Genomic DNA, 144,179 nt, shown 5'->3' on the forward strand with positions numbered 1-144,179 from the left:
GTCAATGGATGGCTCGTGTATCAAAGAGAAAGATGAATAACAACTTATGGGAACTAACCAGATACAACGGTCCTCATACGTGTTGTGCAAGAGGTATAAACCAAGATCATCCCAACTTGGACTCCAACATTATTTTCCAAGCAATCATGCCCATTGTGAAGCAAAGCTCTCATATAGCTTTTGCAGTGTTGATTTCTGTTATACAGTCACAATATGGGTACACCGTCTCCTATAAAAAGCTTGGTTGGCAAAACAGAATGCCATTTGCAAACTTCATGGCGAATGTGATTCCTCTTACAACGAGCTGCCCAGTTGGTTTCATGTTGTGCAAAGACTCAATTTCGGGATAATTGTTGAGTTCGAAACTCAACATCATTACGTGAATGATCGAGTGGTTCGCGATCGCTACCAATTATACCGTGTCTTTTGGACTTACCCTCAGTGTATTAATGCAGTCAAGTACTGTAAACCAGTTGTTCAAATTGATGGTACTTTCTTGTATGGGAAATACAAGCAATTTTTATTATTGGTTGTGGTCCAAAATGGAAACCGCAATATTCTTCTTGTTGTGTTTGCCCTCGTTCAAGGAGAAGACACTGAGTCCTGGGTTTTTTTCCTTAAAAATTTATGTTTACATGTTGTCACCAGGGAACGAGTATGCATTATTTCAGAACGAGGAGCCGGGATAAAAGAAGCAATGGAGTCTTTGGGTACAATGTATAGACCTCCACATGTTCAACATCGTTATTGTGTCTGTCATATTGCTGCAAACTATTACGGAAAATACAAGAAGAATGATGAACGTCAGTTAGTCGTGCGGATGGGTATGTTACTTTTTCTCAATTTTTCTATCATTTTCGTATTACTTATTTATACTTCATATTAACTATTACATATTCCTAATGGCTTAGGTTATGAACTCTTACCTCAAAGGTTTGAGTCTATGCTACAAGAGCTGTTTGACAAAAATAAGAAGGGGTGCGAGTACATTATGGACATCAACAAAGAAATGTGGACAAATGCGTATGACGGGGGGTATCGCTATGGTCATATGAAACCCAACTTGGCTGAAGCAATAAATTCAACCTTAAAAGGGGCACGTCATTTACCAGTCACGGCGTCGGTCAAAACGACTTATTTTCGTTTGGATCAACTCTTTGCAAAGCTCGGTGGACAAGCTCTTACTTGGATGCAAAACGACCATATTTACCACCCAAGACTAGTAGCTGATTTACAGAAAAAAAATGGCTGCATCAAATGAGATGTTGTTTACAAATTTTTCTCGCACCCGTGAATTGTTTCGTGTAACCGAAATGCCACGTCCGCTGCAAGGGATTGAAGCTAACTCTTTCAGAGTTAATCTGCAAGAGAGGTGGTGTGATTTTGGTTTCTTTCAAGCACTCAAATATCCATGCTCTCATGTCATTGCAGCTTGCTCACATTCGCATTTGGACTACAAAAAATTATGTTGATCCCGTATACCAACTTTCATAAGTATTCAAGGTATATGAATTTGAGTTTCTGCCCATAAGAAACGAAAGAGACTCAGATGAGATTCAAACTTGGCTTACAATTGTACCAGATCCATTGATTTTGAGGAACTCAGGTCGTCCAAAATCTAGAATACATTGTGATATGGATATTCGGGAGAAGTCAACAGAACTAAAACAACGTGGGCATTGTAGAAACATCGGGCACAATAGAAAAAATGACCAACTCTGTTATCATCACATAACCGTTAACCCTTATGTAATTAATATTCTATTTAAATGAATGTTTTTGTTTCTAATATTTAAATGTAATTGTATTTTCTATAATTTCTCAATGTATGTACACCTAAATAATTTTTTTTTAATTTTTATTTAAAAATTATTTTATGATATTTATTTAATATAATAATTAATATTATTTATTATAAAAAATTAATTATTAATTTTAAAATATTATAATAATTCCACCTTCTAAGTAGAGAAAAAAATGTTAAATTAAAGACTAAATTGATAAAATATGTAATTATTGAAGATTAAATGTGTAATTATACTAATTTTATTAACTTATGCATCAATATTTTCTTTAAATATTGATAACAAATGACTAGATTGATAACATTTAAATAATTAAGTGATAAAATAAATAGATCGATAATAATAAAAAATAATAGATATATAACAATACGTGTAATATTATAATTTCATACATTTTTCCTATAACTACAATAAGATCAAAGCTGGTTTTCATCTATTATTCCATCTGATTAATGTCGCGTGGAATGGGTGAATGCCAAACTCCCTGAAACATATAACACTAAAACCTAAATTCGTTCCACCTTTAACACACATTTAAAAAATACATTCGATAATTATTAAATTATAATCAAAATATTTTACATAATATATTAATTATTTATAATATTAATAAAAATAACATCTTTATTATTAAAAAAAATATCAGTGTGACATCTAATTTAACAAAATCCATATAAAACACATTCTCGGATATGCGCCTTTCACACGTGGCATCCGTCTCAGCATAAACTCAAGTAAAGCGCGTCTCCGGGAGATGCGCCTTTGTGCCACCTCAGTCGAAAGAATGTTACTTCGAAATATATCGATAAACGAGTGTTAGAACAGAAAAATTAAAAAAAAAAAACACGTCAGTTAGATCAAATCACACTTTTTCTTTCTATTACATCATTAGATTTATAAGCGACAGCCCTAGAGTTTGGTAAGATAGATGAAATCTCGAGATTATCCCTACTTTTTAATATAAAATATCTTACCATGTAGGGCAAAAAATGAACAGAGGCTTTTGTTATATCATTTCTTACTATGTATGGTATAAATTATTGGAAGAAGACAAGGTCGATACTTTTTATGCTACAAGAATTAAACTGAATTACTAATTTTAACGGAAAAACACAAAGTAAAGTTTGATTATTTTTGTATATTCTAAATAGATATGGTATTGATACTTTGAAGATTAAATTAAAACATTAAAGTAGTTTGATGTAACAAAAACTTTTAAACTGTAACAGTAATGATTTGGATAGACGAAGTGATGGATGCTTTCACCTCTCTACCATTTTCACATTAAAGCAGCGCCAGATAGAGAAATTCTCACGCGTGGAAAGACTATATTAATTTTATTATGTTTTTAATAAAATCGATAAAAAGTTATCGAAAATATTATTATTTTTATTGATTTTGTTATTATTGGACGTTTTATCGGTTTTATTAACATATTCTGTAAAGTATTACCGGTTTTATTATTTTTCTATCAATTTTATTATTATTGGGCATTTTACCGGAAATATTAAAAAACATTAATGTTTTATGTAGAAATAATAATGTTTTAAGTAATTTGTTACTAATTTTATTAAAAAATAATAACAAAACCAATAATAACTTTCTTTAACTGTATATTAAAATTGTTGCACGGTAGAATTTCCCCGCACACGGCCTGCCCAACACCACACATTATTGCCATTCACTATACCAAGCATGCATTTTAATCTCTTTTCCACCAAAACAATCATTTACTTCGATTACTAAGTTATATATAAATATATACGGATAAGATTTTATATTCATTAGATTTAAATAAATTATTTATATTTAATTAAAATTTATTATTTATAAATAAATATATTTTAATTAATAGTAAAATAATATATATTTTCACTTCAATCTCAAATCCTAAATCTTAAACTTTAAACCATAAATCTTAAGTCATAAACTATAAGCTCCAAACGTTAAACCCTAAACCCTAACTTTAAATAGAAAATAAATATTCGTGTGGGAATTATGGTTTGCGTCAATTTGTGCTTGAGTTATATAGTTTGGAGGCTATTCAGGTATTGGAGAATGACTACAAGGGGACTCACTTCCTGAAACGGTAATTGGACGATCTCTGATACTGTAATTGGTCTGTTCTTGTACAGTATACCCCTCGTAAGGGAAATAAAGTGGTTGATGCATTGACAAAGCACGTTCGAAGTAACTCTTTAGTGAATGTCTCCTCCTTGAACTGCCTTTGTGGTTCATTCCCTGCTACATGCGAATATAGGTCGTAGATAATTTGGTGTTGGCTCTGCTTTCAGTTGTCTGTTCTGATATTTGTATTTTTCCTCTATATAGATTAAGAAAAATTTTAGTAAGACCTATACGTATATCTTTTCGTGTAAGATTCTTCTCATTAATCACGCACGCACGTGTATGTAAAGTAACATAATGTTTATAAAAACAAATCATATGTATATTTTTGACATTTTTACCTAAATATCATCCAATTAAAAATATTTTTACAAAAATATCTTTGAAAATACATCTTACCGGATGTATTTTTCTGCCCATGTGACGATAATATAAGCAGATATTATAATTGTATCTAAAAAAATAAACATGCATGATACGTATTAAGACATATAATTATAAAAATATGGGCCAAGCCGAAACTACAACATGCGTGATGCCTGTTGAAGACATGTAATTACATAAGTATAAACTAAGTGACAACTAAGCGGCAACGACAACACGTGTGTATTAGCTTTATATTTAATCATTCAATAAATATATAGTAAAAGGTTATATTTACTTAATGTGGGTTATACATAATCTTTTAAACAAATATTTTTCGAGTAATTGAATATAAGACTACCACGTTGTTGTGCAACATATGCTCGTATAATTATTTATCTTTAACAAACATCATATGTGTTGTGTTTATTCTTTGTAGATAAAATTTATATAATTTAAAAGTCAGAATGAGAAATAATTTTTAAATGAGTGATATTGAGATTAAAAAACAATATTTTAGTAGAAAAGTATGGTTTTTGGCTTTCCAAAATATAATCAGCAGCTCCAAGAACATGGTCCAGACTTTTACATCTTTTCAGCGACCAAAACTTCATAATCTCTTTGCCACAATATCAGATATGGAGTTTTGTTTAATAAAAAAACCAACCGAAACAACATATCATCTATACCCTAAACCCTCCAATATGAAAAACCATTAATAAAAAATCTAAGAACAGTATTGATCACTCTTTTTATATAGAACCATAATCTCTAGCTCAAGCCCTCCACTTCGGATCGCATCGTACACGTTTGATTAGGCATCTGTGTCGGCACAACTTCCGTCGATATGCCTGTTAACTTGCTCTGTCCATCGTTGAAGCCCATAAGGTCACTCTTTGAATTAGGAGTAGCTCCTTGAGACATTCTCTGGTCTGTTGCTGCACGGCTTGGTATCCAAACGCAGTTGTTCTCGAGACCACTCTTTATCCATGCAATATTGTTCAAATCAGTTGCTATGGAAATTAATTCGTGACTTGAAAACATAGGGGGCTCCTCGTAGTCGATGAACTCCGGCCCCAACAATGAACTTTGAGAATGACTCCCACAAGTAGTTGAGCAGCAACCAAATCCACATCGCAAGGGAATGACGGGTTCACAGCGTAGATCTTCCAGGATTTTCCCGACTCCCTGGTTTTGCATGTACGATTGAGCCAAAGGCCCTTGCATTGGGATTCTATTTGTCATTCCAGATTCAGTTTTAGAACTGCTAGGAGCATTATAATGGCTGAAAGCACTAACACGGGCAATTGGACGACAAAGGGTAGGATGGTCCTTTGGCTCGACGGCAATTTGATCCTCTGGTGTTGGAGGTTTGTCTTCTTGAGAGTTCGGTCTATCGTCCATCACCACATCTCTTCCTTCTAAAGGCTTGAAGGGGTTTATACCTCCAACTGAAAGTGTTTCTTCTGAGGAAGCTTTCGTTCTATCAAGGCTTCCATCTTCCATTGTGTCGGCTGGTCCGGGTTTAAACCTACCTAGTTCCATGCATCGGCGACGTAACGTAGAATTCCAATGGTTCTTAATTGCATTATCAGTTCTACCCGGCAAAAGCTTCGCTATTGAAGCCCATTTGTTGCCATGGATTGCATGAGCTGAAATTATGATTCGGTCCTCTTCATCTGCAGAGGTTTGCATAATAGATTTTTCCGGTGAGTTCCCATATAAGAAAATATTCATTTGTTTGACATATTTTCTCAGCAGCATAAAGAAAACAAAATTGAGTTCTCTGACTCACTTCGAAAAGAAACTCAAGTTTCGTGATGCAAAGACTAACTCAGACCAGTGGAAAAGAACAAAAAATGAAAAAGAAAAGGAGAGACACCACAATCCCTTCAAAAGATTTGCATACAACTGTTTGAAATTTAAAACTTCATACATCTTTGACAACAAACATTATACGACTCAACCAAGAAACAGATTCAATAATCCGACATTGGGATTATGGAGTGTTCCTTAAAGTTCAACAGCTAAACAAAACAAGCCCAACTCAACAGTCTTATATTTTTGCTCTATGCAATGATTTATACTTACTCTCTCGCTAAGATCTAGGCAAATATGCATTGTTCTAAGCATACCACAGGGTCACAAAAAAATGAACAGGCGTTCCGACTTACATCCCCACTATCCGGAAATAATTTACAAACAAAACAAAACTTATGTCCTAAATGTACATATTACCCTCAATAACCCTGAACATTCTTTCGTGCGAATAAGGGTGAAAGTGATCATTTCAGTTTCAACTCACTTCCAATGGATCCCAAATACGTGCATTACACATAAGAAGGAAAAGGTATTGCAGTTGAACTCAAAAGACCTTCAAACAACAAGACAAGAACATCAATCGTGTTCTACAAAGTAGGGATCGTCCCACATATAGACACCAATTTCCTGAACTAATTCTAGTCGATAAGACACCGGTTTCCACTAACCACCCAAAGCTATCACACTCTAGAACTTACTTTTATTTCAAAGAAACAAAGAAACAACCTTTGCAACACAACGCAACAAACAGAGTACTAAATTTGGAACATTAGGAAACAGAGGCAAACTCTAACAAAACTAAGAATAGTTGCAGCATTTTTAAAAACCAACTGAAAACCAAACATAATCGGATGAATCAACACTAATCCAAATTTAAAACAGAAAGAAAAACACAATTTTTTTGCCTATCTAAAACAACCAAAAGAAAAAAAAAATCACACATTGACTTGACTTCCAACATTCCAACCAACAGAAACACAGAAAATAACAACTACCCATTTTAAAACAGAAAAATCTAAACGAAGAAAAAAAGGAAAAATAAACAAAATTACCGGTAAAAGGCTTGCGCTTAAGACAAGGGTCAAGCTGGTTACACCAACGAAGCCGACAGGATTTCCCAGACCGACCAGGAATTCCTCGCGCGATCAAACTCCAATTCCTCGCCCCGAACTTCTCAACTAACCGACTCAACACCGCGTCTTCCTCCGGCGACCATGGCCCTTTCACTCTAGTGTTACTCCCACCAACACCGCCCCCGCCAGCAAGCTCCGAATCAGCCGCAATAAGCTCCAACTCATCCCCACCGCTTCCAGAACCACTTCTCCCCGCCGCCGGCGAGTCCTTGCGGTTGATCTCTTTTCCATCCTCCATCTTTTGGGGGTTTTCAGTTTTTTTTTCGCCTTTATTGTTACCTACCACCCGACTGTTATGTCCCTTCTCTTCCCGCTTCAAAACGGTGAGGGTTTTTTTAATCTTATCGGTGTCGTTTTGACTTTGGTTGATTTCTGTTTAAGTGGGGCCCGGTGTGTCGTTGTCAATGACGTTCTAACCCTTCAACTTCGTGCTTATGGTAATGGGTCTTTTGTTATAAAAATCGACGGAGGTTAGGGGTTCTTTCGGTAATTGGCATTCAGTTATTTTGGTGGGCCACACCGCATAGGAATCCGCCTTCAGTTTTTCTTCCGAAGTTGAATAAAAGTAGACCTTGGTCTATACAACTACGTTTTTACCCTTTATTTTGGGTATTGAGTTTCAAAATTGGGCTATGGCCTAACCTATAAAGTATATAATTGGGCCTATTATATTTACAAGTGGCCCACAATTGCCCAAAGAAGAGTTAATTGCATAAAAAGGTTCCTAATCTATGACCTATATTCTAAATTAGTCCCTAGACTTTAAAGCATTATATATCAGTCTCACTCACATTCTAAATTGGTCCATAAAATTTAATATTTATATCAATCCTCAAAATATTGATATTATTTCATTTTGATCCTTCTATTAGCATGTCGTTAATTCTATTGGTTTTTGAAGGTCTTGATAATTGAACTTGTGACCTTTTAAAAAATTAATATGTTTTTGAAGGTCTTGAAATTTTTTTAGTAGGTTATATGTTCAATTCCCAAGACTTTCAAAGATATAGATTAACTAGTAGAATTAATGACAAATGAACAAAAAGATCAAAATGAAATGATAATGGTAGTTTGAGGATTTATATAAAATATTTAAAATATCATCACAGTCTATACATTCTAATTAACATCTAATTAGAATATATCTAGAGAGAACTCATTAATAATGTGATTTAAATCACAATAAAATTTAGAGATAATCCACATATGATTTACACAAGATAAAAAACCGAATCAGGATATTCAATTATCAGGTTAGATTAAATTATTTATAATTATAAAGGCTACAATAAGCTTAATATCAATACTTTTTCCCTTGATGGTTGGTTAAATCAAACTTTCAAATTTATTTTTTTGTTAGGAACCAACCGATTGCATTCCTAATTTCATTGGGTCATATGGCCCTCCAAATGAGGAGTTAACAATTTTGTATCCTCTGGCAAGGGACCCTCCTTTAACCCTTTTTGCACCTTCTCCTTCCTTTTCCCTACCTTAGACCAAAAATATTGGTTAAAAATACTATTAAAGTACCCTTAAAATGAAAAGAAAGTAAGAAGGAACCAATGTTCATAGTAATGATGATTCCAACACCCAAGAAATCCAGAAAACTTTATATTATATACTACCAAATCAATAATAGAATGGACCCTAATGTAACACTTTTAATGATGAGTAGTATTCTCCCACATCGATTAAAAACATTGAATTTTTGTATGATTAAGTTGACTTATAATCATGGGAAGCATGATCAATCCACTTCATTTTACTACATTCCCTTTGATCAAGCTTCGAGGTCTCTTCATTATCTGTAATCTCACCTTTATGTCAACATGTCCTCCCAATTTCACAATCTTGGAATCATGGGCTAGTGTATATGATTAGATTTATTAATTAGGTTAGTCAAATTGATTTTGGGTTAACTTTGGGATTTAGTCGTTTTAGAGTTAGATTATTTAGGTTTTAAGATTGAGTTTTTCAGGTTTAAACAATTTTAAGTGTAGATCAAATTGATTTTGAGGTTTGATTATTAAACAAGACCAAAGTCAAGATGAGACTCTTAAGGGTAAATATAAATGGAAATAAAATGATGATTATATATATACCAAACAACCGGTTGATTAAGTGAGATGAGATACTAAATCCTTTAAGCAATGTCAGAGAATCAAATCTTGGTGATTACGAATGGAGTGAATTGGGTTGGGAGAGTTGCTCTTGCCTTTGTATTATCCGATCCGGATTAGTCGATTAATTAATTGAAAACCGGTGATTTATAAAAAAAAGATGATAATCATATTAAATTCATCAAGTAGTCTTAATGACAAAAATAAATGTTTTTCTCTTCTAAAAGATTTTTAGATTTAAGCAGCTGAGTGTTTAGGGTGTAATTAGACTTTTTGAAAAATAACATTAATAATTTCATATATTTAAACTTATAAAAACATAGAATATTTTAAATATATATATATTTTGATAATTTTTGCCATAATTAAAACATTTTTTTACTAAGAAAGAGATTCCTTTATCATATCAAGAATTAACACCCGTCAGTGACCTGGTGGCTATAACTAACAGAATGAACTGATTCATCCTATAGTGTTTCTTTTTTAGTATTATAATAATTGAGATAAAATTGATTGTTTTTAAAAAGAAATAACCTAATGATATATGAGAGAGATGATCTAAGCTGTGAAAAGAACAAGTTCCAAAATCAGCTGCAATGATCGCGCAAAGGCAGACATGACAGATGATGAAACCAAACTATAGCATTGTTGTGAAATGTTTTTTTTTCTTTCTTTTTTTAACTTTTGTCTGAAAGATGGAGATTGCAACAGGCTTTGCCTTTACAGATTTCTGTTTCGAACCACAAAGAAGAAAAAAGGGTGAACATTTTTTTAAAGAATGTTTGTTCTTCTGTCATTTTAAATGCCGAGAATCAATTATTGAATCTTTTCAAAGAAACCCATTATTTAGTTTACAATAAGATCCAAAAATATATAGGAATTGTTTATTATAGTTGACAGATGATGAGAGATGGATATGAGATTAATATTTGACGAGTTTTAATTCGATCGAATCCGATTTTATAGGGATGGTATTTTAATTAAAAATATATAGGATAAATGCTCATTTATGTTAGAAATCAAACATGATTTTTTGAATCATGGATGTCCGCAATACTAAGGCGGGAACAACTAGACAACGTGGCAAGTTACCATAACAATGTGGCTGGAAACTTCATGAAATTCTTGGTAATTAAGAAAATAATAATATCATGTGTTAAAAAATAACAATTATCTAACATGTGCAGTTGGAGATGAAATGTTGTCATGTCAGCAAAGATGAAGTGGCAACAGCTTATAACACAAATTGAGGCGGCAAAACTTGGTGTTCAAGGAAAAAGATAACAACAAATCATGGCCACAATTCCATAGAAATTAGGCAGTTATCTACCATTATATATATGTGCCATTAGCTTTAATTGTGGATGTATGAGTGAGTAGCAAAGAAAATCGACAGATAATGAGTAAAGCTTAACAAAGCTTTGAAAGTTTGTGTTTGTAAACTAACTAAAACTAGTGTTTGTACTTGTGTATTTTCGTATCAATAAAATCGTGTGAGTTATATAAGTTATCGACTGCCCACCTACGCTTTCAACAAGTGATATCAAAGTTTGGTTTGAATTTACGTAGTTGTGAAGATGTCTAATATGATCCAACTGCAAATCCCGAGATTGACAAAGTCAAATTATGGAAACCGGAACATTCAAATGAAGGCGCTACTTGATTCCTAAGATTATTGGGATATTGTCGAAGAAGGTTACACCAAGCCCGAGAATGTAGTAGTAGAAGCAACCATGTCAAATGAAGAGAAGATGACACTGAAAAAATCAAGTAAAAAAGACAAGAAGGCATTGTTTATCATTTTCAAAGAGTGAGTGAATCTACATTTGAAACAATTTCAGACGCAAAGAACGCAAAACAAGCGTGAGAGATTTTGTAAAAATCTCTTCAAGGTGCCAAAAAAAGCGAAAATGGTACGTTTACAATTGCTTAGAGTTGAACTTGAAATGTTGAAAATGAAAAATACAGAAAGCATAGATGATTATGTTAGCCATGTAAAAGCAATAGTAAACGAAATGAAAAGGAATGGAGAAATACTCAAAGAAGTTAGAGTGATGGAAAAAAAATTGTTGTCGCTGAAATAAAAATTGATTATGTGGTCGTGGCAACCTAAGAATCAAAAGATTTGTCTCAAATATGATTGATGAGCTTGTGGATTCACTCCAAGCCCATGAGTATAAGATGAAGCAAAATAAAGATTCTGAAAATTTAGTACAAGCATTGTAAAACAATATGAATGTCAACAAAAGAGAAGCTAACAGTAACTACACACAAGGTAGAAGAAATCGTGGTGATTATAGTGGAAGATTTAGAGGTGGACGTGGAGCATGTAGGTGTGGTAGTCAATCATATGACACCACTCAAACAAATGAAAACAACCATAAATCAAGTCATGGAAGAGGATTTAGAGGCCAAGGTCGAGGTCGAGGCCGAGGCAGATATCAACAGGGAAATAAATCTCATATACAATGCTTTAAATGCAATAAATATGGTCACTATAGTTACGAGTGTAGATCAACTCCTAAACAAGAAATAAATAATATAGTAGCAGTTAAAGAAAATGTTGAAAAATCCTATATTTTCCTGATTCATAAATAAAATGGAGAATTCAAGAAAAATATTTGGTATCTCGACAATTGTGCCAACAACCACATGTGTGGTCGAATGGAGTTGCTCATGAAGTTAGATGAAATAGTCCATGGTCAAGTAACCTTTGGAGATGAATTGCACGCAAAAGTCAAAGGCAAAGGTGAAGTCGTGATTACTTAAAAAAATGATGAAAAGAAATACATCTCAAATGTATATTATGTACCAACTTTGAAAAGTAATATCGTCAGCCTTGGTTAACTCCTGGAAAAAGGATACGAAGTGCAGATGAAGAATTGCTCACTTTCCATCAAAAATAAAGGAGAATTAATTTTCAAAGTCGACATGACTCGAAATCATCTCTTTACCATCAATATCAAGTCGGGAGAAGTCAAGTGCATGAAGATGGTAATAAAATATAATTCATGGTTTTGCATCTTGGTTTCTCAGGCCTGAAGTTGTTATCTAAGGAAAATATGATAAAAGGACTGTCAGATATCAATATTCCAAATCAACTATGTGAGGCCTACATTAAAGGAAAGCAACATAAACAAAGCTTTGAAGTTGAAAGATCCTGGCGAGTCCAAAGGCCGTTGAAGATTATGCACACACATATATATATATATATATGGTGTTTATGACATCCCATCACTTGGTGGAAACATATACTACTTAACTTTTATTGATGATTTTAGTAGAAAAAGTTGGGTATATATCTTGAAGAAAAAGTTCGAAGAATTGAAGAAATTGAAAGAATTCAAAGAAATGTCTGAAAAAAGTGGACAATATTTAAAGATACTCAGATCTGATAGAGGAGATGAGTATACATCAGATTTATTTGAAGACTTTTGCAAAGAGCATGAAATATTCCATCAGCTGACAGTTATAAATATGCCTCAACAAAATGGAGTTGTTGAAAGAAAGAATCGCACAATCCTTAACATGGCAAGGAGTATGATAAAGGGTAAGCATCTACCGATAAATTTCTTGGTCGAAGCTATTCGTTGTGCAGTTTACATGTTGAACCGACATCCAACAAAAAGTGTTAAGTACATGACTCCAAATGAAGCATGGAACGGTTAGAAATCAAGAGTTGAACACCTCAAAATTTCTTTGTACATCGCATATGCACATGTTCTTGAACAAACAAGAAAAAAGCTCGATGATAGAGGTGAGAAGTGTATTTTTATCAGTTATGATGAAATAAACAACGCTTAAAGGTTGTATAATCCTTTTACCAAGAAGGTAATAATTTCAAGAGATGTTGGTTTGACGAGGCATAATATTGGAATAGATCAAAAAACAAAAGAAAGTTGAATGTCTATTTTTTTAATGAAGATAAAAACGATTACGTTCTTATCAATCAAGATGAACAAAATGATGATCAAGGTCCCTAACAAAATTAAACTGCATCACCATCAATAAGTTGTATCACCATCAATGAGCATCATCAGTAGTAGCAATGGACAAGAAATTCATGAAGTACATCCCAAAGAAGTTCGAAGATCAACTAGGGATAAAAGAATTCCATAAAGGTACAATGATTATAAATTAAATAATGTTTCACTTTTCTGCATACTTGTAAACAATGATCCAATAACATATGAATAAACAATTGAAGATGATAAGTGGAAGAATGCAATGGATGAAAAAATTGCATAGATAGAAAGAAATGATACATGGGAGCTAACAAGTGGACCAGAAGGTCATAACCCAATTGGAGAAAAAAGGTGAAGTCGAGAAATACAAAGCAAGACTAGTTACCAAAGGCTACAAACAAACACAATGAATATACTACGATGAAGTATTTTCTCCAGTGGAAAGGATTGAGACTATTAGACTTCTCACAGTAGTAGCATCATAAAACAAATGGAAAATTTATGAGATGGATGTGAAGTCAGCATTTTTGAATGGCTATTTGGAAGAAGAAGTTTATATCAAACAAGCACTTGGGTATAGTAAAAAAGGCATTAAGATAAAGTTTATCGCTTGAAGAAAGCCTTGTTTGGATTGAAACAAGCTCTGAGAGCATGGAACGCAAGAATAGATGAGTACTTCTAGAGAAATGGGTTCATGAAGAGTCCATATGAGCATGTCTTATATACGAAGAAAAATGAAGATGATTATATCGTGATTGTGTACTTATATGTTGATGGCATAATACAGGAAATAATCTAGGTATATTTAATGATTTCAAGAAAGCTATGACTAAAGAATTTGATATGAAAAATATTTATGAAATGTCATACTTCCTTGAAGTCAAGGTGAAGCAAATACAAGATGTAATATTTATTTACCAAAAGAAGTACGCAGAGCAAATTTTAAGCAAATTTAGAATGGAAGATTGCAAGCCAGTAGCCACTCAAATAGAACCAGACATGGAATTAAGTGTTGAATCAACAAAAGAGTCGGTGAATCCAACCTTGTTTAAAACATCATTGGAAGTTTAAGGTATCTAATAATCACACGACCAAATATTACATATGTTGTGGGATTGGTAAGCATATTCATAGAGAATACAAAACAAGATCACTAGATTGCATCAAAAAGAACTTTAAGATATGTCAAAGGCACGATGGGTTATGGTTTGTTTTACACATATTCAGAAAATTCAAAGTTGGTTGGTTATTTTGACAATGATTATGGGAGAGATTTGGATGATCAAAAGAGAACATCTAGATATCTATTCCACGTTGGCTATGTAGCATTTTCATGGTCATCAAAGAAGCAACAAATGATAGCTCTTTCGATATGCGAGGCAGAATATATAGCAGCAGCAACGTGCACTTGCTAAGCAACGTGGTTAAATAATATTTTGAATGAGTTAAACTTGACACAAGAAGAACCAACTACAATTTATGTCGACAACAAGTCTATAATTTCTCTTGCCAAGAATCATGTCTCCCATAGTCGAAGAAAGCATATTGATACAAAGTATCATTTTATACGAGAGAAAGTAAAGAGCAATAATATGGAGTGGATTTATTACAAAACTGAAGATTAATTAGTAGATATTTTTACGAAGCCATTGAAAGAAGACGTATTTAATTGATTCAAAAAAAAAGCTCGGAATGAAAAATCAAGTTTAAAGGGGAGTGTTAGAAATCAAACCTGATTTCTTGACTTGTGGATGTCGATAATACTAAGGCGGGAACAACTAGACAACATGGCAAGTTACAATAACGACGTGGCTAGAAAGTTCATGAAAAACTTGGTAATTAAGCAAATAATAATATCATGTGTTAAAAAAATAGCAATTATCCAATATGTGCAGTTGGAGATGAAATGTTGTGGCAGTATAATCATGGAAGCAAAGATGAAGTGGCAATAACTTATAACCCAAATTGATGAGACAAAACTTGGTGTTCAATGAACAAAATAATAACAAATCATGACCATAATTCTGTAACAATTATACGGTTATCTACCATTATATATATATATATGCCATTACCTTTAATTGTGGATGTATGAGTGAGTAGAAAAAACCCGAGAGATAGTGTAACCCCCTCAGACCAATGCGGGTGGCCCGCTCCGATCCAAGGTGTCACATTAGGGCCACTGGAGCGACCCACCGTAAAAATCTCGGAAAAATTAACATTTTTATTAAAACATGTAAAATCATAAAATCATTTATAAATACAATAAAATAGATTTCCAGACTCATATATAAAAACAAAATACAACATACATGCCCCCTAAACACATACACCATACTCTGCAAGCAACGCCGGTGGAACTCCCTTATCGATGTCGATAGTTGCATTGGTTCAATCCTTTTAACCTGAAATGGTGAGTAACAGAGTGAGCTTTGGAAAGCTCAGTAATACAGTACTACCAATTGATGCTACAGAACATGAATATAACATATAAGCATATGTTTCCTTATTGATTCAGACATATATAGATTTTTATGTTGAGTTAATGTCCCAGTGATATCTCAGGTTGTAACAGACAGTAAGTTTTCAGTTCAGAGGGAAATATTTCGGATGTTTGGTCTCAAGAGATCAAAATAGGGTGTTTAGTGTATTCCCACAAAACCATTGAAAATATACATATATTTTTTTTTAAATAATAACCATTTAAAACATGTTTTCAAAACCATAGTAGTCCCTCCAAGTGAACGTCATATGCAGCTCCCTAGAACTGCATAACCTAAGGGAGCACCTTGGAGCCTGAGAGCCTACCCAAGAAAGATTCTCGGGGCCTCAGAGCCTACCCAAGGGTCGCCTTAGGTCCATAAGGAATTACCAGTCGGTATTGAACCTATAAAAGGAATTACCAACAGCGACTGTACCTGCCAGAGATAGGGATTACCAGTCGGTGCATAACCTATACAAGGAATTACCCACATTGACTGAACCTGCCAGAGTCTTCATACCAGATCTAGAGTACTCCAAATAAAACATTTCCAGTCAGTAAACAGAGATATCAGAACAGAATAAAAATCAGAGAAAACATCCATGCGATCAGGGAATACACTAAAGGTTCTAGATATTATTCGAAAATACTGGATAATCTTATCGGGTAGAGAAACACGGATCTTCAGTATACCAATAAAATGGCGGAAATTAAAATCACTATTGAAAGAGTTCATTAGCTGATGGGATCATTAGTTATTCAGAATGTGATTTATCAAACTCATATAGTTTTGGGACATTTTTCGGAGGCACTAAATAATCATAAAGGTATTCAGAATCCTTTGCATCTGAGTTACTTATGTTTTTAGGTATGACCAGAGTGATTCCATTATTTAGGAAAATCAGAAACATTTTGGGTACTAGATTCTTGGGGGATTCAAGTGCTTTGAGCTGATAAGGGAGAAACGAAGATATCAGGGCACTTATGATTTATATCGCTCTATCATAATATCGAGTTAACTCAAGTTGAACAACTTCCAGAACTAATGCATGACGATCGATCCATTCGTTGCCCTTCCAGTGTATTCACTCTTTAATACCAATAATTCTTGTACATTGATCACTTTCAGAATTATAGCTGAATATATCTTAAGGAGACGAACAGATATTCCAATGGTCTTTATTTCATTTTCATGCTTTAAATATCAGGAAATGTCAACTTATTGTGGTTCATAACCCATAGGGGTGGTACATCATGAAAGTATCATCAGAGTTTTAAATTTATACAAATCACTTACTTAATCCTTAGTCATTGAGGTTACTTAGTTCATTTTACACTTTAGGGCATTTTGGTCATTTTACACTTTAAGCATAACATCATAATTCCCCTTAATTCTATTACTGGCATACTTTCGATACATTAGGCTTGAATGTAAATCTAGCTCCTTTAGCGTTCAAGGTTGTAAGCACCATTTTCTATTAGTTGTAAGCAACAAGCACCGATTTTTTCACCAACCGACATCCACAAGCCACAAGTTAACAAAGGCACCCAACAATTTCAAACATGTTGAAAAAAAACAAAAAGAAAAAATACACAATATTTTCAAAAATGTTGAAAAAAAGCAAGAAACAATATGTAAATCGGGCTATATAAACCCAAACAGAAAATACAATCGGGGGGGATTTTTCAGATCCACAAGAAAGAAATAAAAATCAGATTTTTTGAGGTATTATTATTATTATTATTTCCGATTGATAAATAAAATTTGTTGCATGTATAAAAAAGAGATTAAAGAAAGATTTCGAGTAGTTTATCTGAGGGAGAGCCATACTGTCCGATCGGTATGTCTTCGCGGTGATCGGAGAGTGAGGAAGCCCAAACGTTGAAACATAATCAGGGTTATTTTCACGTAGTTTTAGTGTTTTTTGTCCCAAATAGAGGTTTAGGGGGTAGATCTAGGCTAAACGAGTATTTTGGAAAATTTTAGGGTTGTTTAGAGATTTCCAACCACCGTGCATGGCGACCGGAGTGGTGGCCAAGGTGAGGAGAATTACCGGCGTTGAGCCGGCTGAGGGAGAGTTGAGAGAACTCTCCCCATTTTTTGGGGTTTTGGTGAGAAATGAAACAAAAAAGCTTAAAAGTGGTATATATAGGCTAGAAAAATGGGTAAATTACATCTTAAATGCCTCTAACTTTGTCGTATTTTTACATTCTAGTCATTGTAGGGACAAAATATGATATTACACCAATTTGTTATGCATGTTTTAATTATATGGTAAATTCACTGTTTTAGTCCTTCAAATTTAGGCTTGTTTTTACACTTTGGTCACTGGACCTTTCGTTTTTAATTTATTTTAATTTTATTACTTAGTTTTGTTTCATTTCAATTTAGTCCCTTATAGTTTTTGATTTAGCTACTGTTATTTTAATTTTTGCATTTTGATCATTGTTTATTTCCTATTTATTTACTAGTTTTATTTTATTGCATTTTAGTCAATGTAATTAGATTTTTTATAATTATGTCCTCATATATGTTTTAGTTTATATTTTTTTTTATGTTTTTTTGGTTGTTTTACTATTTTTATTATCTGATGTTTTAATTATTTTAATTACTTTCAAGTTTATTTTGTTTCATAATTTCAATTTTTTAAATTTAGTTTTTAAATCAGATTAATATTCGAATCAAACTGAGAAATTAAGATGACATTATAGTTTAATTAGGGAGCAATTCGATTCAAGTTTTCGAATTATACGCCCGATTACTAGAATCAATTGTTCGATTAAAAATTAATTAATAATTAATAATTTCTAAAAATTTTAGTTTAATAATTTAGGTAATAATTAAGTTTTAAATAGTCCCTCAACTTTAGAAATTATTAATTTAGGTCCCAAACTTTTTAATCTTTTAGAACTCAATACTTTAGACTTTGACCCTTTTAATCCCCAAATTTCGATTAGACTTTTAATATTGACATAATTAAATATGTTAAATAGAGCCTCTATTTTAGCATAGATTTCAAACTAGTCTTTTAATTTAGGGGATAATTCGAGTCGACCATCGTGTAAACGCTCGAGGGACCATCTTAGTTATTCGATTCAATAATTAATTAAAATGAAATAGGATAAATATTAGAGCCTACATTTTTAGATTTGAGCCCCTAGGTTCCTTAATTTTCATAATTTGACACTTTAAGCTAGAAAAAGCCTTCATTTACTTTTAATTTAATTAGGATGAACAAAACTTTGTTTTATTTCATTTTATTTTAACTCTAAGGCACTGTAATTCCCTAAATAAATCGACATCCTTTTCAAAACCACATCATGTTTTCTAAAAACAAGGCAATGTTAGGTTATTAGTCACAATAGTTGATCTTCCGCATTTTCGCTCGGGAGTGAATGCTATCGGCTATAATAAGAGAATACCCTTTTCAAATTTGCATTCTTAATGATTTTTAAATTAAATAAGATTGAACTAAAAAAATTCTGATTTTAAATATAGGGTAATCGACTAGGTACCAATTTTTTGGTGCTTGTTGGGTTGCTAATCCTTCCCTTCGTGTAACCGACTCCTGACCCTGATTTTTTTATTTCACATACCCTAAAATTTAATATTTTATTAAAATAAAATGTTTTATTAAAATCACTCGGTTTGTATGGTGTTCCAATCACCTTAAATGATTGGTGGCGACTCCTCACATTTCGAAATGATTTTCAAAGAGAAAACCCCTGAGTCGGTATCGATCTTCCCCCACCCGGACGAAAAACGTTGTCGACAGCTTGACGACTCCACTGGGGACTTTTGTTTTTAAAACAAATTGAGAGTCGAGCCACGAGTTGGTTACCCTATAATTATTATTTGGAAATTACAAGTTCGATCTTGTTTAATTTACGATTCATTATGTTATTTCAAAAAGAAAAAAGATTTTCTCTCTGATTAATGCTTACATTTCTATGAAATATTTAGGATTGTTACATATCATAGCTCTAAACCCGAGCTCAATCCTGGTTTACCCAAGTAGGGAAAAATGTCACACCTCACGAGGAGCATTGGGCTTCCTTGTGTGGGTCTGATAAAGTATCTCTGGAAAGCATCCTAAGTTGCCTATCCAGATATCATATCCGAGGTACGCTTTTAGTGGTGTGATCCCCTAAGCTGAACCCGATTTGTAAGTCTGTAACGGCCAGAATCAGGGGAAACCTTAGCAGGTTGTAAAGATGGCTTGGGAACCTTTGCTAGAACATAACCTCATATAGAGAATTTAGTAAGCCTACCCCGCTTGAGCCATGTGGATAGCCTAGGAGAACTAGAACGCAAGCGATTAGGACTATTAATTTCTTTTATATGATTTATTTTGTTAGTCTAAACTTTGAGTCATATTTATTTATTTTTGCTAAGATTACATTTCTTTGACTAATCATTTCAACTGACTTGATTGTTTTTGTCTTGTTTCTATTACTAACATTGGTTTTCTTTTATCTGCTCTTATTGCATTTTTGCATGAACATGACATAGCATTCAAAGGTATTGATCCCTAAATAACTGATCGTTTAAAAGGTTCTTGAAAAACAATGCCACATCAATGCCTTTTTTAGGGATCGATAGGATTTCGATAATGCTCCACATAGATCGAGTAGCTAAAGGGAGTCTACCTACCAAGGAGATGAGCCAGACATTTTCCTATTGAGGTAACAAGTTGGACTCGAGACGATTCAATGCTAAAGCCAACAGTTGAAGATCACGAACCAGCTCGAAAGATTTCTGGAATTAGTAGATCGAGTAGCATTAAGGGAGAGTCTACCTACGCAAAATTCAAACATATACCGGCTGAGGTAACAAGTTGGACTCGAGACGATTCGATGATGAAGCTAACAGTTGAAGATAATGAACAAGCTCGAAAGATTTCTGGAAGTAGAAGATGAAGTAGAAGCTTTAAAGATGATGCAGTTCTCAGATGCTCACAGGAGTTGGACAACTTATAGATGTACCAGATCTTTACTTCCCTAGTGTACCAAGACATTGCCAGTTTTTTGAGAATTGTTATAGGAATAGTTATTTTAGGATCAATTCCTTGTTGCATTTGCATCTCGCATTTTGCACACCCATTTTGCACACCCATTTTGCATTTACATATGCATCTTTGCATTTTTGTATTAACATATACACATTGTACATTATATGGTATATATTGCATCTCGACATGGATTAATCACGAATCCTGAAGGTAACTCGCAGAGAATATTGTGAATAAAAGTTTTGGGGTAAGATAAAGTCACCCCCATCCGTACCCAAAAAAGGATTGAGAGCTATGAACGTAATGTTAGCCCCGTTTGAAGTTTGAGGCATCATCGAGATCTATGGGGCACGGAGAAGCAATGTCCAGATTTTATTTGACCCAGAGGTATTGACCTTTAACTCGTAATGAGACATTCTGGGGCCAGTTACCAAGAAATTCTTCCATCCATTGTGAAACTTTGTTTCATTGTCTTATCCTGTTTGAATGAGTTTTTATTCTTTCCTTAGTAGATATTTTGTTAATTGAGCCTATGTCGTTTTATAAGGTTATGAGCAATATATCAAGTTTTAATCTTGTAATTCTTTGAATATCGAATGGATTAAAGGTTTTTTTACTACTTCATTAATTATAGATCTTTGACAAGGGACAAGATTAGACTTTCCATACCCCTTCCCAAACAGAAATAATCTTTCCATAACATTACCTTTTTAGAATAACGAATTTAAAATCACACATTTCCCTTCCTAGACATGGAACCAACATTCATTTCCCAACTTAAATAAATCTGGGGGCATGACAAGGACCTTTTCTGCAAAAAAAATAAGATGAAGTGTTGCGGATTAAGTTGTTGTGAGAGAATTCCAATAATTGGGGCATGCTGAGGGAAAATAGAAGAAGAAGAATAAATAAATGAAATCATTGAAATAATTATATCATGTATTAATTAAATTGTTTTCATGTAAATAAGGTTAATCCTGAATACTCGTCCCCCTGGGGATACCTCTTTTACAAAGTCTTCCGTGTATGAGATGATGAACGACTTTATTTCATTTATTCTTTTAAATATATATATCCCTTGTTGTCCCCTTTTGAGCCTATAGTGTTTTTCTTCTGATTCAACCCTAACCAAGGATTACCCTCAACACTGGGGGGCAAAGGTGAAGGACATCTACTCGCATGAGTGAAGATCATCAATTCAGATTTCGCCACAGAAGTAAGTCATGATGAAATAAAGTGAGAAATAACGAAATACAACAAGGTGAACCAAATGCAATGTACTCAAAGATCAAATCGTGTTGACGACACAGAAAGAAAGAAGAAAAATAGACAGATCTAATACTTCAAGATGGGTGCTTCAAAGATCTAGAACTAATTAGTCGAAAGATAAAAAAACACTGTAAGAAAAAAAGAATAAAAGACGCATGAGTATATTCAAATCAAGAAAGATAAGATTGAAGACAGTAGGACGAATTTATCCATGGTTCGTTAATCCTTAAACACTTATTTGAGCATATTTATCCATTTCTTTCATAACCATGAGCCCTAGCCTATGTTACGTGCTAGAAAAGTCCCTTCTAATCATACATGGATTTCTAAGTAGAGAGGTTATCTTCAGATTTCATTTTGCCCCTCAGGGTTAATTTTATTTGCAAAAAAATAGTTTTCTAAAATCTTTAATGCATGATAAGTAAAAAATAAAAGAATGGTCCAGGACTTAAAATTTTAGATAACATCAAACCAAAGGAGGATTCGAGTTGAAAACCTGAAAAGGCAGCTCGAACACGAAGATTGTCAACCACTGTACAGAAGGACAATCTTATACATCTCTTGATAATACATTGCACAGTCCAAAGGCGCTCAAGAGGGTTGAGAACCAGTGAATACTTCCAGAAGATAAGTATAACAACTACTGTATCAGGTCAATAAACACTAGAATCAAGGACGCACGAAGCCCACCTGAAACACATTACCTTCCCAAATTAATCTGAAACACATTACCTTCCCAAGTCAGCCTAAGCCTTATATCAACATTAATCTTTACACTTTTCAAATGTATATAATTTTGAAAGATTAAAAGAAAATTTAACTTATTTGATATTCAGTGAACTCTTGTTTTACAATTTGTTTTGATTGTGAGCTGGAAGAAAATGATTTTTTTTAATTTTATTCAACATTTTTCCACATTTCTAAAATAAAAGAAAAAAAAAGAAACATTTTAAAACAGGACAATCTCAAGTGAAAAGGTTCTTGAAGCTGATGAGGCTCATTCTGCCTATAGGGAAGAAAAGAGCAAACGATGCCAGAACAATGAAAAATTTCTTGAAAGAAGATAGTCTGAGAGATTATAAGGACTAGTGGACGAAACTTTTAACACTCCAGTGTAACATTGTCAGAAACAGATGATCACTTTAGTTGAAGGTATCACATATCCTAGCTCATAGCAAAGATGAAAGACAATCATGTTAGAGGTATTGATCACTTCAAGTGTCCATCTGATTGTGGTATCATGAAGAGAAGCCTTCAAGATATTCGATAACACTGCTGCTTGGTGATATAAGAGTGAGACCATTCGAGAATAAGATTTTAGCACAAAGAAAGCCATGAGTACCCGTATTGGGGAATTACCTAAACAAGATGTCGTTAAGATCACAAGATTCAAACCAAACAGACATGGTGAATGACCCCCGTCGCTTGGAGTGCCAGGGTCGAAAGATGAACACAAGTAGAGCTTACCCAAATGAATCATTCACGCTGCAGTTAGCCAAAGACTCTAGAGAAACAATTATGATTGAAATGTCAAGTCAAAGATGTGTAAGCTGCCCAGTCGTCTATCTGATCGTAATGAGAATTCAAAGGAGGAATAACTTCTTCTAGAATCATGTTGAAGAAGTAAGACAAAAGATAGAAGATGAGAGGGACATGATTGTTCCAGAGGATTAGTTTGACCATGCTGATGTTAGGGGCAAACTCCATACAAGAGTGAAGGAAGACCGAGATCTCCATTTTAAAGTCAAAAGATGATTACTGATAGATATTTATGCACATAAGAAAGTCATGCATTACATTTAGATACATGTTACATTCACATTTCATGCATTAAAGCATATTTTTACAGATTTTCCAAGAAAAGAATATAAGAAAAAGACAAAATTGAAGCCTTGAATGAAGAGATTATATTTCAGTTGGTAGAACCTCAAGAATTAAGGAGCCCAATCCAAGAAGAATCATTACTTTGATGTAGGGCCACGTTACCCAAATAACATGATATTTTTAAAAGATTTTTTAAGAAACTAAGCCTGATTTTCAGGGGTTTCTTGATGACGTTTTTCAATGAATTTTTATAAGAAACTAAGCTTGAGGGACCAGCATGATATGTAGGGGTTCTTTGACGAGAAGCTTGAGGGACCAACGTGATATGTAGGGGTTCCTTGATGACAAGCTTAAGGGACCAATGTGATATGTAGGGGTTCCTTGATGACAAGCTTGAGGGATCAACGTGATATATAGGGGTTACTTGATGACAAGCTTAAGGGACCAACGTGATATGTAGGGGTTTCTTGATGACAAGATTGAGGGACCAACATTATATGTAGGGGTTCCTTGATGACAAGCTTGATGAACGAACGTGATATGTATGGGTTCCTTGATGATAAGCTTGAGGGACCAACATGATATGTAGGGATTCCTTGATGACAAGCTTGAGGGACCTACATGATATGTAGGGGTTACTTGATGACAAGATTAAGGGACCAACGTGATATGTAGGGGTTCCTTGATGACAAGCTTGAGAGACCAACGTGATATGTAGGGGTTCCTTGATGACAAGCTTGAGGGACCAACATGATATGTAGGGGTTCTTGGATGACAAGCTTGAGGGACCAACGTGATAGGTAGGGGTTCCTTGATGACAACTAAGAAACTAAGCTTGATTTTTAAGGGTTTCTTGATGATTAAGTCCTTCGGGCCATCAGTAAGTCTTTCGAGCATGATGCTTAAATCTTTCAGGTCATCTATAAGTCTTTCGAGCAAGATGATAAGTCCTTCCGGCCATCCATAAGACTTTCGGGCAGGATATTTTCAACATTTTCGATACTCGATTCATCACATATGGAGCTAAATCAACAACACCTCACTCGAGGGACCAACGTGATATGTAGGGGTTCCCTGATGACAAATAAGTAACTAAGCTTGATTTTCAAGGGTTTCTTGATGAGTAAGTCCTTCGGGTCATCAGTAAGTCTTTTGAGCATGATGTTTAAATCCTTCGGGTTATCTATAAGTTTTTCGAGCATATGTTATTCAGGTCATCTATAAGACCTTCGGGCAGGATGTTTTCAAATGAGTCTTTAGAAACTAAGGCTGATTTTCAGGGGTTTCTTGATGTTTTTAAATGAATTTTTGAAAGAAGCTAAGCCTAATTTTAGGGGGGGTTTATAACTGTAAATGAATTTTTTTTAAGAAGCTAAATTTATAAAAATAAAAAATAAAAAAAATTACTGGGGCAAGATATGCCCATTCACAAGTCAAGATTCGAAAGAATACACTCAGTTGCGGCAGATAAAGAAGTCAATCAAACAAGGAAAAGAATAAAGATTGATCTAGAAATGAAGACTACTCTTGCAACTATTTCCAACAGATGAAGAAAACCATTATTCATTCTTGAATTTGCATATTCGCATCATACATTTCATCATTTCATATACATGATAAATTTTGATTTCATTTTGAAAAAATATTGTCATTCTTAGGATCATTTTTTCTAGAGAATTGTTTGAGTCCTTCTTAGGACTGTTTTTCTGGGATGTAGCATGAGTCTTTCTTAAGAGTTTTCCCTATAAGCATTTTCAATAATGCCTTTCTTCCAACTTGACTTTTCTAGGTCACTTCAATGAGAATGAGTAGTTTCGTTTCCAGGATGGACCAAACAAAGACAAAAACTCAACAATTTGCAACATCAAGGAATTCAAACAAAAATTTCATTTCACGACTTCAGCAAAGAATCAATCCATATTTTTCACCATTGTTTAAAATTTCTCAGAGAGAGGGTAAACCAGTTGTCATGGAAGGGTTCATAATGAGAAGAACTCATCCGATTAGAGAGAAGAAGTTCATAATGAGAAGAACTTATTCAACTTGGGTTCATCTCTCACAGAAGGAGGTAGATCAGCACCGATATCTCGTTCGATTCCATCACAGAATGAGGTTGATCGACATTTTCATTTCACTCAAATCCATCGCATAAAGAGTTGGATCAACATCAACTTTTTGCTAGATTCTATCATAGAAGGAGGTATATCAACACCGAAATCTCATTCGATTCTATCAAAGAAGGAGGTGGTCAACATTTTCATTTCGCTCAAATCCATCGCATAAGGAGTTGGATCATCATCAATTTTTTGCTCGATTCTATCAAAGAATGAGGTAAATCAGCACCGACATCTCGTTCGATTCTATCACAAAAAAAGGGGGATCGACATTTTCATTTCACTCAAATCTATCACAGAAGGAGGTAGATCAACACCAACATCTTGTTCGATTTAATCACATAATGAGGGGGATCGAAATTTTCATTTTACTCAAATCTATCACAGAAGGAGGTAGATTAACACCAACATCTCATTCGATTCCATCACAAAAATAGGGGGATTGACATTTTATTTTCACTCGACTCTATCACAGAAGGAGGTAGATCAACACTGACATCTCGTTCGATTACATCACAGAAGGAGGAGATCGACATTTTCATTTCACTCATCCCCCGTATACGTAGTTGGATCAACATCATCAACATTGTCATTCTTGCTCGATTCATCACACATAGAGTTGAACCAGCAACACCTTGCTTGAGGGATCAACATTTCTGGAAGAAAGATCACGATGAGAAAAAAACCTGCGACTTGAAGAACTGAAGATGAAGACTCAACCAAGAGAATGAAGAAAAGATGACATCATTTGCAACAAGGACTCAACGATTTCATAGAAGGATAAGAATTGACATTCCCTAGTGAAGAGTTCGCAGCGTGACAAGAAGAGACCAAGATGAAAAATAGTGCTTTATTATATTTGCTTCATTCCCGTTTCACAGCAATGTGCAAAAAGGGGCAGTTGTAAGCACCATTTTCTATTAGTTGTAAGCACCAAGCACCAATTTTTTACCAACCGACATCTACAAGGCATAAGTCAACAAAGGCACCCAACAATTTCAAACATGTTGAAAAAAAACAAGAAAAAATACACAATATTTTCAAACATGTTGAAAAAAAAACAAGAAAAAATATGTAAATCAGGTTATATAAACCCGAACAGAAAATACAATCGGGGGGATTTTTCAGATCCACACGAAAGAAATAAAAATCAGATTTTTTGAGGTATTATTATTATTATTATTATTTCTGATTGATAAATAAATTATGTTGCATGTATAAAAAAAAAGATATTAAAGAAAGATTTCGAGTAGTTTACCTGAGGGATAGCCATATTGTCTGATCGGTTTGTCTTCGCGATGGTTGGAGAGTGAGGAAGCCCAAATGTTGAAACATAATTGGGGTTATTTTCGCGTAGTTTTAGTGTTTTTTGCCCTAAATAGAGGTTTAGGGGGGTAGATCTAGTCTAAACGAGTATTTTGGGAAAATTTAGGGTTCTTTGGAGAGTTAAGAGAACTCTCTCTATTTTTTGGGGTTTTAGTGAGAAATGAAACAAAAAAGCTTAAAAGTGGTATATATATGCTAGAAAATGGGTAAATTACATCTTAAATGCCTCTAACTTTGCCGTATTTTTACATTTTAGTCACTATAGGGACCAAAAATGATATTACACCAATTTGTTATGCATGTTTTAATTATCTGGTAAATTCACTATTTTAGTCCTTCAAATTTAGCCGTGTTTTTACACTTTGGTCACTGGACCTTTCGTTTTTAATTTATTTTAATTTTATTACTTAGTTTTGTTTCATTTCAATTTAGTCCCTTATAGTTTTTGATTTAGCTACTGTTATTTTAATTTTTGCATTTTGATTATTGTTTATTTCCTATTTATTTACTAGTTTTTATTTTATTGCATTTTAGTCAATGTAATTAGAGTTTTTATAATTATGTCCTTATATATGTTTTAGTTTATATTTTTATATATAGTTTTGGTTGTTTTACTATTTTTATTATCTGTTGTTTTAATTATTTTAATTACTTTCAAGTTTATTTTGGTTCATAATTTCAAATTTTTAGATTTAGTTTTTAAATTAGATTAATATTCGAATCAAACTGAGAAATTAGGACAACGTTATAATTTAATTAGGGAGCAATTAGAGTCGAGTTTTCGCATTATACGCCCGATTGCTCGAATCAATTATTCGATTAAAAATTAATTAATAATTAATATTTTCTAAAAATTTAGTTTAATAATATAGGTAATAATTAAGTTTTAAATAGTCCCTCAACTTTAGAAATTATTAATTTAGGTCCCAAACTTGTTAATCTTTTAGAACTCGATACTTTAGACTTTGACCCTTTTAATCCCCGAATTTCAATTAGACTTTTAATATTGACATAATTAAATAGGTTAAATAGAGCCTTCATTTTAGCATAGATTTTTAAATAGTCTTTTAATTTAGGGGATAATTCGAGTCGGCCCTCGCGTTAACGCTCGAGGGACCATCTCAGTTATTTGATTCAATAATTAATTAAAATGAAATAGGATTAATATTAGAGCCTACGTTTTTAGATTTGAGCCCCTAGGTTCCTTAATTTTCATAATTTGACACTTTAAGCTAGAAAAAGCCTTAATTTACTTTTTAGTTTAATTAGGATGAATAAAACTTTGTTTGATTGCATTTTATTTTAACTCTAAGGCACTGTTCATTTATTTAAGGAATTAATAGTATATCTCCTGCGATCGTGCTCAGGGGGTGACTACTGGTAATTCCTTGAATAAGTCGACATCCTTTTCAAAACCACATCATGTTTTCTAAAAACGAGGCAATGTTCGGTTATTAGGCACAATAGTTGATCTTCCGCATTTATGCTCGGGAGTGAATGTTATCGACCATAATAAACGAATACCCTTTTCTACTTTGCATTCTTAATGATTTTTAAATTAAATAAAGATTGAACTCAAAATTTCTAATTTTAAATATGGGGTAATCGACTAAGTACTAATTTTTGGGCACTTGTGGGGGTGTTAATCCTTCCCCACGCGTAACCAACTCCCGAACCTAATTTTTGGATTTTTGCAGACCCTAAAACTCAGTATTTTATTAAAATAAAATGTTTCATTAAAATCATCCGATTTTTATGGTATTCCAATCGCACCTTAAATGATTGGTGGCGACTCCTCATATTTCGAAACGATTTTAAAAGAGAAAACCCCCGAGTAGGTATCGGTATTCCCCTTCCCGGGCGAAAAACATTGTCGACAAGGGTATTTTGATCCTTTGATCATTGAAGGTTATTATTATAGTTATTACGAAGCTCGATAACATTTTAGTAATTCCTTTAAATACAATCATTTGCAGTTTCTCATATAATTAGTCAAATATGTCCATTCAAAGTTATCTCCCCTATTCGGGAAAGTCTTGGTCATCTTTCCTTTACAAAGGCATTTTTGTAATTTTATCTCATGGTGCTATTTTTGGTAATTTCATATCCAGTCAAACCCAATATTTAACTTTTTAAGAGAATTTAACAAACTTCATGTATCTTGAAATCGATTCATTTAATATTGGATCACTAAACTTAAAATAATTTTGATTGGTCTTCCAATTTCTCTTTATCGAGCTGTCTATGTCTTATACCATTTTCTATCCTTATTCCAATTTCACGTCTGAGTCCACTGATAATTAAATATATCTATTACATCAATCCATTACATTCATGCAATTACCATCCATCAATGAGTCCGAGAAGCATACAAAAGGTAGTAGAGTATTACTTTGGTTTTTGTGCCATACAAATCGACCATTTAAACTCCATTCGATTGCCCTCGAATGTGAATTCAACGTCTAATAATTCATCGGATACATAACAAACGAATTTACGTCAGAAATTGAACTTAATTGAGAAACCAACTTGAATCTGAAGATAAAATATTGAAAAACGGCTCACCGAGTGAGAATTTGGAAAATGAAACTTCAGATTCTGACTCAGGACGTCGAAAAATATAAAAAGGGACCCTTTCAAAAAAAAGTTAACTTTTTGGTCAAAGTCAACGGTCAAAGTTAGCTGGTTAAAGTCAACTGCTTGACTCGGACGGGTTGACTCGGACCGAGTTGACTCTATGACTGTACGAGCAGGTGGGTCGGGTCAGGTCAGGTTAGACGGGTTAGGTAGATGGGTAGAGTCGACTCGATTTTGGTAAATTCCTTGGACCCTAAACAAGCTCATGCACACCCAACGACGCGTGAGGGCACGTGCGGCGGTGACGAAGGTCGGTTTGGATGACCGATTAATCGAAAAGCAACGAACACCAATAACAAACCAAAATTAGCTCAGATTACAACGCAAAACATAACAAAATAACCGGAAAAGACAATAGAGAGTTACCCTTGACGGCGAACGACGTTTGCAGCAACGGCCAGTGACGACCAGACTGGATTTTGGTCGGAATGATGTTGGAAATTCAATGGAACAGGTGGTGCGATGAACCGGCAGTCGAGACGGTCGTAATAACCTAAAACAGTGGCCACGTTAAGGGTTTTTTTCCGAAAAAAAATTAATTATTTCTCCCCGGTGATCGGCATGGCCATACATAACGAGGGAGGTCGGGTTTTGCTCATGGTGGGACGGCAAATCATTTGGTGGCATCGGTGCAACCCATGGTCGCTTCTAGTAGCCAGAATCGGAGAAGGGAAAATCGAACCTTCTCGGAGCTCTAGACCACAATCGACAATGGCTTACGGTAAATGGACAGAGGGCTTTTGGTCACCGGTCGATGGGGAGTCGAATGGGGGTAGCAGTGGTCCGACGGCGAGGGTTCAGGGAGGTTGGTGAGGATCCGATTGGGAGGCCTTAGGGATTAAATTTTTCCCAATTTGGGAGTTTTCTGATTCCTTCAAGAGAACACCCGTAATTTTAAAAAGATAAATGGAACAATCATGTTCCAACCCCCTAAACAAACCAAAAAGTTCACAAATTACCCCCAACATTTTCCAAATTTAGCAATTTAGTTTTCAATACTATTCAATTAAAATAACTAAACTTAAGAAAAGAAAATCTGGTTGTGACAGATAGTGAGTAAAGCTTAGCAAAGCTTTGAAAATTTGTGCTTGTAAACTAGCTGAAGCTAGTGTTTGTACTCGTGTATTTTCGTATCAATAAAATTGTGCGAGTTATAAAAGTTATCAAGTGCCCACTTAAACATTTTAGTTTTGATTTATTTTGATTTTGTCTCTCTCACTTTTATTGTTAATTATACTTTACCTCTTTGAATTAGAATCCTGATTATGTACCTATCAAGTCTGATTGAACCGAGTGCAATTTACCTTTAAAATTAAATCGAGTGAAACCCTTTTAAATACAAATCACTTTGAATGATGGGTGAATGGATGAAATATCTGAGTCAAGTTCAACTCTATTAAAAATTATACCCATCTCAAAGAATGACCAACACCTCCAAAAAAAAATCTTTAAAGTATCGTTTATTGAATTACCGACCAAACCTTTAACAAATTGTTTAGTAGCACACTTCTCAATAACTATACATTCAAATGTTATTGCATTAAACGGACGATAATAATAAATATAATTGACCGCATTCTAAAATAAATGTAAGTTTTACATGAAAAATTAAAAAAAATACAGATAAAATAGAAAGATTTGGTCTATTATTAACAATACAAAGATTTGTGACTACAAGATCTCACATTCTAAGGTTTCATCTTTTCATAACCTTAGTCTATATTATTTATTTATAGGGTTAATTATTCGATGAGAAAGAAATATAATATTATCATATATATTCTTTGATAGAAAACCTACTTTTAATCAAAAGCTAACAAAAATAAATATATTATCGTACGGATCAGATGCGCGACAAAATTTGTACGGTTGGAATTTTGCCGCCACATTGTCTACTAGGTTCAGTGTCGGGTTTTGATCCGAGAGCCTCCGTATCCACCAAAACCCCCATATTTTCCCTCTAATTTGTTGTTTTCCATTATATAGTCATACTAAAAACTTTTCAGATTAGATTAAAATAAAATTTAATACTAAAGACGTTTAACACATATTCTTTCTTTTTTATGGTCCTTTGTCCTTAAAAAAATATGGGGCAGCAAACAAAAGTTCCATAAGGACCTCCCAAAATTTTCTATCATCCAAATTCCCAGCACTACATGTTCTTTCGAGAGCTTTATTGTTAAAGCTACACGGGGAAAATGGTAATAAATTAATTTATCACAAGGCAAAGAAAATAAGTTAGTGGTGGATATGATCCATGTAAATCACTTTGGGTCTACATTTAAAATTTTATATCCAACATATATTTAATTACGAGTATAAGATATAACTTTATACGATATTTCATACATCTCCTAAATACGTGAAAAAACTACATAAATTTAAATATATTTGTGTTGTATACATATCTTTACCCTACACTCACGTTAGTCAAAGCAACATAGCTTCAAGCTATAAATCACCAATTAGACATGTCAAGGGGAGGGATGAAGTTAGTTTTAAATCGAATCAATTTAAGTTGGATCAAATCAGATTTAGTGTTTAATTCATTTTAACTTAAGATTATTTGCCAGTCGAGTTTGAAAGATACGATATTCCGGGGATTCTCTTACTACGTGAAAGACTTGAAAATACTCGTATTAAACACATAAATTAGGGGATATAAAGCAGCAATGGAGAAATGGGATGACATAGAGAGCAAAGGAGACATGTTGTAGGAGCATGTTTTCCAACCAACCAAAGTGTCATGGACCATGTTTCCAAACCCCCACTGCCTTGAAAGCAAAAACAGGGACAATGGATGTTTCTAGACGCACAAGCCCCGCCAAAAGAGAAAAAAAGGGTGCATTTCCTTCATCGTAATAGACTCGTAGATTCGTAGCAAAACGAAGGGCTGAAAATCCATGGCATGCAATCTCATTGACATGACTCGAATTGCCACCCAGTTCTTGTTTAACTAAAGTGAGAAACACAACATTGGATAGCATGTTTTGTCTTAGACCAATGACATAAGAGAATTGTTTCACAAGCTAAAAAAAATTAGAGGTTAAATTCATATTTAACCCCATAAATTATCCATTTTTTCACTCCAGTACTCAAATTATTATCATTTGTAGTCCCATTGGTTGACGTCGCCAATCAAAATAATGTAACACGATAAGAAGTACCATGTGATACAATAAGAAGATTATAAATACTTTAGATGAATTTTATTAAAAAGAATATAACTTTGATATGCTTCTCACGATCATTGATAATGACAATGTTTAGGGTCAAATTTAAAAAATGAAAAGTATTTTTTTTAGTTGAGGGACCCTAAACTCTATTTTTGTTTGTTTTCCCTGTACACTCAATGTCCCATTTCTTACACAAAGGCTATGAACTCAATGTTATTGTCAAGTAAAGCTAGCTAGGGTAGGAAAGAATGTACTTAGCGCTAATTGAGTTGTCCTTTTATATAAATAGCCACTCTCATTTGACAACCATTTGCATTCAAACTCCATGTGGCACCAAGAAAAAACAACAATACACGCCTTTAAATATCTTTCTTATATATATATAAAGATAACTCGTGGATCATGCTTTCGGAGGTGAGAAACATTAATCTTACATCATAAAAAAGTGAGATCATAGAAGTAAAAAAAACGATAGCACAATATATCCTATTAGACATTTTTTTTGGAAGATAAAAATGGTCTCGTGACATGTAGTATCATAGTGATCCTTGGATTCAGTTTCACTTCAATCGCCCCACTGAGTGAGGTAGACAAGGTGAATAACCTTGATGATAGTCCGTGATAATAGTCCGTGAAGAGAGCGTCACAAGATTGAGCGAAGGAAATATCATGTCTTAAAAAGGTTAGGGACAATAATCCCTTGTCAAAAAGGGAAAAGGAGGTCTTGGAGTTTAAAAGAGGAGCGTTACACATCTTATCAAGCATATAATTTTTTATTCTTTATGCTCAAAATTAATCTTATATTTTAACCTTATTGAGTCATTTATTGGAAATTTTTTCACCGTTGAAAAAAAATGAACATATTAACTAATTGAATTAGCTATCTATGTCTAATTTGATTCAAAATAAATTATAAACCGATGAAACGTATTCGAATCAATAGAAAATAGGGGAAAGACTAAATTTAAGTCCCACCATGATCTCAAATTTGGATTTGAAACTTGAAATTTTCAATTTTTCCTTTTTTTTTTTTTGAACAATTTATATAACCCTAAGTGTCCATGAAATTCAAGGTGGTGGCATTTATAACCAAGGTAGTATTCATCTTAGAGAGAATAATGATGCCAGCAAATTGTGGTCCAAGCTTCAAACATCAAATCAAATAAAAGAATAGTTGTATAGGTTGGAAGTTGTAGGACCATCATATGATAATTGCAAATGAATGAAAACCACAAGGTTACAAAATTCCATACATTTTGGCAGGTAATAATTGTGGAATTTAAATTTTGGAATATGATTTGAATTTTAAAAATAGTGTAAGGTGTATGATTGGGGTATAAATTAATTCATATAATAAAAAAATATTTAAATATTTTAAAATCTTGAATTATTCAGATTCATTAAATTTTTAAATCGAGGGATAATATGTATTTGCACATGCTCAAACTCACGCCCTCCTAATTTACAACAACAATAATTATGTCAACCATACTAAAATTAACTAATTCTCTACTAATTGAGGTTTATTCATTTTTATAAAACCTATACTAATTTTAGTTATTCAAATATTTAAATATATATGTATATATACAAATATTAAAAATCTATATTAATCTTGGTCCTTGGATGTAAAAGTATGTAGGTGATATATAGCATTAAAATTCATTAATTGTACATGTGGGTCTATTTTAACAGGGAATAAATGTCAACAAGTGGTATAAATAATAAACCTCCTACATCAATTAGCTCAAATTTGAATAAAATTGATAGCCCGAACATAAATTTAAATTTTAAAATATTATTATTAGTTGATCTTATTCCCATGTGTAATGGGGTAAGGGGAGGTAAGATAGTAGGCTGCCCCAAACGCCAGGTTGAGAACAGCTTCCGTGGGAGACCTCCGACAGTCAGAATTATGAATTATTAAAAAATATAATTATAAACTGTGAACATCAACATTAAAATAAATATAAAAAATAAAAATATTAACTTCATGTAGCAATTAGTAAAGTTTCTTGTTTGACAAAGGAATAAAAAAAAACTCTAAAACTCAATAAAGGTATAATAATAGGGTGACTTAATGATGTTATCATGTCATCATGAGGAGGGATGGTAATTTCACCCGCTGGTTTTGATTCTATATGACTAGATCGAATCAGACTTTTTTAAAAAAAAATTCGGGTTCAGGTCGGGATAGGTCAAATTTTTTAAGGGTGAAGTCGGGTTAGGTCGAGTGAAAGGTGAAAAAACTTTGACTTGACCCAAGGATAATAATGTAATTTTCTTAAAAAATTTTATTATTTTTTAATTAAATCCTTAATTTGTACTGGATCTAGTCGAGTCGCATTTATAATCTAAAAAATTGAGATGGGTCGAAGTCAGGTGGAGGATATATATTTTTGGGTCAACTCAAATGTAGGATATAAAATTTTTGGATCAGATTAGATTCAGATAGAGCGTGCATATTTTTCAGGTCAGATCGGGTTGACTAAATACCCGACCCATTACCATCCCTAATCATGAGTGAGGCCAACTGAAACTGAAAATCCCACTCTAAACAAAGTAAAAATCCAAAGAAAAGAAATTTTAAAATAATTATAAAACTCAAAATTCGAAATTTTACTGTATTTGATCTATTTAATAATTTTATTAAATTTAAGAAAGAAAATTAAAAATATTTTTAGAAATTTAATAATAGGTGACAAAAATTGAGTGGTGATAAATATTTATGTCGATCAAAGGAGGGACAACATATGTCTTTGTATGCACACTCTTGCCTTGGATAGACACAAACCAAAGATGCAACCAAAAACCCTACTTTCATATCACAATCTCATCCAACCATATATTTTGTCCCTTCCCACTATACACTAAAATTTTGTATCAAAATACATTACGGAGTTCCATTATGTTATATGTACGAAGAAATTATATTTAGTCGTATTTTTACGGAATAAAATGGTAGGGTCTTAATAGCACCATGGAAGAAGAAGAAAAGAAAAGAAAAGAAAAGAAAAGCTTAAACTTTGCTTGTGGTCGATTTATGCTTCTTTAGTGTGGACAATATCTAGCACCATACATCATGATCTCTAGAGCTCAATTCAAACCCTTCATACTTATTGATTTGCTAATCCAATGGCTCATATTTGTTCTTCTCAAATTACCCATTGTTGTTGTTATGGTAACCATAATCTCTTTTATTCACTTTATAGTTAGGAAGTAACTATAAATGATAAGGCTCGAAAACAAAAGGTACATTTTGACATAGATTCATGCATTGCCCGAGTCCACATACAAAGAAACTTCCCTATAGCTGGTGAAAACTAATCATTAATCATTTTAATTTAACATTGTTGTTTGTTAGATGCATGCATGGATTATTTTAAAATATACGCATGCATCTACTTAATCTTAGTTCAGTTGATACCTTTGTTAGAGAATATTGATGGTTTAAGTACTGTATTAATGTATGAGTTATTATTTCTCATACATGTATGTCTATTTAAATGTGATTTCACATATTTAAATGATTCTAAATCTCAAACCTTAAATCATAATTTTAAACATTAAGCACGAAACAAGTGGCTTCCGTAAAAAAAGAATTGTTGTTATTATTTGAGGATCCAGGTTCGAGCATCATAAATGTTAGGGGTGTGAGCATTGAATGTTGAAAAGGTTGTGAGCTATCTTTAAACAAATATTACCTTGTACTTACCACATATTAATAAAATAATAAAAAAATAATTTTAAACATTAAACCCTAAATTTAGCCCATAGTAGTATTAGAATTCCACTTGTGAAATATTTTTCTACAATCGGTGCATGAATATTTTGTAAATGTAAACATCTTTTGATTAATATATATATACGTATTTGAAGTTTGTGTTTAATATGATCTAATTATGAATTCCATCCTCATAATTTTTAATAATTGAGAAATTATTCCCTCATTTTAATTTATTAGAGTTTAGTCCTTGTAATTTACAAAAGCTTAGAAGTAAGCATGGTTGTTGGTAAACATAGGAACTTAAACCATTGGTTTTTGTTAATTTATTTCATATAAATTGTTGTTCTGTTGATTTTTTACTAAATTATTTCATTAAATGTAATTGAACTTTTGGCTTTGATGCAACGATTTAACAATAAGATTTAACTACATTATTTTAATTGAAATAACAATGTTTGTAAAGTACGATAACCAAACTTTGGTAAATTAAAATAATAAAGAATCAAGGCAAACCAATTAAATAACTCAACAATAAAATTTATTTTATTGTATGAAATGAAGAATGTATTCCCTTGAGAAATAAGTAAATACAAAAGAGTTTGGTGCAAGAGATTGGTCCATAGAATGGACCACAAACATTCATTAAAATAAGCAAACAACAAAATGGAAAATTTATTAATAATAGCCACCCAACTTGTTGGGAATTTCTAATAAGGATAGCTTAGACCCGTTACTAGTAGGGATGGGCATGGGTCGGGTTTTATCCAACCCGACCCGAAAAATATATACCCTGCACTCGAATTTTCGAGATAAATCCAAACCTGATTCAATCTGACCTAAAATAATAAAATTATTATTTTTATTTAATAAAAACAATAATTTAATTGAAAAAATATATATATAGAGAGGTATTATTGTAATTATTTCTAAATATATAAGGTCAAATATTTTCACTCTAAATCCGAATCCGATCTATACTCGATTTTTTTTATTAAAAAAAAATTTGACCCGATCGGGTCGAGTTTGGATTTCATTCATGCCCATCCTAACTATTGGTGAAAACCTTTCCCATGTGTCTGGTTGGTTAATTAGAGGATTAGGGTCCACCTTTTATTTCTTTTTAAAACTAGGCCCCTAGCTCTATGCTTGCAATTAGATATGGCAAAAAGTTTCCAATTTGATAGAGTTGATTTTTTTATATAAAATTTAAATTATGGGTTGAATTTTATCTTAAACTTTATCAAATGGGATCGGACTTAAATTTAAGGACAACTTACTCTATTTAATATAATTAAAAAAGTATTTTCACGTATTTATATATTATTAATTAAATTTTGATCAAAATATATGTAAATAATTAACATAAAAGGTACTAAAAATATAGTATCAAAGTAAAATTTATTTAACTTTATATTATTAAATTGAATATATTAGTATTTTATTCATTTAATTTTCTATTTTAATAAAAATATATAAAAATTAAAAATTGTATTAAATCGAATGGGATGTTTCTTAATTATTTTTGTAGATCAGGTCTAGAACAGGTAAAATATTTTTAAATTTAAATCGAATTTTATTAAATTAGATTCAAATCAACCAAAATTTCATTTTATCATGTCTCGTTATCAACCCTACTTACAATCACTCTTAAGTAGTATAGGTTAGAAAATCAAATATATATGTCTCCATCTTTTATATTAATTCAATTTATTTTTTGTCGGTTAAATTAATTTTTGAAAGATTCATTTAGAATACGATTTATATATAATTATCAAAATAAACAAACTATCGATTTTAGATCCAATCGAGTGATCGTTTGATCTAGTTTGTTATTATTTTTATATTAGAGGTATGATAAAAAGGATCAAATTATAAATTTCAGAGTATAAAATTTTATATGTTAAAAGAATTAGTGTTTGTTTGAGCACTTAGCTCTCTCTTTTATTTATATTGGAGGTCTCCTCTAAAACCCACTTTCCTCTATAAAAGAAAGCTAGAAAAGAAAAACAAAGACGAAGAGAAACAAAGAGAAGGAGGGTGTCTTTGAGAGAGCTAATAAGAGTTTTGTGATCAGCTGATTGAACACCTCTAGGTACTAGAGGATGCATCCAAAGGGATCGCATTGATCCTTTATTTTCCTTTTCCCCTCGATTCCGGATCATGCTATCCCTTTGGATTTTTCCTTTGGTAGCTTTAAATATGCATTTGATGCATATAACATCTTCCACTCTCCGAGTAGTTTTCTCGTCTCGATACCGTAAAAGTCGTTGGAGAAAATGGCTTCGACATCCTCTCGGTATCATGTAAGTCCATCTTTCATAAGGTCTCCTGGGTTTTCTTTTGGTGTGCTTTGAAACTCTTTAATTTGCATGACTTTTCTCTTAGGTTTTGCTGGGTTTAATTTGCATGAGATTTTACAGTCTAGTTTAGGGCTTCACATATATATATATATATATATGGAATGAAGAACATGAAGATTTGTTGAAATAATATCTATATTTTTTAGAAGAAGAAAAAAAGTTGAATTCTTTGAAATGAAATTGAAAGTGGAGAGGAAAAAATATGGGGTCCCTGCTGGGTTTTCAGAAAGGATGAATTTTTTGGGACATTAGAGTGTACAATTTGTCCTTTGAATGTGAACTATGTAGTTCTAATGTCTCCTATTTGGACTACACATATTTTATAAGGGCAACTACCAAAAAAATGGAGATTTATTATTGTTTTAACTTATAATTTTATGGTTTTTAAAAGGATTAAATCGAATTTTTATCATTTATGGTAGATAAAAGTATACTTTTAATATTAATTTAGCTTAAAACATTAAATTTTAAAGGAATTGAAATTAAAGGTGAACATTCGATCGAGTTGACTCAAATTTTTTTGAGTTATTCGAGTTGACAAGTCGTATTTTGTGACTCAAACTTAACTTGAAATTTTTTCAAGTCGAGTTTAAGAAATTCGACTTGATTGATTCGAGGTTCCATATAAATTTTATTATAATTATTTATAGTATTACTGTTAGGATTCATTCCATTTTTTCAATTTTTTCTAACCACATAATATATATATATAATTTTTTTCACATTATAATGTTATTTAATATATCAAATATAATATAAAATCATAAAATATATTTATAATATTATATTTTAAAGAATATATTTCGAGGATAAAGTATTGATGAGGGTATAAAAGAGTTAAGAAGTTGATGGGAAGAAAGAGTTTGTAAACGATTTTAGTCAAGAGATTGCTTAATCATATAATTGACTAATATTTATTGATAGAAGAATTTTATCAGTAACTTCTTTCTACTTTATGTTAGAATGTCATGATCTAATTACTATTTGATCCAATGGAGTCACTTAGTTTATTAGTAGCGTAAAAAAAAGACTAAATTGATCAAAATTCTAAATATAAAAAAAAATTACTAAATCATTTCGAATTATTCACATAAATTAGTGTATTTTAAAATGCAATAGTAACTGCAAAATTTGTCCTGTGCTCATAATGACTGGTTCTGCAAGCTTTGTCTATGGTCTGAATTGAGATGTTAAAAACAGCCCCCACTTTGTATCATTGTGTCTCCAAGATTATATTTTTATTGATTCTCCATATTTGAATTATGGATAGCTCATTTAGGTCAGGTTATAGTTTGGGTTCTCTATATTGCTTCGAATTTTCATTTTTTTAAATAATTATTTAGGACACTACACATATCTATTAAATGATATATCCGGATTCGAACCTCTTTCCGAATTATGTAAAAAAAAAATAAAATAGATATTCACATGGGAGGATAGCTAAGTACCTGGCTGGGGAAGCAATTCCTTAAAGCTCAAAAGGATAGGGCAGACAAAATTCTCATGTGCCAGCAACCTGGGCTGTCATATGTATTCGGGGCAAAGCTATAATTCAGAAATTTCATTGCCAATGGGATACTACTGCCATCAACCCAAATGCAATTGCCCACAATCCAATACACCTCAGACCAACATGTTTGGCGTTGGACCAAGAACCTTCGCTAATTAGACAACGCTAAAAAATAATCATCTTAAATTTTAATGACATTTTATTTTACCGTATCAAACTCAAACTATTCATTGAATAGGGGCAAATGTGTTCACAATGTTATCCATGTATTTTTTTTTTGAAGTGAAAGGAGAGAATGTTGGATTAAAATTTATAATCATGGACACATATTTATAATACATATTGTCATTGTAAAATACGATATTAATTAAGTTATCAATTATATTATAAAGTCATAAGATATTTGAAGTGTTATGAAAATAAAAGTGTAGATACTATTAAAGTTATATTTATAATTCGATGAGGGGCAGAGTTATAAGTATATACAATACAATAATTGATTCTTAGATCAACTATATAAAAGGGGTCATGGTATCCAAGAAATAGATAATATCATATTTTATCTTATTTCATCAGAGAGTTTATACTCTAGAGAGTTTTATCTGCTTGAAAGTTCACAACCAAGAAGAATTCAAAGATTTCAACCTATCAATTAATCTATGTACGCTTTCACATTTAGTATTTTATTCTTGATGATTTGATATGATTAGATCCTGGTTTGATTTCATGTTTATTATGATTTGGTTCTAACAAGTGGCATCATTGCCAGATCGTGTTGAATCATTGAAACTGAATTTATTTTCTATTATTTTTAATTGTTTTGTTCTTAAATTTTTGTGTGTTCCATCGGAGTCACTTACTCCTCCGCATCAACACCACCGGCTCCGCCTCCGCCGGACAAGATCTCCACCCATAGTATCAAATTGCGGTTACGAATTTTGTTGCGGTTACGATGTCGCGTTACAGATGTTGTAGACGTTACGTAACGTGTCGCGGCTGTCGCGAGCGTGATCTCTTCCTCAAAAATCATAATACATCTAAAATATTATATTTATACATTTTATAGTTATCTTTTAATATATTAATATTAATATACTCTTTTAATATTTTATTTTGAAAATAAAAATTTAATTTCATAGATAAAAATTTATTAAAAACAAATAGAAACCATAGAAGTGTTATCATACATGATAATGAGTAATAACAAATAATATATTCTTTTTTTATTTTATTTATAATACTATTTATTTATTTATTCTTTATATTTTAGATTAGATAAAATTTTATAGTTTCATAGTAAGTAAATAAAATACATATACTATTATAGTATTATAAAGTGAATTCGTCTCTTATACAAAATTTATATAATAATAAATAAATATATAATTATGATATTTAATGTTAATATAAAAATTTAATTTAAAATTAATCACGTCAATTTTAGATATGAGAAAAATTCAATTCAATTCAATTCAAATTAATTTAATTTAATTTAATTTTAAAATAACGTTAATAAATAATTTAATTAATTCAAATTTAAATAACTAATTTTAAACATAACTATTACAATATTATTAATGATATATATATTTATAATCAAGTTTTAAGAATTAAATTAAAACAATTCATCTATATAATTTTCAAGATTTCAAATCGCGGTCACAGTCGTATTTTCGGTCATTTCGGGTTTACTGTGATTGCGGCCGTCGCTGGCGCTATTGGACACTATTGCGAGTATAGCGGGTAACTCGGACAACGGCGAAACTACTACTTCGCGGGCGTTATCACGTTTTCGAACTGTGATTTGAAACCCTAATAATTTTATATTTGAGATAATTTAAAATTTGTTATGGCGTTACGACGAAATTTATATCGTGTTGCGGTGTTACGTAACGGTTTTTGACCGCAACAATCGTTATACGATTCTCTTATCACGTTGCGCCGATATTACGTCGCAGTAACTTTAAAAAACGTTACGATACGGGAATTACACTGCGTTACGGTCGCAATTTAGTACTATGCCTCCACCACAATCACCTCCCTCAAAATCCCCGCCGTCCGCCCCCAACGCCGACCCATCACTCATCAAAGCCTTCGCGTTCAGCAACACTTCCCTTTTACTCTCTATCCCAAACCCTCTCCTCCCCGCCATCGCCGCCAACCGTTCCCTCGCCCTCGCCTGGCTCTACAAACACGTCCTCCCTTTCTACCCTCGTTCGAAAATCACCCTCGTCTCCGTTGGAAACGCCGTCCTCGATTCCGTTGCGGAAGAAGACTTCACCCCTTACTTGCTCCCGGCGGTAAGGAACCTCCACTTAGCTCTCCACGAGCTGGGCATAAAAAAATCCCTGTCTCCACCACATTCTCGTTCTTCACCACCGCCTTCCCGCCGTCCTCCGCAGAGTTCCAACAGCCCGCCGGCAATCTGATCGTGAAACCCTTGCTCCAATTCTTGGAAGAAACGAACTCGTCTTTCTTGATCAACCTTTACCCCTACAATCTTTATCGTCTTGACAGCGAAATCCCCCGTCGGGTTCGCTTTGTTCCAAGACTATCCTTTCAATTTCCGGGACGATTTGGTCACCGGAGTGAGATATTTCAACCTGTTCAACATGATGGTGGACGCGGTCTTGACGTCGATGGCCGTGATGGGGTACGAGAGTATACCGGTAGTTGTGGCGGAAACCGGATGGCCGAGAGGCGGAGGCGAAGCCGGAAAGTAGAGGCGAACGAGGCGTACGCGGAGATGTATTTGAGAGGGTTGGTGAGACATTTGAAGTCAGGGGTCGGTACGCCATTGAAGAAAGATGGGGTAGCTGAGGTTTATGCTTATGAGCTGATGGATCATGAGAATGCCGGCGGTGATAAGAAAAGAGCGAGAAAATGGGGGATTTTATCTGAAAATATGACTCGAAAATACAATCTGGAGAAGTCTGATGGAGCTAAGAATTATGGGCTAATGGCGATTTTCTTGGTGTTCTTCACATTTTTTTTTGCTAAAATTAGGAGTGGCAATTGAAGATACTTCAACACTTTAGCTGTGATTCTATTTTAGAAGAGATGTTGATGTTCTTATGGTTTTCTCCTCCATTTTACTATTTCAATTCGTTTCAGCTTTGCTTGTTTTGTTAATCGAAACAGAGTTTCCATCAATGGTGGCTAAGTTTTAAGTTTAGTTCTTTTGAGGCGATTAAGGTAGTTAATGATCCATACCATTAGAGCATTTCCATGGCTCGCGTCGAGTTGATCCGAACATAGTTGTTCTAATTCAAAATACGAATATCAAATTTTGTCGAAACTCGTCATATTTGTATACGAATAACACTATACAAAGAACAAGAACACAATATCTACTGTGAAAATCTGCAGTTTTCAAGGTGATTATCAAAACTGTGGTATTTTTGGAAGGTTAAACACACGAATTCCCAAAGACCAGCATGTTAAAGCATCCATTTGGCTGCTAATTACACTGATTATTTCTTTCCCTTCTTCCTTCAATGATTTTCTTCGTCTAGAGATGTACTCGCTTGTTTTCATTTCCGTTTCTCGATTCGACCTGAGAATATTTTCTGGAAAATTTTAACCAGCTACGTTGAACATATGCAACCCCAGAAGTAACAATACGTACCTCATAATCAAAGAAGCCCAATTTCTATATCCTATAGAATTAAGGTTGTAAATGGTAAAATTTCGTTCTCTCAGGCTTCCTTGATAACAGAATCAGAGACCATCCTCTCGAATGCAGTTTCATGTACAATTCGAGTGTCCGTCGTTGCTTCAGATACATTGCCCCTTCGATGCAGCTGCTCGGTTTGTTCCACTGAGGATCCAAAGCAAGGATGTCATCAATGTCCATTAACACCGCATCCACACTATCGTTCGATGGCGAAATGGAATAAGAAAAGCTATCGATCATCCGCATTGTGAAATCCAAGTCTCTTGCGTACCCTCCAGCTTTGATATGTCCAACGGCGAGACTCCTGCAGATGGGAGGAACTTCATCGGGTTTAAACCCATTGAGTTCCCCGTGCAGCATGAGAATCAGACAGTAACGGAGACTGTCGCTTTCTTTCTCGATCTCGACCATCCCATTGCTCCGATTCTCACATGATTGCAACGTTACTGCTAATGAAACCACCGTTGTTACTAATAGAACCCCAGTGACTAGAAGACCAGCAACGAAGATTGTTGCAGCATGAGATGTCATGTAGAATCCTGACTCGGTAGTGTAACGGCTTCCAATCTCCTTCCTACTTTACGAGCAAAGATTAATATGCATATATATATGATGAATCAAATTCAGTCTGGGCATAGCGGATACTTAAAAGCGTACCACCGTCTCTTGAACGAGACTCTGGCCGGAGAAGTCTCGCTCCATTTGATGGCCATAAGCCGACATTGTTGATTCAATCTAGCTTCATTGCAGGGCTGCAAATAGCTCCTGATCCCTTCCAAATCATAGAAGGGTCGCCTGCAAAAGCAATATGAATTCAAAGATCTCTCGGTATTGACTTGAACTCTAAAACCCTATCAGTTTAATCCGAATCTAGATCTAATCAACTAGATCTAATCATAAAAAGTAACCAATCCAAATCGGGTCAACCCAAACCAAAACATGACTAGACATATAATGAACAAACTGTTTATTTTTTCATGAAGCATTCGTGTCCGACACTTGATTATAGAGATATAGCCTCCAGAGGTCCTATCCATATCGGATACATGTTCATGTCTACCACTTGCACTGGAATTAAAGCAACATACAACTCAAGATGACTTAAAATCTGAAATGATCCAAATTCCAGAATCCGAATTTGACCCCAACACCATTAGTCCAATCTAAAACCAACCCAGAAACAACTCACTACTCAACACATCAGTATCAGAATAAAACAACATAGAACAAAGCAGAACACAAGCAAAATGATGTTCTTATCATAAACAAAACCTTAAAACAAAGGAGGTAAGAGACAGAACCTGGGAAACGCATCTGAAGAAATGGGGAACAGTGTATCAAAAATCAAAGATCGAAGCTCACAGGTGATTTGAAGAAGTGTCTTTCTCGTGGTGAGACTTCCTTTTGGGAATGTCTTAGGAACGGCGGGTTAATATACGGCTAATATACGGCGTTACCGGATATATTAAAAGATATTTAATAAATTCGGTTTAGCGCTACCGGAAATGTTGACTAATAATAATGTAGTAGGTCTAAGTCATGAAGAAATATTAAAAAATTATGCAACCGGCAAACTTAACTTGTCGGTTTATGTCGATCTAAATTAAAAATATATCGATTCACAATGATATAACAGGTAAAACTATGACAAAACCAGTATTGAAATGATAAAACCGGTAAAGCGGTACCGAATATATTTAAAGTGTCGGTACTTTAATATAAAGGATTGACACTTCGTTAATTTAAAAGAGAAGCAGTTTTAGCGCCTATAAAGTGTCGATACTTTCAAAAAATATATCGATCAACAACGATATAACAGGTAAAAATATGATAAAACTGGTATCAAAATGATGAAACCGGTAAAACGCTACCGGATATATTGAAAGTGTCGAAACTTTATATAAGAATCGACACTTTGTGAATTTAAAAGAGAAGCAGTTTTAGCGCCTATAAAGTGTCGATACTTTAAAAAAATGTATCGATCAAACAACGATATAACATGTAAAAATATGATAAAACCGGTATCAAAATGATAAAACTGGTAAAATGATATTGGATATATTAAAAGTGTCGATACTTTCGTAAGTACGTGTAATAAATTATCGATACTTTCAAAGAAATACGTAATTATCCTTTCGAAAGTATCGACACCTGACATAAAAGTATCGACACTTTTGTATTTGTATCGATTAAATATAAATAACATATCCGATGAAAATATAAAGGTCATAGATAAATATCCTCTAAAAATAGATAGAACGAACGAGTTTTTGAAATCGAAGCGTAATTGTTGCTGCATTTCAGAAGGCGCTTTTAAAGCGAAATTTGTTTGTTGCTGCAGTCGAATCGAAAAGTATGTTGTCGAAACCCTAGTTTTTTATTATTACAGTAATCGCGATAGGGTTTTTATGTGTTGTTTGGGGTTTTAGAGTAAAGAAGCATTTGGAACCGATTGCAGGTAGAAAGTGATATTCAAGGAAAAATATAAATGTCGATACTTTTATTAAATATTATAGGTAGAAAATGATATTATAGGTTGTATAAATGTGCCGACACATTTTGTAGTGGTCATTCAAATTCTTTTGAAGAAAACCGTTTTACCAAAAGAGTAGTTATCTATATTTGTATATTGAATAAAGTGTATGTAACAAAATAATTTGATTTGCGTAAACTGATATATAAAGGCCAGGAAAAATGGAGTCAATGGGTTGTAAAATTGTTGGTGGCGCATATGACTTTGAAATTGAGACCGAGACTCGAAAACAACCAAAGGGTGGATATATGTACTTCTAGTAAGTATCAATGTCTTTTTGTTATTATTGTTGAAATGGTAATTGGATTAAAGTATTGATAAACTTTAAATTGATTACAAATTTTAAATGATGACAGTATGGCCGAATGCAAAAGGATGAAGGAAGATGGCACACAGAGCGGTTCGGTATGTAAAATGAAATTGACATTGAGTATTATTTAGTGTTAATGTATTGATTAAGAACCGTTTATGTTTAATATTAGGTGACAAAAGATGTGAGGTCCAAATGGAATTCGATGAGTAATGTTGAAAAGGAACCTTACATCGCACAGTCAAGGAATGATAGTAAAGAATACAAACAACGGAGGAAAGCACATGAAAATAAGGTATTCATTAAACTTGTAAATACGTTGATACAAAATATATAAGAACTATAACATTATATATTGTTAAAAAATGTAGGAAGTGTCGACAAGATGCAGCATTAAAAGGGTGAATTCATTAATTAAACACCTTAAGGAGAATGGTCAGTTGAATGTGCTGGGAGAAATAGGTTTTGGATCGTTGGTAGGAGTAAGGGATCGACCTATTCGGAGGGAATTGTGTCGATCCTTGATGGCGTAATTTGATGTCAGACAATGTATTGCTAAGTATGGTGATTTTTCATTTCCTCTCGGGATCCCATGTGCTGCAGCCGTATTGGGGGTAGAAAATGAAGGCAAAAGTGTTGTAGAAGTTTGTAAGAGTAAAGACTGGAAATCACTTGCCTCCACATATGATTTGAAGAAGAAGGTGACATATGTTGAAATTGAAGAGGAAATAAAAAGTGGATCTTACGGGGGGGATGAGCTGAAGGCCAGAGTTCTATTATACCTTGTCGGTATCTTTCTTTGTCCAACGGGTGATACGTCAACGAACAAGGAATATATGAAGCTCATTTGCGATGAAGGCTTGAAGGGTGAATTTAATTGGGTTGAATATATTCATTCGAGATTGATTAAATCAATAATCACCTTTAAAAAGGGCAGCCAGAGATACCTCAAAAGGTGCATAGCAATCTTAGAGGTAAATGAGTTGAATAACTTTTTTGTGTTTTTATATAAAATGATAGTATAGTTATCATATAAAAATATAAATTTTATTATAAATGCAGGTTGCACTGTTCGATTTTTGGTCGGGCTGTGAGGCAGTGCCGGCTTATGAAAGAACCGGAGTAGCACGCATCCATGCATGGGGGAAGGAAGAGGTGGTTAGAGTGATGGTGAAGTTGAAGTTGGATAGAGCGAAGAAGCAAGAAAGGGTAATAAATGTAATTAAATAATATTAAGAATATAATCAATGTCTTAATATTGTAATTTAATTTTGAAGGTTATTGGCAAGGATGTAGAGGAGGTAGTGGAGGTAGAGGAGAAGAAAGGAGAGATGGTTGTATTGGGGGATGACGGTGAGGGGGACGACGGTGAGGGAAAACAGAGTAACTTCGACATTTTGATGTCTGAATTGGCTGATATAAAAAAAAAATCCAATTTTATATCATGCAAAGACAATCAAGAGTCGAAGAGAAACTTGATAGAGTCGAAGAGAAACTTGAGAGGCATTAGGGGGTAGTGGAAGGAAAAATAGATGGAGTGGTGAAAGAAGTAGAGGTGTTGAGGGGTGAAGTGGTGAAAGAAGTTGAGGTGTTAAGGGGTGATCTTAAGATGGTGACGGGTGAAAAATTTGAGGGAGTGGTGAAGGAGGTTGTGGAATTGAGGAGTGAACTTACGGGGGTGAAGGGGGTGGTTGATAAATACTTGGATGAAGGAGATCAATTGAAGGGTGAAATAAAAATAGATGAAGAGCTACGTAGAGAAAAAATACGATGAACTGAAAAAATATGAAGAAGAAAAGAGGGAGGAGGAAGAAGAAGAGATGGAAAAAAAGAGGGAGGAGGAAGAAGAAGAGATGGAAGAAATGAGGAAGAAAGAAGTCGATGTAATTTATACACCGGAGAGTGTTATGGCAGCAGATTTGGATTCGGAATGTCCTGCACCCCAGAAGAAGAAGCAGAAGGTAAGTTGAATAAAATAAAACTTAATTTGATCTTTATTATGTTGTTGTGACAAAAATTTGTATGCAAAATTGTAGGTTGAAAAAGTGGATATTCCAAGCGGAATTGATGACATCGAAGCTGTAATTTGTGATTATTTATGGAATAGTGAGTTAGAATCGGGGTAAGTGAAATATATTGCTTTGTGAGTGATATTTAAATATTGCATGACAACATATTAATCCTAATGATTCATACAGATATTCTGTAATCTCAATGGGAAATCAATTCGTTACTGTATACGACGTTGCAACGTTGAAGCCTACGGAATGGGTTGGCGGTGTGGTAAGTAGAAAGTATAAAATGTTAAAACTTATTGAATATGTTTTGATTGTGTAATTAATTTTGTTAGGTTATTGATTTGCTCGCCTGGACAGTATGCTACGATTCTCAAAAGTCACTCCGGAGGATTGGCTACCTTCCATACCACTTAGCGGTGAGTTAAATTAATAAATGGAGATAAGTAGTGTTATAGACGGTAAATTAATAATGTTTGTTGCGTAATTGCAGCATCAGGCGTTGGATGCCAATAGGAAAGAAAGTGTCGAGAGTATTGCTACCTTCTGGGGTCCCATATTGGATAACTATGTAAAATTCACCGACTGTGAGAAGGTAAGACACCATACCAATTGCAAATGTTGTTTTCGGATACAGAATGTTTGAATTTTGTCAAATTGGGTGTGAAATTTGTTGCAGATCATGATCACAATAAACTACCATAATTCACATTGGTATCTGTTGGTGTTGGATATGGTAGATCGTGTTGCAACAATATATGATAGTATGTTTACATCTGAAGCAGCTAAACAGAGAGTGAAGGATGCTAAGAGATTGGTATGTATGTATGTATGTATGAAAGGACATTATGTAAATTATAATGCATAACTTTTTTGGATCATAACTTCTTCTTTTTTAATGCAGATTAAAATATTAGATTTTTATAATAAGAAACGCATTTGGGTTGAATACTGTGGATCTCTAGGAAAGTTTCCCTTGAAAAATTTCAAATTTGTGGAGCATAAGAAGAATAAGCAATTGAATGGGTATGAGATGTTATCATAAATAGAAAGCTTAATTTATGCAGGATTCATCATAATTGACATGTGTGGTTTTCAAATTTTGTAACAGACATGATTGCGATATGTACGTGATGATGTGGATGGAATCGATCGGTTCTACAGGGGCAACTGGTGATTTTGTAAGTGGAAAGAAAAAATTTGTTTGTGGTAAAATTGTTAAATGTCGTAGATTAAATGCTATAGTTTACAATACTTAACGTTCTGACAATTTGAATATAGGTTGTTGGAGAGTGGGATCGATCGCGAATATTAAACGATCTCGTAAGCCACAATCAAAATCGACGAAGACAGAAGATAACAAAAGCTGCCATGAGATATAAGAATAACAAAAGGATGCAATGATGTAAATGTAGGGTTAATTTTGTATTAGATTTATAATTTTGTATACGATTTATAATTTTGTATGTGAATGTAATTATGAATGAGATGAGAAAAGTTAACAGTAGGTTGTTATACAGGACATGTTTCTTATACACATTAAGAGTCATGTTGATACTTACTATATATGGAGATTGTTGTCTGTATTATACCAAATGTCATCATAATTGTCATCATGTGCGAGATTGAATGGTCATTCCATATTGAGGGTATGTACAATAACTACAAAATTAACTTTAAAGCAAAAGGTAAATTTACAATATGGCAAACAGGGTGCAACCATAAAGTGTCGATCCATATATAAAAAGTGTCGATCCCAGAAACATTGAAACCCATAAGTATAATGTAATTGGTAATTTTTCAATCTAACCGGTATAAGTATATCGGATTTATGAGAGAATAGGTGTAATATATGTATCCACACTTTTTAATTTTGTGTCGATACTATTGGTCCAGAATAAATGGCAAACAGGGTGCAACCATAAAGTGTCGATCCATATATAAAAGGTGTCGATCCCAAAAACATCGAAACCCATAAGTATAATGTAATAGGTAATTTTTCAATCTAATCGGTATAAGTATACCGGATTTATGAGAGAATAGGTGTAATATATGTATCGACACTTTTTAATTTTGTGTCGATACTATTGGTCCAGAATGAATAGCAAACAAGGTACAATCATAAAGTGTCGATCCATATATAAAAGGTGTCGATCCCAGAAACATTGAAACCCATAAGTATAATGTAATAGGTAATTTTTCAATCTAACCGGTATAAGTATACCGGATTTATGAGAGAATAGGTGTAATATAAATATCCACACTTTTTAATTTTGTGTCGATACTATTGGTCCAGAATGAATGGCAAACAGGGTGAAACCATAAAGTGTCGATCCATATATAAAAGGTGTCGATCCCAGAAACATCGAAACCCATAAGTATAATGTAATAGGTAATTTTTCAATCTAACCGGTATAAGTATACAGGATTTATGAGAGAATAGGTGTAATATATATATCGACACTTTTTAATTTTGTGTCGATACTATTGGTCCAGAATGAATGGCAAACAGGGTGCAACCAGAAAGTGTCGATCCATATATAAAAGGTGTCGATCCTAGAAACATCGAAACCCATAAGTATAATGTAATAGGTAATTTTTCAATCTAACCGATATAAGTATACCGGATTTATGAGAGAATATGTGTAATATATGTATCGACACTTTTTAATTTTATGTCGATACTATTGGTCCAGAATGAATGGCAAACAGGGTGCAACCATAAAGTGTCGATCCATATATAAAAGGTGTCGATCCCAGAAACATCGAAACCCATAAGTATAATGTAATAGGTAGTTTTTCAATCTAACCGGTATAAGTATACCGGATTTATGAGAGAATAGGTGTAATATATGTATCGACACTTTTTAATTTTGTGTCGATACTATTGGTCCAGAATGAATGGCAAACAGGGTGCAACCATAAAGTGTCGATCCATATATAAAAGGTGTTGATCCCAGAAACATCGAAACCCATAAGTATAATGTAATACGTAATTTTTCAATCTAACTGGTATAAGTATATCGGATTTATGAGAGAATATGTGTAATATATGTATCGATACTTTTTAATTTTGTGTCGATACTATTGGTCCAGAATGAATGGCAAACAGTGTACAACCATAAAGTGTCGATCCATATATAAAAGATGTCGATCCCAGAAACATCGAAACCCATAAGTATAATGTAATAGGTAATTTTTCAATCTAACCGGTATAAGTATACCGGATTTATGAGAGAATAGGTGTAATATAAATATCCACACTTTTTAATTTTGTGTCGATACTATTGGTCCAGAATGAATGGCAAACAGGGTGAAACCATAAAGTGTCGATCCATATATAAAAGGTGTCGATCCCAGAAACATCGAAACCCATAAGTATAATGTAATAGGTAATTTTTCAATCTAACCGGTATAAGTATACAGGATTTATGAGAGAATAGGTGTAATATATGTATCGACACTTTTTAATTTTGTGTCGATACTATTGGTCCAGAATAAATGGCAAACAGGGTGCAACCAGAAAGTGTCGATCCATATATAAAAGGTGTCGATCCTAGAAACATCGAAACCCATAAGTATAATGTAATAGGTAATTTTTCAATCTAACCGGTATAAGTATACCGGATTTATGAGAGAATAGGTGTAATATATGTATCGACACTTTTTAATTTTGTGTCGATACTATTGGTCCAGAATGAATGGCAAACAGGGTGCAACCATAAAGTGTCGATCCATATATAAAAGGTGTCGATCCCAGAAACATCGAAACCATAAGTATAATGTAATAGGTAATTTTTCAATCTAACCGGTATAAGTATACCGGATTTATGAGAGAATAGGTGTAATATATGTATCGACACTTTTTAATTTTGTGTCGATACTATTGGTCCAGAATGAATGGCAAACAGGGTGCAACCATAAAGTGTCGATCCATATATAAAAGGTGTCGATCCCAGAAACATCGAAACCCATAAGTATAATGTAATACGTAATTTTTCAATCTAACCGGTATAAGTATATCGGATTTATGAGAGAATAGGTGTAATATATGTATCGACACTTTTTAATTTTGTGTCGATACTATTGGTCCAGAATGAATGGCAAACAGGGTACAACCATAAAGTGTCGATCCATATATAAAAGATGTCGACCCCAGAAACATCGAAACCCATAAGTATAATGTATTAGGTAATTTTTCAATCTAACCGGTATAAGTATACCGGATTTATGAGAGAATAGGTGTAATATATGTATCGACACTTTTTAATTTTGTGTCGATACTATTGGTCCAGAATGAATGGCAAACAGGGTGCAACCATAAAGTGTCGATCCATATATAAAAAGTGTCGATCCAAGAAACATCGAAACCCATAAGTATAATGTAATAGGTAATTTTTCAATCTAACCGGTATAAGTATACCGGATTTATAAGAGAATAGGTGTAATATATGTATCGATACGTTTTAATTTTGTGTCGATACTATTGGTCCAGAATAAATGGAAAATAGGGTGCAACCATAAAGTGTCGATCCATATATAAAAGGTGTCGATCCCAGAAACATCGAAACCCATAAGTATAATGTAATAGGTAATTTTTCAATATAACCGATATAAGTATACCGGATTTATGAGAGAATAAGTGTAATATATGTACCGACACTTTTTAATTTTGTGTCGATACTATTTTTAAATATCGAGTGTTTTCCCCGCGTTCATTATATTATATATAGTATACAAACTCTAAATTGACAAACCCTAAACTTTTACTAAAGGCAAGCAGGCAAAAGAAAACTCTTCCTATCCGAAGAATACTAGCGTTATCATAACAGTGACGATCAGATATTTAGGTAAATGAATCGATATTTTATGGGTTTGATTAATTTCTATATTGGAGTTTTTTTCCTGAATGTTTGTGTTCCAATTGTAAAAGCATTCAACCAAAATGGATCCAAAATGTCAGCGTCAGAAGCGCGATCTTTCTCAAAGCTCTTCTCAACCCAGTTCTTCTCAACCACAACCTCCGTCTGAAACAAATGATTCTTCTGAGGAAATCAGGTCCTTCGAAACTCTGAACTTTAGATCCGATATGGAGAAACAAAGATGGCAAACGAGTTTTAAAGTAAGGAAGATTCGTCCCAAACGTGTCATTGACCTGGGTTTCTTGTTTGATGATAAATATGCATTTAGTTTTAAATCCACATTTAAATCTTGGGGTTGGCTTGAATTCCTTGGTGTAGAACCAAAATATTACCCCAACCTAGTTAGAGTCTTCTACAACAATGCTTCCTTACAGCACGAGCCTAATAAGACTAATATAATAGGAATTAATACACATGTCATGAGGAAGGATATATATATATATATATCTCCGGAAACTATTACGGAGGGTTTAGATGTAGCAAATAAAGGGGATTCAGATGAAAATGATGTAGATTGGTCTACAATTAAACGGGTTGCTAGAAATAGCCCAATTCACCTAGATGTAGAGTCGAGAGTGTTTCACAAAATGCTCACATGGTATATCCGGCCTAGTGGTGGAAAACATTCAACGCTTCGAGACAACGATTATTGGTGGATAGCAAAGTATAAATCCAAATCCAAAACGGCTCCAAACATTTCTAAACTCATATTTAATAGAATTGTATATATGGTCACAAAGGGAGCAACAATTTCAACTTCACTACCATATGGATGTGTCATCACCCATCTGTTGAAGAAGAAAGAAGTTGATTTTTCGCATGACGTCCCTGTTCGATTAACCCGCAAGATTGACATGTTATTTATTAAAAAAGTGGGATATGATTTTGTTGAAAAACTCAGTTGGAAGCGTGTCAAGGAGGTCGGATTAGATCAAGAGAGGGAGAAAATGGACCCTATTAGCCATGAAGAAGAGAAACCAATTGGAAACGCAATGATGGAAGAAGCTCCAGAAGCTCCAGTTGCAGAGGATGTCACAATTAAGACCGTGATGGAATACATGGTCAATTTTCGGGAGCATATTGATTCCCTTGTGAGTGGAATGCGAGCCGATATTTCATCATTGCACGATGAAGTCTCCATGTTGCGTGACGAATTACGTCAACGACATCAAACGAGTTAGATAATTCAACCCTAATTTATTATTTATGTTTCTAAGCATTTACACGTTCTGAACTGTATTGTATTTTGTTTTAACAGGTGCGGACAACCAAGCGGTCAATGAAGATGAAGCTGACGATGAAGATGACGATGATGATGATGATAATGATCCAAACAATTATATCATGTCTGCAACGCCGCCTTCAAGAAAACTTTTAATTTTTGATCTCAATGGTGTCCTTGCCTACATCCCAAGACTTCCTGCAGGTTTTAATTCTATTCTTTTATATCCATTATTTTAACATATAAGCGTATAACTTTAATATCATTTTCTTCATGTTGTAGATGTTGTCCTCAGAACAAGATTATTTGAATTTATGCAATTTTTTGTCGACAATTTTGTTGTTGCCCTTTGGTCTTCAAAGATGAGGTTAGAACATGTTTGGATCAATTGAATTACTGTAGTCAAAATTATTAATATACATTTGAATGTTAACATTCAAACTTGATTACAATCTCATGCATAACGTCGATCGTGTACTTGAGAAACTACCTTTATTTTCTGAGCATTTTCTATTCGTTTGGGTAAGATGAATGTCATTACAGTTTACTGACTTTTCGTTGTCTATGATTCCTACATATTTATGTTCGACTGTTTGTGAACAGGATCAAGCAAAATGCAAAACATACGATAATGTTACCTACTGTAAAGATCTCAATGATGTTTGGAACGCGTGTCCTGATTTTAACGAGCTAAATACACTTTTGGTCGATGATTCAGCGGAAAAAATGATTTATAATCTGGTAAGTTGCATTTATGCAATATGTTTTTCCAGTTGAACAGGTGTTCAGACATTGATTATTTTAACAACTTATGTGTTTATATAGAAATACAATTACATATGTCCACATACCTTTCACGCTGCTTCCCATTCGAACGACAATGCTCTAGGTATGACATTCAATTTATTCATGCTTATGTGAATTTAGTTAATTGTTAGTAAAATTGCACCTCATTAGTTTGATAATTGAAATTATTTATGTATGTCCTCAGAAAAAGGCGGAAACATACGAGAGTATTTGGAAAATTTGTTAAAGGCCCCTAATGTTCCGGACTTCGTTAAAAATGACCCTTTTTCATCGGATTAATTTCGTTTGTCGGTACATTATTTGAATATTGTTGTGTATGTATCTTTTGGTTTGATTATATTGTATGTATATTTTCATTAATTATTCCATATTTGCTTCTCTGTATACATATACATTTGAGGATTGTTGAAATATCAATACTAGTTATTAATGTATTTTACATCTGCTTGCAAATGTATCCAAACTTAAAGTCTCCCATAAAGTGTCGATCAATATATAAAAAATAACGACCCCAAAAACATCGAAACCGATAATTATATTGTAATGGGTAAATTTTCATTATACCCAAAAAAATATCAGCATAAAGTGTAGATACCTTTTCAAAAAGTGTCGATTGAAAAAACATCGGAACCCATAATTATAATGTAATAGGTAATTTTGTAATATAACCGGTATAGATATGCCGGTTTTATGAGAGAATAGGTATACAACCTGGGATCATCATGTTTCTTATAATCAAAGTAGGCAATAAGCGCATTCACATCCCCATCGATGATTTCCTTTGCTTTACCTCTTTGAAGTGCATTGTAGAGGTCTTTATGTGTAAATCCAACATTATGATAGCCCCATGCCTGTTGCGTTAAATAGTTCATTACTTGTGACGTGCCAACACCGACCTCTTTTAATGTTGTTGCCTCATCGATATCAGCCTTACTTACAGCTCTATTAGAACGCATAAATGGTGTCATAGCAGGTGTGCACAATGCATGATTATGTTTCTGATCAGACTTACTTATAACCCACTGATCGTTTGTATTTGTTGCTATAACTAAGACTCTAGCCTTACATCCTGTTCTTGTGACTGGCGTATGAGCACGTTGACGATCAACAGTATTGACTTTTGATCCTCGAAACCCTTCTTTGGAACAACAAAATTCTTGTGTCTTCACATTCCCTTCCACGTCAAGCCGTGTTGTTCCCTTACGTGCACTAAACCCATGTTCCCGTATGAATCCCTTGTAAAAGTACCAAGCTTGATCACGTGAACAGAAGAGCTGACCAACCAATCTGTCAGATTCATCAACATTATGTACTTCATGGCATTCCTCGGTTGTCTTAACATTGTCTACATCAGTATGATCCATGGCAAAAATTTTGTTGTGCAAGTTCAGTGGTCCCGGAGTTGATGGAGATGTAAGTAAAGGTTCATTTTGAACATGTTTCAGTCGTGCTGCTTTCAATAGGATGTGGTATTGGTAATGGTAGTTAAAGGGTGGGTACAACATTAAATTCGTAGTACATATTTAGGTATGTACAATAACTACCTAAATATGTGTCAATACATTTTCTACCTAAACATATTGTTAAATTTAAATTCTAAATAATATTTTATAAAATATCAAAACAATCAAATAATTTTTTGTGTAAATGAAATTATTAAATTAAAATTGTTGGTGGAAAACATGAAACACTATTAAAAAAAATTGAAACATAAATTACATAACTTTAAAAAAAGTATGAATCCTTTTTATAAAAAGTATGGACACTTTCAACATATCAGGTAAATTTTACATTTTTTAAAAGAGAAGAAGTTATATCGTCAATAAAGTGTCGATACTTTGTAAAAATGTATCGATCCATAACAATATAACAGGTAAAAATATGACAAAACCAGTCTCGAAATGACAAAACAGGTAAAGCGCTACCGGTTATGTTGAAAGTGTCGATAATTTATTATATGTATCGACACTTTTGGAATTTAAAAGAGAAGAGTTATAGCGCCAATAAAGTGTCGATACTTTATAAAAATGTATCGATCCATAACAATATAACATGTAAAAATATGACAAAATCGGTCTCGAAATAACAAAACAGGTAAAGCGTTACCGGTTATGTTGAAAGTGTCGATAATTTATTATAAGTATCGACTTTTGGAATTAATAAGAGAAGAAGTTATAGCGCCAATAACGTGTTGATACTTTATAAAAATGTATCGATCCATAACAATATAATATGTAAAAATATGACAAAACCGGTCTCGAAATGACAAAATAGGTAAAGCGCTACCGGTTATGTTGAAAGTGTCGATAATTTATTATAAGTATCGACACTTTTGGAATTTAAAAGAGAAGAAGTTATAGTGCCAATAAAGTGTCGATATTTTATAAAAATGTATCGATCCATAACAATATAACAGGTAAAAATATGACAAAACCGGTCTCGAAATGACAAAACATGTAAAGAGCTACCGGATATGTTGAAAGTGTCGATAATTTATTATAAGTATCGACACTTTTGGAATTTAAAAGAGAAGAAGTTATAGCGCCAATAAAGTGTCGATACTTTATAAAAATGTATCGATCCATAATATTATAACATGTAAAAATATGATAAAATCGGTCTATAAATGACAAAAGGTGAACGCATATAGTGTCGATACATTTATAAAAAGTATCGATCCAAAAAATATCGAAACCGATAATTATAATGTAATAGGTAAATTTGCAATGTTACCGGTATAAATATACCGATTTACTTATAAAATAGGTCAATATAAGCGCTACCTATTACATTATATAAGCGCTACCTAATATGTTATTGTACTTGATAATATTTCCGGTTAAATACTTATTTTATTATATAAGCGCTATCTATTACATTATATAAGCGTTACCTAATATGTTATTGTACTTGATAATATTTACGGTTAAATAATATAACATAACTGATCTAAATTTTAACCGGTCACTTGTTTAACCGATCACGCCGTATATTAGCTGTTTTTTAAGTGCCGCACAACAGAACTACCCCTTCATTTTATTTAAATGATAGCCATCGTTCGTGACTTAAACATGTGACATTTGTCTGAGTTATTGCCCCCATCAAGGACCATGGACATTATTACTTCCTACAACATGATTGCTTTGCTTAAGGAACTAAAACATCTTTATATAAAAAAAAATTAACTGATCCTTATTCCCATATGTAATGGGGTAAGGGAAGGTAGGATAGTAGGCTTGTAACACCCCAGATCCGGTCTGTAAGTTAGACCCAAACCTAAGTGGTCATATATCTTATTCAGAGTTTTTTTTTAAATTCTTAAAATACATTAGATATAATATAGAACAAAATATTAATAATACAGATATATCCAAAACGATAGCAAATACATGTCACCAAACATAACCGAAAAACATATAGATGTATACGTTCGTACAAAATAAGTAGTTGATCTCCCCTGATGCCAAATCTGCTAGCTTACGGTCTGTTGTTATCTGAAAAATGGTAAAAACTACAGAATGAGCTAAAAAGCCCAGTGTGCTCCATACAATATAAAAAAACATACTGATAAAATCTTTCAATAAAATCGGTTTATGCAACATATTTTTATTTTTAAACATGAACACTACCCCCATTCGTTCACATCATAAATGTGTAGGTTCCCCAAAACCATACACCCAACCGCACATGCCATTTAGACACTGACCACAAAGCCGAGGAGTCTGCAGAAAATCTTCCTCAACAATACCCCCAATGACAATATTAAACATGAATGTATTCAAGTTAAAACAATGATTAATCACTTAAAACATAAAAATGTTTCATACTTGGAAACCATATGCAGAAATACGGAAATCAGAATTCAAAATAGTAATATATGGTAATTCAGATGTTAGATAATCAGATTTCAGAAATCGGTATGAAATACCTTAATCCAGAAATATTATCGGAATATACAGTAAATCAGATATCAAATACTTGGTATTCAGATGAATCATTTTAAAACAGTAATGTAATACTGTCAGGAAACACACCTGTAACAGTCTGAGAAATCAGATAAGGAAGCCTACTATTGGGTTTGTCGATCACGCTCTACTGCAGCGCTAGATCCTACGAATTGGAAAAATCCATATTGGAATCCTAATATAAATAATCTTAATTTTTTTTAAATAATATAAGGAAACCTACGGGTAATTCTTGTAGTACACGGTTCGGGCCAATCTGACGAATGAACAACTCCAAGCCTAACTAATCCACGCTCAGGTGAAACACGAGTACCTTTATAAAATATTTTATTGAATCAATTCCTTAACCAAACTTAAATAAATAATCAAAATATTAAAATACTAAGCCTTTTGGGTTCACATGATCGATTCGAGGATTTTGGGTCAGAATTTGGCAAAACGGACTTCGGAATCAGATTCAGAACGTCGAAAAACATAAAGTATGACCTTCTGAAATTATGAATTCTTGGTCAAAATCAAAGTCAACGGGTTTGACTGACGATTTGGAGACTTTCAAGTTCGAATTTGGTGAAACGGACCCCAAAAACGGATTCGAGATATCAAAAAATGTCAGGATAGGTATTCTCGGAAAAGATTAACGGCCGTTTAATGGTCGGTCAAAGTCGATCAAAGTTTTGGTCAAAGGTGGTCAAGTTATGAACAACCATTTACGGAAATAGCATCATTTCAAACAAATTACCAAAATATCACCATTTTCAAAATAATTTCTAAAATATCATTTTTTTTAAAAATAATGAAATTATTTTTAAAAAATTTACTAAAATAGAACCCTTTTCAGAATAATTACTAGAATAACACCCTTTTCCAAATAATTACCAGAATAACACCCGGTCAACGGTCAACGATCAACGGGTCAATGGGTCGGGTCAGGTTGTAACCGGTAAAACCTTTCATTTTGACCTTCCCCACGCGTGGGGGCACGTGGGACGTCTTCCGGTAGTGTATAATTCATGGAAAAATTTCTAAAAATTGAGCGATTTCGAGGTACTTACAAAGCTCGGTTCAAATTTTTGAACGGCGGAGAGCTCGATTTCAACAAATCGGAAACTTTAACCGCTTCACCTCCCCACGCGCCGCCGTCGACGAAAGACCAAGGATGACATCGGCGGACTCGGAACGGCACAAGGAACACGATGGTGCAGGAGGTGTCGTAAACGGAGCAACGATCGGTGATGAATTTAAGATTTTCTCGGCGATTGAGCTAAAAAAACGTCGAGACTTTGACTTGAAATTCACGGCGTTTGGCAGCGTTTTACTTCAATTAATTTAAGGGGTTTGTTCCTCACTCGATGATGAACACGATGGTATTTTCAAAATGACGATCAGAGGTCAAACGACGTCAGGATCGTGGTTAGAAGTTGGGGCTTGAAAGAAAGAAAACTTGTAAATTTTTGCTTAATAATTCACCCCCCACACACATCTGATTCTCCATTTAATAGAGTGTATGTCGACACTTTTTTGGGTAAATTCAGGGCTTAGTCCCTAAATTTCCTTAAACTCTACAACAAACTACAAGTTTTGAAAATTTTCAATTTAGTCCCCAATTTTCACCAATTATATAATTAAATCCTCAAATTTCAATTAAATATTATATTCAAATTTCTAGGTTGTTACGATTCTCCCCCTCTACAAGAAATTTCGTCCTCAAAATTTACCTTATGAAAATAGATGAGGAAATTGAGCCTCTATTGACTCCAATGTCTCCCAAGTAGCTTCTGATGGGCTACGATTACTCCATTGAACTTTGACCATTAGAATACGCCTATTCCGAAGAACTCGCTCATCTCTCTCTAAAACCTGAATAGGCTCTTCCTCATATGACAAATCAGGTCTCAACTCCACCTCATCAACCTGAATGATGTGATCCGGATCTGGACGGTATCACCTCAACATAGACACATGAAGAACATAATGAATACAACTGAGCTGGGGAGGCAACTCAAGCTGATAAGAAATAGATCCAACTTTCTTCAAAATACAATACGACCCAATAAATCGCGGACTCAGTTTACCCTTACGTCCAAATCTTAATACCTTCTTCCATGGGGATACCTTGAGAAAAACTTGATCTCCAACCTCAAACTCGATATCCTTACGTCGCTTATCTGCGTATGATTTTTGCCTATCGAATGCCTCTTTTAAGCGATCATGGATCAATCTGACAGTATCTTCAGTCTCTCGAACCAAGTCTGGACCCAAAGTTTTTCTATCATGCAACTCTGTCCAACATATAGGAGTACGACATCTACGTCCATACAGAGCCTCGTACGGTGCCATGCGAATACTCGCCTGATAACTATTATTGTAAGCGAACTTAGCTAATGGCAAGAAATCTTCCCAACTACCATGGAAATTAATCACACAACCCCGTAACATATCCTTCAACACCTGAATTACTCGCTCAGACTGTCCATCAGTTTGAGGATGAAAAGATGTACTGAAATTCAAACGAGTACCCAGAGTCTCGTGCAAAGCCTTCTAGAACCTGGAAGTGAACCTTGGATCTCGATCAGATATGATAGACAATGGTACACCATGAAGTTTAACAATCTTTGAAATGTACAACTTAGCCAGTTTGTCCAGAGAATAGTTAATCCGGATAGGGATAAAGTGCGCTGACTTGGTGAGTCGATCAATAATCACCCAAATAGAATCCTTTTTTGAAAGAGTCAGAGAAAGACCAGTAACGAAATCCATCGTAATGCGCTCCCATTTCCACTCAGGAATCTTAATTGACTGTAACAATCCAGATGGATGCTGGTGTTCTGCCTTAACCTGCTGACAAGTCAAACACCTCGCTACAAAATCTGAAATATTCTTTTTCATACCAGTCCAGAAGTAGCGCTCTTTGAGATTATTATACATTTTGTCCCCGCCAGAATGCATAGCATAAGGACTACTATGAGCCTCCTGAAGAATAACCCATCTCAACTCATCATCTTTAGGAACGCAGTAACGACCTTGAAAACACAAAATACCATCCTGATCCACAGTATACTCTGAACTCGATCTTGCTTAACTTGCTCAATAATGGGAAGCAATGAGCTATCAATAAGTTTTTTGGTCTTAATCTCATCGGCCAAAGTAGGTTTAATCTGTAACTCTGCTAACAAACTATTATCATCAAATAAATTCAAGTTGGCGAATAAGGCTCTGAGATCTTATATCGTCTTATGGCTCAAGGCGTCTGCCACTACATTAGCTTTCCCTGGATGATATTCTATCTTTAAATCATAGTCCTTTAGAAGCTCCAACCAACGACGTTGTCTCAAATTTAATACTTTCTGAGTAAGTAGATACTTCAGACTCTTATGATCAATATACATATAACACTTTTCTCCGTAGAGGTAGTGTCTCCAGATCTTTAAAGCAAAAACCATGGCAGCTAACTCCAGATCATGAATATGATAGTTACGCTCATGCGGCTTTAACTGACGCGAAGCATAAGCGACAACTTTCCTATCTTACATCAAAACACATCCTAATACAGAGTGAGAAGCATCACTGTAGACAAAAAAAAATCTTTTCCAGATTCAGGCTGAATCAGCACTGGGGCTTGAGTTAGAACAGTTTTTAATTTCTCAAAGCTAGTTTGTTGGTTCTCAGACCAAACAAATGGAACATTTTTCCTCAATAGTTTCTTCAGAGGAGCTGCAATAAGGGAGAACCCCTCAACAAAACGACGGTAGTAACCAGCTAAGTCCAAGAAACTACGGATCTCAGAAACGTTCCTGGGTTGCTTCCAGTTCAGAATAGCCTCCACTTTGCTTGGATCCTCCCGAATACCATCATCAGAAACGATATGTCAAAGAAAAGTCACTTCGCTGAGCCAAAACTCACACTTGCTCAACTTAGCGTATAACTTATTCTCCCTTAGAGTCTGTAGAACAATCCTTAAATGCTCATCATGTTCTGCTTCACTTCTAGAATACACCAGTATGTCATCAATGAACACAACTACAAACTGGTCCAAATAAGGTCGAAACACCCTATGCATCAGATCAATAAAAGCAGCATGGGCATTTGTTAACCCGAATGACATCACTAAAAATTCAAAATGCCCATACCGAGTACGAAAAGCATTCTTCGGAATATCCGAGTCTTTCACCCTGAGTTGATAATACCCAGACCTCAAGTCTATTTTTAAAAAGATATAAGCCCCTCGAAATTGGTCAAATAGATCATCGATCCTGGGAAGAGGATATTTGTTTTTAACCGTGAGCTTGTTCAGCTTCTTATAATCAATACAGAGTCTTAATGTCCCGTCTTTCTTCTTGAGAAAGAGAACTGGGCTCTCCACGGTGATACACTGGGTCGGATAAATCCCCTATCCAACAACTCCTGAAGTTGGACTTTCAGTTCCTTAATCTCCTTTGGGGCCATACGATAAAGAGCCATTGAAACCGGAGTGGAACCATAATAGACTTCAATCTCAAACTCAACTTCTCTATCCGGAGGTAATCCAGGCAACTCCTCGGGAAAAACATCGGGAAATTCCTTAACAATCCGGGCACCTTCAATATCAGATTGAGAACTCCTAGTATCCAATATATAAGCAAGAAATGCCTCGGAACCTTTCCTGATCATCTTCTCAGCTACCAAAGCAGACACAACATTCGTCAGAAATCCACGGCGTTCCCCGATCATTATAATTTTTTGATTATCTAGGGTCTTCAGAACAGCTCTCTTGGTCTAAAAATCAATATTTACTCGATGTTTGTCCAACCAATCTACGCCGAGAATTAAATCAAACTCTTTCAAAGGTAACTCCATAAGGTCGGCCAAAACAATCTCCCCATTGATCTCTATAGGACACTTTCTAAAACTACGATCGAACACAATGGACTTGCCTAAGAGACTTTGAACTATCACCGAATGCTCAGTATTCTCAACAGGAATATTTAGACCCTCAGAAACGGAATGCGATATATATGAATTGGTAGAGCCACTATCAAACAATGCAAAGTAGGGAACTGAATGAATAATAACAGTACCTACAGTCACATTAGGCCCATCACGATCTTGTCGAAGTCTGGCAGTGTAAACCAATACAGGTTGTCTGACCTCAGATCTGACTGGACCCCTACTCTGAGATGCTCGGCCTCTATTAGCCGATCCTGGTGCTCTGCCCTGACTATGACTCACTGCTGGAGTCTGAACAGTACTCTGAATACGAGCGAGAGTATGAGCTGGTGTCTGAACTGTAGTAACTGACACTGGACAATCCCTTATAATATGGTCACCAGAACCACATCTAAAACAGGTGCCAAATTTTCTCCTACATTCCCCAAGATGATGTTTCCCACAATAATCACATGTCTACAAAGGTTGTAACCCAGAAGATCCACCATGTCTAGAAGTTTGACACTCACACCACCTCTCTGAAAGGAATCACTCCTGCCTCTCTTATGCTCCATACCCAATCGCTCTATTTCCTCCGCAGTCTTGGCTATCTCAACCAAGGCATCAAAATTCCTCTCCCGGTGAGTAGCAACTCGGCTCCTGATTTCATACCTGAGTCCATTCTCGAACATCAAGCATCTATCTACCTTAGTGTCAACAAGTCCAAGGGCATAACGACTCAATCGGATGAACTTCACCTCGTAATCCATAACAGACATATTACCCTGCTTCAGATCCTGAAACTCCTGGCGTCGCTCCTGCAGATATCTCTCCCCAATATAGCGACTCCGAAAACGTGTCTTGAAAAGATCCCATGTTAAGTGGTTTCTCGGAATATTACCAGAAATTGATTGCCACCATCTAAAGCTCTCTTTCTTCAACATAATTAGGGCCTCCTTCAACTTCTGTTCAGGTCTGTGGTTCATCTCATCCATAATCCTCACCGTGTCCTCCAGCCAATATTCATCTTCTGTCGGAGGTCCACCAGTAATACCCTCGAATGGAACTACACCAGCAGCAACCAGAGAATTTGAAATCTCAACCGTAGTCATATTAGTAGGGGCTCTGGCAGCTCTCTGAAACATGCGGAATATAGCTCTATTAATGGCATCTTCGTTCATGTCAGTATCCTCATCTCCAGTGATGGGAGGGTCTCTCACAGGAGTAAACTGGTCATCATGAGAAAGGGTCGGATTTACTTGCGGAACAAGAGGATCACGTGGAGACAGCAGATCGTCTATCGTAACAGAAGGTTGAGTGACTCGTCCTCGACCACGGCCACGTCCTGTCCTACGACCTCTAGCAGCACTCATTGTTGGATCTATCAGGCTCTACAGAAAGAATTTGAAACATATGTCAGATTAGCATCAGAGATCTCGAGAGAACTTTAAATCATAAAATAAGGTGACATTTTTTCTTCTTCAAAATTTCTTAAAAATCCAAAGTTTAGGACCCATATACAGTTCGAGTGTTTAAAATCGAAAGCTCTGATACCACCAAATGTAACCCCCCAGACCCGATCTGTAAATTAGACCCAAACCTAAGTGGTCACATATCCCATTCAGAGTTTTTTTTTAAATTCTTAAAATACATTAGATATAATATAGAACAAAATATTAATAATACAGATATATCCAAAACAATAGCAAATACATGTCATCAAACATAACCGAAAAACATATAGAGATATACGTTCGTACAAAATAAGTAGTTGATCTCCCCTGATGCCAAATTTGCTAGCTTACGGTTTATTGTTATCTGAAAAAGGGTAAAAACTACAGAATGAGCTAAAAAGCCCAGTGTGCTCCATACAATATAAAAAACATACAAATAAAATCTTTCAATAAAATCGGTTTATGCAACATGTTTTTATTTTTAAACATGAACACTACCCCCATCCGTTCACATCATAAACGTGTAGGTTCCCCAGAACCATACACCCAACTGCACATGCCATTTAGACCCTGAGCACAAAGTCGAGAAGTTTGCAGATAATCTTCCTTCAACAATACCCCCCAATGACAATATTAAACATGAATGTATTCAAGTGAAAACAATGATTAATCACTTAAAACTTAAAAATGTTTCATACTTGGAAACCATATACAGAAATACGGAAATCAGAATTCAAAACAGTAATATATGGTAATTCAGATGTCAGATAATCAGATTTCAGAAATTGGTATGAAATACCTTAATCCAGAAATTATATTGGAATATACAGTAAATCAGATATCAAATACTTGGTATTCAGATGAATCATTTTAAAACAGTAATGTAATACTGTCAGGAAACACACCTGTAACAGTCTAAGAAATCAGATAGGGAAGCCTACTACTGGGTTTGTCGATCACGCTCTGCTGCAGCGCTAGATCCTACGAATTGGAAAAATCCATATTGGAATCCTAATATAAATAATCTTAATATTTTTTTAAATAATATACGGAAACCTACGGGTAATTCTTGTAGTACGCGGTTCGGGCCGATCTGACGAATGAACAACTCCAGACCTAACTGATCCACGCTCAGGTGAAACACGAGTACCTTCATAAAATATTTTATTGAATCAATTCCTTAACCAAACTCAAATAAATAATCAAAATATTAAAATACTAAGCCTTTTGGGTTCACATGCTCGATTCGGGGATTTCGGGTAAGAATTTGGCAAAACGGACTTTGGAATCAGATTCAGAACGTCGAAAAACATAAAGTATGACCTTCTGAAATTCTGAATTATTGGTCAAAATCAAAGTCAACGGGTTTGACTGACGATTTGGAGACTTTTGTGTTCGAATTTGGTGAAACGGACCCCAAAAACAGATTCGAGACGTTAAAAATGTCAGGATAGATATTCTCGAAAAAGATTAACGGCCATTTAATGGCCGGTCAAAGTTCTGGTCAAAGGTGGTCAAGATATGAACCACCATTTTACGAAAATAGCATCATTTCAAAAAAATTACCAAAATATCACCATTTTCAAAATAATTACTAAAATATCATTTTTTATAAAAAAAATTACGAAATTATTTTAAAAAAATTACAAAAATAGCACCATTTTCCAAATAATTACCAGAATAGCACCCGGTCAACGGTCAACGGGTTGAGTCAACGGGTCGGGTCGGGTTGTAACCGGTCATTTTGACCTTCCCCACGCGCAGTGGCGGCGCGTGGGACGTCTTCCGGTAGCGTATAATTCACCTCCCCACGCACCGCCATCGACGGAGACCAAGGATGACACCGGCAGACTCGGAACGGCACAAGGAACATGATGGTGCGGGAGGTGTTGTAAACGGAGCAACGATCGGCGATTAATTTAAGATTTTCTCGGCGATTGAGCTAAAAAAATCGAGACTTTGACTTGAAATTCACGGTGTTTGGCAGAGTTTCACTTCAATTAATTTAAGGGGTTTGTTCCTCACTCGATGATGAACACGATGGTGTTTTCAAAACGACGATCAGAGGTCGGACGACGTCGGGATCGTGGTTAGAAGTTGGGGCTTGAAAGGAAGAAAACTTGTAAATTTTTGCTTAATAATTCAACCCCCACGCACATCTGATTCTCTAGCCGACACTTTTTTTTGGGTAAATTCAGGGCTTAGTCCCTGAATTTCCTTAAACTCTACAACAACCTACAAGTTTTGAAAACTTTCAATTTAGTCCCCAATTTTCACCAATTACACAATTAAATCCTCAAATTTCAATTAAATATTATTTTCAAATTTCCAGGTTGTTACAAGGCTGCTCCCAACGCCAGGTTGTGAGCAGCTTCCGTGGGAGACCTCCAAATTATGATTTGCCCACCGTGGGACCCGATTCTACGACCTCAAGGTTAAAAACCTTGTGCTCTACCAACTGAGCTGGATAGTCAACTCTGGGATCCACCACTTCAATCATGCACTATAAGGATCCACCACGCACCAATAATGTTGGGAAGACGATATGTCACTGTTTCCTATTTTAAATTATTCTATCTGATCTTAGTGGAGATTTGTTTATCAGTCGAGTTTGATTGTATTTTTCTTCTTTGCTTACTAATTATCTTCTCTAAATTTGATTATTAATGTTATATACTTTCTAATTTGGTTAGTTACAATTGAATTTCAAAATTCATTGAGTTTTCAATGATAAAATGAAATGCTATTATTTTCAAAAAATTTAGATTCAAATAGTTGCTTATATAAGATATGTGTGATGTTAATGATTAAAAAAAGATTCTGAACATATATTATTGTTTAATAACTTGTCACTCCAAACTATTCAAACAAAAAAAAATCAAAACTAATCGCAAGGTATAACAATAGAAGAATAAAATCATTTTTTTCACAAAAAATTATAATATTTTTATAATTAAAAGGAAAGATAAAATTCAAACTATATCAATATCAGTTACCAATTACATGTTTGTACTTAAATTTCTGCTCTAACCAGAAAAAAAAAATGGGGTGTGAAGTTCAAAAGGATGGGTTCTTTGAGTAATTCCAAGCTATGTTGGGTTTGAATTTTCTAGGTAAACCCTAATCCCAAAACCCAATCATACATTTTAGGCTCAAATTATATAGAAAACCCAAATTTTAGTTTCAAAACTTAAATAAAAAGGATAAAATTAAGGTCAAATTATACCATTAGTCCTTATATACTTTGTTTAGTTCATATACTTTAATTTGATCCTTTCTAGTACATGTACTTTTTAAAATTTAGAATTTTGTTTCTAGTTTATTAATTAGGGGTGAGTATTCAATCAAGTCGAGTAAAAAAATTATTGAATCAGTCGAATTGACGAGTTCTATTTTATGATTTAAATTTTATTTGAAATTTTTCGAGTTAAGTTTATAAAATTTGAGTCAAATTGTTTGGGTTTCTCTTCAAATTTAATTGTAATTATTTATAATATTATGATATAAACCAGTTCTAATTAGACGAATATAAGATATACATATATAAAAAATTACAGTAAAAATGATTAGATTGAATAAAATATAAAGTTGATGTACTAAATTAAAATAATAATAAATTAGTTGTAAAAAAAGGAATTAAATTTGCTTAAGTATTCTATAGAGGTAGTGCAGTGTGTGGTTTAAATTTGATAAAAATGGATTTAAAACAAAGAAAGAATTAAATAAATGAGGAAATTATGCAAAGTTAAGGGACTGAATTATAAAAAGAGGAAATTTGATTTCAAAATGAGAAATTGAATATATGTATTCTAAAGTAACTTGGGAGCACATGGGTTCAAATTTGATAAACAACCTATTTAAAATGAATGAATAATTGAATAAATAAGAAAATTAGAATAAATAGCAAAACAATTAAATTTTATTTTTCAGTTTTTCGAATTGATGAAATACAGACTCGATTTAAACTTAAAAACTAACTAATTTGATTTGAGTGAAAAGAGTAAAATCGATTTTTATTTACCTCTATTAAACAAAGCTTCCCATCCCCAAGTTGCAAGTTGCTAAGCCTTTTGCTTATCAAATCAAATATTGGACCTTAGCCACACATTAAATGAGAGAAGCTAATTTTACCATAGCCTAACCCTTTCCTCCGCCACGTGTCACGACGCAGTTAACTGCTTATCTGCAATCTCCCTACTCAAAATCAAATGCTTCTTCTTCTCTTTGAAGAATTCTAAGAGGAAATAATGGAGACTGGTATCACGTGCTATGCTCATGGGATTGTTCTTCCTACTGTCTCCTCTAAGCATTCCACTGCATTAGTATCTCCCTCCTTCACCTCAAGGGTACATAATCATATACATAACATACATACATACATACATGTATGTATATAGCTTTTTTTCTTTGTATTTACCATGGTATATATGTATTGCAGAGCCTTAAATCGAGTTCGCTATTCGGCGAATCGCTGAGGGTTGCTGTGCCGACGTCATCATTGAAGGTTCCGAAGGCAAAGAACACTTCCCTTGTGACAAAATGTGAGATTGGAGACAGTCTGGTATGTTTTCTTATTGGTCGGTGCCGTCTTATGTCTCGGGGTTCAGTTTCGATTTCGAATCGTTTTTTAATACATGGTCTTGTAGGAAGAGTTTCTTTCGAAATCGACATCGGATAAGGGATTGATTAGTTTGATGACGTGCATGGGAGAAGCATTGAGAACAATTGCTTTCAAAGTGAGGACAGCTTCATGTGGAGGCACTGCTTGTGTCAATTCCTTTGGAGATGAGCAGCTTGCTGTTGATATGCTTGCCAACAAGCTTCTTTTCGAGGTTCGAAAATGATATCCTTTCGTCCAAGTGTTCAATGAAATTCTCTAGAAATTAACGGTTTCTCGGTTATTATCTGTAACGTATAGGCCTTGACGTACTCGCACTTCTGCAAGTACGCGTGCTCCGAAGAAATTCCCGAGCTCCAAGACATGGGAGGCCCTGCTGAAGGTCTGCAATTTTTTCCTTTCTAGTTTTCTTAGGGTTCAAGTAAACCTGAAACGTGTGCAACTATAATTGATCACTACATGTAACAGGTGGATTCAGTGTCGCTTTCGATCCGCTCGATGGTTCTAGTATTGTCGATACAAATTTCACCGTAGGTACCATATTTGGGGTCTGGCCGGGTGACAAGTTAACCGGTGTAACAGGACGAGACCAAGTTGCCGCTGCGATGGGAATTTTCGGTCCTCGAACGACATACGTTCTCGCACTTAAGGACGTCCCCGGCACCCATGAATTCCTCCTCCTTGATGAAGGTATTTAGAAGTTGCAAAAGCATTTTATTAATCAAAATTTGCAATCGTGAAAATTGATGTTCTTCAGTGGTGCATTTTATCAGGAAAATGGCAGCATGTGAAGGACACCTATGAGATTGGTGAAGGGAAAATGTTCTCCCCTGGAAACTTGAGAGCCACATTTGACAACCCTGAATATGATAAGGTTCAAATATATTCTTTTATCGAGCGACGTTATTCCAATTCTCCATTTATTTTCTTAAAAATACACGTATGTAACATTCGTGTTCAATACATATTTAAACATGCACTCACATCCGAATTCGAATAACATGTACATAATTTACTAACTTTAACCCTTTAATGAAACAGTTGATCAACTACTATGTGAGAGAGAAATACACACTGAGGTACACCGGTGGAATGGTGCCTGATGTCAACCAGGTATATCCCATGCTTCTCCTATATCCTTTAACTTTCATCCTAAATTATACGCACAAAGCTATTTTTCCTTGTACTCAATTTAAATTACCACTCGGTAAAAAAATTATTAATTGGACTCTTAGAATATTATCTTTTGACCAGCGAAAATTGTCATTGATCATTATAGTATTGACGTGATAATTAATTTTACTGGTATTATTATTCACAATGTTAAAGTGACAGTTCATTATGTTAACATAACGATCTACATGTAAATGATGATGTGATAGATGCGTTTAATTTAATATGTTGAAAGTTTAAGGGTTTAATTTTTTTTCTCTCAGATTTTTTTTAAAAAATCAATTAAATTTCTCTATGACATCATCATTCATATGTGGACTACCACGTGAGCATTTTTTTTTATAACATTGATGTAAATCAAGAGTTCAAGAACCCAGTTTAATGCATTTTTTATGGATGCACAACATTAATAATTTGAGTCAAATATGAAGGCTAAAATACCTCTTAAGCCTAAACTATATTTTTTCCAAGGCTTAAAACACAAAATAGCCTCTGAATTAGATAGATGTGGTCATATTGGCTCATAAATTTGACAAGTTTAGTTAAATTGTTCTTTAAACGTTTTTGGGTGAAATTGTCTCCTGAACTTATAAGTTGTTATAAAAAATTCAAGGATTTAATTGATTAAATTTAACAAAGTTCATGGATTAATTTGATCAAACTTATCAAGTTCAAGGGTCAGTATGTGTTTTAAATCTTTTGTCCAATTTAAATGATTTACTATATGTTTTTCATTTTTCCTATTTTTACCCCTACAGATCATTGTAAAAGAGAAGGGTATATTTACAAATGTGACCTCACCATCTGCCAAGGCCAAGCTGAGACGGTTATTTGAGGTAGCTCCATTGGGGTTCTTGATAGAGAAAGCGGGTGGTCACAGCAGCGACGGTCAACAATCGGTGCTCGACAAAGAGATCACGAACCACGACGATCGAACTCAAGTTGCATACGGTTCGAAGAACGAAATTATCCGGTTCGAAGAAACCCTATACGGATCATCGAGGCTCAGTGCAGGGGTCCCTGTTGGAGCTACTACTTGAACAATAATGTTTCACTTGTTTCCCTTTTGCAAACATCTTATTTTCCTTGTAACCTTAATTATCTCAAAAACTCTTAAGCAATCCCCATATAAAAGTTACAGAAATAGCGGATGAAATGAAATGAAATGAAATGCTTGAATTACTATGATATTCGACTTTCGGATTCGATTTCACAAGATTTTGTTTTTTTGGCACAACCAACCGATAGATTTGAAGTAAAACATCAACGAGGAAGATAAGCTTGAATTGCTAGCGAAAATATTTGAATATTCATGATAAGAAGTAAGATTTTATGTCTAGTGTATGAACCTTAAAGAAGTTATATTAGAAACTTAGAAGGTGTGAAATTAGATTATTAATATAAAGTATAAAAAAATATCTAAATTATATGAAAATTTGAAATTTCCATAGATACGACCGTCCCAATACTGCTATCGATCCATCCCTCTGAACATATAATAAAAAACTTGATGATTGTTCATAAAGGGTCAATTTTGTTAGGATGTCAAGTGCAAACGTTCTTAAAGACAGTGAACAGTCATTATTTAAAGCATTTTGGGGGTCTAAGATGGTGTATTTAATCCTTCATGATATGCTTACCAAAACTATTAATTAATCAGCTGTCAATATCATGGTCGGGTTGTCTTTGAGGCCAAGGATCTCAACCAAAACAAATGAATTCCCCACCTTTAAAACAAGGATCTTGGTCAGATAAATGTGGGGTTTGATATTAATTCAAAAAACTTCAAACAAGGTGAAAAAAGCTATGAGAATTGCTCTTGCAGAAACAAGGGATCTGAATTGGAAATGACTGAAAATTTTAAAACTAACCCAATGCACTCCATCTAATATAAATACATGTCCAATATAATATAATTAAATTCTTTTTAATATATTTGAAGGATCGTATTTAATATAGTCCTCGGATAGATTTTAAGTAGAACATCAATGAGTTGAAGTGCTAGTGGAAATATATGAACACATAATTGAACTTCATGGTTGTTCATAAAGTGTCCATTTTGTTAGGATGTCAAATGCACACATTCTTTAAAAATTAAAAGATAATGGAAAGGCAGTGTGAATCCATCTCAACATTTATTGTTTACGATTTGTCAGACGGAGGAGATGTCAGAATTTCTATGTAACACGAGTTCAAATTTCGATATTATGAATGATGAAAATTATATGGGGAGTGTCGTTTTTATAATAGACTTATATTATAAATCTAGATTAATTTATCAATAAATCAAATTAAACTATCGATTCTTATCAGTGTATTTAATCCTTCATGATAGGCTTATCATAAATTACCAATGGATAAACTATCAATTCTAGTTGTCTTTAAGACCAAGGATTTCAACCTACAAAATGAATTCACCACCTTTAAAACAAGAATCTTTGTAATTTATTAGTGAGATAAATGTGGGGTTTGAAATTAATTAAAAAACTTCAATCAAGTTAAAAAAGATACGAGATTTGAAGAAAAAATAAATAGGCAAGTTGAGCTGTTACAACAAACTGAAAAAGAAGAAGAATAGAGATTTATCAGTAAATTAGTCCTTGAGTTATACCTCAATTCTTAAATTTGGTCCTTAACGTTTTTTTGTTAGAAGTGATACCTGAAATTCTTCTTCTTCTTCTTCTTTTTATTCTCATTTTGCCCCAAAAGTTTATGACTTCAATTAAGGTAGGAACAAATTAATAGTTTAGGTGGCACTTTGGACCCAAAAAACTTCAAGGACCAATCTGAAAATTAGGATATAATTTATGGTGTAATTTAATAATAAATCCAAAAAGCCACATCTTTTAATTTTCTCTCTCTCAAAGTTTCTAGCCAGCTGACTAGGCTATTGATTCATCACGTTTGAAAGCCATTTCTCAACTACAAAAAGGATTATATAGACAATTACCCACCACCACATTTGGCTGTTTCATGCACATGTGCACGTACATTTGTATTCTTCTTGATAGGGATGGAATTAGATTGAGTCAAATTGAGTTTTCGTAATATATATAAATTTTAATAGTATTTAATAAACTAAATTCTTCTAAAAAATATAACATATTTATAATACAACTTTTTGAAATAAGGAATTTTGAGGAAAAAAATATTGATAAAAGTATAAAAGTTAATTTCCTAAGAAAAGAAAGAACTTATACCGTAAGATCAAATTGAATAAATTTTAAAGTTAAGAGAATAAATTGAAAAATACAATATATTTGTTATAAAAAAAGATGAATTGAAGTTACACTTGTATTTTATTTTGGTTGAGAAACATAATGTTCAAATCTAGTAAAAATAAACTTAAAACAAAGAAATATAAATAATTGGGAAAAAAATTTGAGTATTAAATCATAAACAATCAAACTTAGGAAAAAATAAAAATAACATCATTTTAATTTTAATTTTTAGGCTATAATTTAAACTTTACAAACTCAAATATAAATGAGCCCTTGCAATTAATAACATTAACTAATATTAAACTGTATGTGGAAGTGGTAGAGAATCAAAGATATGAACAACTTGGGGACTTGAATGTAGGAGAAAGTAGCATGAAACTAAAAACACCTGTAGTGAAGAAGGAAGAGTTGGAGAAACAAGATATGCATGTTATGCAGATGGGAAGTAAGTTTCAGACACAATTGAGATATCAATCGGTTGACAATGGCAACCTTTGAAAACATGTCATCGCATTTTCTACTTTGTGTAACCTCCAAGAAACCTTTGATTTTCACAAATAAAAACAAACCACTCAGCTTCTTTCATCTCTTCATCATCCACCTAAACAGCTAAAATGACACTGCATCAATGGTATTTTACTGCAAAAAATGCTATAAATGGTGTTTTGCAGACATTGGTTTGTTCTAAACATAGTAGCTGAAAGAGAGAGCAGAAATGATGGGTTCTTGGGTTCAGACATTGTTGTTCATGTCGGTCTTGGTTCCTGCATTGGTTGAGTGTAGGATTCGGCAATACCATTTCGATGTAAGAACTTTTATTCCGTAGTGTGTCATGTTGTCGGTTCTATTTCAGGCTGACAGTCAAGTGGTCTGTCGGTAGAATGATATATGATTCCGGTATGACTATCGGATAGTACCACTAAAGAATACATCATGCCTAAATGTTATCTACGATATTATTCTTATGTCACATGAACTACTAAATGTATTGCATCCGATTCAGGTGGTGTTGAAAAACGAAACGAAGCTTTGCGCCACCAAGACGATTGTGACCGTCAACAGCAAGTTTCCGGGGCCAACTCTTTATGCTCGAGAGGACGACAACGTGCTCGTGAGGGTCACCAATCATGTTCAATACAATGTTACGATCCACTGGTAAGCAAGTTTATCGCAAAGATCCCATGCAACTTAAGTGAGTCTGAAAATTGTAGCTTTGAGAGCATACTTCTTGATGTCTCAGGCATGGAGTCCGGCAGCTTCGAACCTGTTGGTCCGACGGACCGGCATATATCACACAGTGTCCGATTCAACCAGGCCAGAACTTCCTTTACAACTTCACATTAACTGGTCAAAGAGGGACACTTCTTTGGCATGCACATATTTCCTGGTTGAGATCAACCATGTATGGTGCCATTGTTATCTTGCCTAAGAAAGGTGTCCCTTACCCGTTTCCGAAACCCGATAAGGAAAAAGTCATCATATTAGGTTTATTTCGACCTTTTCGGGCATCTCGAAGCTTTTTTTTTACGGGCGTAGAACGTATTTGCGAGACTAATATGCCGATATTTATAGGGGAATGGTGGAAAGCAGATACTGAAGCTGTGGTGAACCAGGCAACGCAAACCGGTTTGCCTCCGAATATATCGGATGCACACACGATTAATGGCCATACGGGACCGGTTCCTAGCTGTTCTTCTGATGGTATTAGAATTAGATGCAAATTTGATCCGAACCCGATTATCCGAATCGATTTACTCGACTCAATACTTAATATTAACCCGAACATGATAATCAAATTTGATCCGATACCCAACCCATACCAGATCCAAAATTTAGTGAAATCGAAATCAACCCGAACCGAAATTAACCCGAACCAAAAGCAACATGAACCGAAATAAATCCAAACTAAATTTTAACCCAATCCGAAAGCAACCCGAGCAGATTGAAATTGATAAAAGTTATTTTCAATAATAAATTAATTTAAATAAAATTGATAATTTATTAAAAATATTAAATTTATAATAAAATAATAAAACGTTTAAGAGAAATATAAAAGTAAGAATTTAATTGTGACATTTAAAACAATAATAAATAAAGTTTACTTATTTTTTTGGTTATAAAAATATTAGATTTATAACAAAAAATAATAGAAAACAACTTAAATAAAAGAAATAATATTAGATTTATAATAAAAATAATATAAAGTTTATTTATGTTACGACTAAAATTTAATAAATAAAGTTATGTATTATTTTTAAAATTTTAATAAAAATATTAAATTTATAATTGGAAATAAAAATTTTATTTCTTTATCATATAGTTCTCATTATAAAATTTTCATACGAGATTAATATAAAATTTTGATAACAAATTCTAACACGTATTATAGGATCGTATTTATGTCAAATTATCTATTTCTCATTTCTAAATGATGGTTTAATTCAAAATACTGAACGATTGATAATTGAAATTAAACTTAAATGATAAAATTAACAAATAAGAAAACATATTTTTACGAGTATATATCAATTATTCTATATATATTTGATTATGACTAGACTCTAACCAATTCAACCTGAATTGGCATGATCTAAAGATTAACATAAACCGAAAATTAACCGATCTATATTGACCCGACCCGAAATCTAATCGATCTGGTATTAACCCAACCCAAAAATCAATCGATCCGAACCGGAAAACAACCGATCCAATAATCATTCGACCCAAAAATTGACCAACCCGATACCCGACCTGATCTGATTCACCGTACACTCGAACTAGATCCGAACCAGAACCAGATCCAAACAAAATTAAACCGAATTTAATCTAGACCCAAAGTTACTCAACCAAAAATGACCCGACCCGAACCATCCGTTTGCCACCTCTAATTAGCATTGGATTCTATATTGTCTCGTGTTCCATTGCATCATAATCATATAATGTTAATCATTTAACAAAGCTGCATAATTTTTGTGAATGCAGATGCATATACTTTACATGTCGAAACAGGAAAGATCTATTTACTTCGGGTTGTAAATGCGGCAGTGAACGATGAACTGTTCTTCAAGATCGCATACCACAATCTGATTGTCGTCGAAGTCGATGCTGCGTACACGAAACCCTTTAAAACCGATACGTTATTTCTCGGTCCAGGACAAACCACAACTGCACTTCTTAAAGCAGATCAGGGCACCGGGAAGTACTTAATAGCTATATCGCCATTCATGGACACCATTGTTGCAGTCGATAACGTGACAGGAACTGGATACATAAGCTACAATCGCAACCTTGCCTTTACACCGACTACCATGGTCAGCATTCCTGCCGTAAATGCAACCCCGGTGACATCGACCTTTTCTAATTCACTTCGAAGCCTTAATTCGAAAGACTATCCAGCCAACGTCCCTTTAACCGTTGATTACTCCCTACTTTTCACCATCGGGGTCGGGATCAACCCTTGTGCCACATGTTTCAATGGTAGCCGAGCCGTAGCGGATATTAACAACGTCTCCTTCGTTATGCCAACCACGGCTCTCCTTCAAGCACATTACTACGGCATAAATGGGGTTTTCACCGATGATTTCCCGGGAAAGCCGTTGATGCCTTTCGATTATACCAAAGCTCCACTGTCCAATCTACAAACAACCAATGGCACCAAGGTATACAGACTAGCCTATAACTCAACAGTTCAACTAGTGATCCAGGGGAACTCTATAATAGCACCCGATAGCCATCCGACACATCTTCATGGATGCAACTTCTTCGTGGTCGGTAGAGGGATTGGAAACTTCGATCCGGAAAAAGATCCATTGGAATTCAATCTGGTCGATCCGGTCGAACGGAACACAGTGAGCGTACCGACTGCAGGGTGGACTGCAATCAGATTCAGAGTAGATAACCCAGGTAATTATTATCAAATCTTATTGATGAAAAAGACATTGCATCTTATATTTTTTCCGTTCTAATCAATAATTCCATAGCAAGCAATGTCTTCTTCATAAACTGTATATAACTTGCTTTAACAACAAGGAATGAAACACGTTCCAAGTTCCAACATCATGTGACTGTCTGTGTCTGTTTAGGGGTCTGGTTTTTCCATTGCCATTTAGAAGTTCATACAACATGGGGACTTAAGATGGCATTCTTGGTGGAGGACGGGAAAGGCCCGAATGAGTCGATCGAACCGCCTCCGAGCGATCTTCCGATGTGCTAAACAAGGTTTCGAGACAGCTTTGAGAATCAAAGTTTGAGGGGTAGTAGGAAGGTAATAAACAGCAGATGATCATCAAAGGATTTGTTTGGTTTTTTTTTTTTTGGTTTTAAAGGATTATTTTAATTTGTAATAATTTGAATATATATATATATATATAGTCTGAGTGTATGCAATGGAAGTAATGGATAAGTGAATGTAGCTATCAGAGTTGTAATCAAAATTGGTGGTGAAATTGAAGATTTGGGAAACTGGAAATCTCTTCATTATCTGAATATTTTTTTACTTGTTTTAATTAATTTAGAATTTTCAGTCTAATGCATGTAGTGGAATTGTGGGAAGGGAAAAATTATTAAAACAAAAAAACAAAAAAAAAACGATCCAGGTAGAACCGAACTTACGACCCTCTGCTTAGAAAATAGACGCTCTACCCACTGAGCTACAGCCGCTTATAACGTTGAAGTTTATTCTATACTTTAATATTGTTTTAACCCTTCCAGGGATAGACACAGAACTCCAACATGATAAATTATAACCCAACCCGACTTTATTGGGTCATATATTTAAAGAAAATATTGGATTTGAGTCGGGTTAAACTTTTTGATTATGAGTTTGGGTCGGATCAAGTTTGTGTTTAGAATGAAAAATACTTAATCTAACTCCGCTCAAAAAAATAATAAAATTATGCCTCATTTATTTAGAGATAATTGCAATAATACTCATTTCTATATCGTTTTTTCAATTTGATCCTCATTTTATCAAGTAAAATTAAAAATTATACATACATACATACATATATATATATATATATATATATATATATATATATATATATATATATATATTTGTGTCGGGTCGAGTAGGGAACGTGTTTTATCTTAAAAGATGGGTCATGTTTAGGGTCGGACAATAATTATAAACCTAGCTCGAATAAGTTTTCAGGTGAAAGGTTTTCGTAACATTTTTTCAAAATAAAAATGATTTTTATTTTTAAGGAAAAATATTTATTTTGAAAAACAAATAACTTTTAAAATCGGAGTCGTCATAGACCTTTGGGTTAGGTAGGTCAAGTAGCTAAAACGTCTTAAAAATAATTTAAATAAATATAAAAATAATATTTAAAACAAAATTTATATGTGTTTACCATAAATTCATTTTTAAGGGATCGGAAGTCGATTATACGTAGGGAAGTATAAGCGCCCCACAATGCCCAAAATTGTTACCTAATCACTTATACATCATCGTGGTAGTAGAATTAAATAGTGCTAGAAATCAAGGGTTATCTAAGGATATATCTTATCGCTTATTAATTAGTTTCAAACTAAAAAAGAATATTCTATATTTTGAGAAGAGATCAAGAGATTTGCACGTCCTCCAACAGGAAGGCTATCCCATATATCTATTCTCTATACGGGAATATTCCTTATTTATTTATTTAGGATCTCATATTAATCATGTATAAAATAAAAAAATGAAGCAACATATAAAAAAAATAAATGCATGGTTATCGTAAAATAATTATCATTTCACCAACGTTTTATTTTATTTAAGGCATTTGATTATTTCCAAGTTCGTTTTCATTCTAACGTCGTATTGAATCGTACTACCTTGATAGGTTGCACTTTCCACGCCCACTCTACGAAATTTGTTCTTGAAAATAGACTCGGGTGCATGTGAAAAATATTATTGAACATGGTTATTATTTAATAAAAATTATTTCAGCAAACTACTTAGAGTGCCTAGGTCATACTAGTATTTGATTAAGATAAGCACGAACGTTAAATAAATAAAATTAATAGACAAAATCAGGATAAGGTTAGATCTACAGGGACCTATTGACAATAATTTCATTTTATTTTATGTAATAATCATCTAATTAATGATCAGAATAAATACATTGCAAATATGTGGGTCTAAAACATGAATATTACATATTTGTTAAATCATGATAAATTAAGGACTAAAGCGTATTAAACCTAAAAATTAAGGGTCAAATTAAATACTCACCCAAAACATACAAAACATGAATAACTGGAATATAAATGGAATAAAATTTAGTGATCGAAATAAAGTGATTAAAATATTGCAGTTGGTGACTAAAATGTAAAGTTACAAAGCTACGGTGGCAGTGGAAATGATTATCCTAAGCGCTAAAATATGCGTCTCATATCCCCTAAACGACACCGTTTCGGCATGGATATATATATATATATATAAACAAGGCCAAAAATGGCCCAAGCCATTCATTTGTTTTCTCTTATTTTTCTTTCCCAAATGGGAAAAACTTTTTCTCTGCCCTCTCACCGAGAGAGGCCGACATCCAACGGCCACCGCTCATCGGAGCACTTCACTATCTCAAACGGTGACAGAATTTCTAGAAACTCAACCCAAAACAATTCTCAATCTCCCCTAAACTAAAAAAAACACCACTCAACCTAGAAATACCCCCACCATCCAAGATCTGATTACATTCGAAAAACAATAGTCGCTTGAGTTTTCCGGTGAACAAAAGTGAGTTCCTTTGGTTGTTCATTTTCTTCTCTCTTTGTTTTGTTCATTATTCTCCTCTCTCCCTCCTTCAAAATCTCTTTTTTTCTCTTTTTTCGAGTGTTGGTTTTTTCAAAATATCTCTCTCGTTGCTCTCCCTTTACCTACTGTGTTGTTGTTTGTTATATAGAAGCCTTGATTTTTGGCTTGATTTTGGTTGTTGCATGCGAATGGAAAAAGAGTATAGGATTTCTCTTTTTGTTTTTTGTTGCTTTTTTCTGACTCTGTGGTTTGTTCGAGCAGAGGGATACGACGGGGACAAAATTAGGTATAGACGACTGTGATTTCATCAAAGTACGGGGTAAAATTTTTACCTCATAGCCATTTCGTCATTCTTTGTGGTGAACGACTGATTTCTCGATGGCAGTTACAGTCTTCGAGAGTCACGGAATCACGAGTAGTCCTTTGACAGGGCAAGTAGATGTGATTCGACGCGTGGAGGCGACGATAAGCTTGGCAGACGAGTTTAACGTAAAACCCTAATCATCATAGATTTAGGACCGTCAGGTCATCTCTAGATCTAACGAAAGAGAGCAAGACGGTGCGAGTGGCTTATATTAAGGTTTGAGAAACCCTAATTAGGGTTAATCTAGACAATTTGATCAGATCCTGATCCAACGGTTGAGAGTGAGGCGGCACTGAACCAAAAGGTGAAAACCCTAGTTCATTTTCATTTCAGTGTGGGCCCTATTTGACTTTCATTTGGGCTTGTAAAAATTTTATTCAATAAAAATTATATTTTTGGATTTTTTTTACTTAATGATAATAATAAATAATAATAATAATAATAAATAACAAATAATAAGAAATAACAAAAAAATGTGATTACAGTTGCCCCTCTTTACTCTTTGCGGTGGAACTGGAATAAAGCAAATATATAAGCACCATTTTCTGGCGTCATTATTAAGTTCTTCTCATTATGAACTCTTCCGCTGAAAATGTTGAACTGACTCCTACAATGGAATTGAGCAACAAGTTCTTCTCATTATGAACTTTTTCTCTGGGAAATGTTGATCCAACTCCTTTTGTGATGGAATCGAGCAACAAACTCTTCTCATTATGAACTTTTTCTCTGGTAAATTCTGATCCAACTCTTTCTATGATGGAATCTAGCTACAAGTTCTTCTTATTATAAACTTATTCTCCAAGAAATTTTTATCAAACTCTTTTTGAGATGGAATCGAGCAACAAGTTCTTCTCATTATGAACTTCTTCTCTGGAAATGTTAATCCAACTTCTTCTGTTATGGAATCGAGAAACAAGTTCTTCTCATTATGAACTTCTTCTCTGGGAAATGTTGATCCAAATCCTTCTGTGATGGAATCGAGCAAAAAGTTCTTCTCATTATGAACTTTTTTCTCTGGGAAATGTTAATCAAACTCCTTCTGTGATGGAACCGAGCAACAAGTTCTTCTCGTTATGAATTTTTTCTCTAGGGAATATTGATCCAACTTCTTTTGTAATGGAATCGAGTAACAGTTGAATGGGTTCTCCTTATTATGAACCTATTCTCTTCAAAAACTTGAATTCTTTGTTTAGGTTCACCATTCACTTTAAATATGAATCGAATCTTTGTCAAATTTCCTGTCAATCATTCAACAATTGACAAAAATTGATGTGTATGCACCTATTTTTGCAAATTCCTAAACATTTATGAATGATGTCAATTTAGTATTACAAGCGTCATTGTCTTATTCTCACTTCATCATCTTTGCTAGAGACTTTGCTTGAATTGTAATCTCTATCTCATTTCATTTCTCAACTTGGGATTAACCTCCTTTGAGTTTCTTATAAGGTCTGACTAGAGATATGATTTGAAATGCACGGAATCGTCATCAATTTATCACCCCTTCTAAAATTCAGGCTATTATGTCACATACTGCCATACAATTCTATCCATAAGTGTCGTCACGATGGTCTGCTTTGGATTCCCCGCACTTAAAGGTCAACTCAAAGTAATACCAATAAATTTTTTGTTTTAATTTAGGTTATGCTAGACTAATAATAAGATACTAAAAAATGAATGACTCTGAAATTTGAATTGATAAAATCTGGAAATTTACAAAGTCATGAAAATCAACAAAATATGAGAAGAAATCTAGAAATAAAACACAGATGCCCTAAGGATCTCTAGCACGAGTGTTCTTGAACCAATCACTTTGATACAATTTAGAGCACTAAGGTGGGCCTCTGTCTGAGAGATCTCAAAGTTAAGAAGACGTTTGTAGATGTGAAGCTTCTCTTGAACCACCGGGCATTTCGAGATGGTTTATTTGTCTGATGCCTAATATCAAAACACATTTGAGCCGCCTTTTCAGGTTTTCTGCTCAAATCCTTTCTTTGGTTTCAAGACATACTTTATGACTTTTTAACTTGAACACACCTTTTCCATTCTCAATTTTCTTCTTCTTTTTTCTTTTATTTTTCATTTTTTTCTTTCTTATCTTTTTAGCGTAATATTTCTTAACAGAGTCTGGGTTTATCAGATTCTTCAACAAATTTCCATCTATTTTTGCCAAGATCAATGCTCCTCTAAAAAAAGGCCTTTTTGACAACGTATGACTTTTCCCAATTAGGCATCCAATTCCCACATAAGTCCTTATGAATAGGCAAAATATTCTTAAGCACGAGACCACCCTCTTGGAATTCTCTCAGGTGAACCTTCTTTTCATAAATTCACATAATCTTTTTCTGATACATTTGTCCATGGCATATGGCCTTTAACCTCTTTTCTTCAATGAAATTTAATTGATCAAATCGAGCTTGAACCCATTCAGCTTCCTCCAGCTCCACCTCTTTCAAGATTTGAAGTGATGAAATTTCAACTTCGATAGGTATGACTGCTTCCATTCCATATGCCAAGGAGAAAGGTGTTGCCCCCGTTGATGTACGCATAATAGTCTGATACCCGTAAAGGAAAAAGAGTAATTTCTCATGCTAATCCTTGTAAGTTTTGGTGGTCTTTGTGATAATCATTTTGATGTTTTTATTTGTTGCTTCTACTTCCCTATTCATCAGTGGACGGTAGGTTACTGAGTTGACATGCTTTATCTTGAACTGTGCATAGAGTTCATCCATCATCTTGTTGTTCAGATTGGTAGCATTATCTGTGATGATCCTCTTTGGAAACACATATCGACAGATTATCTCCTTTAAAAACGTACAAGCGAAAGATCTTATGATGTTGGAATAAGAAACAACCTCTACCTACTTAGTGAAATAAAAAATTTCCATTAAGATAAAGCGATACCCATTTGAGGCTTTTGGTGTGATTGCCCCAATAATGTCCATACCCCACATAGAGAATGGCCATGGGGTGGTCATGACATGCAAAGGTTGAGGCAGTACATGAATTTTATCTACATATATTTGGCCCTTTTGGCATCTTCTTACATGCTCAATGTAATTTGTTTGTATTGTGGCCCAATAGTACCCATATTTCATAATCTTTATGGCCATAGATAGACCATTCACATGTGTCTCACATATTCCACCATGCACTTGTTCTATAATATTTTTTGCTTCTTTAGAGTCCACACATCTCAACATGACTTGATCACTGCCTCTTATGTATAGAATTTCTCCATCTATGACATACATGACTGTCATTCTTCTGAGTGTTCTTTTATCTATATCTGATGCATTATGGGGATATATTAATATTTGATATATTGCAGGATATCGTAATACCATAGGTAGTTGTATGTCTCTTCTTCTATGTTGTAACAATGTGTTGGGGTTTCATATACTTGCATCATGATTAACATTATATCAGTTTTTTTTATTTGCTTTAAATATAACAACCAGTGTGACCAAGGCATCAACCATTTGATTATCCTCTCAGAGGAGATAATTAAAAGTGATCTATTCATAATTCTTTATTAGTTCAAGGACCAGATTTCAGTATTCAACTAGCTTCGAATCCTTTATCTCTAACTCTCATTGTAGTTGATATACTACTAATGAGGAGTCTCATTACACCTTGAGCACATTAATTTTTCTTTCCAAAGCTACTTTCAGCGACACACGCCTCATATTCTGCCACATTTTTGGTGTAAAAGAATTCCATTCTACTTGTAAAAAGATAGTATATACCTTTTGGTGAGATTATAACTACCCAAATTCCTCGTCTTAAAGCATTAGAGGCTCAATCAAATAAAGCTTCTAGGAAAACGCTTTCTTCTTCAGTTGAGATGTACATCAGATCCTCATCGGGGAAGTTAAAGTTTAGGAACTCATAGTCTTCTGAGGCATGACTTGCAAGAAAGTTTGTTGTGGCACGTCCTTTTATTATTTTTTGGTTGAAATACACGAAATCAAATTCAGATAACAACATTTGTCATCTTGTCATTCTGTCATTTAGAGCTGGTGACTCCATCAAGAACTTTAGAGGATTGAGTCTAGATATCAACCACTTTGTATGATATAATATATATTTCTTAAGCCTTTTGGTAACCCATACCAAAGCACAACACAACTTCTGAATTGACAAGTATCATATTTCACAATCAGTGAAATTCTTGCTTAGTTAATAAATGACTCTTTCTTTTTTTCTGGACTCTTTCTTTTTTTCTGGACTCATCATGTTGTCCCAATACCAAAGCACAACATAACTTCTGAATTGACAAGTATCATATTTCACAATCAGTGAACTTCTTGCTTAGATAATAAATGGCTCTTTTTTTCTTCCGGACTCATCATGTTGTCCCAATACACATCTCATTAAGTTCTTGAAGACTGGCAGGTAAAGAATTAACGATATATCGGGAACTGGTGCCACTAAGATCAAAGTATAAGATAAATATTTCTTAATAACTTCCAAGGTTTCTTGGCACTCATCATTCCACACTTAGGGGTTGTTCTTTCGAACTAACCTGAACATTGTATCACATTTATCGGTCAACTGAGAAATAAACTGTGATATATAACTAGTCTTTCTAGGAAACCTCAAACTTCTTTTTACATACGAGATAGTGGGAGTTCTTGAATTGTCTTCACTTTATCTGGATCTATTTCAATTCCCCTTTTAATAACCATAAAACCTAGGAGTTTCCCTGATAATACTCCAAAATTACATTTAACTGGGTTAAGTTTCAGCTGAAACTTTCTTAGTCTTTGAAAGAGTTTTCTCAAGTTCAGAACATTCTCCTCCTCAGTTTGAGATTTGGCAATCATGTCCTCCAAATTTATTTCAATCTCCTTATGCAACATATCATGGAATAAGGTTACCATTGTTCTTTGATAAGTTGTTCCAATATTTTTCATCCCAAATGACATTACTTTATAATAGAAGGTGTCCCACACGGTCACAAATGTTATCTTTACCATGTATTCAGTGCTCATTTTTATTTGGTTGTACCCCAAGAAACTATCTATGAAGGAAAACCATGAATGTCTTGCAGTATTATCCACTAACGTGTCTATGTAAGGCATGAAAAAATTATCTTTCAGACTAGATTTGTTGAGATCTCTATAATGCACTCATATGTGAACTTTCTCATCCTTCTTCAGTACATGGACTATGTTAGCCACCCATTAGGGGAACTTGGCTACTTGTAGGAACCCTACGTCGAATTGTTTCATCACTTCCTCTTTGATCTTTAGTAGCATCTCTGGTCTCATTCTCCTGAGTTTTTTCGGACTGTTTTATACTCAATCCTAATTGGTAGCTTATAAAGCACTATATATGTGCTCAAATCAAGCATATCTTGGTATGACCATGCAAATATGTCCTTGTACTCTTAGAATAAACCTATCAACTTTTGTCTTATTCCTGTAGACAGAATAGTGCCAATCTTTATTTCTCTTGATGCTCTCGAGAACAAACCTATCAATATAGTTGTCGTTTACAAAAGATCCCTTAATTCTCTCGAGCATGAGTATAAAGTTGGTTCTGAATATCAATTTGAATTAGTCTTAAAAACTACAAGGAGATACTTTGCAGTCCAATTGTTGAGTTTTTCACCAAGGAAACAAGCATGAATTTCAGCCAGAAACTTTACAGGTTTTCATCAAACATGTGTTGGTCCTTCACCTGCTCATCTTCTTTGATGTGTTGATCAGTTGTTGGTCCACATTTTCCACCCCTCCATATTTAAAAGTGTTATTCAGGTGGGGGATAAACACAAGCTCTATCGAGGTATCCTCCCTTTTCAGACGAGTCCTTCTAGTTTCACTTTTTTCTTCATCTCCTTGTTATGTTGCTAAAAATTGGGTTTGAACCCTAGCCCAATGTGGTCTCTCTTCATCTTTACAGCTATGGGGTATAGGATTCCCTATAAACGTTTACCAAAACCCTTTCCAATATTTTTCTCTCTTCCATAGTTTATCTTACCGATATTTTGGTAGAGTTGGATAGCCTAGGGCATGACATTTTACATCCCTCAGCAATATAGGTCATGTTGATGAATTCTAGGACCTTAAAAGAACACTCAAATACGTCCTCGTTGGTGTCAATGTAAAGGGTATCAATTGCCACAGAAGCAATGATTTCTTCCTCAGCCCCAATGTTGACTAGTTTTTCATCAATAATAAATTTCACTTTGTGGTTCAGAGATGAGGGGACCGCTCTTATAAAATGGATTCATGGTCTCCCCAGTAAGTAGTTATCAGTTGGGTGGATGTCCATACAAAATCAATATTGTAAATAGTGGGTCCAATTAGCATATGTGCCTCTATTTTGCCCATCACGTCTTTTTGCGTTCCATCAAATGCTCTGATGACATTGTGGTAGTCTTTCATGTGCGAGTTTTCTATGGGAAGTCTTTGCAGAGTGGCTAAAAGCATAATGTTTAATGCATACCCATTGTCTATTATAAACCCTGACAATATATGTCCATGGCAGTGAGTGATGATATTCAAAGCTTTAACACGCCTCATTCCACCTTTAAGGATCTCGTCATCAACGAATGTGATGTAGTTATTAGCATCTATATGTCCTACTATAACCTCTGACAATACATGGGAAGTCTTTGCAGAGTGGCTAAAAGCATAATGTTTAATGCATACCCATTATCTATTATAACCCCTGACAATACATGGCCATGGCAGTGAGTGGTGATATTCAAAGCATTAACACGCCTCATTCCACCTTTAAGGATCTCGTCATCAACGAATGTGATGTAGTTATTAGCATCTATATGTCCTACTATTCGATCGAGCTTGCTTATAGATACGTCTTCGAAGACAATCGTTTGGTTCAACACTTTCAGCAAGACATTACGATGTACCTCTAAGTTCATCAATAGATCCAATATTTAGATCTTTGCTTGTTTTTTGTTAATATTCTCCACCACACTATATTTATTGTGCTTTAAGAACCTCAAGAATTCTTGAGCCTGGGCCTCAGTCATTAGCTCATTAATTATTGGCAGAGGTTCCTTTTCGAAAATCTTTGGTATTGCAACTACCTTGGTTTTGGCTTTCATCTTGTTTGTCTCTTCTGATGTCTCAGGGGAATATCATTTCCCATTTCTCATGAATTGACCTACTTAACTTATTCAATCGGCGGTTTGTTTTTCTTTTAATGCTTTCTCTACTTTCTCCCTTCTTTCGGATGGTCTTGATCTTTCAGGTATGGCCACATTTGCAGTATAATTCCGAGGAACTTTTCGGGTATCCTTGAATGAGAATGGTGTCAAAGTTTTGATCACGACCCTTGGAGTTGTTGACAATGAGTTTTCTACTCTAGGTTTAACATGATAACCATGGGCACATTGGAGCTCTCAAAAGAACACATGTCTATTTTCTTTTTGTATTCACTCTAGTCAAAGAATTATATCTCTCTATTGTTCATCATTCTTTGAAATAACCCTCTAAACTCATAACAAAATTAAATCTCATGACCTTTCTCCTTATGTTACTCACAGTACGGTCTAGAATTCTTATGTTTGGGTTTCTGGCTGCGTTTAATTAAACCACCTTTACTTAACTATCCAAATACCCAGCTAAACAGAGATTTGATTTTAGCAACATCTTTCTTCATACTCTTTTCCCTGTATTGATCAAATTTTTACCACTTTCTTGAAAGCTAGATAATTTTCAATTGAGTGCCCAATAATCCTAGCGTGGTAGTCACAATGAGCATTAGCGTCTTACCAACGGGGTATAGAGGTTGGAGAGGAGTTAACTTATATGGTTGCACCAAATCTTCCTTTAATAATGAGACATATATCTCGGAGTATGGTATCGCCATTGGCGTGAAGGTCGTCATTTCAATTTCTCTCCTGGGGCCTCTAACCTCATTCTTGTTAGAGTTAGTGTATGTCTTCTCCACTTTGGGCATTGTAATTATAATGTTCTTGTGGTAGGTGTTTGTGTTGTTCACCTCATTCTCCTTCTTCTTATACATAGGTCTCATTGAGCTAAACCCAACCCCTCCTTTGATCATGCCATATTTTATGACATTCTTGATCAGCTCACCTGAAATAACTAAGTATACAATGTTCTTGGTAGCAATTCCAAGAAGATGTCCCATGTATAGAGCCTTTAGGATGTTCATAAAGATGATAATGACTTCCTTTTCCAGTAGTGGAGGTTGAACTTGGGCAGCCACATCACGTCATCTTTAGGCGTATTGCCTGAATGTTTCGTTGTATTTCATCTCCATGTTTTGGAGAGTCTACCTGTCTGGTACTAGGTCGGTGACGTGGTGTTATTATTCCAAGAAGGTTTTTGTCAAATCCCTCCATGATTTGATATGTCATATGGTTAGTTGATTATACCACTTAGCTATAGATCACGTCAAGGTATCCTGGAAATAGTGAATCAACAGTTTCTCATTCTCCACATAACTAGTCATTCTTTTGCAGAACATTGTGATATGCGAAGAGAGAAAGTGGTTATATCATACTTCTCAAAGTATGGCACCTTGAATTTAGGTGGGAGGCCGAGGCCGAGGACTAGACTTAGTTCTCTAGCGTTGATCCTATAAAATGGCTCAACCACCTCAACTGACTTCATCATTTCTCCATATTTTTGAGTTGTTGGGTGAGTTCGCTATTTGCCTTCTCCTTCTCGTCTAGTTCGTTTAGATCTGGGGGTAGGTCCTCAATACTATGTTCTCATAGCATTACTCCTGATGGAGGTGGATAGTTCACTAGGTATGAGGGTCCCATATGATGTTGATTAGTCAAGTAGGAGCTAGGGTGAACTTTCTGCGGGGATGAAGGACTAGCAGTAACGTGGACGGGAGTGAAGCTCGAGGGATGAGGATGATATGGTGTGAAACCCAGTGGTCACTGAGAATTTGGCACAAAATAAGGAGGGTGTGACAGATCCAGTGCGAAACCTGAAGGGTGATAGGGGTATTGATTAGAATAGGTTAGATGGTATGTATTGCGGTGACTTTTTCAAAATGGAAAAAATCAGAATAAATTTAAAAAATCAAATTTTAGAAAATATTTGAAAAGTTTGGAGTTGTCATCAACCTTTAGGATTAGGTTGTTTAAAACATGGGGTACGCCTTTTTAAATAAAAATTTAAAAAGATGGGATTTGGTATGCGATTAAGAGATTTTGGGTTTGGGAGTCGATTATGCTTGGGGAATGATTAACACCCCCACAGCGCCCAAAATTAGTACCTCCAATTATTAATTTGTTCCTATATTGAAAATTAAGAAATTCGAATATTTATTTAGTTAATGATCCCTTTATTCCCTAAAATATTTAAAAGTTTTAGAGACATATAATATTTGTTATTTCCAATTAAAGAAGAAACTAACCCCCTAATCAAAATTAAGGCAATTATTTCTCATGTTCTAATCGAAATAATAAAGTATTGTCATCATTAAAAATAATAATCAACTATTAAACCCTAAAAGAAAATTAAAGATGACAAATTAGGCAAATTATTATTTAAAATAATAATGATGTTCTTTGATTTAAAGAACGAATGCCAAGCCTTTGACGTTTAATCAAACAAGTTGTCCTTAACAATTTAAAGGTATGAACCAACCTCTACCCTTTCGTTTAAAATTAGTGAACTTATCCAATTTTTGGGGTGATCACTGGATATAATATTCATTTATTCGAAAAATATTGAACAGAGATGTCTAGTTATTTTAAGACTACCCCTTTCAATATTCAGGAACAAAAGAACATTCTTTTTCATTAATTATGAATTTATATTTATGTGTTTCTAATTAATTGTATTGAAGAAATTAAACCTAAAAGGACATTACTAAACTTATTTATTTCTAATTAAGGATCCTAAACTAAGGTTTTAATTAATAACTAAACTAAAACTAAAAAACATAAAATCTAAAGCTTTAATTAAAATTAGTGATCAAATTAAAAGATTAGAGAAAAAATAGTTTTTTTCATAATTAAATAAATGAACATTTTAAAAGATTCATTGACAATTGATATTAATAATTAAACACATTTAATAAAGATTCAAGGCAATTAAATATAAATTAATGACTAAATTAAATTAAATTAAAATTTAGAGTACAAATTACAAATAATTGGTGACTAAAATAAAATAAATGAAAAGCCACTTCCCAAAAACAAAACAGTCAAACTCTATGGTGTTTTAATGAAACAAATATCCCAAATATTAAATATTATAAGATCCAAAAAAGTAGAAACAAGCTCATTTTTCACTCTTCAAAAATTTTCACTCCTTGAAAATCCTCTCAACCCCCCAACCGAACATCACCTAAACGCCTACTTGCTCTTCCTTTGTTCTTCATGGTCATCCCCTATTCAACCCTAAAACCAATTTTTAATCCAAAAACAACACCAAAACTCAACCAAAATTTATTTTTCCGGATCAAACACCCATATCTCTCATGAAATATCAAATATTCATCCCAAAAAGCAAATTTTGATCCACCAACAACACCCAAAAAACACCAACACTTATTATTTAAAGATCGAAACCCCAAGTTTCCCTTCAACCAACAAGAACATTCAAATATTTTTTATTCTTCCAAAACCCAAAACCACCAACCAAAAACTCAACACTCAAGCCCCAACACCGGCCGACCACCTTCTCCACCGCCAACCCGAAGTCGGTCGAAGCTTTAATTGCCAACCGCCTCCGACTAGCCACCTCAAAACCCCAAAAAAGTATATATTTGAATCAAAAAATAAAAGGAGACTTACCCAACAAATCGAGCTCCCGCGATGGTAGGTTTTCCTCATTTTCTTCTTTTCTTTCAAACTTTTAATGATACTTTTGCTTGTTAAATCTTGGTGTGATTAATGATAATGGATGAGAAACTATTTATATTGTAGATTTTTGCCCTCGGATCTAATTGTTCCCGTCCAAAATCAGTTAGAACGAGCTTGGATTCAGGAAGGATCATTGCTTTTAATTTTTTTTCCTATTTTTTCATGCTTTGAAATGGTCGAAAATGATGGTGGACAGCGGCGACGTGGCATCGTTATGGTGGCAAAACGTCGGAAAAGACAACCAGACTGGCGCGTGAGTCACACGCACCGGTGAGCTCTCTTCGGTCTGCGGTGGTATTAGTGATACCCTAGCCTCCTTGGAGAAGATGATGTTTTGGTCATTGGATCCATCTTTGATCCAATGGCTTTTAATTCTTTGTGTTTGTTTAGTGTGGATCAATGATGTGGCCTTGTGTGAGCCATTGGATCAAGTTTCCATCCAAGAGTCTTCATCAACTTGTGTTTGTTTCACTTGGATTGAAGATTTCATGACCTTTGGATCAAGGCTTATCAAGGGTTGGGATTTGTTTGTGGTTTTAGACATGGATAGGTGATGTAAGCTCCCTTGAAAGTTGGACCATTTAATGCATGGTTTGAGTTTGAAAATCAAAACCAAAATTTCCCTCCAAAATAATTCCAAACTAGCGGCACATGTAGAAAATTAGGGATTTTTTTATTTTTTATTTTTTATTTGTATATATATAAACAAATGTGGGCCTATGTAAAAAAACTATGTAAATGGACTCTTTTAAATGCAAATGTACCTTTATTTTAGTTTTTTTTATTTAACAAAATAAATGGACTACTAATATGACATGGACTAACCTAACATGTAACTACTATTTAAAAACTATATAGTATATACAAACTATATAATATGCAATGTAACACACACTAATTATTTAACAACTTAATATGCAACACTATTTATGAAATGCTACACTAAAATACTAATAATATGCAATGTAACATACTAATGATAGATGCAACTGTTATTTAATATCTAACACGTGTAATTATTTAATATGCAATGCAACTAATACTAATGATGTGCTATGCAATTATTTACATACTATAATGCAACTATATAATATACGACCTACCTTATACAAAAAAATGTAACTATATGATGTAATGCATTTAATATTATATTACATTTATATTATGGCCACACGTTATACTATATACTATATATTATAAAACACCACATGTCATCACCAGGATAAAATGGTTGATAACAATCTGTAGGAGCCTTTTCAACAGTAGCATGTTTTTTTAATGTCTTCTATTTTCTTTATCAGACCGAGTTGCGAACTTGCAATATCAACCTCAATCTTATTTAGTCAGCCTCTTACTTCCTCTTGCATGTCCTTTTGTTCTTACTCTATACGGGTTAATCTTTCTTCTATCTTTTTGGTTGTCTTTCTGGTGTCGTATATTGGGATGTCCTAGCTCGAGTAAGGTTCAACTCTTCCTCATGTCTCAACTGCATCTCTCCCATCTATTTGTTAAGCTCTTCAATTTATCGGTTCTTTGTGGAATACCTCTACATCCAGGATTGGTTTTCATCTTGTTTTCTATCAAGGACATGGTTTTATCCTTGCCTCTCTGCCCAAATCTCATTCTTCTTTTGTTCTCTCTCTCTCTCTCTTCTTCTAGCTCTTAGATCATTTGCTCTCGGGCTTTGAAGTCCTTGATTATAGTTCTCCTTTCAGCCTCTCCTTTCAGTCTCTCCTTTCAGTCTCTCCTTTCAGTCTCTCCTTTCTTTTGCATACGACTGGTCACCAATTGCTCACTTGTACCAGAAATCTTTGCGAGCTTAGTGTTGAGGGTCAGACCTTTCGTAGATTTGGTATAAACCATGTCTTTCAATCGTGAATTGTATCAAAGTTTGGATGAGGACATGGTTTATTTCAACGTAAATCAAAAGAGGGATATGCCCATAATATTGACGGAATGCTTGCTTCTCACTCTTGCTTAAGTCTTCCTAAATTCTTTTCAGACCTCAGATATCATTTATCTTGAAAGTGGCAGATACGAAGCTAGATAGTTTTGGCATATACTGCTTTGGTAGACTGTCTCCAAATTGTTGTTGCTTTGCCTCGTACTAATCATGTACATTTTTGGGGTTCATTTCTTTGTTTATGAAACTTTTTTCTATCTTAAAAAGTCTTTCAACACATATTACACTCGGGATCAATCACCTTTCAAAATGTTATGAACATACAAAAAATGAAACAAAACAAAACAAATAGATTAATCAATATACGAAATAAATAAGGATGTAAATATAAATTTAATCAATCCTACCCTCATGCGATCTACCCAAAGCATGATATATATTAAAAATTGATCCTACCCAAACATGTTTTCTACCCCTATGCTTTTATTTGGCCAAGCAAAACATAATCACATAATTTTCTAGTTCTCATGCTTATATTCGAAAAGAGTAAATATATCCTATAACTTTAATTTGAAGAGAGCAAAGGTCAGAGTATGTTCCTCCTTCATGTATACCTATTTTGGTACCTATAAATGGATAGAGATTTAACATGGCTCTACCTAGGGTGAACGGTCTACGGTTCGCTATATGCATAGTTTCAGTTTTATGGGAAAGGGTACTCAAATTTTCCTTGATGTTGGTTCCCCCATAAGCTGTCAAACCCTCGGTCATCACCGATTATAGGCTCAAACGAAATGAGTTCAATTCGAGAAGATCCACCTCCTTGTACCCATACGAGGAATTAAATTCCCAAAAAGCCACAAGGCGGGTATCTTAGACTCTAGTAGCTATAGCTCACATAGGGAATAAATTCACCACAAAATCATAGCATTCACCCTATTTAATCAAGACGGAGCTCAAGTATAGAGCTTATGTCATGTGATGCAAATGAGGTGCGAGGAAGAGCATACCAACCTTTGATCGAACAAGACACCCAAGACAAACGAAGAAAAGACTTTGAAAACACTCAACAAATATGAAAACAAAGAAATTCAAAATTAGTACAACTATCAATTAATAGTTCGAAAAGAATTAGTCAACATTCAATAAAATAACTCGAAAGATAATTTTTTATTTAAGTTTTCGAATATCTACTATCACGATGATGTATAAACGGTTATCAGCATGACTTTCGTATGTCCCCAGTGAGGTCGCCAAGCTGTCGTAATGTTTTTTCAAAACAAAAAAATTTATTTTTAAGGAAAAAATTATTTATTTTGAAAAACAAATAGCTTTTAAAATCGTAGTCGCCATCGACCTTTGGGTTAGGTAGGTCAAGTACCTAAAACATCTTTAAAATAATTTAAATAAATATAAAAATCATTTTTAAAACAAAATTGATCTGATTTTCTAGAAATTCATTTTTAAGGGATCGAAAGTCAATTACGTGTGGGGAAGGGTAAGCACCCTCACAACACCCAAAATTAGTACCTAATTGCTTATACATCACCGTGGTTGTGGAATTAAATAATGCTAGAAATCAAGGGTTATCTAAGGATTATTTTATCACTTATTAATTAATTCATTTCAAACTAAAAAAATAATATTCTCTATTTTGAGAATATATCACGAGATTTGCACGTCCTCCAACGGGAATACTAGCCTATCTGTCTCTTCTCTATACGAGAATATTCCTTCTTTATTTATTTAAGATCTCACATTAATCGTATATAAAATAAAAAAAATGAAGCAACATATAAAAAAAAATAGATGCATGGTTATCGTAAGATAATTATCATTTCACCAACGTTTTATTTTATTTAAGGCATTCAATTATTTCCAAGTTCGCTTTCGTTCGAATATTGTATTGGATTATATTACCTCGATAGGTTGCACTTTCCACGCTTACTCTACGGAATTCGTTCTTGAAAATAGACACGAGTGCATGTAAAAAATATTATTGAACATGGTTATTATTTAATAAAAATTATTTCAACAAATTACTTAGAGTGCCTAGGCCGTACTAATAACTAATTAAGATAAGCACGGGTGTTAAATAAATAAAACTAATAGACCAAATCAGTATAAGGTTAGATCTACAGGGACCTATTGATAATAATTTTATTTTATTTTATGCAATAATCATGTTAATTAGAGTGAGACGGCGTTGGACCAAAGGGTGAAAACTCTAGTTCATTTCCATTTCAGTGTGGGCCAAATTTGGCTTTCGTTTGGGCTTGTAAAAATTTTATTCAATAAAAATGATATTTTTGGAATGTTTTTTTTTGCTTAATAATAAATAATAATTAATATAATAATAATAAATAACGAAAAATGATGATTACAAAGGTGTGTTTTTATTAGGTCGATTGGTTAAAAACTAGATCCAACCTGACTCAAATTTATCCATAAATTCAATTATATTTTTTATTTAAGTTTTTATTTATTTTTATATTTTAAATCTAAATTAAATATTTTTTATAAATATTTTAATATAATTATGACTTAATACAAAAATAAGTGTTTAAACTATACCCTAAATTAACTTTTGGTGTCTAAAGAATTTTTCGTTAAAAATAGGTGACTAACAGTTTCTCCGTTATGCTTTTAGGTGTTTACCATTTTATTTTTTAAAAAATATAATTTAAAAAAAATGAAAAATAAAACCCCGTACAGTTTCTTCTGTAACCCCCTAAACTCGACCTAGATGTTATGCCCATGTCTAGGTGATTACATATCATATTCATAAATTCTTTTTATATTTAAAACAATGTTGAAATCCATATCTCAGTAATATATGAAATTTATCCATAATAAGAATTTATACGATAAACATATATTAATACATCTTTTAGAAAACCGTATAATACACATACATATCAAAATACTAGAAATACAAACATATCATGACGGTAGTAACACATGTCACAAAAATATAGCAGAAAGACATATATATAAATATAATATTTTACAAAAGTAACAGTAGTTGATCTCCCTTGATGTCAAGTCTATTAGTTTACGTTCTGCTGTTATCTGAAAAGGTTAAAATTTACAGAATGAGCTAAAAAGCCCAATGTGCTCCATACAGAGTATAAAAAAACATACTGATAAAATATTTCAGTAAAATCAATTTATGTAACATGTTTTAAAAATATGAACATTGCCCCCATCCGATAACGTCCAAAATATGTAGGTTCCCTATAACCATACACCCACTGTCACGTCCAGTAAGACCCTGAGCACAAAGCCGAGGAGCATGCAAGTATACTTCCTCCAACAATATTCCCCCAATGACAGTAATAAACATGTATGCATTCGAGTGAAAATGTTGATTAATCCATTAAAACATAAAAATGTTTCATGCTTGAAAATCATATACAGAAATACGAAAATCATAAATCAAATCAGTAATATACGGTAAATCAGATGTCGAGTAAACAATATTCAGAAATCTGGTATCATGTCGTAATAATATTTAGAATTATCACCAATCTGAAACAATTCAAATGATAGTTTAAAATAGTAAAATAACACTGTCAAGAAACAAACATGTAACAGTATGAGTAATCGGATAAGGAAGCCTACTATTGAGTCTGCCGATCAAGCTTTGCGGAAGCGCTAGATCCTACGAATCAAAAAAATCTATATTGGAATCCTAATATGAATAATCTTAACATTTATTATTGAATACATTTTGATATTTCGATATAACAAATTAAGATAAATGAATTTTAAGATTTTCCTAAAGATTTTCTAAGTATATTTGATATAATTATTCGAATATCAAAATATTACTCCAAATCTTTCAAAAGTCATTTTTAATCCTTACTCAAGTGTAAAATTAAGTTTTAATCTTAAAATAATTTCAAAATAATTTTACAAAGTATTTCGAACAATTTCAAAGCCAAAAATTCCAGTATGTCCAGAGGGAACCGATTCCCCCCCAAGGGGATACCGATTCCCCCCTGAATGGTTTGGCTCCGAGAAATTCCAGTATGCTCGGAGGGAACCGATTCCCCCCTGATCAACGGTCAAAATATTTGAATTTTACACTTAGGGAACCGATTCCCCATGAGGGGGTACCGATTCCCCCCACGCTCCAAGCAGAAATATTAATTGTTTTCACACTTAAACGGCTCCAATAACTTCATTAATGATCCCCAACATTCAAAAGTGATTCAAGGTGTATTTAAACAAGCTTAGAAGCCATTGATTAACAACAAGAAACAACAAGCAACTAGAATCAAGAGAGAATCAAAGAGAAAGCATCAAACCTCAAGTTTGAGCATTTCAAGCCTATTTTTCATTCAATATTCATTTTGCTTTGAAGAACACTACTTGTACTCAATTGTATTCATTCTTGAGTGTTCTTTTCTTTGTTCTAGAATTGTGCAAACAATCTACCTTGTGAGGATTTCTTTGTAAGTTTGCAAATTTGTATTGTTCTCTTTGGGAGAGAGTGTTCTCAAGAATTTGGGGTATAATTTTTGAGGGTTTGTAAGGTTACTCTTTGTCCTCAAAAGAAAGACAAATTAGTGAATTTGTGGAAAATCCTTAGTGTGGATAGCTAAGGTAGTGGACGTAGGCTTTGGTTGAGAAAGTCGAACCACTCTAAATCACTGTGCAATTACTTTCAATTTTATGCAAAAGCTTCCACCAAATTTTTAATTGCCAATTCACCCCCCTCTTGGCCAATTCCGTCAATCGATTAACTCAACAATTGGTATCAGAGCCTAACTTATTTGAAGGTTTAATCACCTCTTGAGTCGATTCGGGAAGAGATATATTGATAATCAAAGTCATCAATGGCCTCCACTTTAAACTTCGACTCCGGTCTCGATTCGATGCCCGTCAACAAGCCTCATTTCTTCAATAGGGCTAACTATGCCTATTGGAAAAATAGGATGATGTACTTCATTCAAGCAAGTGACATGGAATGTTGTAGAAGACGGATATATCAAGCCTCTTACTCATCCAAGAATGTGGAGTGAAGGAGAGACAAGATTGTTCCAGCCAACTCTAAAGCCATTCATATCATATTTTGTGCTCTTGGACCAGATAAATACGGAAGAGTTTCATCTTGTACAACCGCCAAAGAAATATGGGACAAGCTTCATGTCACTCATGAAGGTACCGATGAGGTAAAAAAAATCTAAAATTAGTATTCTAACGCATAGCTATGAAAATTTCAGGATGAAACCAAATGAATATATCAAAGCTATGACGAATATATTCTCAACGATTCTCAATGGTCTCAAATCATATGGAGATATCATTTCAAATGAAAAGCTTGTGAGGAAGTTAGTTTACTCCCTTCCAAAATCATGGCAATCAAAGAAGACGACAATCATCGAGTCTAAGGACCTAACATCCCTAACTCTTGAAGAACTAATTGGTTCCCTCCTCACTCATGAAATGATGCTTGAAGATGAGGAGGACCTCGATAAGATTGACGAGACACCAAAGGAGAAGGAGAAGAAGAAAAACATTGGAGTTGTTCTCAAATCCACAAAAGATGAGAGTGATTCGAATGAAGATGACGATGACGATGATGAGGAAATGGCATTGTTTGCCAAACGGTTCAGAAAAATGATGAGACCTTACCAAGGAAAAAAATTCAAACGAAATGCAGGCCTAAAAATGAACCAAAAGAGAAGGACCCAATCATTTGCTATGAATGCAAAAAGCCGGGGAATGTCAAATATGATTGCCCACAATATAAGAGAAAGGGTCAATCAAAGAATAAGCACAAGGCTCATGTGGCTACATGGAGCGATGAAGAAGGTTCCGATGAAGAGGAACAAGAAGTAGCAAACTTATGCTTGATGGCATTCGGGGAAGATTCTAAGGTAACCTCTAACTCATTTGATTTTGATGATTTATCCTATGATTAGCTATTAGAGGAATATAATGAGTTGGCTTCGGATTATGAGAAATTGTTTTTAAAATATAAAAATGATGTTTCAAAATTGAAAAATGAAAACAAACTCATATCCAAAACCAACAACGATCTTGAAAGTAAAATCAAAGATTTGCAAATCAAACTAGAAGAGTTTAAGAATAAAAATTTGGATTTGCAAAATTTACTTTCAAAGGTCAATAATGATCATCAAAAGAAAATTGATGATCTTAAAACTTCTTTTGATAAAGTTGGAACAAAACGTTTTGAAAAAAGGAGAAAATTCAAAATCCAACTTTGTTAGAAAAGCTTTTAAAAACTACAATCATAGAGGTCCCCAAAGAACCTCTAATGGAAAAATCATTAGAAGTATGTGGGTTCCTAAAGAACTCATTACTACTAAAGATAAAGATATCCTACACAAATGGATACCTAAGGGGACTAGGATTTTGGAAACTAATGAATATGGACCCAAAAGAATTTGGGTACCAAAAATCAAAAATTAATCTATGTCTGTAGGGAAAGGAGCATTGCTACAAGGCACGGGAAACAAATTCAAATTCATGGTACCTTGATAGTGGATGCTCGAGACACATGACCGGGGATAAAAATCGGTTCATAGAGCTTAACCCAAAAATAGAGGAGAAGTGACTTTTGATGATAATTCAAAAGGTCACATTGAAGGTATAAGTACAATAGGTAATACCTCTTCCATACAAATTAAAAATGTTTTATATATGAATTGATTAAAGCATAATCTTTTGAGTATTAGTCAATTTTGTGATAAAGGATTCAATGTCATGTTTGAAACTAATGGTTGTAAAGTTATTGACATTGCATCTAATCGGATTATGCTTATTGGTCATAGAATAGGAAATATTTACATGGTGCATTTAGATTATATTAATATGACTAATTTATGCCTAGTTGCAAAAGATGAGCATGATAGTTGGTTATGGCATAGGAGACTAGGACATGCTAGCATGAGTGTTTTGCAACGGTTAATTCAAGAAGAATTGGTTCGAGGGCTGCCTAAACTAAAATTTGATAATGATAAAATCTGTGATGCTTGTGCTATAGGAAAACAAAAGCGAGTTTCTTTTAAATCCATTAATGATGTGTCAACTAGTAGAGTATTACAATTGATCCACTTAGATCTTTTTGGGCCATCTAGAACTACTAGCTTGGGTGGAAAATAATATGCATTTGTCTTGGTAGATGACTATTCTAGATATACTTGGGTTCTATTCTTAAGTACTAAAGATGCAGCATTAGAAAAATTCATCACATTTTCAAAAGTAATCCCAAACGAAAAAGGTTACTCTATAACTAGTGTTAGGAGTGATCATGGAACTGATTTTGAAAATCTTGGATTTAATGAGTTTTGTAATTCTAATGGTATTAGCCATAATTTTTCAGCACCTAGAACCCCTCAACAAAATGGAGTTGTTGAGAGGAAAAATCGAACTTTAGAAGAAATGGTTAGAACCATGCTTTGTGAAAACAATTTGCTAAAGTAATTTTAGGCGGAAACCATAAATATCGCTTGTTATGTTATTAATCGAGTAATGATTAGGCCTATTTTAAAGAAAACTCCATATGAACTTTTCAAAAATAAAAAGCCTAACATTAGTTATTTTCATCCTTTTGGATGTAAGTGTTTTGTTTTAAACAACGGTAAACACAATCTTGGCAAATTTGATGCTAAAAGTGATGAAGGAATTTTTCTGGGTTATTCCTTAAATTCTAAAGCTTATCGAGTATTTAATAACAGAAATTTGGTTGTAGACGAGTCTACACATGTTGTTTTCGATGATAATCTCCTTCCGAGGAAGGATTCTTGTTTGAATGATGATGTAGGTATTATAAATACAAATGACGTTAGACATGACGTTAAAGAATCATCATCAAATGAAGAAACGAAATATGAGGAAACTCATTATCCTCTCAAGAATCCAACCATTGAAGAAAGAGAAGTATCTTATCCAAGAGAGTACAACTATGTTAAAGATGGTGAGATTATAGGTGATCCATCCAAAGGGGTAACAACTCGATCTTCTCTTAGAAATATTTGTAATTATGTTACATTTAACTTATGCATAGAGCCTAAGAATATTAAAGAAGCATTAAATGATGAACATTGGATTATGGCTATGCAAGAAGAGTTAAATCAATTTGAGAGAATTAAAGTATGGACATTAGTTGAAAGGCGTAGTAATAAATCTATTGTAGGTACTAGATGGGTATTTAGGAATAAGCTTGATGAGAGTGGTAATATAGTGAGAAATAAGGCTAGACTTGTTGCTCAAGGGTATACTCAAGAAGAGGGCATAGACTATGATGAAATATACGCTCCCGTAGCTAGGATGGAAGCAATTAGAATGTTATTAGCATTTGTATGTTTTCATGAATTTAAATTATATCAAATGGATGTTTAAAATGCATTTTTAAATGGTTTTATAAAAGAAAAAGTGTATGTGGAACAACCTCCAGGTTTTGAAGATTCAAAATTTCTGGATCATGTTCTTAAATTGACAATAGCACTTTATGGTTTAAAACAAGCTCCTAGAGCATGGTATGAAAGATTGTCAAACTTTTTAATTGAAAAAGGTTTTTCAAAAGGGAAGGTTGACACTACATTCGATATAATTATTCGAATATCAAAATATTACTCCAAATCTTTCAAAAGTCATTTTTAATCCTTACTCAAGTGTAAAATTAAGTTTTAATCTTAAAATAATTTCAAAATAATTTTACAAAGTATTTCAAACCATTTCAAAGCCAAAAATTCCAGTATGTTCAGAGGGAACCGATTCCCCCCTAAGGGGGTACCGATTCCCCCTGAATGGTTTGGCTCTGAGAAATTTCAGTATGCTCGGAGGGAACCGATTCCCCCCAAGGGGGTACCGATTCCCCCTGATCAACGATCAAAATATTTGAATTTTACACTTAGGGAACCGATTCCCCATGAGGGGGTATCGATTCCCCCCACGCTCCAAGCAGAAATATTAATTGTTTTCATACTTAAACAGCTCCAATAACTTCATTAATGATCCCCAACGTTCAGAAGTGATTCAAGGTGTATTTAAACAAGCTTAGAAGCCATTGATCAACAACAAGAAGCAACAAGCAACTAGAATCAAGAGAGAATCAAAGAGAAAGCATCAAACCTTAAGTTTGAGCATTTCAAGCCTATTTTTCATTCAATATTCATTTTTCTTTCAAGAACACTACTTGTACTCAATTGTATTCATTCTTGAGTGTTCTTTTCTTTGTTCTAGAATTGTGCAAACAATCTACCTTGTGAGGATTTCCTTGTAAGTTTGCAAATTTGTATTGTTCTCTTTGGGAGAGAGTGTTCTCAAGAATTTGGGGTATAATTCTTGAGGGTTTGTAAGGTTACTCTTTGTCCTCAAAAGAAAGATAAAATAGTGAATTTGTTTGAAAATACTTAGTGTGGATAGTTAAGGTAGTGGACGTAGACTTTAGTTGAGAAAGTCGAACCACTCTAAATCGCTGTGCAATTACTTTCAATTTTCTGCAAAAGCTTCCACCAAATTTTTAATTGCCAATTCACCCCCTCTTGGCCGATTCTGTCAATTGATTAACTCAACATTTAGTTAAATAAATTACAGAAACCTACGGGTAATTCTTGTAGTACGCGGATCAGGCGAATCTGACAAACGAAAAATACAGGACCTAACTGACCATTGTTCAAGTGAAACACGAGTACCTTCATAAAAATATCTTATTGGATCGATTCCATAACCATATCTCAAATAAATAAGCAAAAATGCTAAAAATACTAAGCATTTTTGGGTTAACGTGCTCGATTCGGGCCTTTCGGGTCAGAATTTGGCAAAACATACTTTGAAATTGGACTCACAATGTCGAAAACACATAGAATATGACTTTTCAAAAATTTTGACTTTTTGGTCAAAGTCAAAGGTCAACACTCAACGGGTCAAGTCGGGTCAGGTCAGACCGGGTCAAACCGGGTCAAACCGGGTCAGGTCAGACCGAGTCAAATCGATTTTCAAGCTTACCACACGTGGCAGACATTCCCCATGTGCAGGAGCGGCACGTGGGGGCGTGTGCGGCGTCCTACAGGCTCCGAAAAATTACGAAAAAAATTCTTAAAATTATTTTAAGGGATTTTGAGACACTTACCAAGCTCGATTCACAATTTTGAACGGCAGAGAGCTCGATTTTAAAATGTCAGAAACTTTGACTTCCTCACCTCCCTCACGCTCCAGCAACGACGGAGACAATGAGAGCACCGGTGGACTCGGAACGACACAAGGAACACGATGGTGCGGGAGGTGTCGAAAGCGGAGCAACGATCGACGATGAATCGATGATTTTCACGGTGGTGGTGTTAAGAAAATATCGAAACTTTGAATCGAAATTCACGGTGTTAGACGATATTTCACGATAAGAGGTTTACGGGGTTTTGTTCACTGGTCGACAGAGAACATGATGGTGGTTTCAGATCGACGAATGGTGGTTGGACAGTGGAGAAATCGACCTTGGAAAAAGGGGTACAAGGGAGGAAATGTTGAGCAATTTGTTTCTGGTTTGAAACCAGAAAACAAATTGTACGCATATATAAAGGAAATCGCTGCCGATACTAAATGGGGAAATTCATGGTTAGGTCCCCAATCCTTCAACTTCTAAAACAACCTACAAGTTCTGGAAACATTTAATTAAATCCCCAAATTTCACCAAATTGCTTAAATATAATTTTTTTCCAGTTGTTACAATTCTCACCCTCTACAAAAAATTTCGTCCTCGAAATTTACCTTATGAAAATAGATGAGGAAATTGAGCCTCCATTGACTCCAATGTCTCCCAAGTAGCCTCTGAGGGCCCACGGTTACTCCGTTGAACTTTAACCATTGGAATACGTCTATTTCTAAGAACTCGCTCATCCCTTTTTAATATCTGAATAGGCTCCTCCTCATATGAGAAATCAAGTCTCAGCTGTACCTCATCAACCTAAATGATGTGACCTGGATCTAGATGGTATCGCCTTAACAAAGATACATAAAAAACATCATGAATACGACTGAGCTGGTGAGGCAACTCAAGATGATAAGCAACAGGTCTGACTTTCTTCATAATACGATACGATCCAATAAATCTCGGACTCAGCTTACCTTTACGTCCAAATCTCAATACTTTCTTCCATGGAGATACATTGAGAAAATTCTAATCCCCCGTCTCAAACTCGATATCCTTCTGATGATGATCTACATATGATTTCTTCCTATCAAATTCCTCTTTTAGATGATTATGGATCAATCTGACAGTATCTTCAGTCTCTCGAACCAAGTCTGGACCTAAAGTTTTTCTATCATACAACTCTGTCCAACATATATGAGTACGACATCTACGTCCATACAGAGCCTCGTACGGTGCCATGTGAATACTTGTATGGTAACTATTATTGTAAGTAAATTCAGCTAATGACAAGAAATCTTCCCAACTACCACGGAAGTCAATCACACAACCCCGTAACATATCTTCCAATACCTGAATAACTCACTCAGACTGACCATCAGTCTGTGGATGAAAATATGTATTGAAATTCAAACGAGTACCCAGAGCCTTGTGCAAAGCCTTCCAAAACCTGGAAGTAAACATCGGATCTCGGTCAGATATGATAGACAACATAACACCATGAAGTCTAACGATCTCATAAATGTATAATTTAGCCAGTTTGTCCAAAGAATAATTAACCCAAACAGGGATAAAGTGAGTTGACTTAGTGAGTCGATCAATAATCACCCAAACAAAATCCTTTTTGGAATAAGCCAGAAGAAGACCAGTAACGAAGTCCATCGTAATGTGCTCTCATTTCCACTCAGGAATATTAATTGACTGTAACAATCCAGACGGATGTTGGTGCTCTGCTTTAACCTGTTGACAAGTCAGACACCTTGCCACAAAATCTAAAATATTCTTCTTCATACCAGTCCAAAAATAGCGCTATTTGAGATTATTGTACATTTTGTCCCTGCCAGGATGCATAGCATATAGACTACTATGAGCCTCCTGAAGAATAACCCGTCTCAACTCATCATCTTTAGGGACGCAGTAACGACCATGAAAGCATAAAATACCATCCTGATCCAAAGTATACTCTGAACTCGATCTCTGCTCAACTTGTTCAATAATAGGAAGCAATGAGCTATCAAGGAGCTGTTTGGCCTTAATCTCCTCGACCAAAGTGGGTTTAACTTATAACTCTGCTAACAGACTATTGTCATCAAATAAACTTAAGTTGGCGAATAAGGCTCTGAGATCTGATATTGCTTTATGGCTCAAGGTGTCGGCCACCACATTAGCCTTCCCTGGATGATACCCTATCTCACAATCATAGTCCTTTAGAAGCTCCAACCATCGACGCTGTCTCAAATTCAATTCTTTCTGAGTAAGTAGATACTTCAGACTCTTATGATCGGTATAGATATAACATTTTTCTCCGTAGAGGTAGTGTCTCCAGATCTTTAAAGCAAAAACCACGGCATCTAACTCCATATCGTGAGTGGGATAGTTATGCTCATATGGTTTTAACTGACGTGACGCATAAGCGACAACCTTACCATCTTGCATCAAAACACATCCTAATATAGAGTTAGAAGTATCACTGTAGACAGAATAAACTTTCCCAGACTCAGGCTAAATTAGCACTGGGGCTTAAGTTAAAATAGTCTTCAGTTTCTCAAAGCTAGCTTATTGGTTCTCACACCAGACAAATGGAACATCTTTCCTCAATAGTTTCGTCAGAGTAACTGTAATAATGGAGAACCCCTCAACAAAACGACGGTAGTAACCAGCTAAGCCCACGAAACTATGGATCTCAGAGATGTTCTTGGGTTACTTCCAGTTTAGAATAGCCTCCACTTTGTCGGATCCACCCGAATACCATCAGCAGAAACGATATGTCCAAGAAAAGTTACTTCCCTGAGCCAGAACTCACACTTGCTCAACTTAGCATATAACTTATTTTCCCTTAGAGTCTGTAAAACAATCCTTAAATGCTCCTCATGTTCTGCTTCAGTTAGAGAATACACCAGTATATCATCAATGAACACAACTACAAACTGGTCCAAATAAGGTCGAAACACCTGATGCATCAGATCCATAAAAGCAGCAGGGCATTAGTTAACCCGAATGACATCACTAAAAAGTCGTAATGCCCATACCAAGTACGAAAAACAGTTTTCGAGACATCAAAATCTTTCACTTTAAGTTGGTAATAACGAGATCTCAAGTTTATCTTCGAAAAGATAAAAGCCCCTCGAAATTGGTCAAACAGATTATCGATCTTGGGCAGAGGATATTTGTTTTTAATTGTGAGTTTGTTCAGTTTCCTATAATCAATATATAGTCTCAATGTCCCATCTTTCTTCTTGACAAAGAGAACTGGGGCTCCCCACGGTGATACACTGGTCGAATAAATCCCCTATCCAACAAATCCTAGAGTTGAACTTTCAGTTCCTTAAGCTCTTTTGGGGCCATACGGTAAGGAGCCATTGAAACTGGGGTGGAACCAGAATATACTTCAATCTCAAACTCAACTTCTCTATCCGACAGTAATCCAGGCAACTTTTCAGGACAAACATCAGGAAATTCCTTGACAATCCAGATGCATTCAATATCAGATCGAGAACTCCTAGTATCCAAAATATAAGCAATGAACACCTCGTAACCCTTCCTGATCATCTTCTCAACTACCAAAGCAGACACAACATTCGTCAGAAATCACGACATTCCCCAATCATTACAATCTTTCGATTATTTGGGGTCTTCAGAATAACTTTCTTGGTCTCACAATCGAGATTTACTCGATGTTTATTTAACCAATCTATGCCAAGAATCAAATCAAACTCTTCCAAATGTAACTCCATCAGGTCGGCCAGAAAAATCTCCCCATGGATCTCTATAGGATACCCTCTAAAAATACGATCTAACTCTATAGACTTGCCTAAGGGACTTTGAACTGTCACCGAATTCTCGGTATTCTCAACAGGAATATTCAGACCCTCAAAAATAGAATGTGATACATAATAATTGGTAGAACCACTATCAAACAATGCAAAGTAGGGAACTGAATGAATAGTAACAATACCTAAAATCACATTAGGCCCATCGCAATCTTGTCAAAGTCTAGCACTGTAAACCAACGCATATTGTATAGCCTCAGATCTGACTGGACCCCTACTCTGAGTTGCTCGGCCTCTACTAGCCGATCTTGGTGCTCTGCCCTGACTACGACTCCCTACTAAAGTCTGAACAGTACTCTGAGTACAAGCGGGAGTACGAGTTAGTGTCTAAATTGAATGAGGTATCTCTAGACAATCCTTCAAGTGATGGTCACCAGAACCATATTTATAATAGATACCCAATTTTATCATGCATTCCCCAAAATAATGGTTCCCATAATAATTACATGTTTGCAAAGGCTGTGACCCATAATAACCACAATGTTTAGAAGGCAGAACATCTGAAGAACCGCATGCCACAAGTCTGGAATTTGTATCGTCTCTCTAAAAAGACTCACTTCTGCCTCTCTTGCTAGGTGTGTAGAAGAATCAACGGAATTAGAAGGCCTCCTGAATCGGTCTCGATCTCTCCTACGCTCTATACCCACTCGCTCGATCTTCTCGGCGGTCTTGGTTATCTCAACCAAGGCATTAAAATTCCTTTCCCGGTGGGTAGTAACTCGACTCCTGATCTCATACCTGAGTCCATTCTCGAATCTCAAGCACCGATCTGACTCAATGTCAACAAGTCCATTAGCATAACGACTCATTCTGATAAACTCAATCTCATAGTCCATATCAGACATATCACCTTGCTCTAAATTCTGAAACTCTTAGCGGCGCTCCTGCAGATATCTCTCTCCGATGTACCGACTCTGAAAACGTGTCTTAAAAAGATCCCATATTAACTAATTCCCCGTAATACTACCAGAAATCAATTGCCACCATCTGAAACTCTCTTTCTTCAGCATAGTTAGAGATCCCTTTAACTTCTGCTCAGGCCTCAGATCCATGTCATCCATAATTCTATCTGTATCTTTCAGCCAATACTCAACGTCAGTCGGAGGTCCACTAGTAATACCTTCAAATGGAACTACTCCAACAGCTACCAAATACTTCGAAATCTCGACTGAAGTCATATTACTAGGAACTCTAGCATCTCTCCGAAACATATGAAAGACAACTCTATTAATGGCGTCTTCATCCATGTCAATATCATCATCTTTAGTGATGAGAGGGTCTCACACAAGAGTAATCGGATCATCATTAGAAATAGACGAATCTACATGCAGAACAGGAGGATCACGTGGTGATATCAGATCATCTATCATAACAGAAGGTCGAACGATTCGCCCTTGACCACGACTACGGCCTGTCCTACGACCTCTAACAGTACTCATCGGGGGGGGGGGTCTATAAGGCACTATAGAAATAATTTGAAACATAAGTCAGACTAGCATCAGAGATCTCGAATAAAAAATAACTCATAAATTAAAGTGATACGTTTTTGAAAATATCAAAATTTCTTAAAAATCCTGAGTTTAGGACTCATCCACAGTCTGAGTGTTTAAAACTGAAGGCTTTGATACCACTAAATGTAACCCCATAAATCTGGCCTGGACGTTATGCCCATGTCTAGGTGATTACATATCATATTCAGAAATTCTTTTTATATTTAAAACAATGTTGAAATCCATATCTCAGTAATATATGAAATTTATCCATAATAAGGATTTATACGATAAACATATATTAATGCATATTTTATAAAACCGTATAAAACACATGCATATAAAAATACTAGAAATACAAACATATCATGACGATAGTAACACATGTCACCAAAATATAGCAGGAAGAAATATAGAAATATAATATTTTACAAAAGTAGCAGTAGTCGATCTCCCATGATGCCAAGTCTACTAGTTTACGTTATGTTGTTATCTGAAAAGGTTAAAATTTACAGAATGAGCTAAAAAGCCAAATGTGCTCCATACAGTGTATAAAAAAACATACTGATAAAATATTTCAGTAAAATCGGTTAATGTAATATCTTTTAAAAATATGAACACTACCCCCATCCGATCACGCCCAAAATATATAGGTTCCCCATAACCATACACCCACTGTCACGTCTAGTAAGGCCCTGACCACAAAGCTGAGGAGCCTACAAGTATACTTCCTCCAACAATATTCCCCCCAATGACAGTAATAAACATGTATGTATTCGAGTGAAAATGGTGATTAATCCATTAAAACATGAAAATATTTCATGCTTGAAAATCATATACAGAAATACGGAAATCATAAATCAAATCAGTAATATACGATAAATCAGATGTCGGGTAAACAATATTTAGAAATCAGGTATCATGTCGTAATAATATTTAGGATTATCACCAATCTGAAATAATTCAAATGATAGTTTAAAACAGTAAAATAACACTGTTAGGAAACACACCTGTAACAATCTAAGTAATCGGATAGGGAAGCCTACTACTGAGTCTGTCGATCACGCTCTGTGGCAGCACTAGATCCTACGAATCGGAAAAATCCATATTGGAATCCTAATATGAATAATCTTAACCTTTATTTAAATAATTTACAGAAACCCACAGGTAATTCTCATAGTACGCGGATCGAGCGGATCTGACGAACGAAAAGCACTGGACCTAACTGACCCTCGTTCAGGTGAAACATGAGTACATTCATAAGAATATCTTATTGGATCAATTCCATAATCATATCTCAAATAAATAAGCAAAAATGCTAAAAATACTAAGCATTTTTTGGTTAACAAGCTCGATTCGGGGTTTTTAGGTCAGAATTTAGCAAAACATACTTCAGAATCAGACTCATGATGTCGAAAAACTTAAAATATGACTTTTCAAAAATTTTGACTTTTTGGTCAAAGTCAACAGTCAAGTCGGGTCAGGTCGGGCGGTCAGGTCGGGTTGGATCAGGTCGGGTCAAATCGGTTTTCAAGCTTACCACACGAGACGAACATTCCCCACGCGCAGGGGCGGCGCGTGGAGGCGAGTGCGGTGTCCTACGGGCTCCGAAATATTATGAAAAAAATCCTAAAATTATTTTAAGGGATTTTGAGACACTTACCAAGCTCATTTCACAATTTTGAACAGCGGATAGCTCGATTTTAAAACATCAGAAACTTTGACTTCCTCACCTCCCTCACACATCGGCGACGACAGAGACAATGAGGGCACCGGTGAATTTGGAATGACACAAGGAACACGATGGTGCGGGAGGTATCGAAAATAGAGCAACGATCGACGATGAATCGACGATTTTCATGGCGGTGGTGTTAAAAAAAGTCAAAACTTTGAATCAAAATTCACAGTATTAGATGACGTTTCACGATAAGAGGTTTACGGGGTTTTGTTCACCGGTAGACAAAGGACACGATAGTGGTTTTGGATCGCCGGACGGTGGAGAAATCGACCTTGGAAGGAGGGGTGCGGAGGAGGAAATGTTGAGCAATTTGTTTTTGGTTTGAAACCAGAAAACAAATTGCACGCATATATCAAGAAAATTGATGTCGAAACTAAATGGGGAAATTTAGGGTTAGGTCCCTTAATTTCCTTCAACTTCTAAAACAACCTACAAGTTCTGAAAACTTTTAATTAAATCCCCAAATTTCACCAAATTGCTTAAATATAATTTTTTTTCCAGTTGTTACATGTTCTCCCTCCCATCCCCTACCAATGAGAAAGGTCATCACCGGCTGGATTTCGTTCGAAGCAGGGTGAATAACTCAATGGTGACGATCGTGTAACGTATGGATAATTGAAGCAGTCAAAATCACCGAAAAACATCAAAGGAAAACCTAAATATCTGACAACCCTTCGCAGCACTTTCTACAAAGATTGACATAGTTTCGTAGTGGGTGGAAGATTGAGTTTTGGTCGAAGCGGCGAGACGATTTTGATGGTGCTAATGTTGACAGCCACAGACCGACGATGGAGAAAATAAATTTTGAGTTTATATATATATATATATATATATATATATATATATATATATTAAGTGGTTTATATATATATATATATATATAAGTGGTTTTTAATAAAAAAACTAAAATTTTATATACATGACATGTGTCAGATAACAGTCATATTTAAAGACAGTTACGGTTCGGACACTTAAAAATGTAACGTTAGAAGCGTTAGACATCTATTTTAACGAAAAAATCTTTAAGCACCAAAAGTCAATTTGGGGTATAATTTAAATACTAATTTTATATTAAGCCTATAATTATAAAATAATATTTAAGTCTAATTTTAAATATAAATAAAATTGTTTGAATCTAAATTATCTAGAACAATATTTTCCTTATTATCAAGATTGATCAGTTATATGTGTATATTATTTATGTTAACAGATTATTTTAAATTTTTTCTCTTAAAACTTATTTAATCAAAAGATTTATATTATATTTTTAATTCTATAATTAATATAAAAACCATATAATTATAACACGTATAGACAGATGATCATATCCAAGTGAATGGTGCATAGCTCAGTACTTTTTTATATTGCCTTTTTCTTTTAGGATTATCATTACAACTTTATGAACATTTGATGTCTAACTAAGTGGTGCTGGATTACCCTAAGATTTTTATAAATATATTTCCTTCTTTCCTTTCCACTTTTCAAAATAATCATCACAATTTTATAAACTTATGGCTGCATCTTTTTATCAAAAATATTAACAATAAAAATGTTATTTACGTCTTTTAAATCGAAAATTGGATTAAAAAATTAGGGTAAATTATAGAAATGGTCACTTTTGTTTGAGTTTTATAATTTTTCTCATTGAATTAAAAAAACATAAGACTTGATCATTTTTATTTCATTTCAATTAAGATGTGGTCATTGAAGGTAAACGGCCGTTAAATTTTCAACGGCTTGCTAATGTGACACGGTAAATATATAAAATTAAAATTACATCATTTTCACATAGATAATACGTGGACTAAGATTTGGTAACTTTTCTTTCATATTTGTACACTTTTGCTCACCAAACATAAAAAACATAATTTTTGGTCACTTATGTTATTGTTTTATTAAGTTTTGGTCACTTACGGTATTGTTTTATTAAGTTTTGGTCACTTACGGTATTGTTTTATTAAGTTTTGATCACTTGGACGTTGAATGTCGTTAGTTTGATAATGTGACACGTTAGTAAAATATAATAGTTTTTCTCCTCAACCCCAATGTTGCTCATCTTCTCCCCGTTTCTTCTTCAAACATCTCTGCTCCATTACGATAGCCTTCATGTTTCTAGTTATTAGTTGTAATTATTTGAAGTCAAATTAGGTGGGTTTTCAATTGTAAGAAAAATGTATAAAAAGAAGTGATAAGACTGTGAAAATACAAAGAATTCGTCATTAAAATTCTAAAAATATTCACCACCACCTCGAGCCGAGAAAACTAGAGTTTCTTCAATGGCAATGTTATTAACAACAATATAATAGGTTTCCATCTCCGACGCGTTATTGATCAACAGAATCTATGTGATGGGAAAGATCATCGAGAACATTTCGTCGCATCCGAACATGATCGACCTCCACGACGTTTACCAAAATCCAACCGACATTAACTTAGTAATGGAGCTCTGACTCTACTCTAGTAGTGAGTTGTTCAATAGGGTCATTGCGAAAATGAGATACTCGAAGGTCGATGTAGTGGTGGTGGTGCAACATATTACGTTGGCTGGAGAGGTTAATGGTGATTCGTAGGGATCTAGAATCGAAAAATAACTTGTTCTTGAGCAAAAAACAAAGATTCGACGTTGAAGATCATGGATTTTGGATTGAGTTCAGTGGAAGAATTTATGAATCCATTTATCGGGTTGTTTGGATTCATTGATTATGTTTCACCAGAGGCATTTTCTTAAGGAAAAATCACCACGATAAGTGATATCCAATTATCGGGTTATTTGGATCCATTAATTTGTCTTCTTGTTCCTTGTTAGATTTGACATTTTACAATCTCAAACTTTGAAAATTGAATTTTAGTTTGTATAACTGAGATTATCCAGTTCATTTTATCTCTAGATGCATACTCTCTCATTTTCCTTTGAACTTGTGGTGTTATTATTTGTTGTCAGAAGTTGGAAATCTTTCATTACTCTTGAAATGCATGCATGAGTCTTTGAAAGAAGACAATGGAGCAATGGAATAGAGACGTCTGAAGAAGAAGCAGGGAGAAGATGAACAACAATGAGGTTGGGAAGAAAACTTATTAAAAATGGATAAATTAAAATGTTGTCCTTAAACTAATTTGCATTTACAAAAAGACTCATAATTAGTATTTTGTCTAAAGTGTAGGGTTAAAATAAAATTAAACCATTTTACTAATGGGCCACATCATTAACTAGCGGCATTCAACATCTAAGTGACCAAAACTTAATAAAACGATAACGTAAGTGACCAAAACTTATTTTTTTAATTTAATGAGCAAAAGTGTACAAATATGAAAGGAAAGTGATCAAAACTTAATTCACGTATTATCTAAGTGAAAATGATATAATTTTAATTTTATATATTTATCGTGTTACATTTGCAAATCGTTAAAGGTTTAACGCCGTTAATCTTCAGTGACCACATCTTAATTAAAACGAAACGAAAGTGATCAAATCTTATGTTTTTTTAATTCTATGAGGAAAAGTTTATAAACTTAAACGAAAGTGATCATTTATGTAATTTACCCAAAAAATTACTATACTTTCCTTTCATCTATGATATGCGTGAATTTATCTAATTTAAAACCCAACAAATACATTACATGTGAGAATATTAAGAGAATAAAGGATTGAAGTGAAAAATTTCACTCTAAATCTCATATCCAATCCTAGGTTGACATCTTTGTTAGGCTCCTTTTGTTTTTTTCCCTTTCCAATTCTTGTCTCTTTGATCTCATCCACTCCCCAATAGTGAAAAACCAATATTTTTCTTCAGTTTTCTTCCACATTTCCCATTTGATCAAATTCTGATTCTTCTCTTCAAAGAAAACCCATTTTACACCACTGTTTTTCATCGGTCATTAACCATACAAAAGAATCATCTTGTTGTTTTATCATTACATAAATAAAGGAAAACAAGAAGAAGAACCCCCCCCCCCCAGATTTTCCTGTCTTGTTCCTTGTCAAAATTCTCATGATTCTTTGAAAGATTTGTCTTTTTAGATTCTCCAGTTTATGCTGTGGAGGGAAAAGATTGATTCTTGGTTCCCAAGTAAAATTATTCTGATTTTAAAGTCCTCTCATTTCATCTCCAACATGAAAACTGTTTGTTAAAAATCGCATATTTTTTGTGTGCTGTTGTCTGAATTTGTCTAGTATGGAAGCTTTATTTCCAGCTTCTTTCACATCGAATGTGGATTGGTTTGATGATCATCAAGAGAGCCAAAACACATACTGGACCAAAGAAGAAAACAAAATATTTGAGCATGCTTTAGCCATATATGGTGAAGATGTCCCTGATAGATGGATCAAAGTTGCTGAGATGTTACCTGGGAAAACCGTCTCCGATGTGATTAAACAGTACAGGGAATTGGAAGAAGATGTTTCCGATATCGAAGCCGGCCGAGTTCCGATCCCGGGCTATTTCGGATCATCTTTTACATTGGAATTGGTTGATAACCATGATTTTGATGGTTATAGGAAGAGGACTAATGGAGCAAAAGGGCATGATCATGAAAGGAAGAAAGGTGTCCCATGGACTGAGGAAGAACACAGGTGAATTTTCTTCCTAAACTCAATTTCTGTGGTTTTTTTTTTTTGAATTGGATCATGAAGTTAAGTTCAAGTACCAATTTGAATAGAAACTAAGTTTAGGTATCTAATTGGACCAATGAAAATTTTAGGTGGCAAATTTAGATATCAATTTGAACTTTGAAGCTAAACTCAGGTACCAAAATGCATATTTAATCATTTTTCTTGTGCTTTGATTGTGGCATGAAGGAGGTTCCTAATGGGGCTTCTAAAGTATGGTAAAGGGGATTGGAGAAACATCTCAAGGAACTTTGTGGTTTCCAAAACACCAACACAAGTTGCAAGCCATGCTCAAAAGTACTATCAGAGGCAGCTTTCAGGAGGGAAAGATAAGAGGAGACCGAGCATCCACGACATTACGGTCCTTAATCTCGCCAACACCGCTGCATTTTCGAATGACCGGAAGCCGTCTTCTGTAAGCCAGTCTGACGTTCTTGCATTGCAGCAAAAGCTGGCCAGTGTGTCAAGAGCTGCAGGTCTTAATTGGAATCAGACCGAAGATGGATTGGGTACGGATGGCAACCGGTTTATGTCCTCGAATGGTCCGAGACTTCCAGGGCAAACTCTGTATGGCAATGCTTATCATGGAGCTCATATGAAACCCCAAAGCTCCGTCTTCTGAACATGTACAAGGCCGTTTTTCTCTGTGGTAATCGAAAACGTTTCGATTTCATGATGTTAAATGGTTTGCTTGTTCCACAATGGTGGAGTCATGTAATGTAAACTTGTAATAATAATCGGATTATGAATCAAAGGGAAGAAAAAAGATCAGAGAGGACGATATCAGACCCTGAATGTTCTTCCTGCGGTTCTTTGTCCGATCATGAGCTGAAACTGAACCGTGCCACGAACCGAGACATGTTCGAGGCATGATCGATAATAGTGACATGGTCTAACAGGCTGAGTCAATGGGCACTGCCATGGAAATTCCTTTGGTATTTTTGATAGTTTGCATTAGGCATAGGGACCCCTTTCCACTCAGATTTGATTGCCATCACTTGGTAGAAGCTGAGTATGCATTCCACTTAGCATCACATGCTTTCAATCTTTTACAGAATATAGAAATAAACGATTGCTAGGTATTCGAATCTTCGTTTTTCTTAAAGTATTCATGTTAAACATGTATAATCATATTTATATTCCAATCTAAATAACATTTTCTGAGAAGCAAATAAGGAATCCAAGTATGCTTGTAAATATTGACGTGTTATAACCATGTTGAAACGAATAAAACAAAATATCTTAATTTGAAATTAGGCAGAATCTGATGTTTGACCTTGAGAGTATTCTTATTTATTTTTTTATATTTTTTTTCTTATGGATAAGGAACGAATGAGATTTTCTCGTCCTCGTTTTGCTTTAAAAATTAAATAATATTATTATCTCATTGAGGAATATTTATGGGAATAAATAATACACATTTTATATTTATTTATATTATTCTCATTTCATTTGTTTTGATCCTAAAAGATATAATCGTTGAAAATTATATTCGAAACTACTGTCACCTTAGTAAAAAACTCTACAAAATAAAATCTTATGGAACAAAACATCACATCAACAAGAATATAAAAAAATTAAAAAAGTGCTGGAAATAACCTCAAAGAAATGAATGGATTGATGATGCGGTCACTGTATTTCATGGGGTAGGCAGGCAAGTAGGCAAGTAGGCATTCACACATGAATATAAAAATCTTGTCACTGTATTTGTTTTCTTCTCAATTTGCCATTGTGGATTTACCCCCCACCATTGTCATATTGTTCACTTTTTATATAATTATTTGTATTTAATCTATCAGTTTATTAATTAGAGTAGATATTATAAAAATTTATTATAAGAATAATCTTTTTAATTCAAATTACTTCATTCATATCATCATGATTTTAATTTTTATATATAAAAAAAATCTTAAAAATAAAATATATTTAAAAAAAACTTTAAATTTGTATCTTTCAGTCAAATTTGAATAATATAAATCATTAGTAGTGATGCAACTATGATGAATGGCTTAGTTAGTGCCCTACCAATGCCATACTGCATGTAAAATCTGTTATTTTCTGTCGCACAATAAACCTTTTTAGTGTACTTAAAAGCTACATATCGAACATGATCAACATGATTATCCTTTTATTTTTCACATGAGATGACAAAACCCATCTAGTTCATATTTATATACATTTTATATATAGTTGTATAAACATAATAATCTCAATCGAATAAAATTGTATTACATAGGTTGCGTCATGGATTTTTCAGATTAAACCGAACAAAATTTGGATAACTCTAACATTTTTTTTAAAGAAAATATGGGAATTTTAAACTTTAACAATACCCTAATTATAAACCCGCAAAATCCTCGTGCAAATATTATACTTAATCAGGGATAGGGTGAGGGGATGTTGGAGGCAATCACACTTTTAGAAATTTTACATTCTTGTATAATTTTAATATTTTCTTTGCATTTTATATTGATGATCTAATCTTACAGCTCTAAAATTTGGTAATTTTGTATTCATAAATTTCTAATATAAATTTTTAATGATACGCACCCAGCTGACATAAAATATTACGTATGATTCATGGAACTACCTCTTTTATATATATGCGAACCTTCCCATTACATTTGCATGATGCAAATTGCACAATGGACCCTTCTTTTAGTGGATTTCTTGTGTCGTCATATCGCATATTAGATGTCAAAGTGGAGTTGATGACTTGATGTTATCGCTTTGATACAAACTTTTACTTAATAAATTCCTTGGGTTGGCATGGTTTTTTTTATTCCTCGAATGTTAGACCATCCTTTTAAGTAGTTTTGAGTGTATAGAGTGCACCAAAGTTGACTTCTCTTTGTAGGATCGAAAGGACATCAACAATTTGGCTTTGTTTGTGGGGTTTTTAAGATTTGTTCTAATCCACTATATAAAAAACACATTCTACACATTTGTGTAAAAGGATTAATAAAATTAGCTGACCCTTATTCCCATATGTAATGGGGGTAAGGGGAGGTAGGATAGTAGGTTGCCCACAACGCCAGGTTGTGAATAGCTTCTGTAGGAAACTTCCGAATTATGAATTGCTCTCCGTGGGACTCGATCCCACGACCACAAGATTAAGAGCATTGCACTCTACCAACTAAGCTGGACAAGCAATTGTAAAAGGATTAATGTTGACAGGAAATTCTACAATTTGGCTTTGGTTTATTTGTCATGTTAGTCCCTTGAAATTTGGAAGTTAATCTCTCTATCTCAATACTATAATTTGATATTTGTTTTACTTTAATAATATTATTAGTAGATTCAGATTGATGATATTGCTAATAACACTCGATAAAGTGATAAGGTGGATTTTCATCTTCACTAGGTGCACTAATCATCTAATGATTAAGATAAGATTGGACTTAAATCATTTCTTATATCGTGAGTTTATAGTAAAATTCTTTAAGATTAAATACATAATAAGTCCCTATTATTTTGAACTTAGATAATTATCTCTCTCAACATTTGAGCTTTCGTCTCTAGTTACCACTAGGGTTACAACCAACAAAAACTAATATTTGTTAACACTTCAACAACAATAGTTACGAATGTTATTACTTTGGACTTGCTAATAACATTATAAAAATAGATAGAAGGATTTAAATCCCACATTTTAATGTAGTAGGAGGACTAAAACTACAATTAGACAAAGATTGAATTATGGCTTTATGATCCCACATCAAAATGCTATTTGGACACAGCAATTTCATCATCTGAAAATGGGTCCAGAAAGTGAAGTTAATGTCATCCAGAATCAGCCTTGAACTGTCATCATCTACAAATGTTTGAGGCCCAAACCAGCTAAAGTGTATGGGTGTTAATTTCACACAATATACATCACTCACTTTATACCCACCTAATGCATTTTCAATGTCATAAATAGTTTGAGCCGAACCAAAACAGCAAGTTCCAAATCTTCTATAACTAAAATTAGACCTCACAAATTTCACTCTAATTTTAAATTCGATTCAATTTCATCACAAAAGTTCACAATTGAACTAAATCCATTCAGCTTAGTTGATTTTGGCCGGATTGTTTGAACCTTTCTGTTATAGAATCGATTTTCTTAGTTATTTAAATCAACTCAGTATTTTTTTTGTTACAATGGTAAGCAGCCGCCTAATCAACTATTTCCATCTTCTGTTCCATTGCACCAGGTGGCATTTCGAATTCATGCAGACCTCTAGGGAGGCTCCACGCGTACTTTGCAAGCCCGTCCGCAACTTTATTGCAGTTCTTGTTAATCTTCATAATTCTAACCTGCCAATCTTTGGCCAGGTAAGTATCAATATGGTGAATAAGGTTCAGTTCATCTTCCTTTTTTCGGTTTGGTTTAAACAGAATAAAAACTTCTTTGCTATCAGTTTCAATTTGAATCATTCGATTCCCCATATTCCAGGCTGCTTTCAATTACACCCCTGCACGTCGCTTCCCCAGTCTGGGTTTTCCTGGCTCCATCTGTATTTACTTTCATCCAACTATCTCTCGGCGGTTGTCAAGTCTCTGTGTTGAAAGATAGGGTCTGCGTTCTGATTGTACCGCCGGTGAGGTTTCCCATGCTTTTTTCTCGAGTCAATCGAATGGCTTTGTCGATGATCGTTTTCTTTCAATTTTTTCAGGTTCAAAAATTTCCAGATTTCTTCTTTCCCACAGAATCCAGATAATGGTTCCAAACAGGGTAGACCAATCGCCATCTTCCGCGGTCATGTTGTACTTATTCAGTAGATTATCCTCTATCCATTGTTTTCAATCTCCATTCAAGAATCTCTCCAGTTTGTTTGGGTGAATGACTTGTTTCCAAACATTAGTCGCTCTCGGGCATTTCCTCATAACATGATCAATAACTTCCCAGGGGTGTCCACAGTATTGACGGCTTCCATCTGATCCCATGTGCCTACGTGTCCTTTCAGCATTGGTAAGTATTCTCCCATTATTACACACCAACTATAGGAAAGTTTTAATCCTAGGTAGATTTCGGTATTTTGACAGAATCTTCCATATTTTTTTCGCCTTGATTTTGCTCATTGCTTGTCATGGTTTCATAAGCTGACTTGACTGAAAATTTTCCATTTGGAGTACACTTCCATCTCGATATGTCGTTGATCTCGTTTGTGATTGGTGGAGGGATTGCTTCGATGTAGTTTAGTACCTCTGCTGGAAACAGATTATTTAACAAATTCCAGTTCCACTCTTTTTCAATGTTGATCGTCTCCTTAACTTTGACTGGTGTGTTTATAGTTCCATCCCTCCTAATACTGTGATTTTTTAGAGGTCCAAGATCGGGTATCCAAGTGTCATCCCAGAAATCTACAGTCTCTCCGTTTCCCAGATTCCAGTATAAGTTCTCCTTAAACTTATTCCACACTTTGCTTATACCCTGCCATAGGATTGATCCATTTCGATTTTGAATTGCATTTGGAACTTGTTCACTGACTTTGTACTTGCTCCTCAGCACTTTAACCCAAACATCTTCTGGCTTAGTTATTATGGCATAAGCTATTTTCATAAGGAGTGCGTTCTTCTGCTCTCTCATTTTTTTGAATCCCAGTCCTACGTTTTCCTTTGCTTGACAGATTTGATTCCACCCAATTAGGTGTATTCCACCACCATCATGATGATTTTCCCATATGAAATTCTTTGTTAACCTTTCTATTTCATCAGACAGTTGCAGGGAGTTTAGTAGTTTGCATAGTGGAGTACGGGATGGTCGTAGGTACCGCTTTAGCTAACGTAATCCTGCCCTCTAACGATAAGGATTTCATTTTCCAGCCTTCAAGATAATCTCTTACTTTTTGTGTTAGGTAGATGTACAACTCTCTCTTCACGCGCTGATGGATGATAGGGACCCCCAGCCCCAAGTATTTTCCAATGCTGTCAACTTCTTTAAAACCGAATACCTTGTTAATATTCCTCCTTTTTTGAGCATCCACATTCCTTGAATATATTATAGTAGTTTTGGGCAAACTGATCCTGTGGCCCGAGCTCTGGCAGTACTTTTGTAAGGTCTCCTTTATGATTTTTGCTTGGTCCTTATCTGCTTCTGCAAATAAAATAAGGTCATCGGCAAATATTAAATGAGATAAACCTACACTGTTTTTGGATAGAAAAATAGGTTTCCCACTTCCCTTTTTTGTTTTTGAGTTAATCGTTTGCGCTAGCCTTTCCATACATAGCATGAAAAAGTAAGGAGATAACGGGTCACCCTGACGAATTCCTCGATTGGGTTTGAAAACATCTGTTGGTGTTCCGTTCCAAAGAATTTGACTCAAAGCTGAGCAAACACAACTCATGAAAACGTTTCTTATAGACATAGGAAAGCCACAATCTCTAAGGGTGTCCTCGATGAAGTCCCACTCGAGGCGATCATAAGCTTTCTCCATATCAATTTTGATTGTCATCCAACCTTTTTTACATTTCTTCTGTCTCATTGAGTTAACCACTTCTTGAACTAGGATGATGTTTTCAGCAATAGGTCTCCCAAGTATAAAACTCGTTTGGTTGTAAGAAATTATCTCGGATAAGAAGGGTTTGATCCAGTTAACAAGAACTTTGTAGACACTAAATTTTTGTCCCGGTTTTATTATTATTATTATTATATTATTTATTATATATTTTTATTATTAATATTATTATTACAACCAGGCCCAGATTATAATACCCAATACCCGGAGCCCAATTCTGGCCCAAACAGACTGGCCCAAACCTAATAACAAACCCTAAACCCTCTTAGGGTTTCAGCATTATCTCAGCCGCCTTTCAATTTCAGCCGTTGGATCTGGTTTGATCCAACGGTCCACAGTTTGCCAGAGGAAACCCTAGGGTATTAATACCCTAGGGACACGTCCCAGCGCCGCCGTAGATTCCAGAAGACCACGCGGCGCTGCTTCAACCTCGCCGCCACTCCAGCCGCACACATGTCATCCCAACGGTGAGTCACCACTGGGAGTCTGGTGACTCACCGAACTCCACCCTTCGGACCGGTCCGAGACGAGCGCCGGTGATGGCTATAAAGCCATCACCCAACCTGCAAAAAAAAAAAAGAAAGAACAGAGCCAGAGAGACAGAAAACCAAGAGCAAAAAAAATACGAAAACAGAAAGCAACAACCCAATAAACCAGCAAAGAAACAGGAAAAAAAAACAGAGAAAAAAAGAAAGAAGAGAAGCTTACCGAGGAAGCCACGACCGCCGGACCTCATCAAAACCTTCGAAAACTGAAGGTATATTTCTTAGATTTGCTCCGATCGGGATCCGTTTAAAAGAAAATACCATCGGAACCGTCATTAGGACGGTCTGATCTATGTTTTAGTATAAAATTTTTTTATTCCGGCCACCGAAGGCGGTGGCCGGCGGCGGAAGAATGCCGGCCGGCCGGCTTCTCTCTGTTTTAGAGAGAAACGAGAGAGAAAATTCTCTCTCAGAGAAGAGAGAGGAGAAACTGAGAAATGAAGGCTGGCCCTTCGGGCCAGCCGTTTCAGACCTTAAATAGGCCTTCCCGAACGACGTCGTTTCGGGAAGGACTATTTGTGCAATTTTTTAATTGTTAAATCCCGTCCGAAGTCAGCCTAGTTTGTAAACTTTATATTTTAGTCACTAAATCGAGTTTATAATCCTTTTAATTCAGATCTTTAATTTTAATTTTATTTATTTTAGTCCTTTATATTAAAATAATATATTTTAGGGTAAATAACAGATTTAATCCGTTAATTTTAATAATTAATATTTTAATCTGAATAGTATGTTTTAATTTATTTTAATCTAATATCTGAATTTTATATAGTTTTATTTTTAGTCACTAAATTAATAAAATAAGAAAATAGCATGTTTAATCCCTATAATTTTGATTAATTATGAATTAGGTTTTTAATTTTAATTTTACTATAATTTAGTCACTAATTTTAATGTTTTCATTTATTTTACTGCTTTTAAATATATCGTTCTAATTGTATTTTTATTGTTTTAATTGTTTATATATTTAAATATTTTTATTATTATTATGTAGTCATAAATATATATAATAAATAATAATTTATATTTTTTTCAATAAATTATTTTAATATTTTTCAATATCGAAGAAAAGGGCAGTCTTAATACAACTGGATGTCATATTCTGGTATTTTAAAAATAAATGCTATAAAAATTATTATTTAATTTTATTTAAATTGATATTTATTAATATCAAAGAAAAGAACTGTCTTAAGGCACCTAGAAGTCATTTTTTGATATTTTTAAATAAATAAATATTTTATATAATTTTGAAATAATAGGATTATAAATTAAATATATTTTGAATTTTTAAATTTTTAATAATAGAGACAATTTATAATTAAAAAGTACCAATTTTGGGCGTTGTAGGGGTGCTAATCCTTCCTTAAACGTAACCGACCACGAATTTTTTTTATTATTAAAAAGAACGAATTTTTGGTTATAAACGCAGATCAGTTCATTTTTTAATTGATGTTTTATTAAAACTCTTTTTTTTAAAAAATAATAATTTTTAGGTATTCGACCTACCTGACCCAAAAGGCCGATGGCGACTCCCAAATTATTTTTGAAATTATTTATTCACATCAATTTTCCCGCCAAATAAATTTTTCGTGCCCGGACGAAAATGGGTTACGACAGTTTGGCGACTCCGCTGGGGATTGGTCAAACTTTTAAAATCAATTATAAATTATCTCTATTAATTATAAATTAAAATTTATATATTTAATTTATAATTTTTTCTTTTCAAATTTTTATATATTTATTATTTTCATAGTATGTATATATTTTTCCTATTAATATTTTTTTAGTTGCAAATATTTTATTTCATTATTTATTTTTCTGTCAGAGGTTTGAACATTTCTCCTCACACACAACACTTGCATTGCATAACATAAAGCTCTATAATTGAGTTTGTCCCTTTTAAGTGGGAGTGAAAGCGACGTCTTCGTGAGAATTTATTCTCCGTGTCAGGCTTAGAGAAATGTATCCCCTCGAATTGAACTCGATCCACTTTAGTCTGTGATGGACTAGGATTGAGGGTTATCAACCCAAGGGGGCAATAACAAGGACAATTCGGGTACCTTTATTCTTAGATATGAAACCATGCATATAATAAAACTTAGAAACTCTCCAGGTCTGAAGTCATGCCGAAATTTTGTCCAAAATAGGTGTACACACAGGAGAAATGAATTCTAACTTTCCTGTTAATTTATTTATTTTCTTTACTGATTAAATTACATGTAAATTTAAATTATTTAAATTACGAAAAAGCATGCTTAAATAAAGATATTTAGGTAGATATTATTGTTAAATTCTTTATTATGTAAACTAATTCATTTCTTTTTGTGTGTTCTTTATTTTTTTTTTTATTTTGCATAGCATCATACAGGATAAAAGGAATTGATCCTTGTGTTAATTGTCTCATTGGAAAGCCTTCATCCATGGATAAAAAGTGTTCAAATCAAATAATTCTAAACTCAGAAGTAAGACAGTGGGCTGAGGACTTACAAAGACAAGAATGAGACAGTCTGCAGGATGATTATGTATCTGACTTTGCCAGTTATGTTCCAGTTTCGCTAAAAAGAAATGATATGCAAGATTTGTGAAGCATTTGGGAAAGTTGGGATTCAAACAAAAAATTGCAGTTTTATCAGACTTACGGAGACATCCCATATTTGCTCTATGTCGAAGTTGATGATGAATTACTCAGAGCCCTAATTCAATTCTGGAATCCAGGGTACAATTGCTTCACTCTCAATAAGGAGGACTTGGTCCCTACTATTGAAGAGTACACAACTTTGCTACATATCGAAGGGGCTTTGGAGAATCGAATCTATTCAAAGCCAATTAAAACTCAACCCTTTCGAGTTAAATTAGCAAAGATTGCCGGGGTACGAGAAGAATGGGTGGCATCCCGTACAAAACAAAAAGGCGAAAGCGAAGGCATTGCTTGGACCAACATTAAAGAACTTATTCAGAGTCATCCAGACACTAAAGTACGATTTGATCTATTTGCTCTGGGTATGTATGGTATGGTCATCTTCCCAAAAGTATTGGGATATGTTGAAGCTGCAGTGGTAGATTTGTTTGAACAGCTACTGAAAAAGATTAATCCTGCTTCTGCAATTCTAGCAGATACCTTCAGATCGTTAAATGCTTGTAGAAAGCTAGGAGGTGGACGATTCTCAGGGTGTACCCAGTTGTTATATATTTGGGTCCGTAGCCATTTCTGGAAGACAGAAAAGGTTTCATACCGACGCTTTAATACGGATTACTCACCATTAAAAGAATTTCTGGAGCAAGAATGTCCGAAAGAAATTAAGAAGGATATGTGGATTAATGCTTTTCGAAATCTGCAAAGTAATGACGTTGTTTGGCGAGCCCCGTGGCAAATCAAAAGGGAATTCTTTTACAAATGTGGTGATTACAATTGGATAATGCTGCTCGGATTATGGGGAGGAATTGGATATGCACCACTTCTGGTCATAAGACAGTATGAAGGTCGTCAATTTGTACCTGTCACCGCTGGATTACATTCATCTGAGTTCGCATTTCACAGCAAAAATTATAAAAGAAATATCATGGAAGCCGTTACAGCTTGGAAAACAACTTTTTGTATCCGAGCTAAAGCAGCAAAAGAAATGCTAACTCCTGATTATGAGGAATGGAGATATGTCAGGAAAAATGAAAATATTCCTCTACCAGATCAAAATGAGGATATCTCTATGGAAGATCGCATTAAGGTGGTTCCATCAGAAATTGAAATCCTGAGAGCTGAGTTTGAAGCAGAAAGAGAAGGCTGGTCAAGAGAATTTGAGCAAATGAGACGAGATAAAGCTATGTTGGGTGTTGATATTGACTTTCATTCATCACAATGTGCAATGTTGAGAGAAAACAAAGAAAAAGTTGATGGTGAATTTAGAGCATTAAAGAAAAATTACCAAGAGTTATATAAATCCCGGAAAGCATCAGGACCAAGCCAATCAACGGTACAGATGACCAGAGAATTGAACATCGAGAAAAGTCGAGTTGAAGATCTGAAAGGAAAGAATAGCCGTCTACTCAAAAGCCTTGAGAAAGGAAAGCAAAAAATGGAAGATTTTGAGGTTGACAGAAGAGAGCGAATTATAAAACACAAGGCTGAACACCGCGAGATCATGAATGAAATGCAAAGAGAAAGGGATCGAGCCAAAGATTTAGAAGAAATGAAGAATGACATCTTTGATAAATTTGAAGGTGAGAAAAATATCATGTTCAAGGGATTTGAATCTGAAATGAACCAGCTGATTGCTGAACTTGAAGTCAGGGGCCAAAAGATTGAAGAGTTCAATATTGAAAAAGAAAAATGGGAGTTGGAAAGAAAAAATTTCAACACCAAAATTGAGGTAGAGCAAGAAGTGGCTAGCAATTGGATGCAAAGATGCAGAAACAAGAATGCTCAAATCCAGAAGATTAATCAAAGAACGCAAGAAGCACAAACAAAACTTGAAGAAGATCTGGATCAATCTAGAAACAAAAACTCAGAGTTTAATGCTTACATTTTGCAACTTGAAGAGTCATTATTTCAAGAAAAGGTTCGTCTAGGACCTAATGATCTCAAAGAAAATAATGAGGAAAGTGCTTCACTGCGAAGACGCATTAGAGATCTTGAAAAAATTCTGCACAATTGTCAAGTCAGAATCACTGAACTAGAGCAAACTCTAGAAGGAACTAATGAACAATGGCAAAAGTCAACTGATTTCTATGTTGAAAGAAGTGAAGAAAGAAGTAATATGGTGTTCGAGGCCATGGTACAAATGAGCGAAGTTGCTAGATATGTTGGGGAACTAGCTGTTGAAGCTAAAATAATTGAGCATCACGTTGATCCAGTTTCTAAGTTTGGAAAGAAGGTGTCATGGCTAATGAAAGAAATTATAGAGCTTAATAGGAAAGCTACGCCTTATCTGTAGTTATGAACTATTATAAAGAAACTTTTGTATGCCGATGAAAGTTGTTCTATGACAGTTAACTTTTTGGGATCAATACCTTTTTTGCATACATACATTTTGCATACATTCATTATTCATTTCATGATTTTCTTTATGTATAATTTTTATTAAGATAAAATTAATTAAAATTTGGAAAAAATAATATCAAAAGATTTTCCAATCGCAGTTATTCTGGCCAAAAGAGAAATACAACATCACTACGGTACTAGACAAGCTACTAAGAGAATTATGGAGGATAAAATACAACGTATTGAGGAACAGCATAATAAAGAACAAGCAGAAATGAGAATGAAGCTAGAGAAAATTGAAGCCAGTATTGCAAATTCACAAGACAGCATGATGCAGAAAATAGAAGACATGTTTAAAAGGCAGGCTATCATTGGAAAAATGCATGAAAATCCTGTATCTTTCGACCAAGAACCTATGTATCCTCTAGGTTTTCCACCAGAACCAATTTATCACTCTGGTACTACACCTATACAAATCAATGCTCGTACATCAGCATTTCAAGAAGCCAAGCCACATGAAAATCGACAAGTGGATCCTGCATCTTCAAGCAAAAATCCGCTTATATCAGATGTGAAGATAGGGGATCTTAATACTGAGCATTTAATCCCAGATTTGAATGAGCTGAATGAGAAAGAAAAAGTAAATGAAGAATTAACCAGATAGATCAAGAGCTTAGAGGAACGAATGAAATCCGTGGAAATAACTGAATCATTCTATGGGTTTGACGCTAGTGAATTGAGTTTGGTTCCAGACCTAATCCTCCCCATCAAGTTCAAAGCTCCCGAATTTGATAAATATGACGGTACCACATGCCTTCATCCCACATTACTATGTTTTGTCGCAGAATGGCAGGATATGTGAAAGACGAGAAATTGTTAATTCATTGCTTTCAAGATAGTTTGACAGGACCAACTTTAAAATGGTATACTCAATTGACCAAAGCCAATATTAGATCCTGGAAAGATCTGGCTAAAGCATTCTTAGAGTAGTACTGCCACGTAACAGACATGGTCCCTGATAGATGGACTCTCCAAAATTTGGAGAAAAAGAATAACGAAACGTTCAGACAGTATGCTCAGAGATGGCGTGACACAGCAGCCCAAGTTTAACCACCTTTGTCAGAAAAAGAGGCCACAGTAATATTTGTCCATACATTGAAAGCTCCTTATTTAAATCATCTAATGGGGAATGCAACCAGAAATTTTGCAGATTTGGTCATTTCTGGAGAACTCATTGAAAATGTCTTGAAAAGTGGCAAAATTGAATCAAATGAGGGGTCTAGTTCCAAAAGACCTATGTACCGGAAAAAAGAGAATGAAGTCAACAATGCAAATTCTTACAACAAGGATTCATCGAAAAGTGTTACAATAACCCAGCCAAGGGTTAAGAAAGAGGAAACAAACACTAATCGAGCAGAGTCCAGAGGATCTCGAAAGGAAAATGAAAGGTTGTCTTTTACACCTTTACCAGTACCATATGCGGAGATCTATGATTCGCTGTTAAAAGCAGATGTCATACGACCCTATCCTTTGGTTCCCATGCAACCACCATTCCCTCCTTGGTATGATACAAAGGCACACTGTGTTTACCATGAAGGAATTACGGGTCATTCTATTGAAAACTGTTTGGCATTCAAAAGGGTGGTTCAAAATTTGATCAACACTGGAAAGTTGGAATTCAATACACCATCTGCATCAAATCATCCATTGCCAAATCATGGAGATAAAAACGTGAATGCAATTCAGGAAGAGAACATAAAGAAAGCAAAAACTGACATTTCTGAAATTAAATCTCCTTTTGTTTGGGTATTCCAACAACTCTCTTTAGCTGGTATAATTCCACAACAATTCAGGCCAAAGCAGAATGAAGGCAAGAATTATTGTGAATATCATCAAGAGAAGGGGCATAAAATTCAACTATGTCATGAGTTTAGGGATTTGGTGCAAAAATTGATGAACAACAGAGAGATAGAATTCTTTGAAGAAGAACCAAGGAAAAAAGAAGATGATGTTTGCTCATCAGAGGATTCTAAACCTAGTCAAAGAACAAATGATCCTGTGATCATTAATGTGAAATCATCTACGGTGATTCCTGCACCAATAAAGCCGAAAGTAGTTATCACCACTCCTCTACCATTTCCATACAAAGATACCCGCAGGGTACCTTGGAATTATACTACCAATGTTTCAATGGTAGGAGGATCTGTTTCTTTAGAAAAAACAGAAGAGAAAATACAGAGTTTGGGTACAACATCGACATCTGAAGCAGTGAGCGAAGTCGGGTTCTTTACAAGAAGTGGGAGATGTTACTCTCCCGAAACATCCAATGCTTCAGAACAAGTGAAAGCAAAAGGAAAAGCCATGGTAATACCTCAGAAGGTATTTGAGGATGAATCCCCTCCAGCATTCAATGAGCCTGTGACAGAAAAACAAGCTCAAGAATTTTTGAAATTCCTGAAACATAGTGAGTATAGTGTGGTTGAACAACTACACAAACAACAAGCGAGAATTTCTATTCTTGATCTATTGATGAATTCAGAAGCACATAGAAATGCTTTAATGAAAATGTTCAATCAAACATTTATACCTGAAGATATATCCCTCAATAAACTTGACAGAATTGTGGGACATATAGCCGCTGATAATTACATAACGTTCACGGATGATGAAATACCTGAAGGCGGAATGGGGTCAGTAAAAGCTTTGAATATCACAACACATTGTCATGGTCATGTGTTGCCAGGAGTATTGATTGACAATGGATCCGCTCTCAACTTGATGCCTCTAGTCACACTTCAAAGAATGCCTGTGGATCAATCACACATGAAGAGTTATCAGAATATAGTGCGAGCCTTTGATGGTACTCAAAAAGAGGTGCTCGAGAAAATGGAAATACCGTTGTTAATTAGACCAGTCGTGTACAATATTGACTTTGTGGTGATGGACATCCACCCTACATATAATTATTTATTAGGGAGGCCATGGATTCATTCAGTAGGAGCCGTTCCTTCTTCATTGCATCAGAAATTGAAATTTGTTGTTGATGGACAACTAATATGTGTCGGAGCTGAAGAAGAAATCATTGCGTCTATAACAAGTGATGTTCCATATATTGAAACCAATGATGATGCTCTTGAATGCTCTTTCCGAGCTCTTGAATTTGTCAATGCAACCTTTATTGCAGAAGGAAGCAAAATTCCATATCCCAGATTATCTGATTGCACCAAGATGACGGTACGACAAACTTTAGGCATCGGAGCTAAAGCTGGGAAAGGTTTAGGAAAGAATCTTCAAGGGGTTTCAGTTCCTGTAAGTATAAAGATGAAGAAAAATCGTTTTGGGCTTGGATTTAAGCCCAATTTTCAGCAAAAGAACAATGAGATGAAAAGAAGATGTGAAGATAGAAAGGCAAGGTTGAAAGGGAAAGAAATCCTTTGGGAACACATGTTTTTCCCACAGTTGAAGACCATATTCAGATCAGGGGGAACAATTAATGTAGAACAACAGCTTGTTGAAGCCTTTAAAGAATAAAAGTTGATGAAAGATCAAAGTATATTTGAAGAAGCTATGAATGGATTATTTATCAACATGATCATGAATGACAACAAGACTGACAAATACTTGGATAGGATTCGCCCATGTTTTCCTGGAGAAACACTCAACAATTGGACCACTGAAGATCTTCCTATAGTTTTTAATATTAACGCAGAGTAATATTCAAAACTAATCTTTATGTTTAGCTCAAAAATATGAAAACTTTTTGTTATCTTGTGAAGGAAATTATGTTAAATATAAGAAATTTTCTTTAAAATTTTCAGATGGCAATCATTCTTTACATTTTCTTACATTTTTACATTTATTTATTTCATAAATTTACTATATTCTTTCGGAAATATGTCCGACTTAAATTTGCAGGTGTCACCATGTTAATAGCATGTTTATTCCTAAATTTAATCCTAAATTTAATCAAGAGATAAATTTAGAGCAACCCATATGTCTGGAAGAAATCAATGGGTGTGAGGATGAACTGGAATATGATGTTCCTACTGAACTATTAAGATTGGTAGAAAAAGAAGACAAACAAATTCTACCCCACAAAGAAGAGATTGAGACTGTGAATTTGGGAACAGATGAAGAAATGAAAGAGGTGAAAATTGGTACTACTCTAACAATCCAGATAAAACAAGAATTGATAAATCTCCTTCAAGAGTTCAAAGATATCTTTGCCTGGTCTTATCAAGATATGCCTGGTTTAAGCACAGATATAGTGATACACAAGCTTCCAATCAATCCAGAATATAAACCGGTCCAACAAAAGCTCAGACGAATGAGGCCAGAAATGTTGTTGCAAATCAAAGAAGAAGTGATGAAACAGATCAATGCAGGTTTCCTACAGGCATCTAAATACCCAGAATGGGTAGCCAACATTGTTCCCGTACCAAAGAAAAATGGAAAAGTTCGAATGTGTGTGGATTACAGAGATCTCAACAAAGCTAGTCCGAAAGATAGCTTTCCATTACCCCACATAGACACATTGGTAGACAATACTGCAGGACACGCATGGTTTTCATTTATGGATGGCTTTTCAGGATATAATCAGATAAAAATGAATCCTGAAGACATAGAAAAAACAACATTTGTAACCATGTGGGGCACATTCTGCTATAAAGTGATGCCATTTGGATTGAAAAATGCAGGGGCAACGTATCAAAGAGCCATGGTAACTTTGTTTCATGACATGATGCACAAAGAGATTGAAGTATATGTAGATGACATGATTGCCAAATCCCGAACTGAAGAAGAACATATTAAAAATCTGAGAAAGCTTTTCCAGAGATTGAGGAAGTATCAATTAAAGCTCAACCCCGCTAAATGCACTTTTGGGGTAACTTCTGGAAAACTTTTGGGATTTGTGGTCAGCAAAAAAAGAATCGAGATTGATCCAGATAACGTAAAAGCAATTCAAGATCTTCCACCAACCAATACAAAAAAAGAATTTCGAGGCTTTTTGGGAAGATTAAATTATATATCTCGGTTCATTTCTCAATTAACTGACAAATGTGATCCAGTGTTCAAATTACTTCGAAAGAACAATCCTGAAGTCTGGAATGAAGAATGTCAAGAAACTTTGGATATTATTAAGAAATATTTATCCAATGTCCCCATTTTAGTATCACCAATGCCTGATAGACCGTTAATTCTCTACTTGACGGTCTTCGAAAATTCGATGGGATGTGTACTAGGACAGCATGATGAATCTGGAAGGAAAGAAAAAGCTATTTATTATCTGAGCAAGAAATTTACTGATTGTGAAATTCGATATCCACCAATACAAAAATTATGTTGTGCCTTGGTGTGGGCTACTCGAAGACTCAGACAATATATGTTATACCATACTACTTGGTTGATATCCAAACTTGATCCTTTGAAATTCTTAATGGAATCACCAGCTTTGACAGGCAGAATGGCTAGATGTCAGATGTTATTATCTGAGTTTGATATTGTATATGTCAACCAAAAAGCAATAAAAGGAAGTGTAATAGCTGATTTTCTGGCCAGTCGTGTATCAAATGATTATTAGCCTTTGAGCTTCAATTTTCCCGATGAAGATTTATTGTGCATATCCATGAATGAAGAAGTCAGAACAAATGGTGCATCTGCATTTTGGAAGCTTTACTTTGACGGAGAATCTAATGCTTTGGGACGAGGAATCGGGGCAGTGTTAATTTCTCCAGAAAATATTTATTATCCCTTTACAAGTAGACTGGAGTTCTTTTGCACCAATAACATGGCGGAATATGAAGCTTGTGTCATGGGATTGAAAGCAGCTATAGAAAGAAAAATCAAATGTCTCAAAATATATGGAGATTCATCGTTAGTGGTGTATCAATTGCGAGGAGAATGGGAAACAAAAGATCCCAAATTGTTGGAATATCGAAATTTTACCCTCGAATTAGTGAAAGAATTTGAGAGAGTTACCTTCAATTATCTCCCTCGAGAAGAAAATCAAATGGCAGATGCTTTGGCTACATTAGCTGCTATGTTTCAGGCAACTAAGAAAGTTGATATGATGCCAATCAAAATGCAAGTATATGAAATTCTTGCACATTGTTATAGTGTGGAAGAAGAGGTAGATGGTAAACCATGGTATCATGATATTCTGCAATATATCAAAAATCAAAGTTATCCACCAAATGCATCGGAAATTGATAAAAGAACCTTGAGAAGAATGGTTGCTGGATATTTTCTTGATGGAGAGATTATGTATAGAAGAAGCAATGATCAAATGCTATTGAGATGTTTAAATACCAGCGAAGCTAGAAGCATCATTGAAGAAGTACACAGTGAAATATGTGGAACACATGCAAATGGTATTTCCATGGCCAGAAAAATAATGAGATATGGATACTATTGGGCTACCATGCACACAGATTGCATTGATTATGCAAGGAAATGTCATAAATGCCAGATATATGCAGACAAGATTCATGTACCCCCATCTCCTTTACATGTAATGACAGCACCCTGGCCATTTTCTATGTGGGGAATAGATGTCATTGGAGCAATCACACCAAAAGCATCGAATGGACATTGCTTCATCCTTGTGGCAATTGATTATTTTACCAAATGGGTCGAAGCTGCTTCATATACCAATATTAAGAGGTCCACCGTCTGCAAATTCATAAAGAAAGAGATAGTTTGCCGGTATGGCCTACCAGAAAGGATCATTACAGATAATGCTCTGAACCTGAACAACAAAATGATGACCGAACTTTGTGTATAGTTTAAGATCAAACATGCAAACTCAGTGGCATATCGTCCAAAGATGAATGGGGCAGTTGAAGCAGCAAATAAGAACATCAAGAGAATCATTACAAAGACCACTGAAACTTACAAAGATTGGCAGGAGAAGTTACCTTTTGCTTTATATGCATACCGAACTACTGTTCGAACATCTACTGGGGCAACACCGTTTTCTTTAGTCTACGGGATGGAAGCAGTCTTACCAATTGAAGTTGAGATTCCATCGCTTCGAATATTGAGAGAAACACAATTGGATGAATCTGAATGGATCCAAGCTAGAGTTGATCAATTGAACCTTGTTGAGGAGAAAAGATTAAAAGCTATTTGCCATGGACAGATGTATCAGAAACGAATGATGAAATCTCATGACAAAAAAGTACATCCAAGAGAATTCCAAGAGGGAGATCTAATACTAAAAAAGATCTTGCCTATACATAAAGATTTCCGTGGGAAATGGATGCCTAATTGGGAAGGGCCATACGTTGTGAAAAAGGCCTTTTCCGGAGAAGCGTTGATCTTGGCAGAAATGGATGGAAAAATTCTGAGAAATCCAATAAACTCGGATTCTATCAAGAAATATTATGCTTGAAGAAAAAAAAGAGAAAAAGAAAAGAAAAATTAAAAAGAACGGAGAAAAAAAGAGAAAAAAGAAGAAAAAAGGGGGGTCAAGGTGAAAACCCGCAAAGGGCATCTTGTAACCAAAGGAAGGATTTGAGTTGAAAACCTGAAAGGGCAGCTCAAATGCATGTTGATATTAGGCATCTGGCAATTGAACCCTCTTAAGATTTTGACAGTTTGGGAGAAACTTCACATCTACAAGCATTTTGACAACGTTTGAGATCTTCCAGACAAAAGCTTATATTATTACTCTAAATTGTGTCAATTTGATTAATTTAGAAATACTTATGCTAATAATTTATTGAGACATTTGAATTTTTATCAATCTTATGCTTGTCATAACTTTGAATACAATTCTATCTATTTCAAGTTCAATTTATTTGAGATTCAATTTATTTTCGAAAATTCAATTTATTCTTCTATGAATTAACATAATTTTGAAATAAGTTAAAGATTTCTGAATATCACTTTATGTTAATACTTTTAAATACATGGAATACAAAGTAAGCCAATCATCATCATCATAAATCCATGAACAAGTCATTATTTGCACTCTGGATATATAGGGTAACATTTGTTACAGTATTCTAAAAGTTGAGGATGACCAGTTTTACTGTTAACTAAATCGTTCCATGATTTGAAAAGAATGGGATATATTGGAACAACAGAAGAGACAGCTGTCGTAGCAGTCATTGTAAGAAAATACACCAATAAAAATCTTCTAGTTCATCATGATGATGTTTATTGCTTCCATCAAGATTGTTACACGGGATGCTACCGACAACAAGGTCGAATCCGCCAAATCTACTCATCAATTGCTCCAACCGATCACCATTCAGTTCTTGCACATCTGTTTTCAAAGATATACTAATACAGTAGAAGGCGACCTCTGCAGCACTGATTCCAGCAAAAAGAAACAAGACATTGATATCACTGGGAAACATGTCTCTATACAGATCCTCGTGTATGGTTTTTAAGGAAACCTAGAAGCATTTCCACCTCATCAGGTTCAAGTGGAGCAACTTTATCCCTTCCATCCCATACTAGATTCCATTTTCAGCACTCATCAAGAACATACTTCTGGACACTCGAATGTGGCTCTTTGTCATAAGCTTCAAGAGCCTTAAAGATCCTTTCTGTCAATTTGGCACTTCCTATACATGTTTATAAACAGTTCAACTTTGTTCTTGGATTCCAGGAAGGCCATCATTTCTTTGTCAATGGAAAAGCATCAGCACATGGAGGAAGCAGAATAAAGAGAAAATCTGTTCTTAATTAGCAGAATTATGAATATAGCCCTTTTTAGTGTAGTAGCATGAAAATGCTTCGAATCTACAAATTCTGGCTCTACATCGAATAAGTACTGTGATATCCCAGTCCAAACATTAACTGGAACAAATGCAATGTGCTCATAGCATCTTCTGGAAGTGTTCTTTGAGTTATCTGATCTGGTTTGGTAAAACCAATCATTGAATTTGAAAGATGAATGTGCTCATAACATCTTCTGGAAGTGTTATTTGAGTTATCTGATCTGGTTTGGTAAAACCAATCATTGAATTTGAAAGATGAATGTGCTCATAGCATCTTCTGGAAGTGTTCTTTGAGTTATCTGATCTGGTTTGGTATGAACCCTAAAAACCAATCATTAAATTTGAAAGATGAATGTGTTAATAGCATCTTCTGGAAGTGTTCTTTGAGTTATCTGATCTGGTTTGGTATGAAACCACATAACCAATCATTAGATATTGAAAAATGAATTTGCTCATAGTAAAAATAAGGAGACCCAATAGCATCTTCTGGAAGTGTTCTTTGAGTTATCTGATCTGGTTTGGTATGAACCACAGAACCAGTTATTGAATTTGGAAGAGGAATGTGCTCATAGCATCTTCTGGAAGTGTTCTTTGAGTTATCTGATCTGATTTGGTTTGATATAAAACCCAGAAACAATCATTGGAATTAAAAGATGAATTGCATAATTGTCTTCATTAAGAAGTTTCTTTTAAAGCTTCTTTTGCTTATTCCTTTCCCAAAAATCATAGCCCAAGTTTCGCCTTTTCTTGTAATTGGGATCATTGCATAATGGCTTCCCATCTTTTACCGGAAGAAATGTGTCAGTAACCTTAGCCATTTGAGCAGCACATATAAAATTTGTCAATTTTGCAATTGATGAATCTGGACCACATCTCTCCATGGATATTGAAGGTTCAACCTCTGAGAATCCCATTTTTGTCAAGTATAACAGTTTATTCTCATCATCAGAATCAAAATTCAAGATTTCTCGGTATTAAAAGAACTATCGATATCTGTGAAATCATCTTGAAAGATCACTTCATAATCAGATGAGTTGTTATCAGAATTAACATGTTGCATGAATGCAAGCTTTTCAAGAGCCTATACTATTGAGTTTTATTCTCAAGAGGTTTTGTGACATTATATCTACATCTACATTTGTCAAAGATGATAGATTCTCTGATTTGAAGAAGAAAGATTTATTGGGTTTCTACAATTGAAGAAATACTCAATTCACCAATCTGAAATCAAATAACTTAACATTCATGCATCATATTTAGGCATTTACAAAAAAAAATGTGCATTTTCATTCATTTTCATCCATGTTGAATTTTGACAGGAATTTCAAAGATATTTAGCAAAGATTCAAATCCATCAATTGATGGATTAACATTGCCAGGTAGAGTTCATAATGAGAAGAACTCATCATCTGAAGAAGGAAGAAGAAGTTCATAATGAGAAGAATTTGTTCAACCTTTTATTTAAATTCATCAATTGATGGATTAGCTTTGCCAGGGAAAGTTCATAATGAGAAGAATTCATCTGAAGAAAGAAGAAGAAATTCATAATGAGAAGAATTTGTTCAATCTTTTGCTCAAATCCATCATTTGATGGATCAGCTTTTCCAAAAAAAGTTCATAATGAGAAGAACTCATCTGAAGAAGGAAGAAGAAGTTCATAATAAGAAGAACTTGTTCAACTTTTTGATTGAATTCATCAGAGATGGATCAACATTGCCAGGTTGAGTTCATAATGGGAAGAACTCATCTGAAGAAAGAAGAATAAGTTCATAATGAGAAGAACTTGTTCAACTTTTTATTTGAATTCATCATTTGATGGATCAGTTTTTCAAGAGAAGTTCATAATGAGAAGAACTCATTTGAAGAAGGAAGAAGAAATTCATAATGAGAAGAATTTGTTCAACCTTTTGCTCAAATCCATCACTTGATGGATCAGATTTTCCAGAGAAAGTTCATAATGAGAAGAACTCATCTGAAGAAAGAAGAAGAAGTTAATAATGAGAAGAGCTTGTTCGACCTTTTGCAGGACTCTATCACAGAAAGAGATATATCATCATCAGCATTTCCAGAAGGAGTTCATAATGAGAAGAACTCATTTGAAGAAGAAGAAGTTCACAATGAGAAGAGTTTGTTCAGCCTTTTGCATAATTCTATCACAGAAGGAGATAGATTAGCATCATCCCCAGTGGAAAGTTCATAATAAGAAGAACTCATCTGAAGAAAGAGAAGAATTTATTCAACATCTCCATATTAATTAGGAGGAGTCAATTGAACAAAAATTTATTGTCTTTTCATCTTTGCTCTATTCTTGTTAACACAAGAATGAGCAAATAGGGGCAGCTGTAGACACTAAATTTTTGTCCCGGTTTTATTATTATTATTATTATATTATTTATTATATATTTTTATTATTAATATTATTATTACAACCAGGCCCAGATTACAATACCCAATACCCGGAGCCCAATTCTGGCCCAAACAGACTGGCCCAAACCTAATAACAAACCCTAAACCCTCTTAGGGTTTCAACATCATCTCAGCCGCCTTTCAATTTCAGCCGTTGGATCTAGTTTGATCCAACGGTCCACAGTTTGCCAGAGGAAACCCTAGGGTATCAATACCCTAGGGACACGTCCCAGCACCGCCGTAGATTCCAGAAGACCACGCGGCGCTGCTTCAACCTCGCCGCCACTCCAGCCGCACACATGTCATCCCAACGGTGAGTCACCACTGGGAGTCCGGTGACTCACCGAACTCCACCCTTCGGACCGGTCCGAGACGAGCGCCGGTGATGGCTATAAAGCCATCACCCAACCTGTAAAAAAAAGAAAGAACAGAGCCAGAGAGACAGAAAACCAAGAGCAAAAAAAATACGAAAACAGAAAGCAACAACCCAATAAACCAGCAAAGAAACAGAAAAAAAAAATAGAGAAAAAAAGAAAGAAGAGAAGCTTACCGAGGAAGCCACGACCGCCGGACCTCATCAAAACCTTCGAAAACCGAAGGTATATTTCTTAGATTTGTTCCGATCGGGAGCCGTTTAAAAGAAAATGCCATCGGAACCGTCATTAGGACGGTCCGATCTATGTTTTAGTATAAATTTTTTTTATTCCGGCCACCGAAGGCGGTGGCCGGCGGCGGAAGAACGCCGGCGGACGGTTGCCGGCCGGCCGGCTTCTCTCTGTTTTAGAGAGAAGCGAGAGAGAGATTCTCTCTCAGAGAAGAGAGAGAGAGGAGAAACTGAGAAATGAAGGCTGGCCCGAAGGGCCAGCCGTTTCAGACCTTAAATAGGCCTTCCCGAACGACGTCGTTTCGGGAAGGACTATTTGTGCAATTTTTTAATTGTTAAATCCCGTCCGAAGTCAGCCTAGTTTGTAAACTTTATATTTTAGTCACTAAATCGAGTTTATAATCCTTTTAATTCAGATCTTTAATTTTAATTTTATTTATTTTAGTCCTTTATATTAAAATAATATATTTAGGGTAAATAACATATTTAATCCGTTAATTTTAATAATTAATATTTTAATCTGAATAGTATGTTTTAATTTATTTTAATCTAATATCTAAATTTTATATAGTTTTATTTTAGTCACTAAATTAATAAAATAAGAAAATAGCATGTTTAATCCCTATAATTTTGATTAATTATGAATTAGGTTTTTAATTTTAATTTTACTATAATTTAGTCACTAATTTTAAATGTTTTCATTTATTTTACTGCTTTTAAATATCGTTCTAATTGTATTTTTATTGTTTTAATTGTTTATATTTAAATATTTTTATTATTATTATGTAGTCATAAATATATATAATAAATAATAATTTATATTTTTTTCAATAAATTATTTTAATATTTTTCAATATCGAAGAAATGGGCAGTCTTAATACAACTGGATGTCATATTCTGGTATTTTAAAAATAAATGCTATAAAAATTATTATTTAATTTTATTTAAATTGATATTTATTAATATCAAAGAAAAGAACTGTCTTAAGGCACCTAGAAGTCATTTTCTGATATTTTTAAATAAATAAATATTTTATATAATTTTGAAATAATAGGATTATAAATTAAATATATTTTGAATTTTTAAATTTTTAATAATAGAGACAATTTATAATTAAAAAGTACCAATTTTGGGCGTTGTAGGGGTGCTAATCCTTCCCTAAATGTAACCGACCACGAATCTCTTTTTATTATTAAAAAGAACGAATTTTTGGTTATAAACGCAGATTAGTTCATTTTTTTAATTGATGTTTTCTTAAAACTCTTTTTTTTTTAAAAAATAATAATTTTTAGGTATTCGACCTACCTGACCCAAAAGGCCGATGGCGACTCCCAAATTATTTTCGAAATTATTTATTCACATCAATTTTCCCGCCAAATAAATTTTTCGTGCCCGGACAAAAACGGGTTACGAAAAACTTCGATCAGAATTTTGTAAACTACTTGACATAAACTGATAAGCCGGAATTGGGAAATAAGCGTTGGGTTATTCACCTTAGGTATGAGAACAATAAAAGTTCTGTTTAAATTCTCGTCCACCCTCCCACTTCTCATAATACTCTTTATCAACTGACAAACATGATCACCAACAAGGTCCAATTTCTTTGATAAAAAATAGCGTGGATCCCATCTACTCCCGACGCTTTGAGGGGACCCATGCTAAGAACAGCCTCTTTGATTTCATTATCTGTCACCTCTGTCTCAAGATTTCTCAAGTGTTTGAGTTTAATAGCAGGGAAAAGGCCACGATATTGATAAGGTTTATCATTCTCTGTATTCGTGGAAAAGAGCTTCTTGAAATAATCAACTACGTGTGCACTGAGCTCTTCCTGGTTCGAACAAAGCACTCCCTCTTGAATTTGAAGGGCAGAGATAAAGTTCCTTCTTTACCTGTTGGTTACGCACCTATGAAAAAAATTCGCGTTTTTATCTCCTTCTTGGATCCATTTTTGCCTAGCCCTTTGAAACCAGAGAAGTTCTTCTTGCTTAAGTAGTTCATCTGGTTCAAGATTAAGCTCCTTCTCCATATTAACCAAATTGGCAGAGTAGAACCTTTGTAAAGCTTTATCAATCCCTTTTAGTCCGGCTATAATCCTCTTCTTCGAGCCAATGTGCCCAAATGTGTCCCGATTCCACTTATTTATTTCAGCTTTGAATTTTTCAATATTCTGAGTTAACTCCTTATCCTTCTCCCAGTACAATTAAGGAAGTCTTTGAAGTTCGGGTGGTCTAACCAAGCTGCAATCACACGGAAGGGTCTGTTATCCTTGGTTACCTTCCCACCAGTTTGTAGCAAAATGGGGTTGTGATCAGACCCTATCCTATCTAAGTGGAGAACTTTGGAAATCGGGTATAAGGCTGCCCACTTTTCATTCATCAAACCCTAATCGAGTTTTTCCAAAGGTTTCCCCTTTTCCAAGTGAAGTGATTTCCCTAATGTTTTATGTCCGTGAGGTCATTAATACAAATAAATCATTAAAATGTTTGCTGCCTCCTTTGTTCTGCCCAACACCTCCATGTCTGTCTTCAATTCTTAGAGTGCAGTTAAAGTCACCCGCTAACATCCAGTCTTCATCTTCACCAGGATGGTTCTGTAAGGAGATTCCAAAGTTGATTCCTAGTAGAGATATTAGGGCTGGCATAAACAGAAGTGATGTAATGCCAACGATTCCCATTCTCAGATTTAACTTGACCATGTATATACTGATTTGAAACCTGGAGAATTTTAAAATCGAATTGAATTATTCCAGATACCTCCGCTATAACCTTGCACTTCTACTCGTAAAGAGTTCTCAAAGCCCAACTTACAAATAATTCTGTCAGCTACTTTTCCACTTGTTCTAGTTTCCATAAGAGCCACGAACTTGGGTTTATGGTGGTTAACAATCTCTCTGAAGCATCTTCTAAATTTTGGGTTCGCCACACCCTGAGCGTTCCAAAATAAGAAATTCATTGAATTGACTTGATTGGTGGGGGGTTTAAACCACTGTTCCCCTTGAACACTAATGTTAGCAACACTTTCAGTTCCACCCTGGGTGGACTGTAAGTAATCCAAATTCCTATTTATAATTTGACCCTCAGTCAAGGTGTCCTCCAGTTAAGTAATATCTTCTCCTTGGGTAGATAGTGTCCTAAACCAGTCTTGCATCTCACTAGTGTCAGGTATTTTATCTTGCATTTTCGGGCGCCTTGCTTTGTTCGTTGCAAT

General features: G+C 34.4%; 4 protein-coding genes and 2 pseudogenes across 4 annotated transcripts; 4 read left to right on the forward strand and 2 right to left on the reverse strand.

Moving 5' to 3' along the window:
• Positions 1 to 4,951: 4,951 nt before the first annotated feature.
• LOC120115416 (transcription factor MYB1-like) lies at positions 4,952 to 7,538 on the reverse strand. Its single transcript, XM_039136141.1, has 2 exons — positions 7,169 to 7,538; positions 4,952 to 5,974 (listed from the first exon to the last, which is right to left on the reverse strand). The coding sequence occupies exons 1-2, from the start codon at positions 7,485 to 7,487 to the stop codon at positions 5,067 to 5,069; spliced, it is 1,227 nt and encodes a 408-aa protein (XP_038992072.1). The 5' UTR covers positions 7,488 to 7,538; the 3' UTR covers positions 4,952 to 5,066.
• A 23,021-nt stretch (positions 7,539 to 30,559) lies between these two features.
• On the forward strand, positions 30,560 to 43,790 carry LOC120115499 (annotated as a pseudogene).
• A 365-nt stretch (positions 43,791 to 44,155) lies between these two features.
• On the reverse strand, positions 44,156 to 45,383 carry LOC120115500 (annotated as a pseudogene).
• A 25,440-nt stretch (positions 45,384 to 70,823) lies between these two features.
• Positions 70,824 to 73,512, forward strand: LOC120115418 (sedoheptulose-1,7-bisphosphatase, chloroplastic-like). Its single transcript, XM_039136144.1, has 8 exons — positions 70,824 to 70,923; positions 71,016 to 71,138; positions 71,224 to 71,409; positions 71,496 to 71,577; positions 71,664 to 71,885; positions 71,969 to 72,069; positions 72,237 to 72,308; positions 73,127 to 73,512. The coding sequence occupies exons 1-8, from the start codon at positions 70,825 to 70,827 to the stop codon at positions 73,406 to 73,408; spliced, it is 1,167 nt and encodes a 388-aa protein (XP_038992075.1). The 5' UTR covers position 70,824; the 3' UTR covers positions 73,409 to 73,512.
• A 2,776-nt stretch (positions 73,513 to 76,288) lies between these two features.
• LOC120115417 (laccase-22-like) lies at positions 76,289 to 80,061 on the forward strand. Its single transcript, XM_039136143.1, has 6 exons — positions 76,289 to 76,394; positions 76,593 to 76,744; positions 76,830 to 77,074; positions 77,162 to 77,290; positions 78,572 to 79,492; positions 79,672 to 80,061. Exons 1-6 carry the CDS (start codon positions 76,305 to 76,307, stop codon positions 79,800 to 79,802), a joined length of 1,668 nt encoding a protein of 555 aa, XP_038992074.1. The 5' UTR covers positions 76,289 to 76,304; the 3' UTR covers positions 79,803 to 80,061.
• A 36,539-nt stretch (positions 80,062 to 116,600) lies between these two features.
• On the forward strand, positions 116,601 to 117,991 carry LOC120115419 (transcription factor DIVARICATA-like). The gene is made up of 2 exons (XM_039136145.1): positions 116,601 to 117,174; positions 117,400 to 117,991. The coding sequence occupies exons 1-2, from the start codon at positions 116,777 to 116,779 to the stop codon at positions 117,830 to 117,832; spliced, it is 831 nt and encodes a 276-aa protein (XP_038992076.1). The 5' UTR covers positions 116,601 to 116,776; the 3' UTR covers positions 117,833 to 117,991.
• Positions 117,992 to 144,179: the final 26,188 nt, after the last annotated feature.

This window comes from Hibiscus syriacus, unplaced genomic scaffold, assembly GCF_006381635.1.
Source record: "Hibiscus syriacus cultivar Baekdansim isolate YM2019G1 unplaced genomic scaffold, ASM638163v2 tig00110264_pilon, whole genome shotgun sequence".
Taxonomy (NCBI): domain Eukaryota; kingdom Viridiplantae; phylum Streptophyta; class Magnoliopsida; order Malvales; family Malvaceae; genus Hibiscus; species Hibiscus syriacus.

Excerpts from the sequence above, each read along its gene's own strand:
- LOC120115416 (XM_039136141.1), bottom strand. The coding sequence starts at position 7,487 with ATGGAGGATGGAAAAGAGATCAACCGCAAGGACTCGCCGGCGGCGGGG. Across the intron at positions 5,975-7,168 it reads TAAGCGCAAGCCTTTTACCG|ATGAAGAGGACCGAATCATA; the intron begins GTAATTTTGTTT and ends AAACCTCTGCAG.
- LOC120115418 (XM_039136144.1), top strand. The coding sequence starts at position 70,825 with ATGGAGACTGGTATCACGTGCTATGCTCATGGGATTGTTCTTCCTACT. Across the intron at positions 70,924-71,015 it reads CTCCCTCCTTCACCTCAAGG|AGCCTTAAATCGAGTTCGCT; the intron begins GTACATAATCAT and ends TATGTATTGCAG. Across the intron at positions 71,886-71,968 it reads ATTCCTCCTCCTTGATGAAG|GAAAATGGCAGCATGTGAAG; the intron begins GTATTTAGAAGT and ends GCATTTTATCAG.
- LOC120115417 (XM_039136143.1), top strand. The coding sequence starts at position 76,305 with ATGATGGGTTCTTGGGTTCAGACATTGTTGTTCATGTCGGTCTTGGTT. Across the intron at positions 77,291-78,571 it reads TCCTAGCTGTTCTTCTGATG|ATGCATATACTTTACATGTC; the intron begins GTATTAGAATTA and ends TTGTGAATGCAG. Across the intron at positions 79,493-79,671 it reads ATTCAGAGTAGATAACCCAG|GGGTCTGGTTTTTCCATTGC; the intron begins GTAATTATTATC and ends GTGTCTGTTTAG.
- LOC120115419 (XM_039136145.1), top strand. The coding sequence starts at position 116,777 with ATGGAAGCTTTATTTCCAGCTTCTTTCACATCGAATGTGGATTGGTTT. Across the intron at positions 117,175-117,399 it reads TGGACTGAGGAAGAACACAG|GAGGTTCCTAATGGGGCTTC; the intron begins GTGAATTTTCTT and ends TGTGGCATGAAG.